The sequence below is a fragment of the Pogoniulus pusillus genome, chromosome 19 (assembly GCF_015220805.1).
Source record: "Pogoniulus pusillus isolate bPogPus1 chromosome 19, bPogPus1.pri, whole genome shotgun sequence".
Taxonomy (NCBI): Eukaryota; Metazoa; Chordata; class Aves; order Piciformes; family Lybiidae; genus Pogoniulus; species Pogoniulus pusillus.
In genome coordinates this window covers 21525507-21669685 of record NC_087282.1, presented here as the reverse complement: position 1 = coordinate 21669685, position 144179 = coordinate 21525507, and the positions used below count along the sequence as shown (strand labels likewise).

Here is a 144179-nt window from a genome sequence, read left to right as displayed (position 1 = left end):
CTAGAAATTCACAAAACTTGGATGTCATTCCTATCACTGTCAAACAATAATTATGAGCTATTGGAAAAGCACCACACACTGAAAGCAAGAATGATAAAATACCTCACTGAACAATAGATCCAGATATATTCAATAATTGTTCTGATTGTCATCTCATTTGTTACATCTCTAATTTGCTACACTGTACCAAAACAGAAGCCCAGGAAGAAAATATCCTTGTGTTTGGTTCCTGTGTAAAGGAAGGACAGACCCCACTGTGAGAAAAATTCTAGAATATATTGCTGAGCTAACTCATGTCATTGCTAAGAAATGAGAGATATTTAAATTGACTAAAACAGGGCAAAAAATACAGTCTTTGGTTCAGTGGTTGGGAGGTATATGGAGGTTCAATGTGCTTACAGTGGTACAGTGTCCTGGAAGGCTAACAGGCCTATTAGATGTCCTGGCTTGCCCCACCCTTCTGCTGATGGGGGAAGCAAGGACAGGAGGAAAACAAAGGCTTGGGCCAGTATGTCCCATCCCAAAGTGAGAAACAGCTACCCACAGGTGTTTAGATACTTGTTGGTGTCTTGCACAAAAAGGGGTGAGCTGGATAACTATAGTGCCTCCACTTTAATGAGATTGGTTTGGGGAGGCTGGTGGTGGGGAGGTCAGTGGTGATGAACAGTCATTCAAGCTCTCTCAAAAGTACCAATTTTAAAAGATCAATTATTTTGTCACAAGTTCCATTTGATTAGCTAATTCTAAAGGCTGAAAGTCTATAGGTTAAAATCAGCTTTAAGCTGAGACATGCAATGATACGCACAATGTTCATATCTATTCTGTGTATTCTCTTATTAGGCTTCTGCTCAGACATAGAAGGTACAAAAACACTTTGCAAGAAGTCAGAAGGGTTGTTCTAGAGCAGAAGGTTGAACTGACTCCTAGATGGAAGTGATTCTTGTGATCTTCCTGATAGATTGAACACAGCTTTCATTGAATGAATTTTATTTTGTAGGCTAGATTCCAAAAGGTGATGGGTGCATGTATGTGAGCTGTGTGTACCCACACAAAGTTCTTGACCTCTCTCAAATACCTTAATTTGCCTCGAATCTAGATAATTGCATCCTAGTTTTCCAAATACATGCACCCTGAAAATGAATTTGTAGCCTTTCTGGAACTCTTGAAACTTTTTACCTTGCTTCTTTGTTGATTCTCAAGATAGGAGGATTGTAACTTGCTGTTGAGTCACATATTTCTGCTTTGCTCACCTTAGCCTTCTTTTCTCCTTCCCTTTCTCCAGCTGTTTTCTCTCATATGAAACACATTGTCTGACTTGCTTCGTGTCCCTGTATCCAGACAACTCACAAGGCAGCGTGTGTGATGGGAAGGATCATCCTTGAGCAGATCTATAGACCAGGTGAGTTTAAGTTTTACATGTTTTAAATTATCCTGCTAGATGCTGTGGTGCAATGACCTTGTTCTGCAAACTCAAGAGCTGGAACTCTCCTATTGCATATGACAATTCCAAACCCTTGCTGGCTATATTTTTCTACTCTACTAGCATAACCCTCCACAGTCAGAGCAGCACTTAATCTCTTCTGATGTGAAGGTCTTCTTTCAGGCTTCCAATTTTGCAAAAGTAGTTTTGTGAGTCGGTTCTCATCCTGCAGTTATGTGAGTTGAACGAACAGAGCAAAAGGAGAAAAAAGACCCTTAGTGAAGTCAATGGCCTAGCTGTGAACATAGGGCTCTGAGAAATCCTTGTGGTGTAATGCAAGTCATTTCCTGAGGATCATCTGATATTTGACATTTTCAAGCAAAGTTAAATGCTTTATTTCCCACATGATCTCTTGTGAGTCAGTCGTTAGCATCTCATGGTGGTAGGTTACATAGACTATTTCTTTCATACTTTGATGAGAAGAGAAATTGAGACATTACTTGTATGTGAGGCAGAAACCTTGATACTGCCTTGAATAGTTGCAGTATGCTGCAAGATGAAATTTTCTGCTGTGAAATAAGGGGGAAACCCTCTGTATAGCATCGTTATCAGCTGTCTGTGATTCAATTGAGATCACTTGTGTAGTGTAATGGGAAGTTTTGTATGGTACAATTATGTGTAAATAAACTCAATATGCTGTGACATGAATGATCTCTCAGTGTCAGAGATGTAACTGGGGAAATGATTATGCTGCTTTTCAGTTGTGACCAAAGACTGGCAAAAATTGTGAAAATGAAGGCAAAGGCCTGAAAACAGAAAATAGTTTAAGTGTAAGAGAAGAAAATACTAAGACACAGCAAAACCAATTTTGTTTCACAGGAAACATTTTAAGAATAATTGCTGTGCTTCAGCCTGGTTAACTAAACCTCAACGTTCTAGAGAATAAGAAGTGAAACAAGAATAACAGAAGCAGATTTATTTGACAGATTGAGGGAGGTGATTCTCCCCCTCTACTCTGCTCTGGTGAGACCCCACCTGGAGTACTGCATCCAGTTCTGGAGGCCCTATTACAAGAAGGATGTGGATGTGCTGGAGAGTATCCAGAGAAGGGCCACTGGGTTGATCAGAGGGCTGGAGCAGCTCTCCTATAAGGACAGACTGAAGGAGTTTGGGCTGTTCAGTCTGGAGAAGAGGAGACTCCCAAGTGACCTTCTTGTGGCCTTGCAGTATCTGAAAGGGGCCTGCAAAAAAGCTGGGGTAGGACTTTTCAGGATATCAGGGAGTGACAGGATAAGGAGGAATGGAGCAAAGCTGGAGGTGGGGAGGTTCAGGCTGGATGTGAGGAGGAAGTTGTTCAGCATGAGAGTGGTGAGAACCTGGAATGGGTTGCCCAGGGAGGTGGTTGAGGCCCCATCCCTGAAGGTGTTTCAGGCCAGGCTGGATGGGGCTGTGTGCAGCCTGATCTAGGATAGGGTGTCCATGCCCATGGTAGGGAGGTTAGAACTAGATGATCCTTGTGGTCCCTCCCAACCCTGACTGATTCTATGATTCTATGATGTATCATCATTTGAGACATAAATGATTGTCACGTAAGTGAAGCTCTAACTGAAGTGATAGGAGTGCTTAGAGTTCAAGTGCCATGGTTAATACACAGCATTTGTAGTCAAATTTTGAGTAATTAGAAAAACATCCTTGCCTCATTGGTTTCATTGAAGTTGTGCTTTTGTTTAAAATATTTTCTTTGTCAGGAAGGGTGAAGCAAGCAGAAAGTGTTCTACTTACCATGTAAAAAGTATATGTTTTAAGAAAGCACAAAATCTAAGTAAAATTGTGTTATTGTATATTTCTCTACAGGGTACAACAAACACTGAGTTTGAAAGAATTAGAACTATGGGGTTTGGGTTGAGTCCATCACTTCACCATTTAAAAGCCCCCTTCCAACATTTGCACCTGCCAAATTCTAGTCCTCATGAAGTTCAAAGGGTCTGTATTAATGCAAAGTTGTTCAGAGTGTTTTGAAGGTACTGAAAAAAGGATGGGGAAAAAATTGGAATTAAAAGATGTGATGTAAAGCAAACAAAACTCACACAGAGCAAGGCTTCAGATATTGCTATCTAATTAGCCTGTCTTTTAATTCCCTCCTTTATTTTTGACACCGCAGGTGTCAGTAGCTTAATACACAGCTAAGCATCCAACACTCTATGTTCTGCTTTGTTTTATACATGGCAATTGGACAGGTAGTCCCAAAGGGTTCCTTTTTATTATGGATTATTCCCAGTGAACACCATGACTGCAAGTACTCTATGACAGCAAGGTTATAGTGAAATGGCTTTTTTTTCCTCCCTTTGAAGTAGAGCTGTAACACTGAGAATAACTTTTAGGAGGCCTTGTGGGACTCTTGTTCTTTATGAAACTCAATGATTACATTCAGGGTCTGGAATAAATGTTCCTGTGAACTTTTTAAAAGTAAAAGAAGAGAAGAAAAGAAATGAGAGCATTTGCAGCTCTGAGGGTCAGGCACTTTATTACACATAGTTTACTGGATTCCCCGCCCTAGCTGTCACCCTAAACTAAGGTTAGACATGCCTAGAGACTGCTCTGTAGAGCAGGATTAAGTTATACTCTGTACCAGCAAGGAACTATTTAGTTATGTACCATGTTTCAACTATTTTCTGTGTTCTCCTGTGAGTGGTGAAGGCAGAGCACCAAGAATCTAAGCAGAATCTTTGGCAAAGTTTTTAGAAGAGAAAGTTCAGATTTTTCCAGCAAAGGCTAGGCAATTAGCTTCTTATCATTTCAAAATATAACTTTCTTTAGGACACTTCCAGTCTAGTTTTCCTCTTATGCTGGCCTTTTTGCTCACAAGGAACAAGGATCTTCAGCCTACTGTGCTGCTTCTGGATGAAGCATAAGGAATTTTCAGGAAGTCCTCTGGTCCAAATATACGAAATGCATGATGATATCCAAGTCCACATATGCACCCCTGGCAGCAGTCATGACTTGTAGTTGTACAAAGTCCTTCATATTTATCCAACGTTTTCCCCAAGTCCGTAATAATTACAGAACAAGGGGACCAGTCTCAAGTTGTGCTGGGGGAGGTATAGGCTGGATGTTAGGAGGAAGTTCTTCACAGAGAGAGTGACTGCCATTGGAATGGGCTGCCCAGGGAGGTGGTGGAGTCACCATCCCTGGAGGTGCTCAAGAAAAGCCTGGCTGAGGCACTTTAGTGCCATGGTCTAGTTGACTGGATAGGGCTGGGTGATGGGTGGGACTGGATGATCTTGAAGGTCTCCAAACTGGTTGATTCTATGATCCTATGATCCAGTTTCTCTTAGAACATTTTCTCAGTGACATGCACTGAAATTGTTTCCCTCATCATACACACCTGACCTCCTAAGGAAGGCTCTTCATAGTAGTAGAGGATTTTCTCTGATGATGGGTGAAATAAACGAATCTCGCTCTGAGTCTTTACTGTCTTCCCATCTCTGTGACTTGGCAAAGAGAGAATCCAAGTAATATAAATCAGAAAAGAAAGCCATTGGCTATGAGAGAGCAGAAAGGACAGGTATACAGGGAAAATACAAGGGCTCCATTGTCACGCAGCTTACCAGCCACCCTCCCTCATCATCCACTTGAATGCAGCTTTATCCTCTTTGCTCTTCTCCAGGCTTTGTAAGCATATGAAAGCCCTAAAGAAATGAAGGACAATATGGGGATGAAATTAAGTTCAACATCTCAAAAACAAGTTTCAGTTTGTCACAAAGACTATTTGAAATACAAAGCAGCAAAAAACAACTCGAGACCTTGAAAACCCCTCTTCAGAAAGATAAATGTAGAAATGTTTAGTTATAAGGCCAGAAGAGTTTGACTTTTAATTGTATAAAAGACAGGGGAAAAAAACAACAAGGAAATTGGTGTGGAAGAAAAAGCCACTTATACTGAAAGTATTTTCAACTTCTTGTCATGCTCACATCTTTTTCTGACACTGCTGAAAAATACGGTATTTGCTGAGCTGAAGAACATCACTGAGTTCAACACTGAAAGAATGTGCTGACAAGTCAGACAACCTGATCTCCTTCTATGATCAGGTGACCCACTTGGTGGATGTGGGGAGGCCTGTGGATGTGGTCTATCTGGACTTCAGCAAGGCCTTTGACACTGTCCCCCACAGCAAACTGCTGGCTAAGCTGTCAGCCCATGGCTTGGATGGCAACACTCTGTGCTGGGTTAGGAACTGGCTGGAGGGCCGGACCCAGAGAGTGGTGGTGAATGGTGCCACATCCAGCTGGCAGCTGTCACTAGTGGTGTCCCTCAGGGATCTGTGCTGGGCCCCATCCTCTTTAACATCTTCATAGATGATCTGGATGAGGGCATGGAGTCAGTCATCAGCAAGTTTGCAGATGACACTAAGCTGGGGGCAGATGTGGCTGGGTTGGAGGGCAGAAGGGCTCTGCAGCAGGACCCTGACCACCTGGACAGATGGGCAGAGTCCAAGGGGATGGCGTTCGATGGCTCCAAGTTCAGGGTGCTGCACTTTGGCCACAACAACCCCATGCAGAGATACAGGCTGGGGTCGGAGTGGCTGAGAGCAGCCAGACAGACTCTCTCTGGCAAGAACTTCCTCATAACATCCAGCCTATACTTCCCCTGGCACAACTTGAGACTGTGTCCCTTTTTTCTGTCGCTGGTTGCCTGGCAGAAGAGACCAACCCCACCTGGCTACAACCTCCACTTAGGTACTGAGAGTGAGTCACAGTATCAGAGTATCACCAAGGTTGGAAGAGACCTCACAGATCATCAAGTCCAACCCTTTACCACAGTGCCCAAGGCTAGACCATGGCACCAAGTGCCACATCCAACCTTGCCTTGAACTGCCCCAGGGACGACGACTCCACCACCTCCCCAGGCAGCCCATTCCAGTGCCCAATGACTCTCTCAGGGAAGAACTTTCTCCTCACCTCGAGCCGAAATTTCCCCTGGCACAGCCTGAGGCTGTGTCCTCTTGTTCTGGAGCTGGCCACCTGAGAGAAGAGAGCAACCTCCTCCTGGCCACAACCACCCTTCAGGTAGTTGTAGACAGCAATAAGGTCACCCCTGAGCCTCCTCTTCTCCAGGCTAACCAATCCCAGCTCCCTCAGCCTCTCCTCGTAGGGCTTGTGCTCGAGGTCTCTCACCAGCCTCGTCGCCCTTCTCTGGACACGCTCAAGCATTTCGATGTCCCTCCTAAACTGGGGGGCCCAGAACTGAACGCAGTACTCGAGGTGTGGTCTGACCAGTGCAGAGTACAGGGGCAGAATGACCTCCTGCTCCTGCTGGCCACACCATTCCTGATGCAGGCCAGGATGCCACTGGCCCTCTTGGCCACCTGGGCACACTGCTGGCTCATGTTCAGGCGGGTATCAATCAGTACCCCCAGATCCCTCTCTGTCTGGCTGCTCTCCAGCCACTCCGACCCCAGCCTGTATCTCTGCATGGGGCTGTTGTGGCCAAAGTGCAGCACCCTGCACTTTGAGCTATTGAACCCCATCCCATTGGCCTCTGCCCATCTGTCCAGGCGGTCAAGGTCCCGCTGCAGAGCCCTTCTGCCCTCCAGCTCAGTCACTTCTGCCCCCAGCTTAGTGTCATCTGCAAACTTGCTGATGACTGACTCCATGCCCTCATCCAGATCATCTATGAAGATGTTAAAGAGGATGGGGCCCAGCACTGATCCCTGAGGGACACCACTAGTGACTGGCCGCCAGCTGGATGTGGCACCATTCACCACCACTCTCTGGGTCCGGCCCTCCAGCCAGTTCCTAACCCAGCACAGAGTGTTGCCATCCAAGCCATGGGCTGACAGCTTAGCCAGCAGTTTGCTTGGGCTCTCCAATTCAGAACCAAATGGTTCGGTAGAGTCATGATACCTTTCATCACTGCTTTTGTCCAAGCAGAAATTCTGATGTAAAAATTTTGTCTGGAAAACAGACAACTCTCTCTCATCTCATTTTTACAAGCTGGTTAACAGTAAGAAATGCATTTTGTGTTCACACTGGTGACTGTTGTTACACTTAACCACTTTCCAGGAATTATTCCCTCTGTTCACTCAGAGATGTACAGCAGCAAGGCAGTTTTCCAGCCTATGGTCTCAGTTATGTTCCATTGAGGCTGGTGTACTAATAGTGAAAGTTTAGCACATGCTTAGAAGTCTGAGGATCAATGTGTTTCAAGCCATCAATTCTGAGAGAGTGTTCTCTTAAAACAAACATAATTTCTTTGTCAGCTTGTTCCCTGGATTTATGGCTAAGAATATGGATTTCACCAGTTAGCTGGAGCATGTACTGCTGAGCAGCTGGTATTTGTGCCATGCATTAGCTATGTAAGAGCAGCTCTCTGTCTGGAAGTTGCTGTATCAGGAGCTTTTGGAAGGTAAAATGTGCTTTACAGTGTGCTCATTGATGCATACATAGGAGATAGAAGTTTGGCTATGAAGCTTTGCACAGGAGACACACAGAAATCTAATCCTGTAGATTTCATTACTGCTGTGATAAGGCAAAAGCATTCTCCACATCAGCTTCTAAATGCTACCGCCAGCCTTTAGGTGATGCATCATTGGTCACCCTCTATATCTTCATATTTGAGAGTTGATGAGGCCCATATCATTGAGTCTTCAAGAGAGAGAGGCACTAGTGCAGAAAGTGTCTGAATTCTGCTGCTTGCTTCATGCCACCACTCTTGATAGTCTCCTCTATTACTGGAGGAGGAGAAAAGAAACAGAGTGGTGAAAGAAGATCATAAACTTTATTTGTATTCTTATAAAGTTTGGGGTGTTCAAAAATACTTATTTTCACACTTTTTTTTTAACAGAAGTGGGAATCTCCAGTAATGTATTTGCTTTCTTAATAGGACTGGCACTATCTGTCTTATGCATGTAATGACCAAGTTGGTGTATGAGACAGAGATTATGGTTATTTTATTTTACAGGTAAGTTTCTATGTATCTCTACAGAGCTTCTGGAGGATCTCCCAATGTCTTTGTTTATTGCTCATGGTTTTATTCTCTATTATACCTACTTCTATATGCATTTTATACAAGTTCCTTTTTAAAGTGTAAATGCTCTTGATGTTTATGTTCTAGAAGTCTCCATGCAGAGTTCTACACTGCCAAGCACCATTGCTGTATTAGTCTCTGCGTATGTGACTTGAGGAATGCAACCCAGCATGGCATTCAAGGTGTGAGTATGAGCTTGTTATTATTCTCAATGGTAATAACAACATTCTCCTATTCTGCAATGTGTACATTTTCCCTGAAAACCCTCTGTTGGTATTTATTTTGCTTCCTTCAGCCTCTTTTGAGTGACAAATGTTTACAAAACAACCATCCCAGTCTGCCTTAGTACATAGTGAAATTGCACCTTTTGCTCTTATTAGCTGTGAAATGTACAGCTGGAGATTATACTGAAATCATGTCAGGAGAAGTTTTTGCTCTTAAATTGGAACATTTTAGGCCTTTGACTGTAATTGGAGATTTGGAAATCATTTCCCTATGAAGCGCTGTAATTATTAGCACACTTTGGGGGTTTATTGAAGCACTTTTAACAACAGTAATAATTTTATCAGAAATGTATAATATGTGCTTCATTAGAAATTCCATTGAGAGATTATGGTGGTTTGTGTTCAGAACGTGTTTGAATACTCTCTTTATCATAACAAGGAGTCTCTTTCATATACTGTCACTAGTTTAAAATGTTCTCTTTTCCACTTGGCTTTTAGATATTCTGTGATATAAAATTGTTCCTTGTTTTCATTAAGTGCAAACCTAATATTCTCTTAGTAAACTATTATTACAATTGAAAGAATACTTTTAATCAATTGGTGCATTTGATTTACCAAAGGTTGTGTGCTTAGAATTACTTTACAGTTTAATTAGAGCTGCAGCAATCCGTTAGCTAGCAGTGAACTCTGCTGAACACAAGTCTCTAGGCATGTTTGGAAAAGCTCATGAATTCTCTGCCATTTGCCTAATGAGCTGTCGGAAAGGTTCCATCAATAGTGTCAAAAAATTTGTTTAAGGACCCTCCAGACGTGTTCAAGAGGCTTGAATGAGCAAAGACTAATACAAAATGAGTGCCATTGGGCAAAATATTTCTGGAAAGGTCTTTTGCTGCTGTTATAAGAAGAATTAAAGGTCATGCTTGAAGATTTGCTTTTGAGAGGCAGTTTTTGAAAGATGGATTGTAAAACGTAGCTATTAATAGCTTCCATGTTATCCCTGGGAAGGACAATACGAAGGTGTACCTGATTATGTCCACAATATAAGGGGGAGGGTAGAATCTTTTCTATTCTCCACTAACCACAGCTTGGGGATTTAAGTAGTACATGAAACCCCAGATTTCTCTGTGGAGTTCTTTGAACCCCACAACCATTACATGGAATGGATTTGTGATAGACAGTCTTTTGTTGGATCAGCAAGCCAATGGAAATCTAGTCATAGAATCATAGAATCAACCAGGTTGGAAGAGACTTCCAAGATCATCCAGCCCAACCTATCCCCCAGCCCTATCCAGTCAACTAGACCATGGCACTAAGTGCCTCATCCAGGCTTTTCTTGAACACCTCCAGGGATGGTGACTCCACCACCTCCCTGGGCAGCCCATTCCAATGCCAGTCACTCTCTCTGGAAACAACTTCCTCCTAACATATTATGCTCAGCAATTCCACAGTGTCACATACAAGATTGTGAAAGAGGAATACTCTTTCTGACGGTTTCTGCTCTAAGGGAACTGAAAGACATAAGGTGGTGATCTCTTCACATGTCACTGGCCTGCTATTCATCTGGGAATCCATAGAGAGACAGTAAATTCTCTGTTATTCACAGTATAAAGGTTATGGCATAGCATCCTTTTGGAGCCTGTAAGGTATGCGAATGTCACTGTACAGGACATATCCCCAGGAAGATGCAATAGAGTAATCTGCTGTTAGTTATAAGTTATTTACAGAGCTATTACTAAAACTTCTTGATTAGCTAATACCTTGAGTTAAAAAAAATAGGCATCTGTTCTCTAACCATATGTCAGTAGTCTCTCTGCTGTCATTGACAAATCTAAGTTTGTAAGAAGAAACACATGTATAAATATTTAGAAGTGGGAGAGCATGCACAGGAATTGTTGCTTCTGATAAGACAGTGAATAAAATATCAGGCTCCTTACAAGCCAAGATATAGTGCTCAAACTGATGCTAGGAACCCCCAAATCACAATAAAAATGCAGGATTCTGAGATAACTCTTTTTTTGTTTTCCCCTTTATTATTAGCAGTTAAGTTGTGGCCTGCAACTGCAATGAAAACTCAACTAGATGGTTCTTTTTATTTGAGAAATAGAATAATGAAGTAGATGGTTTATTAAACAGTTTCATTTTTACTAGCTTGCAACATGAAATTTCAGAGACAAGGGAAAATAAATTAGGTTTTCTTCTTAACATACAACACTCTTAAAATTCATTTTGAAATAATCTACCGATGTTAGAGGCAGTTCTGAAACCAATTCATTATGCTTAAGACTGAAAGCAGAGCTTAGATATTGCAGAATATTTTATACTATGTACACTGCTGGCAGCATAATTGCCTTAAATAATGCACATATATTTTCCTTCTGGCTAATCTGCTATTTGCAACAAAACAACATAAAAAGGGGAGAGGGATTGAGTAACTCAAATTTTCAAGAGAAATCACAAATGAAGCAAAATTTCTTATTGGGAACTATGGTGCTAAGTTTCCCTTTCCTTACAGAAATAATTCAGAGGCTGTAGGAATAAGGTCCATCGTCAAATGTTTGGCAAATTGTAGGTGATCTGCATGAAGATGTTAGTAGGTAATTGAGAAATATTAAATGTGCTCTGGATAAGAAGTATGTATGCCTGGTTAGTAGGCAGTGAGGCTTTATCTAGAAGAGAAACCCAGACATTAGATGTTGAATATTTGCAGTGTTGCTGTACACCTAGATTCAAATTAGGTATCCAACCCCTGGCATTCTATGATTCTGTGCTGTGATTATATCTCTAATGTATGAAAGTCAAGATGTTAAAAAAGCCAAGCTCTTTTGTGTGTGCTGCACTCTAAATGTCTCATGGAAGATGTTTTAGAGATGATTTAGGTGAAAAGTTTTTCATACTTAAAAGGAGGCTGCAGTAAGGTGGTTGTCAGCTTTTTCTCCCAAGTAGCAAGCCATAGGATGAGACAGAATGGACACAAGTGCCACCAGGGCAGGTATAGATTGCATATTAGGAGAAGATTTCTCCAGTGGAAGCACTCTAACAAGCTGCTCAGTAGAGTGGTTGTGTCATCATTCTTAGATGTCTTTAAAAGATTGCATATGTGGCATTTAGGGACAGTCTAGTGGTGGACTTGGTGGACTCATTGAACATGAGTCAGCAGTGTGCCCAGGTGGCCAGGAGAGCCAATGGCATCCTGGCCTGCATCAGGAATGGTGTGGCCAGCAGGAGCAGGGAGGTCATTCTGCCCCTGTACTCTGCACTGGTTAGACCACACCTTGAGTGCTGTGTTCAGTTCTGGGGCCCCCAGTTTAGGAGGGACATTGAGATGCTTAAGCGTGTCCAGAGAAGGGCAACGAGGCTGGGGAGAGGCCTTGAGCACAGCCCTACGAGGAGAGGATGAGGGAGCTGGGATTGGTTAGCCTGGAGAAGAGGAGGCTCAGGGGAGACCTTATTGCTGTCTACAACTACCTGAAGGGTGGTTGTGGCCAGGAGGAGGTTGCTCTCTTCTCTCAGGTGGCCAGCACCAGAACGAGAGGACACAGCCTCAGGCTGCGCCAGGGGAGATTTAGGCTGGAGGTGAGGAGAAAGTTCTTCCCTGAGAGAGTCATTGGGCACTGGAATGGGCTGCCCGGGGAGGTGGTGGAGTCGCCGTCCCTGGGGCTGTTCAAGGCAGGACTGGACCTGGCACTTGGTGCCATGGTCTGGCCTTGAGCTCTGTGGTAAAGGGTTAGACTTGATGATCTGTGAGGTCTCTTCCAATCCTGATAATACTGTGATACTGTGATACAATTAGACTCAGTGATCTAAGTATCTTTTCCAACTTAAATGTTTCTATGATTTATGAACACAAATGCTCAGGTATCTATGTACTATTTCTCCCAGCAGCATACACCTGTGAACAGAAATGCCAAAGTAGTAACAGATGCCTGTGAAGGAGATTCTTTAGACCTTTGTGCCATTCTCTTTATTGTCTCATTGGCACAGTGATGCAAAAATTCTAGGAACTATATGGATATGTAAAAATTGTCTATTTAGTTTTCAAACATAGCCAGCTTAACTCTTAACAAGATTTGATTCACTGTAAAAAGGGATTTATTTTCTTACCTCTTTGGAAATGCAAAGCACAGATTTTGTGTTAGATTTAGCATGCTTATGTGTTCATAGCATTTTTTCAATTAGGCAGAATTAATTAGTATTTCATTAAATATGTCATCTACATGTAAAATTGCCTTCCCAAAAATCTGCATTGAAAAATATCCTTTGTTTTAATTAAAAATGGGGGAATTTCAGTGGGCATTATTTACACTGCAGAATTTGATGAAGGTCCATTGTCATCTAGTGATTATGGCTATCTATCTGTGTCATAATTACACCCATACAACATGAACCTATCTCATTGCTGGCATACTAATTGATTGACTATCCATTCTATAGCCTAACAGTACTATGGATGCAGAGATATCCAAGCTGGTCAAGGTACTGTTTGCATGTATTATATATGCACATAACACTTGTCACCCAGTTGTTGTCATTTAGGACAGACTGAAAGAGTTGGGGCTGTTCAGTCTGGAGAAGAGGAGGCTCCCAGGTGACCTTCTTCTGGCCTTCCAGTATCTGAAGGGAGGCTACAAAAAAGCTGGGGTTGGACTTTTCAGGATATCAGGGAGTGACAGGACTGGGGGGAATGGAGCAAAGCTGGAAGTGGGGAGAAAGACTGGATGTGAGGAGGAAGTTGTTCAGCATGAGAGTGGTGAGAGCCTGGAATGGGTTGCCCAGGGAGGTGGTTTGAGGCCCCATCCCTGAAGGTGTTTAAGGCCAGGCTGGATGAGGCTCTGTCCAGGATGATCTAGGGTAGGGAGGTTGGAACTAGACGAGCCTTGTGGTCCCTTACTGATTCTATGATTCTATTTAAAAGAATAAAATTCACCACAGAGAAATGCATTGGACATTGATGGACTTGTGTTTTAGAACAAAACTCTTCAAGTCACTCTCTGTGTCTGCTGTATGAAGACAAGGGTGAGGAGATTGCTCAAAGGCAGGTTTCCAAAGTGTCAAGAATATTATCTGAATATGAAGGATAAACTGTATCTACTGGCTTTTGCAAGATGGGCAGGCTGGTCCATGACCTGTCTGACCTATTTGAAGAGTCAGTTAGCACCCTGCCCCAGGATTATGTCATTAAAATGACTGTTAAAGTAATTGCCACCATATATTTAGTGAGTTTAACAAAACAATTAAGGATGTAGATCCTCCTGTCATTCTATGTGTGTGATAGCTTTTCTCCTCCTAACAAGTCATGGTTTGCCACTGGCTAGCATATTTGAAATTGGACTTTATTTATCTGGAATAGGTTGCAGTATGTGTAGCTTATTGGAAAGAAACTTAAATGCAAACACATTTTTACAGTTTAAAAAGTATAAGAATGCTAACATTCTTTGCACTGAAAAGACCTCTAGGCTGTCATCACAGTCTGTATTCATAGAAATATAGAATCAAGCAGGTTGGAAGTGACCTCCAGTATCATCCAGTCCAACCTAGCACCCAGCCATGTCCAGTCATCTAGACCATGGCACTAAGTGCCTCATCCAGGCTTTTCTCGAGCACCTTCAGGGATGGTGCCTCCACCACCTCCCTGGGCAGCCCATTCCAATGCCAATCACTCTCTATGCCAACAACTTCCTCCTAACATCCATCCTAGACCTCCCCTGGCACAACTAGAGACTGTATCCTCTTGTTCTGTTGCTGGTTGCCTGGCAGAAGAGACCAACCCCACCTGGCTACAACCTCCCTTCAGGTAGTTGTAGCCAGCAATGAGGTCACCCCTGAGCTTCCTCTTCTCCAGGCTGCACACCCCCAGCTCCCTCAGCCTCTCCTCATAGGGTTTGTGTTCCAGGCCCCTCACCAGCTTTGTCGCCTTTCTCTGGACACCTTCCAGCACCTCAGCATCTCTCTTGAACTGAGGAGCCCAGAACTGGACACAGTACTCAAGGTGTGGCCTGACCAGTGCTGAGTACAGAGGAAGAATAACCTCCCTCATCGTACTGGCCACACCATTCTGATCCAGGCCAAGATGCCATTGGCTCTCTTGGCTACCCAGGCACACTGCTGGCTCAGCCTACTATCTACCAGTGCCCCCAGGTCCCTTTCTTCCTGGCTGCTCTTCAGCCTCTCTGTCCCCAGCCTGTAGCACTGCTTGGGGTTGTTGTGGCCAAAGTGCAGAACCCTGCACTTGGCCTTGTTCAATCTCATCCCATTGGCCTCTGCCCACCCATCCAGCCTGTGAAGGTCCCTCTCCAGGGCTCTGCTACCTTCCAGCAGATCAACTCCTGCTCCTAGCTTGGTGTCATCTGCAAACACCAGAAAATGCCTCTTGAATTTTGTACTAGGAAGTCAGGTATATGAGCTGCCCGCAGATTATTCTGATCAATGCTTTATCTTTAGGAGTGTTTTCTGCTTTACTTTGTTGCATTTTCTGGGAAGATGTAAAGATTTATTGTTAGTTTGATATATCACTGTCATTTAGATCAATGTGATGTATTACTTTAATTTCAGTAAGTGTTTGTATCTGGATCTGTTGCAGAGCACCAGAATATGTAACTGTATTATTATTGAAAAGAGCATCTGCACCATTGGATAATTTTAATGCCTCACCCTACCCATTAGGAAAACCAATGTAAGAGTTCTCTTTGATTCTCTGTCTCCAATACCCACGTATATATTTATATACACTGGTAAAATGGGAATATTGAAGTCCAATAATGAGCTGATGATTTACAGTGTATTCCTTTACTACTAAATGTGAAACACTGTATGCAGGACAATTGAGTGGCAGTCTCACAGCCTCACAGTCTCTTTGTATCCTTCCAATAGCCTACTGTGCTCTGTTTAGGCTTCATAATGTTTCTGAAATGTTTGCTGATTTTGCTAATGAATGTTCTTCAGCACTTGTGTAGTGGCAGTGATTAATCTTTGCCCACTTTTATATTTTACACTGGAAAACAGCATCACTCACTGACTTCAACAGCCTGACCATCCCCTCAGATAAAAACAAAACTAACAAGTTGAAGTGCCTTGCATAGAGTTTCACTGCCTGTAGCAAGTACAGAAATCTTACTCACCTATAAGAGGATTCTAAAGGAGATTTAAAGACAAAGGAGAAAGAAAGAGGGAACATAATGTTAATAACAGAAAAGGGACACACTGGAATATTTCAACTACAATATAGTCTTAAAGGAAATAAATGTACTTCTCCTTCCTCTATTTCTTTCTATCCTGTTTGAGATATTGTCCTTGCAAAGTAATTTCAATCATAATGTGAGGATAGAATAGTGCTGTTTGTTTGCTTGTCAATATAGAGACTAAATACGATCACAGACAATGCAGAATGGTTATATAAAACATAAAGCTGTGACTGTACTGTATGAGAGTATCTGTACAGGGTCACGCCTAAGATCAGCTTTCTCTGAGTGGTACCCTTCTCAGGGTCTCTGAGAGGATTAGGGAACATCAACCACTCCTCAGAAAATCTAGACACTGTCAATTGTTCTATAGAACCTATGGATATATGACTGCAAAGAGAAAACCTGTAGTGAAGCATAGATGAATAAACTTCACTAGGTGAGCTACTCAAAGTAAATAACTATCACAATGTGGTAGCTTCTTAAAGCTGAGCTACAAGTCATTGTGAATAAAGATATTGCAATCTCAGTGGCTTCTGATCACAAAAGTGACAGCTGAGGAGAGCTAAATGCAATGGATGTGTCTACATGTCAAGGGGAGGTCAACCTGGAACCATCACCAAAACAGCAGACCACCCTAAAAATCACAATTTACACACGGGTAAAGCATATCACCTGGAGCACAGAGACATGTCATATCCCGACAGCTAGCAAAGTAGCTGTTTGGATACATGGCAAGCAAGAAATGAAGCATTTTGTGCTGTCACTTGCACCAGAGATTTGATTTATTGGGCAGTGAACGAGCCACCAAAAAAATTTGAGACTGTGAGGACATACAGACCACCTCTTTTGGTTGAATAAAGGGAAAAACTCTAGTTTCAGATACAAATCTGCTGCTTTTATTTAGTCCAGGAGGAATAATAGTAGGAAACACATGTATTATGAAGCAGATTTTTTTTCTGCTTCTTTCTATGAAAGATGTCTAGGGTTTATCTTATTTCAGTGCAAATTATCAACAGATGATGCAGTTCTTTTTAACAAACAACAAAAGCATTTTTGTTTTTCCTCTTGGCAGTCTTTCAAACATAGAATGTTTATTTTTAATGTAATCTTGTTTATTTGTTTACTTGCTGTGCTCCTATTTACACAGCAGAATAGTGGTCATGCTGCCCATCTCCTTTTCTGAACATCTCCAAAAACACTGCTTCATCTAACCCACCAAGTCTATCAGAAAGGGGAAAAAATAGTTAAGCAACTAGAAGTGTCTTTCAGAGTTAAGTAAGGTCTTTACACTACAAGTAATCCAGACTGTAACAGGCAAACTTAATATGCTCAGCTAAGTGTAGATTTCTAGAAATAGACTACTGTAATATTCCAATAGTATCTGACTCAGGGGAGTGTGTATGACAGTTGGTAAACACTGACAAGGCAGTTATGTTCACAAAACACACATGGGTTGTCAGTCCTTGCCTTGCCGCAATTGTAAAGGAGGGTAATTTTTTCCCCCACTCTCTTTTGTATGTATGAGGTAAGAGGAATTTTAGCTGGCAGATGGCAGTTTAGTGCTTAGATGTGTCAGACTCTTGTGTTATCCATTGCACAGAACAAGTGTTGTGTGCTTAAAAAAGAGAAATTACAACTCTTAGGAACCAACTCTCCATGCCTTAAATTCTGGTGAGTGCCTATTGCCTTTAAGAGGATAAGGTTTTAAGAAGGTGGTGCTTGCTTTTCATTGACTAAAGTGTTCATCTGAGAGAATGTTCTGATAACCTTCATGAACTGATGAGCACAACTGGTAGCTATTCCTAAGGAGCTTAATGGCTTAAATGAGTAGGAACTGATAAAATGATGTTTTCCAGCTTTCTCTTAAATTCGTGACATTCATCTGCAACTATTGTTTACCCATTTTAGTAAATTACAGAGCTTCAGCTATGCTTCATTACATTTTTGCTGCAGTTATAATTTTCAGAGCACAAGAAACTAAGTTGGTGTGTGTCTTATCTTGCTAAATAAATGCTACTGAAAGCTTTCTTCAGAAAAAGAGTCAACGTTCTTGATGGTTGATCATTCTGAAAAGGTACAGAGTCTGAATATACCTCTCTGTTATAATATCTTTAATATATTGTAGTATATTTTGTAGACATCATTTACATCAAAATATCCTTCTGTGAGTTTGTCTAATCACCTTTTGAACCGAAGGTGTAGATATCTGCACCACTTTTGAGGCAATTAATTCCAACATTCAACTACTGTGTGATTGAGTTCCACCATTTCTTTATTTTGAACCTGCCATCTGGGATTTTCATTTAGCTACTTCACACTGTTGCTGGTGAAGACATCTATTGTGTACCTCTGCAATCATTTGTTTTTTATGCCAGAAACTCTTAGTCCAAGCTCTCTTTCTATGGCTTTGACTGAAGCCATACTGAAATCTGTGCAGAAGCTTTATAAGGATTTTCTTTGGTGTTCTCTTTCTTTCCCAAAGGATTCATTTGATTTTAAAGCACTCCTTTGGACAAGCTTTTCTGAGAGCAGTATCAAGCATTTAAGCTCATAGTCTCCAGACCTCCAGCTCTCACTCAGGTCATTAAGCTCATAACCAATAAATGTGAAGCCATTTGTTGTTGCCACTTTGGCCACAACAACCCCAAGCAGTGCTACAGGCTGGAGACAGAATGGCTGGAGAGCAGCCAGGAAGAAATGGACCTGAGGGTGCTGGTAGATAGTAGCTGAAGATGAGCCAGCAGTGTGCCCAGGTGGGCAGGAGAGCCAATGGCATCCTGGCCTGTATCAGGAACAGTGTGGCCAGTAGGACAAGGGAGGTTATTCTGTCCCTGTACTCAGCACTGGTCAGGCCACACCTTGAGTACTGTGTCCAGTTCTGGGCTCCTCAATTCAAGAGACGTTGAGATACTGGAACATGTCCAGAGAAGGGCAATGAAGCTGGTGAGAGGTCTGGAACACAGCCCTGTGAGAAGAGGCTGAGGGAGCTGGGGTTGTTTAGCCTGGAGAAGAGGCAGTTCAGGGCAGACCTCATTGCTGTGTACATCAACCTGAAGGGAGGCTGTAGCCAGGTGGGGTTGGTCTCTTCTGCCAGGCAACCAGCAACAGAGCAAGAGAACACAATCTCAAGTTGTGCCAGGGGAGGTCTCTCACAGAGAGAGTGATTGGCATTGGAATGGGCTGCCCAGGGAGGTGGTGGAGTCACCATCCCTGGAGGTGTTCAAGAAAAGCCTGGATGAGGCACTTAGTGCCATGGTCTAGTTGACTGGCTAGGGCTGGGTGCTAGGTTGGACTGGATGATCTTGGACGTCTCTTCCAATCTGGTTGATTCTATGATTTATAAAGACAGTACTAGTTGCTGCCAATTCTTAACTACTGCTGGGCATGGAGAATAGCTGCAGAGTGGTTAAAGTGGGAATGCTGCAGCTTGAATGCTGCAAAACACTTAGCTATTTACCTGCGATAAGACTTTGCTGATTAAGCCTTCTAGTCTGTTGTGTACGTTACTGTAAAGCTAATGAATGACCACAACATTTCTAGATTTCTGCTTGATGCCACAAGCAGATCTGACTAAATATCTCCCAAATAACTGCTGCTTACTAGCTAAATAGAATCTTTGAACTGCCGTCACTGAGGAATTTTATTTCGTTCTTCACTGACAAGTCTAGCAAATTTTATTTGGCACTTTTGACAGTATGTAATGTGTAGGCAACTTGTGCTGCATTTATGAGAGATGCACCGCATCATTTGAAATATTACCTGTCACTAAAGCCTCCATCAGTCACATCAGACTGGCATAAATCAAAGACAAGAAATCCCCATTTTTAGAATAGGAATGGTTTTGGCAACTGTGCCATTACATAAACATATTGTGTTGGGGAGGGGGGAAGTAACAAAATACACCAAGGATTTGAAATGATGTGCATAAAACTCTAAATAAAACTGACAATAAATGTCAATATAACCAAGTTTATAGTCCATGTCCTTGCAGAAACCCTAATACAAGCTGATGTGACTTACAGTGAAAAAAATGTTACTGTTAATAAACATGGATATTGGAATCCAAGCAAAAACACCACCACAACTTAGAGCCAATTTGCCAGCTGATGTTAATATTTCTTATGTAACAGTAGGTGCTGCACAAATGTGAGTCTTCTCTTCTTTGTAGTGTGCTGATTCTCATGAGCAACGTAAACAGCCTTCTGTTTTCCAGACTTACCAGATGACACACTGTGGGACACTGTAGGTTTTAGCTGCACTGCACTTTACGTATCAGTAGCAGCTGCAGCTAAGAAAGGATACCTCTAGTTTATGTGATTCAGAATGAAATGTTGTGTTCTCAAACAACTGCATGCATTGAATCTTGCATTCTGTGTTACTTGAGGGAAAAGCCTGACAGCACCTATGAGATATGACTGTCCATATAACTACTGAATTTGCCTACCTAGATGTTTTTTAAAGTACTACATGGGAGATCTTCCCTTTCATGGATTTTCTTTTTCCAAAGCAGAGGAAAAAAAAAACTTTTGTTGTTGTTATTTTTGGTTGGTTTGGGGTTTGGTTTGGTTTTGGTCTTGTTTGGAGCCAGCCAATAGTTTACATGCTTACAAATCTTTCTCTATCGTGACCATTTTGGGTATTGTGAAAGTAAATTCTATGTGACTTACTGGTATTTTTGCAAAGGAGGTATCTCACTGTAATGTGGTGACATTATTATTGTTAAACTGTTTTCAGCTGTGGCAAAAATAATTTATTTGCCATAAAGACTGAATTTCACTATTGATTTTTTTTTTGTTTAAATTTATATTGTTTTAATCCAGAATGTAAAACACTGTGGACCACTTGAGTATTGGTTCGAGTGGTTGTGTTTAAAACTGCCTCAGGGAACGATGCTCTACTGTAAATGAGAACAGCCAAAACAGCAATCAGCCTATATGAAGAGTACTATACAGATGAATAAACTTTGAGTATAAGGCTAGACTTCAAATATGATTAGTATGTTTACTGTAAATGTAAATAATATGGCAGGCATTTGCATGTTTATTGAGCTATTCATTAAAAAGTTGAAAGTAAAATGTGGAAGCACTGGCAGCTCACTTTTTATTATTGCAGTGCACTTATGCATATGGAAGTCAAAATCAACATGTAATGGAAAAGGACATTTAAAGCCATACAAAAACATTGGTAGAAGTAGTTTTATGAAAAGGAGATATGGGCTGAAATTGTGCCTTGTTGACAACTTTTGTAGAATTAACAAGATTTAAAGACCAATGTTATTTTATACACTAAAGTATTTGTATTACCAGTAATAAAGACCATTTTTTTGCCAGCAAATTCACAATTTTTTAAAAGCAGTATTTCATGAATCATAGGATCATAGAAAGTCAGGGGCTGGAAGGGACACCAAAAGATCATTTGGCCCAGCCCCCCTGCCAGAGCAGGAGCACCCAGAGCAGATCACACTGGAACACATCCAGATGGTTCTTGAATATCTCCAGAGAGGGAGACTCCACAACCTCCCTGGGCAGCCTGTGACAGTGCTCTGTCACCCTCACAGGGAAAAAATCTTCCTTAGGTTCACATGGAACCTTCTATGCCTCAACTTCCACCCACTGCCCCTTGTCCTGTCCCTGGACATCACTAAGAAGAGGCTGGCTCCATCCTGCTGGCACTCACCCTGCACATATTTATAAACATGGATGAGGTCACCTCTTAGTCTCCTCCTCTCCAAGCTAAGAAGCCCCAGCTCCCTCAGGCTCTCCTCATAAGGATGATGTTCAATTTCCTTAATCATTTTTGTGTCTCTCTGCTGGACTCTCTCAAGCATCTCCCTGTGCTTCTTGAGCTGGGGGGCCCAGCTGCCAACCATATTTCATTCAGGAAATATTGTCTTAAAAGTAGTTGTGAGTTTCCAGTGCATCAAAACAGAATGGAAAGCCTAATTACAAGAAAACAAACAAACAAAAACTCAAACAAAACCAACAAAGAAACAATAACGAAAAGACCATAACACAAAACAGTGTTTGCCATATCATGTAACTGAACCATTAATTTCAACATTACAATAAAATATGCATGCTACCATGCACTGAATAAGAATTACATTTTTTTACTGCAATATAGTTTCTTCTATGTAGAAAACAAAATATTAGCTTATAAGTAAGAACCTTAATATGTTGGTTTAGGACATGGAGCCAGAGTGCAGGTAAATCTTTGGAAAGACCTATGTTTATGTGAAAATGGAGTCTGGGTTTGGAGTAGGCAGCTCGCTAGCCAAAAAGATTGAGGCTTTTTATGGAAAAAAAATCAAACCAGCAAAGCAAAAAAAACCCCAACCTATCAAAAACAACTAAGCAAAACAAATAAATTAGCAGGGTTTTTTTGTTGGTTGGTTCTGTTTGGGGTTTTGTTTGTTCATTTGCTTTGTGGTTTGTTTGTTATTGTTTAAAAGTCTTGTCTTTGTTAATGTGAACAGGCAGGTCCACAGTAACAGTTTTTGACCTTGGTTTTATGGTAGTTTTGTGAGGGATTATGCAAAATTAATAATCTGTATTAATTTTGATATCCAGGCAATGGTTGTTAATAACTATGAAAACTGTTTATTAACATTAAATTTCACCAGAAAACTTATTTACAGGGTTTGAAACGCATGGTTTGGATGCTTCTACACACAGGGAACAGGCAAAACTAGGGCACTTTAAGAAATGACTAGCAAATATCCAGGCAATGATTGTTAATAACTATGCAAACTGTTTATTAACATTAAAACTCACCAGAAACGCACTCACAGATTCAAAAATGCACAGGTCAGAAATTTAAGACATGTAGGGCACAGGCAAAACCAGATCTCTTATTTCTTTAAGTTGCAAACATAACCATTATACTGGAAGAGGCTTTTAAGTATTTGCTCACAAAATTATTACCCAACTCGTGGGAGCTACCCACGGTCCAGACAGTGCCCAAACACTTTCAGGGAACTCTGTCTTGTTGGCTGCTGAGACTTGATTCTTCCCAGGCTTCTGGAGAAAGGAGGCAGACAATCTCTGACCTTGTCTCCTGGCTCCTCTGGACAATCTGTGTGTCTCCAGGACTTCTAGTCTTAGCAGGAAGTCTGTCAGGGTCAGGCAGGATGTCTCTCGATGTGCAGTCTCAACACAGTGTCATGCTGGGGGCTTTGCAAGGCAACCTCGTGCAGGCATTTGGAGCCTGTTCCTGGTAAGCTCTCCAGGCAAATTCGAGGTGCAAAATGAGGCAGCAGCAGCCTCGTGCTACCTGCTTATCCCTTTTATCAGTATCCAGCCCATGACTAGTAGGGCAATGGCATTGGCCATAGATTAGCCAATTGGAATGGCACTTTGCCAGGCCTCACCATATTAAGTGAAGCCATGAAGCCAGGGCTTTTGCCCTCCCTTCCCATGATTGCTCCCCCTCCCCCCCCCCCAGCACAGGAGGAGCAAGCCAACAAGGAGAAGCTCATGTTTGCTCCATCAAGCTTACCACCACAAGTTATATGTTGATTTTTTTTTTTTTGGCCACATTTATTTCCAACATAGTTCCTCTGAAGCTGGTGCAGTCACAAGGTCAACAGTTGAAAAACATCAAGCTTCATAGTTGTATCACTGGAAAAAAAAATCTGCACATTCCTAGGTGGATTGTCTGTCCAAAAAGAAAAAATGCATTTAGAGGCAAAAGAAACATGTAGCACCTTGGTTCTGTTACAAAATCAATTTAGCAGTCAGAAAATGAGCCAAAAGATAGAGCGAAGTAACAAGGCTTCAGAAAACTTGGCTTTCCTGTCATAGTAAAAGGACTTGAGGATATACCCTTTCAGAGAGATAAATTTAGTTTGGCTGCAGATAGATCAGTGGCTTCCTAAAGTTATTTAGTTCTCTTCTGGTAGCTTATATGAGAGCTTTCTCTATTTTTGCTTGCAGAGAACAGTAAGACTTGCCACAATGAAGGGACGGGGCAACGACTTGATGCAAGCCAAAAATCCACTTTATTAGAAAAATAGGCAGGTATATATTGTATCAGAAGGGCTAGCATGTTAATCACTGATTGGATAGAATTACAGTAAAAGTTAGTAACTACTACATGATTGGCTGATACTCTGCTCAGGCCGAAGACGCTGTTTCTACTTTCTTCTCTGCTCCTTGATATAAGTTGCTATGCAACTATCAGAGCAGTCCTGACCGCAGGATCTTACTTATCTTACTCTTCTGAGGTCTGTCTGACCCACACATTACATGCCCAAGGTCTATACTGTGTTTTGTTTCGTCTTGGGCAGCTGTTCCCTGCTAACAAGCCATTCCCCTATTCCTACAAGACTGACTGTTTAGAACCAAAGAGATGAATACTGTAAGATGTTCTTTCTTGCCCTACATAAAGAGGCAACAACAAGTAAACAACATCAAGAGAATTGTTGCACAGTTTAAAGTAGCTGCATCACTAAAACACCACTTTGGGGTTTGGTTTGATGCTGTAAGACTAAATCTGAAAATTGTATCAGTGCTACTAGGATCAATTACTGGTTCCACGCTTCTCTCGTGGAGTTACTAGAAGGACAAGATGTGAAAATGGAAGATAATGTGAAGGAATAAATACACATGACATGGCAAAAATAACAGCAGCTGTAATTGGGGCAGAAGCAGTGAGTGATCATAGAATCATAGAATCACAGAATCAACCAGGTTGGAAGAGACCTCCAAGATCATCCAGTCCAACCTAGCACCCAGCCCTAACCCATCAACCAGACCATGGCACTAAGTGCCTCAGCCAGGCTTTTCTTGAAGACCCACAGGGACGGTGCCTCCCTGGGCAGCCCATTCCAATGCCAATCACTCTCTCTGTGAAGAACTTCTTCCTAACATCCAGCCTATACCTACCCTGGCACAACTTGAGACTGTGTCCCCTTGTTCTATTGCTGGTTACCTGGGAGAAGAGGCCACCCCCAACCCGGCTACAATGTCCCTTCAGGTAGTTGTAGACAGTAATAAGATCACCCCTGAGCCTCCTCTTCTCCAGGCTAAACAGGCCCAGCTCCCTCAACCTCTCCTCATAGGGTTTGTGTTCCAGGCCACTCACCAGCTTTGTTGCCCTTCTCTGGACATGTTCCAGCACCTCAACATCTTTCTTGAATTGAGGGGCCCAGAACTGGACACAGTACTCAAGGTGTGGCCTGACCAGTGCTGAGTACAGGGGAATAATAACCTCCCTTGTCCTACTGGTCACACTGTTCCTGATGCAGGCCAGGATGCCATTGGCTCTCTTGGCCACCTGGGCACACTGCTGGCTCATCTTCAGCCTACTATCTATCAGTACCCCCAGGTCCCTTTCCTCCTGGCTGCTCTCCAGCCACTCAGGAATCTTTTAAAAGAATGATTGATTGCTGTAGGAATTTTCTTTAAGTGATTCAACTAGGCAACTTGTTTATCCAGCATTATGACAAACTGAGCTACAGAAATATTCACAATTCTTTGTGTGTGCTGTGAGAAGTTTTTGGATAGTAATCTGAAACTGTTAAGTAACCTATGTGTTATGCTTTAATAGCAGCACAGAAAGCAACTCTTTTGAGATGGTTCATGTGTTGGTGAAAATCATGGCCAGAGTCACGCTACAAACACCAATGTGGTTAAAGTCTTGCTCCTGTTTATTGCAGTGATTCAGTGACTTTTATGCCAAACTTAGAAGAGGCAATCTCAGGTAGCTTAGTTAGGATTGGTACACATGTAAGACACAGATAGGCTAAGGCTGTGTGTGAGGTACAGATAGGGTAAGGCTTAACAAAACCATTTATGGGTCAGCCTCCTGCAGCCAGCAGATCCTGCCCCCTTGCAGCTGGACGTGGGGGTTTCTTTCATGGCCTTAGTTCCTGCCTTCGGGATGGGCTCAAGGACACTTTGCAGCATGAGTTGCTCATGTTTATCAAGTCATGTCCTCTGTCAGCAAGAAATGCTTCCACATTCTTGCTATCCTTAAGTGGGCTGATGGTGATGGAGTGAATTACTGCTTATTCTTTGTGCTGTGAGTTGGCATGCCTGCAGATAGCCCAAGCCTAGCTACTAGTACAAGTCAGTCACAGGAAAGAGGATTGCTACTACTCACAAAGTCTGCAGAAGTAAACCCTTGAATTCAGAAAACTGAAAAAAAAGTGGAGTTTGGATGTACCTGTTCTTTTATTTCATGCATCCTCATGGTCTTTGTCACAGCTGTGCACACACAGATGTTTGAGAAAATCCCACAAAGATTCTTTCTTAGGTCTCTGTAGTTCATGCTGTTGACAAAAGAGATAACTGAAGTGGTGAAGTCGTTCAGCTGGCCTGCAAATTCAGGATCTTGCACTAAGCCAAATTGTTACAAGGATAGGAAATGCCCCTGAAAGAGCTACAAACCCTCACAGTGGTTTTTGCTAGTGTGCATAAGGAAATATTTACCCAAGTTCTCTTTTTATAACACCCCCCCCCCCTTTCTTTTTCCTTGTGCAATGTGATAGAAGAAAAATAATTTCTTAGATAAAAAAAGCAAAGTACAAAAGAGCCACTTAGATAAATACCCCATGAAATTCCCTGAAACTCTGTCTAGATACACATATCAGAGAGACAAAGAGCATGCAGAAGTAGTATGTCAAGTACATCTGTGCCCTGTTTGAACCATACATGCATCTTCTGAGGCTAAAGTTCCATGGGAACTTATACAGAAGGATAGGATTTGGCTGAAAGCCTCAGTCTAGATGGTGCCACAAGTTCCATTCAGTTTAATGAGAATTCTAATTTATTGAGCCTACCTGCACAATAAAGTAAAAGCATCATTTAATAAATTGAGCTTGAGTTTCTCTCTCATAGGAATTAAATCTGGCATGACAATGTATTTTGTCCAGTGTTTTCTTTATCTTCAGAGGAGGCAAACCCCAAAGATTCAGCTGTTTAAAGTGGTCAGCATAAAAAAACCAAACCCCTTACTACTGGGTTTGTAGATTTTTGGGGTTTGTTTTTTTGTTGTTTTCAGTTTGGTATGGTTTGACTTTTTAAAGATCGTAAATTAATTGAACTGATTTCTTCATATGCAAGCAGGTAGGTAATTAACTGACTCCATAACACAAGCCTTGCTAAAATATTCTATGCATATGTCAAGTGGCAATTAAAAAACCCTAACCAACCAAACCAAACCAAAAAACCAAACACCCAAATCAAGTAGTTTTAATCAGTTCCAGTATATTAACATAAAATATTGTAAGATGCTTGTGATTTTTCCCCCTATTGCTCTTCGTGTTGTTTCATTATTTGTCATTGGTTGACAAATGTTGGGAATTTAGAGGGATTTGGCTTCCTAGCAGAGTTAAGGTTAGGTTACAATCTTGGATGATTTTCTGCCCTGCATAACTAATGAAACTACCTTAATAGTTTTTTATATCTTCAAGCAGCATACAGAGTAAGAACTTACTTGTAGTGACAGTATAAAAGCTAAAGTAACTGTTTTTGCTCTCAGACATGATCAGAGTAACTGATACTGTACTAATAATTTGCAGATTTTGCCAAGGTAAAGCATAAATCCAGTGTGTTTCTACCCAACAAATTCAAATGCAGAGCAGTCCTCCATATCTGAACTGTGTCTGGCTACCTCTGATGCCATCATTGAAAAAAAAGAACCATATCTCTATCTGGTAGCACTGGCCTTCATTCCAGTGTGGAAAATGAAGCCTCTAGAAAAGAGATGATGAATTTGGCTGTTGTATGACTGGACAACAACAACAAAAAAAAAGGTGAGTACTCCATAGGATTCATTGATTTTGTGGCAAGTGAAAGCAGTCAAGTAGTTCAGAGCAAATTAAAGAATTCAGAACAATCTTTGATCATGGGATAGGCTGAAAGTGTTCACAGAGAATACACAGCAGATCTACATAATTCCACACTGTCAGCCAGAGCTGATAGTGGTGTGATAGACATGATATCAGTCAACTGGGGTACTCCAACTTGAATCCAGAACTCTTGCCATTAGGCAGGAAGCAAAGACTGCTGCCCGGACAACACCAGTTTAGGAACTCAGGTAGCTCTTGCACACTTGCAAGGTGTATTGTTAGAGTACTTGACATTGGTAAACAACTCTATCAAATGTTTGTGCTAAGCTAAAGCCAAATAATGCTGAATGTGTTTAAATGCCACATTTTGTTGTTTGGTTGCAGAGACAGCACAATGAATAAAAGCTTGAAACCATTTTGAATTGTTTCATAGAAAAAGCATGATGATACTGGTTAGGGGATTAGCAGCAAAGGCCTCTCTGGGCTGAGAAATACTTGAGATCAGATAACTGAAGTAGCTTTGGGGTTGCCCATTTAGTTGATCCTTATGGGATAGAGTTTCAGCCAGGTCACTGGTACATTTTTTTTTTAGTTAGTTCTTATATGGAAGACTGGAGTAAATCCTTGGTGCAGAGTTTCCAGAAATGAGATGCATTTTTCACATGAACTCTGAAACAGTGCTTGTGCAAATGAGATTTTGCAATGTGACCAGAACAGACAAGGAGTGTAAATTGATTTGTTGTGCTAGTTTGAAGCTAGCTATAATGTTTTGGTGAGAAGAACTAGATTACAGGCTGTGAAAGGCAAACAAGGGTGATACCTACTTCACTCATAGGCTTGCTGAGATGTATAAGAACAAGAGTAAAAACATAGATAAGGCATTCGGGCACTGCCTGGGCTCTGGGCTGCATTTCTTTCTACCCTCACCCTCCGTCTCTCTGATTAATCCACCTGCTTCCTAACTCTCCTGGCCGACCCTCCATTCTTCCTTGGGGCACAAGGCAATGTCTGGGGTAAGGTTGAGAGGTGGTAGAAGGTGGTTGAGAGCCTCTCCTGGGGACTCAGGTTTCTGGGAGGGGTGTTGTGTTTTTGTATTACCTTTTACCTTGTCTGTTTCTGTATATAACTGTATATACTGTAGATATCTGCTTGTATATTGAGCTAAGCTGTGAATAATAAGCTTCATTCAACTTCCAGAGCCAGCTGAGCCTAGTCTGGGTGATTTCCAAAGTGTGGCGACATTTGTCGTACAATTTCGTAGCAGAAAATGAGAGGTGGCACTGGTCTGCACTACAGGTGAGTATAGGTCATTTTCACTATTTCTTTTGCAAGAGTTACATCACAGATGCTTAGTCTGCAATGAAAATCATTATGCTGTTGCACTACACTATGAATTTTTCTCACATGGTAAGTCTCTGTACTGGAGTTGGGAAGTTCAGTGAGAGGAAACTTAAAATTTCTGTAGGGCACTCTTATTGGATTCTTTTTTTTTTTTTTTTTAATGAAATATTAAGCAGCTGATTCTTCCCTTCTTTCACTGTGCTTAAATTTAGGCTCTTGAATAACCTTATTTATCTATGTAGGTAACATGTAGATTAAATGTTGTCTGATGTCTACTTGAAAAGGTTGTGAATGTGGCAAATTTGTGAGGAGTATGGATAAATAGGTCAAGTAAGCACAAATGCAAGAAAGCAGATGACAGAGCATGTCTGTGGGGGGACACAGAATTAGTTCTTCCCATAATTACTGGGGAAGTCCTCAACATCTGCTCCATATTAAGATCCCAAAAGCCTTAAGGCAGTAATAAAGTTACTTATTATGGCAGATTGACTCTGAATTGCTTATTGTACTCCAGACGTTTGAGCATCACATTTGCCTGCCTATTGGCTGCCATTAAATATAAGGTTCACGTTTAATTGCTTGAAATACTTAAGTGTCCTTTAATTGTACATTTATAAAGTAGGAAAAAAACTGAAAGAAAAAATTATTTAGATTGCAACTAGATGAAGCCTTCAGAGATTTGGCTTTTGTCTGATGTCAGAACCTCTTTCCTCTGGTGGTATTGGTAGGCTTCCAGTCCCCAGCAAAATCAGCAGGTGAATATAACAAACTCCATTATATGTGACTTTGCTTTAAGCTGCACATTAAGCAGTGCTTTCATCTGCCATGCATCTCCTTTGGCAAAGATGTAAGGGTGCAGTAGAGGAGGATTTCCCTAAGGATGGATTACGAGTTGGCACATCTCATTGTGTAGTGTTTTGCATAAGATCTATATTCAGCCTTTGAATTCCCACAATTGCTAATATCTACCATTTACTCCATACCATCTTCCATGTGTGGAAATAACAGATAAGAGAATTACAGCCACCTGAAAGTATACACAAGTATTCCTTAGACCTGAAGGTGTTTTTCAATTAGGGAATGGATACATTTATTAAAGACAGTTGCAAACTGAACTACAAGAGCAGCATTTGTGTCATTATGTGATATCAATACTCCAGAAACTCACCAGGAATGTCTTATTCAATTTACACACCTCATTATAATTAAATTTGGCTTTCTGAAATGTGTTTAATGCCCTAAAAGAATTATCTGAAATTCTTACTTTATTCAACATCAAAAGGTATAAGAAAGACTTACATATAGGTCAGTGTGATAAAGTCACATTAAACAATATTGTGCAAAAGGTTTTCAAATTATTTAATATTGTTCTTCTTTAATTTATCAAAAAATATTTTCTGAATCAGTTTCCTTATTTGGTTTTGTCTGTTTGCCTCTGTCCTTGCCACTGAGTCTGGTTTTAGTTACTCCAAACAGGTTTCCTTCTGTGGGTTTGAAGTATGTTCTCAAGGTGAGCTTTTCTGTAGAGTTTTCTGGAGAGCGTGTGCCAGGAATGGTACTCATGCTGGCTGCACAGAAAGCAAATGTTAAATGCACCAGACATATATTAAAGAATATATAAGTATTAAAAAAATCTGTGGTACATGTTTTAAAGAGTAATTTGGTGGATTATTTGTGACTGTACAGAACACATCTCAGGCGTCCCCAGGAGTGCATTAAAAGAGATCTTACAGGTTTCTGTTATCTTGAAACAGCTGGGAAGTTGGACACTGCTGACTTAGTTTACATTAATTAACATATGTTGTTTTATTGTCTATTAAATGTAAAGCCCTCAGATGGAGGTGATTGCCATCTAGTTAGCCTGATGGTTTCAATCCTGGGAAGTTAGAATATTGATAGGGATTTTCTTATAAAGGCATTAGAATCATCACTGTTGAGGTGAACTTTATCATAGAATCTTAGAATCATAGAATCAACCAAGTTGGAAGAGACCTCCAAGCTCACCCAGTCCAACCTATCACACAGCCCTATCCAATCAAATAGACCACAGAATCATAGAATCAGCCGGGTTGGAAGAGATCTCCAAGATCATCCAGTCCAACCTAGCACCCAGCCCTATCCAATCAACTAGACCATGGCACTAAGTGCCTCATCCAGTTTGTTTTTGTCCAGAGAAGGGCAACAAAGCTGGTGAGGGGCCTGGAGCACAAATCCTATGAGGAGAGGCTGAGGGAGCTGGGCCTGTTCAGCCTGGAGAAGAGGAGGCTCAGGGGTGATCTTATTACTGTCTACAACTACCTGAAAGGGCATTGTAGCCAGGTGGGGGGTGGCCTCTTCTCCCAGGCAACCAGCAATAGAACAAGGGGACACAGTCTCAAGTTGTGCCAGGGTAGGTATAGGCTGGATACTAGGAAGAAGTTCTTCACAGAGAGAGTGATTTCCCATTGGAATGGGCTGCCCAGGGAGGTGGTGGAGGCACCGTCCCTGGGGGTCTTCAAGCAAAGCCTGGATGAGGCACTTAGTGCCATGGTCTAGTTGATTGGATAGGGCTGGGTGATAGGTTGGACTGGATGATCTTGGAGGTCTCTTCCAACCTGGTTGATTCTATGATTCAGGACCTCCCTGGGCAGCCCATTCCATTGGCAAATCACTCCCTGTGAAAAACTTCTCAAGAACTTACAGAAATTGATAGAGTTTGGTAACAACAAAGCAGATCTTATCCTTCCTCTTTGAATTATTTCACAACAAACACCTTTAAAAAATATTTATGTATTTATTTATTTATTTCACTTTTCATGATTTCATACTCATTATGAGTTTGATCCGAAATGTAATGTGACAGTACTCATTAATACAATTAAATAGTTTCATTTTTAGAAAGCATCCTTGAACAGAATATTTCCTACTTCTAATAAATTTCGATGCTGCTGCTTCCTGATCTCTGCTTTTTATTTACTTGCAAGTTAAAAGGTAATCATCTCAATTTCAATATCTTAATAGGATGCCCTGGGAGATAAAAGTGGAAGTTTGTTTGTTTGTTCCTTTGATACTGGAAGCTAACTATGATATTTGATTTATCTATACAGCTTTTGAATAATCTTTGGTATTATGAAAATTGCTCTCTGTATAGGTTCATAAAAGACAGTCATATTACCTCTTGTCAGACTAGAGATAATTTGTACTATTATGATACATTTCTGCCCTACTGTAATTTAATCTTAGGAGAGTTGATTTCTTGCCTGAACTAAGAAAAGAAGAGAGAGAAAAGGGGAAAAAAAAATATAATCTTACTTCTTTTTCACTAACAGGCTCACAGAATGTCATGGGTTGGAAGGGACCCAAAGAGATCATCAAGTCCAACCCCTGCAAGAGCAGGACCATACAGTCTAGCTTAGGTCACAGAGGAATGCATCCATATAGGCCTTGAAAGGCTCCAGAGAAGGAGACTCTTCAGCCTCTCTGGGGAGCAGAGTCTGAAGAGTCTTCTCTTCTCCAGACTAAAAAGCCCCAGGTCCCTCAGCCTCTCCTCATCAAGCAGTGCTCCAGTCCCCTAATCATCCTTGTAGCCCTCTGCTGGACCCTCTCCAGCAGATCCCTGTCCCTCTTCTACTGGGGAGGTCAAAACTGAACACAGTACTCAAGATGAGGTCTCACCAGGGCAGAGTAGAGGTGGAGGAGAACCTCCCTTGATCTGCTGGATACACTCTTCTTAATATACCCCAGGATCCAGCTGATTTTCTTGGCCACAGGGGCACACTGCTGTGCCATGGATAACTTGTTATCCACCAGCACTCCCAGGTGCTTCCCCACGGGGCTGTTCTCCAGCAGATCGCCTCCCAAGAGATAACAATGGAGTAGGCAGGGCTAACAAGGCTGTGTAGGGAAAGAATGAAACAAGTACACAGAGAACCTTAAACAGGTGATATGATGTCCTTTTGTAGCAGGAGGTAGTCCTATGGACTTTATCTTGTAAGAAAAAATGGATGATTTAAGCTCTGTGCAATGATTTAGACTGTACCTTCACTTCATGTACAAACTGCTACCAAAGTTCCATATAGCACAGCATCCATCATGCTGAAACCATATGTATCATTTATCTAGTTGAGTCAAAGGAGGAAACTCAAACTTTTGGTAGAATTATGGTGAAATATGGCTGAAAAGGATAGCAGAAAAAGGTCAAAGGACTGCTGGAAGGAGAGTTTCTAGAAGGTGTTTCTAAGCAAAATGCTCACGTTTCACCACAATATCAAGATGAAAATAACTGTTCATGAGAGAACAGGAGTCGTGGCAGTCAGGGTAAAAGTGTTTCCTGTGATGTCTTCTCTAGCAATAAAGATAAGAACTGCAAGAAATTGTGCCATCACATCTGTTAATGGCTATGAGCAAATAGATAATCATTCTGTCAGTTCTTAGCAGCACTTTTGTTGATCTCCCACATTACCAGGCGTTTGTTCTCTTGTAAAAGAGATAGCTGAATTGTGCCTTGATTGGGTCACAATTACAGTAATTTTTTTTCTTTCCTCCTTCACAAAATACCTCTTCAGTTTCAGTCAAGGCTACAGAGCTCCCTGCAGAGCACAGAACTCTGAGAGAAAGGGAAAATGGTGGGCATAAAGAATGTGTACATTGTAGAATATTTGTTGTAAATTAAAGCAAGGCTTTGGTTTCCTAGAAATAAAACCTTTTCTTTTTGGAAGGAACCTATAAGAAACATCTTGTTCCTTGGTCAGCCCAATTCAGGGCTGACCAAGATAAAAGACATTATTAAGGGAACTGTCCAAATGTCTCCTGAAAACAACCAGGCTTGAAACAATGATCACCTCTCTAGGAAATCTGCTGCAGTGTTTGACCAGCCTCTCAGTAAAGAAAGGAGATTATACTTTTATAATGTCTGAATTATTTGAAGAAGAAGGAAAAAGAAAAGAGGCAAAAAGCTGCCATGCTATGACACTAATACGTGCCCAGAGAACAGAGCAGTAGGTAGAGATTCAAAGTCATGTGTTGAGACTTTACCATTACTTTGTAGAGTTCTCTCCTTTGTCAGTTTCTGTTTCTTTGGCAAAGAGATTGGTTCTTTCATTGTGCAGTAATGAGGAATAATCACATTAATGCCTCTAGCCATTATTAGAAACTGAATGACATCTAGTGAGGTTTTTCTAAGCCTTGAAATCCTGCTGGAAGGATCCTTCAAATAGTTAATGGAAGTCATGTGAGCCTGTATCCTGATGAAATACTAGACAACTTAAACAACAACATAGGTCTAAATTGCAAGACAATTATAACATTACTGTACAGGAGTCTCAGTCTAAACTCTGCTGAAGAGTGAGTTCCGTGTGTGCTGAGCAATCTCTCTAGTTTCTGTGTGTATCTCACAAGTCACTCTAAGATCCAGTACGGGCATGATGATACTTTTTAAGTTCTAAACCAGCTTAGTTAACCTGCCACACTAATGCTTATCTTATGGTTTTCATTAGCAATTCTGCTTTGCTTGTCTCTTAATTTCATTTCAAGTTTGCATTCTATTTCTGTACTGAATTACTAAAGAGAAAGTTGCTCATCTAGAAGGAAGAAGAAATCAACTGCTTTGAAATATGGAATGAAAATGATTTCATTCTTTTTGCTTACAGTCCTCTGCTCGTTACCATACCATGCAGAGATTCCACTGAAAAGTATTCGCTAGGCTATATTTCACACAGCGCAGCAGGGTGCAATCTGCTTGCTATGCCAAATGCATCTTACCGCAGACAGGAGTTTTAAAGGCTATACCCATGAGGGACTATTAAATGCATGCAGCTGAAGAGTCAAGTACTGGAAAGAGCCTTATTCTAGAGATGCAACATAAGCTGTTGCTGACATTAAGACAAGAAAGGTATAGGCTGGCTTTGTATAGAATAAGCAATGTAATGAAAAGGTGTAAGTCGTGGTGTCCATTGCCAGTATGGCTCAACAGATAAACTGTTTCTTCAACTACAGATATTCACTGACTTTGAAAATGTTTCTAGAAGACTGGGAATAAAAAAAATATTAAAGAGTTTGGAGAAAATTCTGCTGGTCCTTTTGAAGGATTTTCAAAGAGATCTTTCAGCTTAATATTGGAGGGAGAAAACTGTGAAATACATCTGAGGGTAGTGATTAGCTGCATAGAGAATCGCAGACATTTGATCTGTGCTGTACCTGATTGGATTTTAGGACTTGGCACACCACTGAACTTTGTAAATGCATGTTCCTTGCTGTTCTGCTTTTTCCTGGTAGGCATTATGAGAATCTTCACAGCCAGGTGAAAAAATGCATTATAAGTGGTAAATTTATGTTGGCGTTCTTGTGCGTGGCTTCACTACTCTTTGAAAGGAGATAAAGTTGCACTTTCGTATAAAATGGAATAAAGGAACTAATACCTAACAGGAATATCAGAGGGGGAAAAGGTTGTGAAATGGTGCTGAGGGTCTTTTGGAAGCTTGGAGTTTCTGTAAGAAAATCTAATACATGACTGCCTACAAGCAAGAAAATCACCCTTCATTGAGAGGCTAAGTAGGCAGGGAGTTAATGTTGAGTTAAGACAATATAAAACTGAAACTGCATATGCAATGACAAAGAGGGAGAAGGTTCTTAGGCTTTTCCAGAATAGCAGGTGTATCGTTTTTCTTTTTATAATGCAGTGTTCTTCTCTCACATTAGAGGTAGTTATATTCTAAATTTGAAAAGAATCTAGTTACATTTTGATTAGAAAATCATCGTAGTAACTTAAGGGCAATTATTTCTAACTCATCATACATTTGTCTAAATTATGAGAAGACTAAATTATATTATCCCTGTTTACTTTGTTCAAATGAAATGTTGCCCTGTCAAACTTACCACATTTGTTATAGAACTGCAGCGTCAGCCTTGGTTGCTATCACTTATTCACAAAGAGTTTTAAGTACATGAAGAAACATATTTGCTTTGTCTTCTGGAATTAAGGCAAAGAGGTTGCCTTTACCTATCTTACCAGCAATGTTTCTTACACCAGAGAATGACTTATGTGCAGAGTTGTTTGATCCAAACAGACATTGCCATTCTCTGACTCATTCATTAACTGACTTCTGGGTTTCCTAGACTGAAAAGAGCTCTTCATTCCAAAGCAATAACTGCTAACCAGTCACTCTGGTATGCCTATACTAATCATCTGAATCAACATTTGATAAAACATAAGAGATGTTGAGGTACTGAAATGTGTCCAGAGAAGGTTGATGAAGCTGGTGAGAGGCCTGGAGCACAGCCCTGTGAGGAGAGGCTGAGGGGCTGGGGTTGTTTAACCTAGAGAAGAGGATGACTGGATAGGACTGGGTGATAGGTTGGACTGGATGATCTTGGAGGTCTCTTCCAACCTGGTTGATTATATGATTCTATGACTTCATGGCTGTCTACAACTACCTGAAGAGAGACTGTAGCCAGGTGGGATTTTGTCTCTTCTGCCAGGCAATCAGCAACAGAGCAAGGGGACACAGTCTCAAGTTGTGCTGGGGGAAGTATAGGCTGGATTTTAGGAGCAAATTCTTGCCAGAGAGTGATTGGCATTGGAATGGGCTGCCCAGGGAGGTGGTGGAGTCACCATCTCTGGAGGTGTTGAAGCAAAGCCTGGATGAGGCACTTAGTGCCATGGTCTATTTGACTGGCTAGGGCTGGGTGATAGATTGGACTGGATGATCTTGGATGTCTCTTCCAACCTGGTTGATTCTGTGATTCTATGATAATCAGAAAAAAAAAATCACTATAAAATTTCCAGATCATTGAGATAGTTTTTTGGTAACTTCTGGAACATAAAGGAAGAGTTTTGCCATAGAGCAAAATTCTAAAGTTATATTCATGACAAAACAAAACAATACCTTGCTTGAAAGAAACCAAATACTGCTAATTTTATATGACTTGGTTCTATGGGCTGTTAGGTATAGAAGGAGTCTTCTGCTGATATAAGTCCAACTTATCAGGAAAAATTTTCTATCCATTTGAGTGGAGAACCATTGGAACAGACTATGGGGGACTTTGTGGAAATTAAACACTGTCTGAGAACAGTTTAGTTCTACTCAATTTCTCTTCAGTGAAAGGACTAAGGGTAGCTGAATCTCAGGAGGTTTCTCTCAGCCTTGCATTTCTGTGATTTTGTGATCAAAGTAATTTTGAGTAAGTGTGCAGAGTAGATTATGAATTTCTTTGTCTAGCACACATTCACAGTTATTTTATGAAGGATTAAAGAGTTTCAGAAAGAGTAGGAAGTCAAACCCCTCATGCTCCAAGGCATAAACCAACCTCTGAGGCTAAAAATTAGCTTTTCTTATTCATATTTCTTTTCCATAGTAATGTTTTCCCTTTTTAATTCCTTATAAAGCTGATGGCATTACTTCTGTTGCAAATAAGATACTGGACTAGCAAATACTCTTTCCACATTAGTATCTTCTTATTTCTTTTACAAGTGTTTTCTTCACTTAAATACAATTTAATAAGAAAAGTCTTGTGTTTGTCCTTACTATGACTTGTTATAATCATGTTTCTGTATAATAAAAAATTGGATTGGTAATCAAATCAGTATTCTCTTTTCCACTGAATACATCTTCTTTTTCTCCCTGGTTTCCATTCTCATATCTACTGGCAGTCGCAATACAAGAGCATTTCAGCAGAGAGATGAGCCAGATAGCATTGTGTGTCTGTACTACTCTGGGTTTTAAGGTATATTTAAATCTGATGTCCTACAAAATAAAAGTCTCATGTACAAAACCAAGAACTCTGAACCATTAAATGACAAAACCGAATGGAGGCTTTGCCATTTCATTGTATCCTTCTCTACAAATGTCTTCTATTCATCTGATGTAAGTTCCTGTTTCTGACAATTTGCATATGTAAACTTCTCTATTTTTCATACTTGACATTTTCTGTTTTAATTTGAGTTCTTGGCTGACATTTCATTCCAGATAATAGAGATTTTCCTAGTGTTATGATATGAGTAACACAGATGTTGTTATAAGTTTCTCTAAGACCTGCAGTTACCTCTCCATTTCTATTCTGTCGGCTTGCTGTTTTGTACTCTATTTCACCTTACAAACAGAGAATGTTATTTCTGTGTGCTAAGCATTCTGACTAGACATTGAAGATGCAGAAGGGCAACAAACCTCCTTATTCTGTTTCTGTAGTAATAAAAGACTTCTTATCCTCTCATTCACAGGTCTTTGGCTGCCAAGGTAAGGAATTTCCTCCTCTGTGAAATGCGGAAGAGCCAAATACATAAAACTACAAGCTGAGGAGAACCTGTCAATTCCTGGAAGAACATTTTTGCATATCAGAGTCTCCATTAGACAGAGAACTACCCACTTCACGTGTGTGTCTTATCTAAGTGGTGCTGTAATTGGACAAGACCATTAGAATCACTCAATCTCCATTGTCGATGGTGCGAGTCCTCTACAATGCTGGTAAGATTAATAGTAGTTGCAATTATGAACGTTCTCTGTTGCATTGGAAAAGAAGCTGTGTGTGATGTACTTGTCCTTGCTGAGGGTTTTTTTTTTTTCCTTTGTAAGCAAAATACCATTGAAACATTGGCAACCCTATCACATCTTACTTTCCAAGCCAGACTCCCTGTGTAGAGGAAAATAGTCATTCGACGTGCTGTTCTTGTATATGAAGCATTGGTCATTAACATGCTAGAAACACTAGGGATTTAAATGGCTTCTGATTTTCCTTAGAGTCCAGATGCAGTCAGCTCACAAGAGCTTGAGTTAGTTCACAAGATTGCCCTAACCTTATCAGGAAATGCGTTTGACAGGTTCTCCAGTAATGTAGTAGTCACAGGCAGTTGAGTATTTTTAGTTATCATTATCCCAACAAAGTATTCTCTGCTTCAAAACTTGCTAAAGCAAAGGGAAAACACTCACAGCAATTTCAGTGGGAGATGAATCACATCGTTGCTGTTCGCCATGTGCAGGCCTGATGGTTTCTGACTGCTACTGAAATCTCTCTTGTAAATGAACCCTCTTATGAGTGTGATGGCACTTCAGCTCATGAGTCATATGTGTTAGCCATTATCACTCTCTTCTGTGTGGTGAAAGCTGGTAATTATGTAGCTGAGAGCATAGGTAAAGATTTTTAAAGCAACATTTAAGTCTTATTCCTTAGCCCCTTAGAGAAAATAAGTAGCACAATGAAATGAGAATATATGGCTTAAACTGAGAGAGAGGCCAATTCATTTCCTTCAGAAATTCAGTTGCTCTTCCTGTCATATCTGCAGTAACTTTGAGCATTCACCTTTGACAATTTGATTTAAAAGGGAAGGGAATTTGTAGTCACAGAATATTATGGCTTGGAAGAGCCCTGCAGAGATTATGCCAGAGCAGAATCACCTACAGCAAGCCTCACAGGAACACATTCAAGCAGGTTCCTAAAAATTAAGTGTGTTACAAATGCTCTTCAGTCATTTCCACCTATGTGAGATTAAGGCATGTGTATAAAGTTCTCATATTGTCAGGCAAAAGCACTGGTCCAATCTTTAGAAAAAACAAAGCATAAAAACAACAGAAAAGACACTCCAGAAACAAGGTAATTGCTTTTCAGAGACAATTGTTTCTTTCTCCTGACTAAATGAGGGCTGAAGGAGAACTGTGCTTTGTTTTAGACCTTGTAGTAGGTGCCAGAAATTAACTGGAATCAAACTGGATGTAGCTCTTTTGGAAAGAAATGATGGAGCAGCTCATCGTGACCTTGTGCCTCAGGCATCCCAGGACATCCTCAGAGGAAGTTTGCCTGAAAGCCTTAACTGAGATCCAAACTACTTTAAAAACATCAACCATACTTCTCACTCAGTGTTCATTAGGAAGAGTTGTTTGTGGCTGCTGTTTTGCATGCATTCCACTGGGAACAATTGTTAACTTCTCTCTCACTGATTATTTTTTCTTTCAAGGAGTGAATTGGGAACATCTAGATCACCTTTCTGTCAGATCACTCCATTCCTTAAAAGCTCTCCACTACTAAAACAAAAAAGAAAGGGGGAAAGGGGGGGAAGGAAGAAAGGTGCATTTTTAATTATAGTTCATTAGTAAGAACAGCAAAACTCGCATCCTATTTTATTATGTGAAATGCATTGCTTTTGCCTTTTTGAGCTTTCACGTTTCAGTCATCCATGTTTGTAATTTGCTCCTGCTGTGATTTTATTTTTTGATTATTTTTTAACTTCTTTTTAATTATTATTATTGTTTAATATCAGAATTACTCAAAAGCAACTGACACTGGCATGAGTAGTCTCTCTGTGTTTCAGTTTTCTGCTTATCCTGGAATCTGCACTTTAAGAAGTTTACTGAAGAGCAGTATTTCTAAGCTGGAATTCCCATTAAGTTTACTGTTATTTCTTAAAGTCCTGTGAATTTCAGAGGTCTAGGTTCATTGCTAGGGACTGTAAGTGTGGTTCATAAGATCACCTAACCATTAAAGCAGACGTTGTGAAGTTAATGTTTGCAATATTTAAGTTAAAATCAATAAGAATGATGTGTTTACTCTAGTGGAATGGAAATGTTCACATAAGTCTCTGAGGCATTGATGTATATCTGTGGAAATGTCAGAGGTTCAGCACATCTCTCATTGCACAGGTTAGGCTTTCACAGAACCTGGATGGATGACCTAAATAAAGATGTCTGGAGGTAGATTTGCTTTTAGTGAAGGCTTTGGGAAGCCCTGTGCTGTTGTATGTTACAAGGTGGGGAAATTTCTGCTTCTTTCAAAGAGCTTTGACTGCAGTGTTAACATTGCTTTCTACTGGGAGAGAGAAGAAATTAAAACATCCCCTCCTTTGTATTTTCTCACAGCACACAATAGTGTGTGAAAGCTTTTATTTAAAGGCTTTTATATAAAAACCTGCCAGTTCTGTGCTGCAGGATTAACATATTTACCACAATGGCTTCATTTCTCTCTTTGATAAACAACAGGGTGTCTCCTAAATTTGTAGAGCTGTTTTATTTGGAATACAGAAAGATATCTAGAAAGGGAAACTGTAAACAAACAGAATACCACTCACAATCCCCCACCCCTCAGAAAAACCCCACCAAAACCCAACCAACCAGAAACAAAAAACCCACACCAAAACCATAGAATCATAGAATCAACCAGGTTGGAAGAGACCTCCAAGCTCATCCAGTCCAACCTATCACTTGGCCCAGTCCAGTCAACTAGACCATGGCACTAAGTGCCTCAGCCAGGCTTTTCTTGAACAAAAAATAATTAGAAACCATTAATAATTTGTGAGTGTCAGAGAAGATTTTTATTTTGACTTTATTCTCCATTTCTTGTACAGTGTATCTTCTTGCTGGTGCTCTTTCTGAACTTGAATCCTTCGTGTCTGTCAGTGTATCTGTCCTGTTTTCCCTTTCTGGTGTCCAATATTCATTAAGGGAGGGTCTAATGAGCTCTGCCTCATTATTATGCTTGACCCTGTTAGGGATTTTCTGGGGTTGCAAGTGGGGAACTTCCTGTAGTATAACATTTCCAAGAACTTTAAACTCTCTCAAGTGTACCTAAATTGGTGGGCAGATTTGAAAGCCATTATGGAGATTGGGATAGACATGAGAAATGGTAAGCAGAGGTGGTCAAATGTAGTGAGTATGTTTGTATAGAACTTTCCTTCTTTGAGGATGAGTGCCTAAAAACTAAGATTTGAAGTTACAGGCAAAATTCAGAAGCAACAGGACTTAACTCAAATGTATGTGTTAGAGTCAGATGAAGAATTTCATTAAACGTAGGGACACAGAGCATTAATTTTTTTCATTAATATCCTTCTAAATTTAGCTAACAAGTCAATCAGAGAAGGCTTTATCATAGAATCATAGAATCAACCAGGTTGGAAGAGACCTCCAAGCTCATCCAGTCCAGCCTAGCACCAAGCTCTGTCCAATCAACTAGACCATGGCACTAAGTGCCTCATCCAGGGTTTTGTTGAACACCTCCAGAGACAGTGACTCCACCACCTCCCTGGGCAGCCACTTCCAATAGCAATCACTCTCTGTCAAGAACTTCCTCCTCCATCCAGCTTATACCTCCCCTTGTTGCAGGACAGCTCACTAAAAGCTTTCACATCTGTTTATTTCTCTGAACAGCACTTGAGAGGTTCATCAACTTTTAGTTTGAGAAGGAAGAAAATTCTTGAAGGGAATCCTATTTAATTTTTCAGTTCACACCCATTAAACAGCTAACTTCAGCCACTGCATTTTGCACTGGAAAAGCTGTTCTGATGGAAGCACATAGCACTTCCTTACTGATTGCCAACTGCCAGTTTTCCTTAGCCTTTAAACATACCTTTTCCCTCCTCTCCCTACCTTCTGAAACTAAATAAGTCATGACTCTGGGCCTGTTTAGCCTGGAGAAGAGGAGGCTCAGGGGTGATCTTATTACTGTCTACAACTACCTGAAGGGGCATTGTAGCCAGGTGGGGGGTGGCCTCTTCTCCCAGGTAACCAGCAATAGAACAAGGGGACACAGTCTCAAGTTGTGCCAGGGTAGGTATAGGCTGGATATTAGGAAGAAGTTCTTCACAGAGAGAGTGATTTCCCATTGGAATGGGCTGCCCAGGGAGGTGGTGGAGGCACCGTCCCTGGGGGTCTTCAAGCAAAGCCTGGATGAGGCACTTGGTGCCATGGTCTAGTTGACTGGCTAGGGCTGGGTGCTAGGTTGGACTGGATGATCTTGGAGGTCTCTTCCAACCTGGTTGATTCTATGATTCTATGATTCTATGACTCATTTTCTCACTTAGGGCTGGAAAGAATAGGAAGGATGGGATAGGAAGAGTAGGTTCATTGCTTAATGATCCCCAGTTTTTTATTCCATAAAACTCACGTCGTAGAGAAACACAGCAAAGTTCATAGCTCCCCTGTAGTTGTCAGGGGTTTGTTCCTGTTACATCTGTAGCTGGATGTGGTGAAGAGTCCTAAAGGGCACAAAATGTCTTGTCCAGACATATTTACCTGCCTGTCTGCATTGCAGGCAGAGGCGGGAAGACAGGACAAAGGAACCCAGGCGACCCAGTCCGGTTTAATCCGGTCGCCTGAGAGGGGTTTCCTAAGGCCCACGCCCCTGCCGCGTGCCAGGCCTGTGCGCCCCCCATGTTTGGAGGAGAACAGCCTGTGGGTTCTGCCAGCTTTGGGTCTGTTTGGGTGATTGCCAGAGGTGATTGGGTGGTTGTGTGGCCAAGGAGACCATTAGCCTCGGCCATTGCCCTATAAAAGGGGGTGAACAGGTGAATAAGAGGCTTGCCTGCTCTCCCCTTCCTCGCTCACCTGCTGCTCGCTGGCCCGCTGCCTCAGCTGCCACAGCCGCCTCAGCCACCTCAGCCTCAGCCACCTCAGCCTCAGCCACCTCAGCCACAGCCACCTCAGCCGCCTCAGCCAGCAGCCGATTCCACATCACAGCCCAGGTGGAGTTCACCACAGGACTTCTGTTGAATACTTTCCTGTGTGTGTTTTGGGCCACAGCCGTTAGGACCAGTGAGTATTCTGAATTCCTTATTCGAGCTGCTAAAGGAGTCTAATTAACCTCACAAGCGGTGAAGGAAGCCTCCAGACTCTCTCTCAAAGACGTTTCTAAACCCTTTCAAAATTCCATTGCACAGAGACATTCTGTAGCACAGTTCTGCTAACTGCATCCAAGAACTCGTGTGGAGAGTTGGAAATGAGTTTGGGGGAATTATTTTGTGTATATTAATAAATTAGTTAATAACTTTTGAATCGGCCTCATTGCGTTTCACCCCAAACTCAGATTTCAACTACCCCCTTCATAACACTGAACCTTACAAATACCACACCAGAATGCTCAATTTCCATGGTACTTCATAGCAAACCTAAGCAGTAGGAGAAAAAGGAGATTTTAAAAAGAGGAGTTGGGTTTTCTAGTTGATGAAAATCAGATTTTACTGCCTCTTTTAAATAGACCATCTTTATTTGTGGTAAATTGTATAAAATAACAATGTTTAATACTCCTAAGCAAGACCTTGTCATAAATAACAGGCATAAACTTGCGTTCATGCAAGTTAAGGCTTTAATAGAGTTGCAGGAATCAAGCAATGTACAGGCCTGGGTGCGTGGGGAGGCTCTGCTCTGCCCTATCGCACACCTTTTGTTTTCAGTGTTCTCTTTTTATATCCTATTCTATTACATATTCATTACTAATTCTAAGAAAAGGTTGGATTTTGCTTATCAGTTCTAAGAATGGGAGGTGTCTCTTCCACGCATGTCTCTTTTTACTTGGTGGTCCCTCTGGTGGTCTTCAGGGATGAAGTAAGGGGTCTTCCTCAAGTGTCCGCTCCGTGAACTCCAAACTAGTCCTCTGTTTGCTCATGCCAAAGGCTGTCTCTTCCACCTGCCTCACTCCTCCACCAAGCTTTCTAGCTTCTAATTATTTATTGCTGTTATCTTAAGCCAAGTGTATGCTTCTGTGATGGTTGTGCAAGGAGGAGTGCAGCTCCATTCAAACCCCCCCTTTCCTCCCTGTCCTGGGCCTCCTGCCACGAATCGATCGGATCAAATATATATTTCTCACAACCTGCACTCCTGTTGCTATTTTTTAGACCAACTTTGGAACCACTTTTCCCACCAAACCCTGTTTCAGAGGGCTAAGTGAGAGAGAGAGGAGGCAAACCCTATATGAATATTTGCCATGATGGATGAAATGTCAAGCAGTTAACTTAAGGTCAGAGTCAGCTCTCAAACATCACTTCAACATACTGTTGTAATTTTTGCTATATCTGGTTTATTGTCGCTTTCCCGCTCTGTGATTATGTGAAAATGTCAGCTTTTTCTTTAAAGGTCCTAGTCTGTATGCTTCTTGGAAGAAAATTGAAGGAGTTCATATTATAGAGAGTCAGAGAAATAAATTTATGTAGCCTGCTTGACACTGTTTGTTAAAAATATAACATCTCATCATAAGGTATCACACAGTATCACAGTATCACCAAGGTTGGAGGTGGTTTGATTCATTATTTTTTTAACACAGTTGTAAGTAAAGCTGAGGTTCACAACACCACACAGAAACTTTGTAAGCTACTTTGCCCACTGAAGTGACAACAAAATTTGTTCTTTATAATTCTTCCTCTTTTCTTTTCATGACCAATGGGCAGAGGAAACAGTATGTTAAAGTGATGTTTGAGAGCTGACTCTGACCTTAAGGTTAGTTGCTTGACATTTCATCCATCATGGCAAATATTCATATAGGGTTTGCCTCCTCTCTCTCTCTCTCAGCCCTCTGAAACAGGGTTTGGTGGGAAAAGTGTTTCCAAAGTTGGTCCAAAAATTAGCAATAGGAGTGCAGGTCTTGCTTAGATATGCTTAGGAGTATTAAACATTGTTATTTTATACAATTTACCACAAAAATGGTCTATTTAAAAGAGACAGATGAGAGCATTTCATCCTAATTTGTGAATATGTAAATGGCTGCAGAAGTAGGTCCAGCTGTATTTGTTTCCCAGGAACAGTAATTTACCCATTAATCTGGAAATGATCCATTTCTAGAAAGGAAGATTCATCTTTATATATGAATGCATGTCTATCTCTATATATAAATGCATGTCTCTCCACAAGAAAGTGGAAATCAATTTTGCAGCAACATGCTAGACCATGTTTAATTACTTTATATCAGGTTAGATGGGATTGCCATGTAGAACAATACACCAGTGTCTCTGAAATACGTGTAGTTATCTATATTGTGCTTTGCAGAGAGAAACTAAATCAATGTATGTGGAACACGTAACCAAATTCTTCTTAGTGACACCTGTGTAAATTTGAACAGCTCTGTAGATAACAGTTAAGTTGCTCTGGATTTAAATTGTTTTAACTGGAAGCAAACTTTGTCCAAGAATCTTTTTGACTCCTATCTTTCACTGATAAAAATGGGCAATATTGTCTGCCTGTTTATTTAAGGAACTGTTTTACTGGATCTGAGAGGAGCAGAGAATGAATCATCAGGTAATTTTCTTACAGCATTCAGATGCTCTTTATTGGTCCATTTCATATATATACTTTGTATATACTTTTCAGCATAGATTAAAATTGGAAATGTTTTTTTTTCTCTTCTATTCTTTGAAGATTGGATAATGTTGAGCTTGTTGCTAGGATAATATGTGAGGGGTTTGCCTTGACGTTAGAGGACTGTGTTCATGTGTGATCTGCTCTAGGTGATCCTGCTCTGACTGGGGGGCTGGATCATATCTTTCAATGTCCCTTCTAGCCCCTGATGTTCTATGATTCTAAGATTCCATGTGAACCTGAGCAATCGTTTTTTATCCTGTGAGGGTGACAGAGCACTGCAAGAGGCTGCCTAGAGAGGCTGTGGAGTCTCCCTCTCTGGACATATTCCAGAACCAGCTGGATGTGACCTCCCTGGAAGAACTTCTACTTGCATATGTTTAGTTAGTGATGTTATATTTTCTCAAAAGCATTTAGCTGCCAAAGGGTGGGGATATAAGAGATGTTAAGCAGGTATCAACTGAACAGATGAGCCAGAAATAACATACTGCTTTTCCTTTATTTTCTACTTGAAAAAGTCTAATAGTACAATAATGGAGTTGTGCATCTCTTGCTATCTATAACACCTATCCTGGCCTGCATCAGGAACAGTGTGGCCAGTAGGACAAGGGAGGTTATTCTTCCCCTGTACTCAGCACTGCTCAGGCCACACCTTGAGTACTGTGTCCAGTTCTGGGCCCCTCAATTCAAGAGAGATGTTGAGGTGCTGGAAGGTGTCCAGAGAAGGGCGACAAAGCTGGTGAAAGGCCTGGAACACAAACCCTATGAGGAGAGGCTGAGGGAGCTGGGGTTGTTTAGCCTAGAGAAGAGGAGGCTCAGGGGTGACCTCATTGCTGTCTACAACTACCTGAAGGGAGGTTGTAGCCAGGTGGGGGGTGGCCTCTTCTCCCAGGCAACCAGCAATAGAACGAGGAGACGCAGTCTCAAGTTGTGCCAGGGGAAGTACAGGCTGGATGTTAGGAGGAAGTTCTTGCCAGAGAGAGTGATTGGCATTGGAATGGGCTGCCCAGGGAGGTGGTGGAGGCACCGTCCCTGGAGGTGTTCAAGCAAAGCCTGGATGAGGCACTTAGTGCCATGGTCTAGTTGACTGGCTAGGGCTGGGTGCTAGGTTGGACTGGATGATCTTGGAGGTCTCTTCCAACCTGGTTGATTCTATGATTCTATTACAATGAGAGCCAATTGCACTTGGGCTTTCCCAGGTATTAATGTAAATGAGATTGGTAGCATGAACAAACATGAATTTAGGAAAAAAAAAAAGTGAACTGTCCTGCAGTACAAACTTTGTTTCATGGTTTGACAAAAGATTTGTTGACACACCTATAATTGAAAAGATCATCTTCTTGTGTTGGCGATGCATTGAACTTTGAGATAGCACTTGCTAATGGTGCAGACTATACAAAAAACCTGTTTTGAAATATGAGATCTCTAAACCAAACCCAAACAGGTCATGCTATTGCTATTCATAAAAAGTTGCCTTCACTTCTCTAGAAATGCATCTTGTTCTAAGAAAGCATACAGGAGCCTAATGTAATAATATGATCAACTCTGGGAACCACTATAGACACCTTTTAAATCTTTATTTTACAGCTGATATGAATAAAAGATGTTGGCAGAAAAGACATTTGCAAGGCATATGCAATAAAATGGAAAGATGAAGTTGCAGCTGAGCAGGGTGATATGACAATTGCCACACGAATAAATGATGGAGAAATAGATGGCAGAGAGAAATGAACAGCCTTTCATCAGGGCTGATATTCATTTGCCTAATGGTTATTATTGCTGTCTGGAAGCTGGTGAATACATTTTATACCACTTGAGAACCTGCCCCAGAGGGGGGAAATTAAGCCAGAGCTGTTACTGCTGAAAATGCAACCATTTTTTGAGGAAGTTATTTTATTTATAATTATTATTTTATTCATTCATAGGGGTTTTGGTTGGCTGGTTGAATTTTTATATATATAAAAGTCTTTTAATTGCTTTTATGACATAGAATCATAGAATCAACCAGGTTGGAAGAGACCTCCAAGATGAGGTCTCTTCCAACCTGGTTGATTCTGTTCTATTCTATTCTAAACTAGCACGATCACCCAGCTACCACGACCACTAAACCATGTCATGAAGCACCACGTCATGATAGGTTGGACTGGATGATCTTGGAGGTCTCTTCCAACCCGGTTGATTCTATTCTATTCTAAACTAGCACTGTAACCCAGCTACCACAACCACTAAACCATGTCATGAAGCCCACGTCATGATAGGTTGGATTGCATGATCTTGGAGGTCTCTTCCAAGCTGGTTGATTCTATGATCTACAGTCTCTTGAACCTATCACCCAGCCCTATGCAGTCAACTAGACCATGCCACCAAGTGCCTCATCCAGTCTTCTCTTGAAATAAGAATATATCCACAAGCTATGTGTTTTGTCAAAACTATTAGATATATTTTGATTTCCCTGCATGAGCATTTATTTATCTCAAACCATTATAACAAAGATAGTCAACAAGTGCAGTATCTAATGAAAATTTGGGACATCAGTTCTTCCACAATGGTTTGGAGGTTTGTGTTTGAGGTAATAAATTGTAGTATTGGTCATAATTAGCTATCTTGCTTTCTTTTAAATGAGTCTGCACCTGTGGAGTTCTTTATACAAAGACAGCTTTTGACTTGTGCACAAATTGAACATAAGAGGGAGACTGCATGCTAGAAAGACACTTATGCAAGGGAAAGGCATTGGTGGTGAGCATTGTGATGTTTTCTGGTGAAAGAAAAGAAATGTGCAGGCTACATGCCATCTTATGAAGAACTAGAATAATCACCTAACATCAAAAAAAGGTAAAAGCGGCTGGAATCGACATTTTTCTGCACAGTAGCTTTAAGCCATGGGGATTATCACATGAAAATGTGAAAGAGCAAAATTCATCCATGAACTGATTCAATACAGATAGCTTTTTAACTACCCTAAATAGTCACTGTTATACATCTAAATGCATCTCTTTGTTCTCTAGAAATAATTGTTTTTGAAGTCAAAGATTCTCATTTAACTTGGTTTTGTCCTTCGGGAAGGAGTCATAGGATTCCTGATGATACACCTCAAGTTATTCTTAAAACTTCATCTTCAAGATTTAGTAAACTCCCACATCTGGCTGGCAGAGAGGAACAGACTGATGCCAATCTCAGTGACACAGCAGTAGGGAGCACAGGAATGGACTGTGTCGCTGTGAACCACTCTCTGGTTCCTGAGCTGGTCCTGCCAGCAATAGAATAATGAGTCTGTACAGAAAACAGACAAACTTCACTGCTGCTGGGCATGAATCTATTGTTTGCCTAACATCATCTGTATCAGTTTGTGCTGGTGCATGTAGAAGGGCATGCTATCTATGGCTGCTGCTTTCCATCACCTACAAATGATTGTTTGTGTCATGAGAGCCCCTAGGAGTTTCTTCATATACAGAGATCACTTTGCTAAGCTCTTTGTAAACAGACTTGATCCCCGTTCATCTGAATTTACATTACAGGTTTGTACTTCACAACATTGCACTAGTCACAATGTGCCCTGTAATTCTGAATGTCTCATTACATTGATTCCCTCCCTTCAAAACTTAAATCCACTTTTATATTTATGTATTTTTGCATTTTATGTCTGGTAGTTAATGAGAATCAACATCAACATCCTTCAATGTTAGCAATTCCTTCTAGGGCAGAAGCAGCTATACTGCGAAGTATAATTTCTTACATCTGTCTTCCTCATTTTTGTGAGTGTTGGTGAAAGCATTTACACAATGCTTAACAACAGATATGAATAGGGAAAAAAAAACCAACCAAACCCACTCATAGTTTTAGATACATTTCCCCCTCCTATTTTCCTGACAAAGTGACTTTACCAGTGTCCTGATATGAAGCATATTGACATTTGTGGCGCTTTCAGTTTACCTTAAACTGCCTTTTTTTCCCATTTTTTTTTCTGGGTCCCCAAACAAGAAAAGAGTTCACATGTGCAGAGGAGGGCCACAAAGCTGGTGAGGGGCCTGGAACACAGCCCTGTGAGGAGAGGCTGAGGGAGCTGGGGGTGTGCAGCCTGGAGAAGAGGAAGCTCAGGGGAGACCTCCTTGCTGTCTACAACTACCTGAAGGGAGGCTGTAGCCAGGTGGGGTTGGTCTCTTCTCCCAGGCAAGCAGCAACAGAATAAGGGGACACAGTCTCAAATTGTTCCATCTCTTAACAAAAATTACATACAACAGAATATGCATAACAAACCTTGCAACAATGAGTGAAACTAGAAAAATAATGGTGTTTACTTTTTATTGGATTATCTTGAATACTCTGTTAATAAAATCCAGGTACCCTTTGGATGAATAAAGGAAAGAGTGAGAAAAAGCATATCTCTGTTTTTCAGCTATACTTTGGGGAAATCTAATTCACATTTGCTTGGATATACTGTAAGAAAAGACCTTGAAAATGAGACAGTCTTTGTTCTAGCAGTCTTATTTAATCCATACATGACCAGAATGAGATAAGTGTTGTATCTCATTGATTTATAGGCTTTCTCCTCTATCCTTATCATTTCTAAAGAGGAAAAGCCCATCCTTTGTGCAGACAATATATAGTTAGATAATAAGTGCAAACTAGAAAAGTCACACTAAAGTAGGACCTCTCACATGCCAGCATGAGGAAAATACTCAGTTTAATTTAATAAGCTCCATCTTATTTTCCACGTGGTGGGTGATGTTCACTGAAAAACAGCACAATCATGATCCTTATACAAGGTGAGGATATGATAATTGTTGACATTGTCTTGTTATCATGTATTTATATTAGATGTTATTTACATTTTTAGACTTCCTTGGTTTATATACAGCCTCTGGCAGGGCATTTGTGAATGACAAATACAGAAAGGTAGTCATGGAGATCTCATTTTAATGAAATCTCTTGGCCACCGCTAGGATTGCAATAGATGGACTCTGGAGGAGAGGATAAGGAATGCCTATATTTCTGTTATATTTCATTCTCACCAGAACTGGTTTTATACTGAAGAGATGAGAAAGATTCTCAGATGCCTTAGGATTAAATGCATGCCAGACTTGACCACCCCTGCTGAGAAGAGCAGAGAACCATGCTTACCAGGAAGCCAGACTGTATAATGTGAAGCACCCTTTACCAACAGTTTGATGGTGAATCAGAAACAGAGGTTAGTACAGTACTCAACATTTCTTTTTTCTTCTATCCTTGCTCAAAAGATGGACTTTATAAAACCTTCAATATACAAATAGTCACAAAACCAGTATCAAATCCAAACCCTTTGGTGGCAATTACATATTGCTGTCTATAACTACCTGAAGGGAGGTTGCAGCCAGATGGATAGCCTAAGACTTGTTAAGGAAGTCAATGTCTTGATGTAGCTCTGGAAGTGGATAGAATTACCTGCAGGAAATTAGAGAAACGTGAAGAGTGAGCCTTCTCTTACTACTTTTCAAGCAGTAGCAAAGTAAGAATTAAGATATGAATCTCCTTATTTTCAGACCCTTGAACTATCCTCTAAATTTTTCTACCTCAAACCTGAAGTATGCTCACCTTTATATCCTTTAAGTACTGGCCTATTTTTCTGTGATGATTTTGAGGTAAGTAAAAGTGCATGGGTGCTCTGCCCTCTAGTGTGGCCAGTAGGACAAGGGAGGCTGTTCTTGCCCTGTACTCGGCACTGGTCATGCCACACCTTGAGTCCTGTGTCCAGTTTTGAGTTCCTCAATTTAAGAGAGATGTTGAGGTGTTGGAACGTGTCCAGAGAAGGGTGATGAAGCTGGTGAGGGAAGCTGTGAAGAGAGGCTGAGGGAGCCACTTTCCTGCAGTTGCTTCTCCCCACAACAGAAGGAGGGAGAGCAGAAAACCATGTCTGGGCAAGCCAGGATATGTATAAGCCTATTTTGGCCTGTTCAGGCTGACCACAACAGTGATCCCTCAGCTTTATACGGAATATGATGGGAGAGGAACAGAACGGAATGGAATGGAATGGAATGGAATGGAATGGGGTGGAATGTCTTGTTGGTCAGTTTATGGTCACCTTAAAGGTGTAGCCTTTTACTCTGTAGCCCCGGTGTGGTGCACTAGACTTAGCAGAGACCTTGGTTTGCATACCAATCCTTAGTACTAATTATAAGCACTGAGTGTTGTCACTACTAGAAGCAGACACTCTCTGCAAAAACATGCTGTTAACTTCAGAAAGTGCAGTTACAAGAGACTGAACTGAAAAGAAAAATCATTGAACAGCGTTAGTTCTCTGGCAGAGAACTGACAGCTCTTAAGAATTCACAGAATCAGAGAATGTTCAGGGCTTGAAGGGACCTCAAAAGATCAATTAACTAACTTTGCAAAAGGACAAGACCATTATCACCTACTTTCTTTTAGTAATTAATGTAAGGATTACCAGTAGTAAATGAGGAAGGAGGGAAGCATCATATGTCTGTAGGCTAGTACTTTTCTATCCATGTGATCCGAGGCAGCAGGAGAGCTGTGTTTCTTTTTTCTTATGCCTGGTATTGTTACTTGGCCAAATGAAAGTGAAATCAGCAATCCAGGGTAGAAATTCTGACTCAATCTGATTAACAATGTCAGTTCTGAAACAGAATATGTCTTTGTAGTTCTGAGCCTGCATATAGTATTATGCTAATTTAATTCTCTTTGGTGTACCTGTAGGTTATGAGCTCATATTTCAAATATTTGAAATAATGAAGGGAACTTATTTTTTTAACAGTGGTTACATTTATGCAGTGAAATGTTGCTGCTGAGTTTCAGTTTACCTTTGCATTTGCTCTGGCATTGCCTCTTTTTTTCTAGCCTGTCCTGCTGCCATCAGTATAAGACTTTCTTCTTCAGAGCAGGACACATTCAGAGATTGGTCTTTATGACATTCAGTGTGTGTGCATTGCATCCACTTAGGTTAGTAGTAGTCATATGAACTCCAATATTTCTTCATTTGTGTAAGACACAGAGAGTTCTCAGTTGGCATTCTAGGAAATTTGTAATAATGAAACCTTGTTTTAATGCAACAGTTTTTATTACTGGATAGCCTAAGGCTTGTTAAAGAAGTCAATGTCTTGATGTAGCTCTGGAAGTGGATAGAATTACCTGCAGGAAATTAGAGAAACATGAAGAGTGAGCCTTCTCTTACTACTTTTCAAGCAGTAGCGAAGTAAGAATTAAGATATGAATCTCCTTATTTTCAGACCCTTGAACTATCCTCTAAATTTTTCTACCTCAAACCTGAAGTATGCTCACCTTTATATCCTTTGTTTTTAAGTACTGGCCTATTTTTCTGTGATGATTTTGAGGTAAGTAAAAGTGCATGGGTGCTCTGCCCTCTAGTGTGGCCAGTAGGACAAGGGAGGCTATTCTTGCCCTGTACTCGGCACTGGTCATGCCACACCTTGAGTCCTGTGTCCAGTTTTGAGTTCCTCAATTTAAGAGAGATGTTGAGGTGTTGGAATGTGACCAGAGAAGGATGATGAAGTTGGTGAGGGGCCTGGAGCACAGCCCTGTGATGAGAGGCTGAGGAAGCTGGGGTTGCTTAGCCTGGAGAAGAGGAGGCTCAGGGGTGAACTCTTGGCTGTCTACAACTACCTGAAGGGAGGTTGTAGAGGTTGGTCTCTTCTGTCAGGCAACCAGCAACAGAACAAGGGGACCCAGTCTCAAGTTGTGCTCAGGGAGATCTAGGCTGGATGTTAGGAGGAAGTTCTTCACAGAGAGTGTGATTGGCATTGGAATGGGCTGCCCAGGGAGGTGGTGGAGTCATCGTCCCTGGAGGCGTTCAAGAAAAGCCTGGATGAGGCACTTAGTGCCATGGTCTGGTTGACTGGCTAGGGCTGGGTGCTAGGTTGGACTGGATGATCTTTGAAATCTCTTCCAACCTGGGTGATTCTATGATCAAATAACACTTCCTCTAAGTCAATTTTCTACCTAGCACTGTTGGTGAAGAGAAACAAATCTCAGATTGTTTAGTGAGAAGGATAAACTGTTGTGGGTTTTCAGGCTGCATTTGTTTTAGTGGTCTAAGGTTATAGATTATAAATGTGGACACCAGTGAATCCATTTTCTTGATTTTGATCTTCAGTCTGTTTTCTTCTCCCACCAAAGACACAGAAATTAAATTCTTCCATAGTATATGATCAAGTAAATGAGGCATCCGAAAGATGGTTTGTAAAGATTATAAAAGAATGCAAACAGGGATTCTGGGATAAATATGAGATTTTCCTTTTCATAGGAGACCGTGATTCCAGAAGCTACTGTATGCTATATTACAGCTAAGTGCATTATGATCTGTACAAGTGAGTGTCCTACAAAGATATTTCATGCTTCTTAAGCAGGAAATGTCTAGCTCAGTTATAGTCATGATACCTAAGCAAGGAAGGAAGCATAATTATTTGAAACAAGTTCATTTGTGACATGAACAGCAAATACTTTTAAATTAAAATTGTTTCAAAGGACATCAGCTGTCCTTTAAAAGAGTTAACTTGACTTTCTCTCTACACTGCATTTTGATTTAGAAATGGAAGTGGCAGTTCTGCAGTGATTTGTCATGCAGAATTTTTGACCAAACTTTAGCAAGAAGGAAAAAAAAAAACTTGAGGAGCTTGCATTCCCTACATCATAGGCAATTCAAAGAACTCATGCATTTTACATATTGTTAACTTGATATTCATAAAAAGGAAATGTTTAAAAACATCTGCACATTCTTTAAAGCAAGTAATGTTTCGTAAACATTTAGATTAGGAATGGTTGTTTCCAGAGGTAGAAGTGTGAACCTTTAGGGAGAGGAAGGAAAAAGCAGACAAGAAGATAAAAGTTTTGGTTGCAAACTATTTTTAGTGCAGTAATTTTGGGTAATTAAGGAAAGTAATTTAATCTGAAACTCACATCTCATCAATCAGAAAGACTGAGACTCTCATTATTCATGAAGATTTTTCTAGCAGCAGAGCCATTGTTTAACTCCCTACAGAGATACAGGACTTTATAGGCACAGTGTGTTGCATCCTAAACTTTGCTAGAAGGTATCAAAGAAAACCTTATTCCTATCTCGTTGAAAAAAACAAAGTCACTCAGCACATTCTGGGGTTACTGTTCCTACTAATAGTGACAGGAGTGCTACAAAAATGCGAGAAGTAAAATCTGGGGAAAGATTAGCTGAATTTGATGCTCTTATATCTTGTAATACATCTGAATCTTATCTGGAGGATATTAGCATCATCTTCTAGTGGAGAAGAACATTGACATTCTTCTTATTCCTTCCCTTTTTTTTCCAGTCGCCTACAGCCTGAAAAACTACAAAGCTTACCTGCTTGACATCAGTCTGGATGCTTTGATATTGTGCTGAACTAGGTGGCAGATTCCAAATCTTAGGTGGCATATGGTTGTGTCGTGCTTCTATTAAGACATGCGCTAATCATGTTAAGTGTGGTAGTTGCATGGAGTATCTTTGTTTAGCTTTTGAGAGAGCATGCCACTTTGTTTCCCAACACTGAGGAAGAGCAGGGCATAGCAGGCAGAACTATTTCCTAGGATTTGAACTCCCAGTCTCAGAATCAGCTTAAAGAGCAGTTTAAAAGGTGCGTAGAGACAGATTATAACTTGCTGAAATTAGCTAGCACTTCTGACAGCGCTGCCATGGCAACAAAGAAGTGTTGCGGACACCAGATCCCTGAACTTAGGCTGGCTTTGTGGCCTGCTTTGACTCTCATGCTGCCATAGCAACACTCCTGTCTGCAGCAAAGATAGCTTATTTAAAGCCAGCGCCAGTATTGCTACGTACATTGGCATTAAGTTTTCAATTTCATAATGGACACACTCTTAAAGATAGCAATGACCAACAGCTGTGGGGGTGAGTCTGGAGCCAGACCTTTCTGGCTTACTACAGCATTCGTTGCATGTAATAGAGTTGATTGTCAGGATAAAGAAAGGGAACTCATCTGGTGTAGGTGTGCATGAAGATAGTTTTGGGCAGGCTAAACACATCTTCTATTTTTGTTGATGAATGCTAATTTTCAGTGGGTGAAAAACACTACTTGGATTGGTTGTTCTCCTTCAATAGCTTGTATTGAGACTACTGACTCACTTGGCAGTATAATCTTGTGATAAGGTAAATACACCACAAATCCTCAAGCTACAGTTCTGCACTTGTAAACTCAGATGTTCATATATAGCTTGCAGAACATCTAGGTTAAAAGAGTTTAAGGAAAGCAAGGCACTTGAGGTCTGCAAGTAAGAATGACAGAGAGCAGCCCTGGTTTATAATGTCTTGGAGCTCATAAAGCAATGTTTCCTAGTGGGCAATGTGCTGCTTAAAATCTTATAACCACTGCAAGAAGAAATGATGCAACTGTCACAGATATTAGCTGCAGGTCATAGAAATTGAAACCTGCAATTTTCTTAGCCTCTGCTGTGTTATTGAATTAATTCATAGTAGGTGGAGATGTAACAACAGCGAAGCAGCCACCTCATTCCTCTTCTGAAGCCTGTAATCTAGCTGGAAGTGATTCTCATGATCTCTCAGCAGTTCCAGCTTGTTGAAGCTCTGAGTGTGTTATGGTTTCCTTTTCCAGAACTGCTCCTACATCACAGTAACTTTCTTTCACTTATTGCCTGCTAGTGCATTCCTGGGGTCATTCCAAAGTGTTTAACACTGAATTCAAACAGCCTGAGTACTTTATGCTAAATTAATAATCCACATCATCTGAATTCCAAATGCTTGAAGGTTGGCCTTCATCATGAGGATTCTGGGATGGAAAAGTCTTTGTAATTACCATCGAGTCTGAGATAGGGAGAAAGAGTGTTGTCTATTTTTCATCTTCAGACTTGGTGGTATCCACTGAATTTGAAATCTGAGAGACCTACAGCCTATGACAAATTGTACAGGTGAAGAGAAAAAAAACCTTTCCTGTAAGGATACAAACCAGTGCAGGACACATGGGGTTGTGTCCTGTGTCCTGTAATTTTGTGGTGTAATGTGTTACAAATTGGTTGCATGGCATTGAATCTATCTGACCTAGCTGATAAGTGGCCTTCAGTGCTTTGAAACTTGGCTCATAAATGCCACAGAAGCTTGCATTTTTACATAAGTGAGGTCACTATATTCTTGCAGAATAGTGAACAAAAGGAAATGATAAAAGGCATGACTTCTGAAAGAGCTTACATGGTGATTTTTAGAGAGGTAGAACACAATCAGTATGTGCAATTAATCTTCTCACTGAAGAGCTTTCTTTCTCGTTACATCTGCAGGCTGTCACAGAAAATATCTTCAGCATGAAACAATGTTTAAATCAATATTTTCTGCAAGTGGTATTAAAATATAACACTTGTAATTTTGTAAGACATTTCAATTACTGAAGAAAAGATTAATATGTAAAAGTTAGCAAAAACATATCCTACCTGGCAGTTGCCCATTACTGAGGTATGAATGGCCAGCTAGGAAGGTTAGTAGCATTGAAAAGAAAAAGTGAACTAAAATGCTCTTGAATTTAATAGGGGGGGGGGGGAAGTAATTTGAGAATGTGTGTTAAAAACTATTCTGAAGTTAAGAGTAATACCAGATCCTGGAGATCTGAGGGGCAAATTGACAATTAAAAACTAAAGACAACTAATTAGGTTTTTGTTATGGCAAACTTCTTTTATATGACAACCCCTTCTGCCAGGAATAGATGTTTGAACATGATCAAAACCAAAGGAGAGCTGATTAAGAAGAGCAACTAGGGCTATTAAAGGATTTTTCTGTCAGCTTCCCTTTCTGCTGTATGTAAACAATTTGTCAACGTGATGGTTATACTGCACATCTTATTACTGCTTATAGCTCCAGCAGTGCCCTTGTGTTGCTTTTAACACTGCTCTGCTGTGCTGTGAAGTCTTTCATTTGTGCAGAACAGAAGATGTGGAGTCTTTTCATTTGTGTTCTTTCATAAATGCTTTAAAAAGTGTTAAGTCTCTAAATCATGTATTTGACTTTAAGTGATGGCACTTTGCTAAGAATACACTGCTGTGTGAAATCTAAGGCTGTATGTTGTAGGTTATCTTTGTGTGTAGAAATCCAGTTAAAAAGAAGAGGGATGTTGAGGTGCTGGAATGTGTCCAGAGAAGGGCAACAAAGCTGGTGAAAGGCCTGGAACACAAACCCTATGAGGAGAGGCTGAGGGAGCTGGGGGTGTGCAGCCTGCAGAAGAGGAGGCTCAGGGGTGAACTCTTGGCTGTCTACAACTAGCTGAAGGGAGGCTGTAGCCAGGTGGGGGTTGGTCTCTTCTCCCAGGCAACCAGCAGTAGAACAAGAGGACACATTCTCAAGTTGAGCTGGGGGAGGTATAGGCTGGATGTTAGGAGGAAGTTCTTGCCAGAGAGAGTGATTGGCATTGGAATGGGCTGCCCAGGGAGGTGGTGGAGTCACCGTCCCTGGAGGTGTTCAAGAAAAGCCTGGATGAGGCACTTAGTGCCATGGTCTAGTTGACTGGATAGGGCTGGGTGCTAGGTTGGACTGGATGATCTTGGAGGTCTCTTCCAACCTGATTGATTCTATGATTCTATAATCCTCTGTTTATTTATTGCCAGGTAAAAATGTCAAGAATTCCTTCATAGATGAAAAAATGAAGTGTTATAATATATATCTTTATCCATTTTGTATTTTTATTGCATTTATTTATTTTTACCATGTCGCTGCTCTCTCACTGTCATGTCATTTTTCAAGAGGAAAAGACTTGAAAATGGTTCCCAGTAGCAACACAATTCCTTTCTGACCAAATCTAAAATCAAGCTTTGCTCTATGACAGAGGCAGAAAAAAAAGTGGATCAGTTCATATTTTAAAATGTTAATTTCCTCAAATATAGCAATATATTTATGAAAGTTAATAGTGGGTCTCATTTCATCTTGGTTATAGGATAGTGAGATACTGGATGATGTTCCAAGGACATCTTAAATTCAGGGCAAAGTGTTCACTCTCAGTGTGCTTTCCTTATAAGAAGTTGTTTCCAGCTGAAGAGTCATCTGTTAGCTAACAATTCAGCAGTAATATGTTCACACCTGATTTTCAACAGAGTTATGGATCTCTTATACCTGGGGATAGTACAAGTTAGTCCAGCTGGTTAATTTAAATGGTAGGATTCATTATGATTACTTAAATTAGATATTGTGACCATACCAGTGACCTGTTGTACTTACAAGGTGCCTATGTGAAAGTCAGTAGTGGAGATATTTAAACTGTATGCTGAAGTTGCCCTAGGGAGTGCCCGAGGAACTGTTTGAAAAAGCTAGTTTGAAACAAGAGAGATTGAATTTCATATATTGCTCTATCTTGTTAATTAAATCTGTTACTTGGTGAAACTCTCCAATGGTTTGTGCTTTTGAATCAGTGCTACAACAGAAACTTTGACAAAAAAGGACACAGGAACTTGCATTTTTAGAGCTAATGAGATTGTTGAACTCTGCCAGGATAGAGAAGAGGAGGAAGTGAGTTGGAGATGGTTGTTGGGAGAGGTTTTTATTTTTCCTAGAGACTTCACTTCCATTGCTGAACATTGATACTTTTGTGAAGCAGTAAAATTATGCAAACTTACAAGCTGTGGAATTTTTTTGTTTGTTTTGCAGATGATGATGTTTTGTTTCCAATCTGTTGTTAAGATAAAATCACAGAATCAGTCAAGGTTGGAAGGGACCACAAGGATGGTCTAGTTCCACCCCCCCTGCCACTGCCAGGGGCACCTTACCCTAGATCAGGCTGGGCCAGAGCCTCATCCAGCCTGGCCTTAAACACCTTCAGGGATGGGGCCTCAAACCACCTCCCTGGGCAACCCATTCCAGGCTCTCACCACTCTCATGCTCAACAATTTCCTCCTTATATCCACTCTGAACCTCCCCACCTCCAGCTTTTCTCCATTCCCCCTAGTCCTGAGAGCCTAAAAAGTCCCTCCCCAGCTTTTTTGTAGGCCTCATTCAGATACTGAAAGGCCACAAGAAGGTCACCTGGGAGCCTCCTCTTCTCCACACTGCACAGCCCCAACTCATTCAGTCTGTCCTCATAGGAGAGCTGCTTCAGTCCTCTGAGCATCTCTGTGGCCCTTCTCTGCACACTCTCCAGCACTTCCACATCCTTCTTGCAATGGGGGCTCCAGAAATACATACTTGAGGTTCAAATTTTAGAACTTCTCCTTTAAGAGAAGGTCAAATATGTATTTTTATGTTTGTGATCCATCTGTGTTCAGTGCCTTCCCAGTATTTAATCACCTAAAGCACAAGACAGATGTACAAAAGCCATTTTACTTTGCCACGGCTTTGCTGCAAACAAATGCAGAATATTTGTTACCAACACAAATAAGGTTATGTTGTTGCTAATGAGCTTGCTACTCAGTCTTGTGAGTAACATCAAAGATTAATAGTAGACTTGGCATATATCTGTGGTAATTATCAAAACATTCTTTCTCCTTTTCCTATATTCTTATCATGTTGTTTTTCAGTGTGTTTCTGCTCAAGTCAATTCAATATCTCGGCAGTCAGAATGCATGAAACAACAACAATTTACTTTAGATCTACCTAAAAATAAGCTGGAAAACTCAATTTTCAAGTCAGATTTTTCAAGCAGAAACACACGAGAAGAAGAATAAATGATTTTTATAATGCTGTTATTTACAGAGCTATGATAAGATGCACATCAAAAAGGGAAAACTTTCAAGTGCAGTAATACATTTGTCTTTTGGGTTAGTGGGGTTTTTTTGTTTGTTTTAGGTTTTTATTCTTTTTATTTGGTTTGGGTTTTATTCTTTTAAGCACATGTAAGCAGGGTAGGCTCTATCTGTAGCCACAGTAGTGGTAAAGAGATGGATTGAGATGCACATTAAGAAAATGGAAAATATAAGGGGTAAATACATGGAAGCTGCATAGAGCTTTCTGCTTTCTCTTGTAAAAGAGTCTATGTTCTTTATGCCCATCTTTGAACACATTCTTTAAATAATGCTCTCTTTCTGTTCACTGTTGCCTGAAAAAAAAATTGCTCTTACACTGGCTGTAAAATTCTGAGAAGATTTGAAGTAATAAGCTGATTGTAGAGATAGAAATAACACAATCCTCTTCCTTCAGGCACTTTAACTTCTAGTGCATCACACTTGCAAACTGTTTTCCCTTGAGAGAATATTCTGCTTTTTAAACTCAGTGATAAGTGTAGCCTGGATGGAAAAGAGCAGCAGCCTGCAAAGAAGGTTTTGCCAGGCAAGTGAATGGTACAGGTTACTTTCCAACTAGGTCCTTCATGGATTTCCCTGGGCAATATTTGTTAGAGTCAACTAATAATCTTACTTTCAATAAATTTCCATCAACCTAACCCTGTCATCAGCCAGATAAAGCAAAGTAGCAACTACCTGGTAGCATCAGTTATGAAGAACAAGTTGTAAAGCCAGATAAAGCAAAGCAGCAGCTACCTGGTAGCATCAGTTATGAAGAACAAGTTGTAAAGCCAGATAAAGCAAAGCAGCAGCCACCTGGTAGCATCAGTTATGAAGAACAAGTTGTAAAGCCAGATAAAGCAAAGCAGCAGCTACTTGGTAGTATCAGTTACGAATAACAAGTTGTAAGGCCAGATAAAGCAAAGCAGCAGCTACCTGGTAGCATCAGTTATGAAGAACAAGTTGTAAAGCCAGATAAAGCAAAGCAGCAGCTACCTGGTAGCATCAGTTATGAATAACAAGTTGTAAAGCCAGATAAAGCAAAGCAGCAGCTACCTGCTAGTATCAGTTACGAATAACAAGTTGTAAGGCCAGATAAAGCAAAGCAGCAGCTACCTGGTAGCATCAGTTATGAAGAACAAGTTGTAAAGCCAGATAAAGCAAAGCAGCAGCTACCTGGTAGTATCAGTTACGAATAACAAGTTGTAAAGCCAGATAAAGCAAAGCAGCAGCTACCTGCTAGCATCAGTTATGAAGAACAAGTTGTAAAGCCAGATAAAGCAAAGCAGCAGCTACCTGCTAGCATCAGTTATGAAGAACAAGTTGTAAAATTAGTCCCTAAAGTTGAACTGAATCTGGGAACCTGCTCAATCTTTGCTAACCTGAGCAGCAGTCTGTAAACCTCTCCATGTGCTCTTTAACTCAGGTCTTAAATTATACTATGGAGAAACCAGAAGAGCATGAAAAGCACAGAAAAAACAAGTTGAGATTTATGCTTCATTGGTGCTTAAGAAAAACTCCAGGGAGTTTGCTGTGCTGAGAGCTCAGTGTTGGGATTCTGCCTATTTATTCATTAATTTCACATCAAATGTTCATAGCGGTACACTGTGAATCGTAACTACAGCATAAATTATGGACTTTGGAGCCTAATTATGCCAAATAAGAAAATATCAAACAAATTCCAGCCACTGTTTGTGTCATTTTTGTGACTGGATCCCCCTTTTTCTTTGAAGGCCACCTCAAAGCATAGCCAATATTACCCTGTGCCAGTCATTTCTGTGGTGGTTGTATTGCTGATGTCGATTAGCCTTTAAGAAGTCACTTCTCCTCCCTTTTACCAGAAAGAGTGGCTGCACAACCTTGCAAATTGAAAAGGGATTGTTTCTGAAAAAGTGTGTAGAGTTCAGATTTAAATATTTGGAGCAAATCTACACAAGGACATAAGAGGAAGAAAGGAAAAGAGGGGTGGACGGAGAGGGCAACAAATACAGAATCACTTTGACGCAATTGAGATAGTAAAAGCTGCATGAGTTAACTTCATGGTAATGCTTGGATCTCTGTGATTAAAAGATTTCAGTAACAAAGGGGCAATGTAAATAGTTTAATGAGCAGGTAAAAGAAGATAGCATATTTTTAAAAGCATATGGCAGAGACACTCACCCAGGGCTTACCAAAGCCTGACAGCAGCTTGCCAAAGACTTGATAAGGATTTGGGCTTCATGGCTGTTGAAACTTGATTACTTTGTTTTAGGCCCTTACCTTGCCTTGTCAAGTGCTTACTTCCAGCTAAATAGAATTAACTAGAGTTCAGAACTGATTAAGGTATTAGTCTCTCACTGGAGAGCTGAGTCAGTTCTCAAAACAGTGGATCTGAAATCGGATCCTTGGATTGGGCTGCTGCCCAAAGAAACTTCCCAGCATTGCATGAGCCCTCAATCCCTGTTTAGTGAGTGAAAAGGTCTTCTGAACATATGTACGTATCTTCTGCATATATATCTCTTTGAATTTAATCTTCACCCCCTTTTCTGGCTACCTTCAGGTGGGAGGTTTTCCCTTTTGTCAGTGAACATGTGCAAATTCCAAGTCATCTTTCTAGAAATGAATAAATACACAGAACTCAGAAATTCAGTTCTGGGCCCCCCCATTCAAGGACAGGAAGCTGCTTGTAAGATTCCAGTGCAGAGCTGCAGAAATTATTAAGCAAGTTGAACATCTTCCTTATGAGGAGAGTCTGAGGGAGCTGGGGCTTCTTAGCTTGGAGACCAGGAGACTAAGGGGTGTTTATAAACATGTAAGGGGTCAGTGCCAGGAGGATGGAGGCAGCCTGTTCTTCACAGTGTCACAGTATCACCAAGGTTGGAAGAGACCTCACAGATCATCAAGTCCAACCCTTTACCACAGAGCTCAAGGCCAGACCATGGCACCAAGTGCCACATCCAATCTTGCCTTAAACAGCTCCAGGGACGGCGACTCCACCACCTCCCCGGGCAGCCCATTCCAGTGTCCAATGACTCTCTCAGTGAAGAACTTTCTCCTCACCTCCAGCCTAAATCTCCCCTGGTGCAGCCTGAGGCTGTGTCCTCTTGTTCTGGTGCTGGCCACCTGAGAAAAGAGAGCAACCTCCTCCTGGCCACAACCACCCCTCAGGTAGTTGTAGACAGCAATAAGGTCTCCCCTGAGCCTCCTCTTCTCCAGGCTAACCAATCCCAGCTCCCTCAGCCTCTCCTCGTAGGGCTTGTGCTCAAGGCCTCTCACCAGCCTCGTTGCCCTATGCTTTGTGATGCCCAGTACAATGGGCAGTGGGTGGAAGTTGAGGCATAGGAGGTTCCATGTGAACCTGAGGAGGATTTTTTTTCCCTGTGAGGGTGACAGAGCACTGGCACAGGCTGCCCAGGGAGGTTGTGGGGTCTCCCTTTCTGGAGATATTCAAGAACTGTCTGGATGTGTTCCTGTGTGATCTGCTCTAGGTGATCCTGCTCTGGCAGGGGGGCTGGACCAAATGATCTTTTGGTGTCCCTTCCAGCCCCTGACTTTCTGTGATTCTATGATTCTGTGATTTATTGTGCAGCATTATGTTCCCTTACAGCATGCAACTTGTAACTTGCTCTGCTTCATAGGAGTGCTGGGTAACTGTAAGAAATCAACAATTCAGATAACCACTGCTGTCTTTTGTGCTTGCCTCTGTGACACAGAAGCACAGATGACTTGCTCTGTGTGACCTACCTCTATAAATATTCTTGAAAGATTAAAAGAATTGATTCTATAATTAAAAGAAGCAAAAGAGCTGCCCAGGACGGTGGTGGAGTCACTGTCCCAGGCAAGCAGCAACAGAACAAAGGGACACAGTCTCAAGTTGTGCCAGGGGAAGTATAGGCTGGATGTTAGGAGGAAGTTCTTCCCAGAGAGAGTGATTGGCATTGGAATGGGCTGCCCAGGGAGGTGGTGGAGTCACTGTTCCTGGAGGTGTTCAAGGAAAGCCTGGATGAGGCACTTAGTGCCATGGTCTATTTGACTGGCTAGGGCTGGGTGCTAGGTTGGACTGGATGATCTTGGAGTTCTCTTCCAACCTGATTGATTCTATGAATGAAAGGAGAGTTCACTCACTGCATACATTGCTCTTCTCACCATTAGCAAGACATATTCTACCGGATGATGAGATGGCTGACTTCCTAAAAGCACTTTAGCTTTTAGGCTGCTTGAGATAAATCTGAAATTATAAGTATGGGCTTATTAACTTTTTTTCTGTTTTTCCCAGGAGTCCAGCTAAGCTGTTTAAACAGGTGATACAAAGAGAGATGTTTTAAATCAGTCTGAAATATTTTATGTCATCAGTTTGAGATCCACAGAAGTAGTTTGACATTTCTGGTGTTTCAGACTGTGAGCTAATATTCATAATCAACTTGATTAGATATCTAACAATATCTGTCACTGGTAGTATGATTCTAATTTGAATTAAAAGTCAAATACTTTTAAAAAATCACTTCTATGGAGAGGAAAAAAGAAGTTGAATCAGGCTCACAAATCCTCAGTGGTTACAGTAAAGAATATTCATTTTCTGGCAATTCAGCATCTGCACAACTGTTTTCAGGACAGTGAAAATTACTTTCTTACAGACATTAACACATTCACTTTTTGTGTGTACTGGATCTGGGAAAGACAAAAGCCTCAAACTCATTCATGGAATTGTATTTGATAGCAGTAGAAGGATTTAAAACTTACTGAAACTGTGGCTGCCGAGTTTGCAGTCAATGAAAAGCACAGGACTGTAATGTAAGATAAACTGGCCAAAATGATAAACTGGACAATTTTAAAGGTCTTTTACAGGCTAAATGATTCTGTGACTTGTCTGGCCCATAGGAAGGCTCTGGAGGTATCTCTAGAAGATTCTGGGTGGGATGGATAGTGGATGAGGAACACAGACTCCTGTCTGAAGGAGAAAGAGTAACTTGATATTGATGGGTTTGGTTTCTTCCTGGATGTATTGGCAGAGGACATAAGTTCCTAAAGCAGGCATTCATTGAAAAGACTTCAGTGATGGTTGTGTTAAGGAAATAGAGGCAGTTATTTCACCACATCAAGGATCTCTGTGTTGTTCTGCTTGGGCCATAAAAATTGCCATCTAAAGAGATCAGTAAACAGAGTCATGCACTGATGTGGATTTATTTCCATTGATTTAATAATATACTGTGTCCAAAAATGTTTTGTATTTCATCAGAGATTGCATATGAAAGCTTCAAGGGAGGTCAAAAGCTAAAAATGGCAGCAAAGTTGCCATACTAAGTCTTATTAGTCCCTCCCATATTTCTCTAAGAAAAATGATTTTGACAACCTAGGAGAGTATATTGAAAACAAATGTGCTTTAGAGATTGTGGCCAGCCACAAAGGTTAATATCCAAGTTAAATAGTTGCAGAAAGTAGAGTAGCTTAATGGATTGGAAATTGGTTGAAGGACAGAGAAAAAGAAAAAAAAAAAAGAGAAGCAATCTTTATTGTAACCTTGTGGAGGACTTGGCATTATGTGTTCAGTGAAGGCCTTGCTTCAGTAAAGTATTGTTGTGGTTTTAAACCCAGCCACAGCTGAGCCCCAGGCAGCTGCTCACACAACTGCTCCTCCAACATCTCCGCCAGCAGGATGGGAAGGAGAAATCTGGAACAAAATGCCAAACCCTACTGGTGTGTGATAAGGAGATGTTAATAAAACAATACAAAGAATGAAGAGCAGGAATAACAATGATATAAATGAAGTAATTTATAAAGAGAGTGATATAAATCCCAACACTGATGACACTTGCTGGCCGTGGCAAAAACCACTGCCAGAAACCAGATGAAATCAGCTCTCCTCTTATCTAGGGAGCAGGTAGTCGTGTAGTACCCATGGGCTTATCTAGGGAGCAGGTAGTCATGTAGTACCCATGGGCTGGTTCAGCTGCTAATTCTGCCTGCGACCCCTCCCAATGTCTTATGAACAAAATTAACCTCATTCTAGCCAAACTCAGGACAAGAATGCAATTGAAAAGTTCAACTTAGATTATGCAAGAATTATGATTCTTAAGATTATGGAATGCATTTATGTGTTTGGGTGTATGTTTTTATTCAGAGGGTATTGCAAAGTGCCAGATAAGTATATTCAGAAGGGAGCTTTCGGAGAAGTCGCTTCGTGACGAGGAGCCTGGTACTGTCATGATTCATGCAGTTCTTGGGGGAGGTATATAGACACATACAGTTTCATAATGTTTAAGCTTGGAATTGATAAGGAAAAATCCTATTACTGGGTAGAGTTAGAGTAAGCCTATTAATTATATAAGCACTAATCCAATTAGTTGAGAAGTCCTCAAGACATTCCACCGACATTTTCATCAGCCTCCACCGCATTGCCATTAGAGACCACCAGTGCTTCATTTTAGCTTCCCAAGAGTGAGACAATTAGTACAGTTATGGTAGTGTTCTAAGTGTTATGTTTTGTGAAACTTAAAATGTAGGATTTCTGTTCAGTTTGCTGTCTGTTACCATTAGGTTACTATCTATCCTGACCTGTTTCATCTTGCTAGCCTATGTGCTAGTCACTAAAGGGCAACAGATACTGTGACAAGCCACAGTTCTTTTTATTCACCAGCTTCTCTTCAAACTTAACTTGCCCCAGACTGAACAAGAATTACACAGAGTAATAATTAATAGAGCTACATGGCCTGCAGCTCTCACAGCCATTTTCTCTAATACCAACTGCTTCCAGAGAGAGGCTTTGACACTCCCTGCAGCCAGAGACCTGGACAGCTTACATGTTCTTGGGGAAGCTGAGTCTGCTCCTATGCATCCCTTGTAGTCAGAGCAGAGGAGGATGTGCCCTTTCACTGAGTGGACATCATGGCTAAACTTCCTCACTCCTGCTGAACTTGCTTGCTTACTTTTGGTCTCTGAGAGAGATTTCGCACTGCCTGCTTGCCTTACCTGTGACAGCTACTGCACTGTGCCCTTTGTGCCATGCTGTGCTCTGTTTGCCTGCTTATTCCCAGCACTCTGGGTCACCAGTGCTCCCTGAGGATATTTCAAGCACCCAAGCCAGGTGAGAGCAAAGCCCCTTAGGTGCCACCTCAGCTCTTGTGTCCTTTACTGCTGATTCCTGTCAGGGACTGTGAGCTGAATGAGCTGCCCAGGGAGGTGGTTGAGTCACCTGCCCTGGATGTGTTTAAGGGTCGTTTGGATGTGGTGCTTAGAGATAGGCGAATCTTGTAGAGTAGAGTTATAGTTTGGACTTGGAAATCCTGAGGGTCTTTTCCAACTTGGATGTTTCTGTGATTCTGTGAAATCCTGCCTGCCTGGTGCCAGAAGTCTCCTGTTCAGTCTAGTTTTGATCTAGCTAGTTGAGTCTGGGTTTGATCTAGCACACAGCCCTTAGCAATGCTGCCTGGGAGAGGTCACCTTGACCACTCCAAATAGGGTGACATTCAAGAGATGCAACGACTGCTATGGCTGGCAAAAAGATCACACAGTATCCCCACACTGCCAACAGCAATACAAAGCACTGATTTTAGTGTCCTCTTTAGTGTACCATGGATAGTTTCCAGGTTATGATTTTCATCCTAGCTGGGTTTCCAGTATGTTCTACCTCAAATTCCTGCCTGTATGAAGCAATTCCTCATGTACTGATATTTTTATTTAGAATTACCTTCATATATTGCTAAGAAGTCTCCAAAACACGGTGTAAAATTTTCTTGTTTCCTCTGTCTGTGCTGGAATGTTGTCTGTATATTTGCTGACACTATGTTTGTTGGCTTAAATCAACTTTAGGCTTAGCATTTAATAGGGCAAAGCAGTTGGTATATTCAACATCCTAAGGTTTGTTCAAGGTCAGTTCAAACCCCACATCCCATGTTTTCCACTTCTGTCTTGTAGATTTTCCCACTCTTTCTTGGAAATAGGACTGTTTGTGAATAAGATTGTGAATGATTGTAAGCAAATCCTAATGTCAGCCCACGAAACATGATTATAAATGAAAATGTCAGCACCCTGCTACTTCTTGTCTATACTTATTAGTGTCCTGGATGCTCAGAGTGTTCAGAATGGTATCTGTCTTGTTATTTAAAGTACTGAAAGAACAGCACTGCTCTGATTCTGGCTAACACATTATTTTGCCTTTATTATTGTGTTGATTGCTGCCAGTTGTCAGTTCTTTGTCAATTGTGAATACTGGAAATGAATGTCAGTGATCCAGTTAGTGTGAAGGCAAGGAGCAGCTGGTAATAAGAAAATTATTAGAATTATTGGCTGTCCCAAACACCCATAAGACTTGTTTAATAGAATTATAGCTGTTTATGAGGAAACTCTCAGTAATACTTCACCTTTTTGTCAGCTGAGTATTATCTATCTACAGGAAGGCAGAAATATCTATCATGTTGATAACAAACCTTAAGAAAAGATTATGTTCAGAAATAAGTAAGGTGGTGTGTTTTATAATGGAGGTAATTCTAGGTGCTGTGGGTTGCCCTTATATCTCAGTGAATTGTTAAATCTCATATTTCAGTATTACATGCTGAGCACCAAAGCTGCAGCTGAAGCATGCTGCAAAATGATGAAAATCGCCCCTCACCGCATTTATTTGTGTTGTTCTAGTTGCTTGGTTCTCTTTCTGTACTTTGTTTGAGTGATCTTTATGTCAGAACAACCAAATCAACGAGTTTACTGAAGAAATCTTAGCCCAAGTTATGAGATAACAAGATGCATTAGTTAGAATAAATGTAATTATTTTACTACCACCGTATTTAAAACATGTAATCTTTCACATTAGATATGTTCAATAGTACCTCATGAGTACTCAGATTATTCATGTCTGCATGAATGTTCATTTTCAGATCTTTTTTGGCTTTAAACAACTTAAGCACTCAATGAACATTTTACAGTCTGTCATACATGTTTGTCATTACAAATAATCCCATCAAGTAGAACAACAACAGTAATAACAACAACAGTAATAACAACAATAATAACAACAACAATTATTATTATTATTTTCCTTGTCTGATTATACTAATTTTAAAAACATCCTTTCCCCTTCATTAATTACCATGTTATTCCTTGTGCAGTTCCCCAACAGCAAGTATATGATTTCCACATGATTTTCAAAGGAAGATAGCCCTCCTTTAAACTTTTTTTTAATGGTCCTGCAAAGCATTTATAAAACAATAGCAAATGATTAAGAAGAATGATTAATTATGGCTGGGACTACTATTTCAGTTATTGAAATTGATATGAGAGGCTGGGGGAGCTGGGTGGGGTTGTTTAGTCTGGAGAAGAGAAGGCTCAGGGGTGACCTCATTGCTGTCTGACTGCCTGAAAGCAGGTTGCAGCTAGGTAAGGGTTGGTCTCTTCTCCCAGGCAAGCAGCAGCAGAACAAGGGGACACAGCCTCAAGTTGTGCCACGGGAGGTCTAGGCTGGATGTTAGGAGGGAGTTCTTGCCAAGAGAGAGTGATTGACATTGGAATGGGCTGCCCAAGGAGGTGGTTGAGTCCCCGTCCCTGGAGATCAACCAGGTTGGAAGAGACCTCCAAGATCATCCAGTCCAACCTAGCACTCAGCCCTAACCAATCAACCAGACCATGGCACTAAGTGCCTCATCCAGGCTTTTCTTGAACACCTCCAGGGAAGAACTTCCTCCTAACATCCAGCCTGTACTTCCGCCGGCACAACCTGAGACTGTGTCCCCTTGTTCTATTGCTGCTTGCCTGGTAGAAGAGACCAAATCCCACCTGGCTACAGCCTCCCTTCAAGTAGTTGTAGACAGCCATGACGTCCCCCCTGAGCCTCCTCTTCTCCAGGCTTCACTCTCTCAGCTCCCTCAGCCTCTCCTCAGAGGGCTGTGCTCCAGACCTCTCACCAGCTTTATTGCCATTCTCTGGACATGTTCCAGCATCTCTCTTGAAGATGAAATCTCCAGATTTAAATCTGAAAAGACAGTGGAGATGTAACACAGCAAGACTGGTTCATCTAATAACAATCCATATCTGAATTGTATTCTAGGACCTAGAAAATGGACAACATTTTATGGACTTTGAATCAGGCATCTGGAAAAATTATACTATGTAATGAGATACTTCAGGCAATTTTCTGGTTCTTGGGCTTACACTATACAACTATTTGCTTAATAATCATACATACATACAATGTAATCACATTACTTATCTTCCTCCAGCTGAAGAAATTCAGCTGCATTTCTGTGGCTTCTAATTATACCACTGGAATTAGAATTTAGATATGAGAGCTGGTGGCTGGAGAGAATACTTGTTTAGCAGCAGTAGAACAAACAGTAGGGAAAATTAAATTACTTACATTTTTCAGTACTGCACTACTATGGCTAAGCACAGTTTCCCAAGCTTCTTATTTTAATTAAAAAAGATAAATCAGCATCATTATATACCATGATTTATCTTTTCAAGTAAAACTAATAAAACAGTTGCTGCTCCTGTTTCTATGATTGTATGATGAAGGCTGAAAATGATAAGGAGTTTAAGAGAATGAAAGAAGTTAGAGAGCATCAGAGAGAATGATGGCAGACAGGAAAAAGAAAAAAACAAGTCTAGTGTTTGAATTACAAAGGAGAGTTCTAGGAAATAGAAAGGGAACGAAAATGAAAGGTGGTCCCCATATGTAATGAAATTCAATGAATTCAGGAGAGTTTAGAAAATAGAACTGTTGAATCAGCAGAAGCAGTTTGTGACTGTTCATTTTATTGATTCAGCCTGAACCTTCTTCTTCCTGATGATATTTTGGTTTGGGGTAATCCTTCCACACATTCTGAAAGGAAAGGCATTCTGAGGTTCTAGAACTCCTTCCTTTTTGTGATGATGGCAATGCCTTGACTAACCACGCACACAGCAGCTGCCACCTGCACTGCTCAGCTCCTGTTGAACCAGTGCTGTGCTCTAGGTTAGATATGGTGTAAGAAAGGAAAATAGCTTGAGATGTTTAAGTGCCACACATTTTAATTATCGTGAAGAGTCCAAGAACTGTTTTGCCCATACTGGTGAAACATGTTGAGATGGAATTTTCTGGTCTGAATAGCTTTGGTTACTGGGAGCAGGTTTGAGTTATCAGTATGCTTCAGAAATGATTAAGGTTACAACACTGCATATTTAGAGCACCTCTAGTTTAGTTTCTCTTTGTGATATATACTTATGATTCACAAACATATGTGAACTTTTTGCTTGACTCTGAAACTGAAGCTTGTGGGTAAAATAGATATTTTATATAGTTGTTGTTATAAAATACATAATGAAGATATCCTATTAATATAAAATTAATTTCATATGTCCTTTTAAAATTAGTCAGTAATGTACTAAACAGGACTTTCTTGATTCTAATCTATTTCTGATAGCTCATTGATCCATAATGAATCTTTTTCTTTTAATATAATAAATGTAATGAGGCCTCATCTGGAGTATTGTGTCCACTTCTGAGCTCCCCAGATCAAGTTTGCTGTCTACAACTAGCTGAAGGGAGGCTGTAGCCAGGTGGGGGTTGGTCTCTTCTCCCAGGCAACCAGCAATAGAACAAGGGGACACAGTCTCAAGTAGTGCTGGGGAAGGTCTAGGCTGGAAGTTCTTCCCAGAGAGAGTGATTGGCATTGGAAGGGGCTTCCCAGGGATGTGGAGTCACCATCCCTGAAGGGGTTCAAGAAAAGCCTGGCTGAGGCACTTTAGTGCCATGGTCTAGTTGACTGGATAGGGCTGGGTGCTAGGTTGGACTGGATGATCTTGGAGGTATCTTCCAATCTGGTTGATTCTATACAAGAAGCACAGGGACCAGCTTGAGAGAGTCCAGCACAGAGCCACAAAAATGATTAAGCAAGTTGAACATCTTCCTTATGAGGAGAGACTGAGGGAGCTGGGCCTTTTTTACTGGGAGTGGAGGAGAGTAAGGGGTGACTTCATTCATGTTTATAAATCTGTGAGGGATGAGTGCCAGGAGGCTGGAGCCAGCCTCTTCACGGTGATGCCCAGTGACAGGACAAGGGGCAGTAGGTTCTATGTGAACCTGAGGTGGAAATTTTTCCCTATGAGGGTGACAGAGCACTGGAACAGGCTGCTCAGGGAGGTTGTGGAGTCTTCCTCTCTGAAGATATTGAAGAGCCATCTGGATGCGTTCCAGAGTGATCTGCTGTAGGTGCTCCTGCTCTGGCAGGGGTCTGAACCAGACGATCTTACAAGGTCCCTTCCAGCTCCTGACATTCTATGAGTCTATGGTAATCTTATATTTAGAAATCTACTTTCTGCAGTTGGAGGGCAGAATTGTTAGTTTTCACTGTGCAGTAATCCAGGATTTTTCTTAAAATCAAAATTGTTATCTAGATGTCCATTATTTTCTGACTTGTCAATTCAGTGTTGTGGTATTTCAGACCAGGCCACATGCAGAAAGTGAGGCTAATGTGCATGGCCTCAATGAGATATTGGGGAGATAAGGAAAAATGAGTCTGACAGCCACAGTGTACTTCTTTCACTACCCACACTCTGTAGACAGAAGGGCAGACAAGGTTGTGACTGAGCCAGTTAACTGTATTTGCTTGGAGATATGTCCCACCTTAGCTGTAAATTAGTCTTCTCTCTGAGGTCAGCTAGCTTCCAGAAACCCTGCTCACATGGGGACTGAGAACTTTCTGTAGTTCATGGCCATATCAAGCACTATATACACTTTAAATTTGCCAGTTCCCATTTCCTTCTGTTCTTCCCTTCTTCTGACCAAAGCAAAAATCCATCCTTGTATCGCATTCTGGCAAAAACTACTGAGGATTTTACTCCACAGTTTCCACTTCATAATTGGCCAGATTTTGGCTGAACATCATAGCTCAGTTCTCTGTGTTCATTGAGTAGTCTGATAACTACTTTTCAAAGACTTGTTTTCCTTACCCCCCCCCCCAGAAAAAAAAAAAAGAGCTGTTCTCATTTTCCCATGACACTCAGGCTGGATTCACTACTGCTTGTAGCCAGGTGGGGCTTGGTTTCTTCTCCCAGGCAACCAGCAACAGAACAAGGGGACATAGTCTCAAGTTGTGCTGGGGGAAGTATAGGCTGGCTGTTAGGAGGAAGTTCTTCACAGAGAGAGTGATTGGCATTGGAATGGGCTGCCCAGGGAGGTGGTGGAGTCACCATCCCTGTAGGTGTTCAAGAAAAGCCTGGATGTGGCACTTAGTGCCATGGTCTATTTGACTGGCTAGGACTGGGTGCTAGGTTGGACTGGATGCTCTTGGAGGTCTCTTCCAACCTGGTTGATTCTATGATTCTATGCTTGTAGCAGCTGAAGCTATGACTCAGTACTTGCACTTCTAAATGCTCTTGAGAAACACACTTCATTTATAGTACGCCACAGAAAGTCTATAAAGCATAATTATAAATATGTAGTATTCTTACATCCTTCAGCTACATTAGTGACACAAAATCTGTGGCAGATTTTATCATTTAAAATCATATTTTAGATAAAGAGTTATCTGATTACCACCAAAAGTCTTTGCAGCAGTTTTTAATTTAGCCTTATGCATTTTTAACATGACAGCTGGAGCGCAGAGTGCATATAGCATACTAATAGAGAAGGGGGCCAATAGTCACTTCTGTCTGTCTGTTCTTGCAAAGAAAAGAAACAGGAGATAAACAAAAATATTTAAACTGCATACTGCTGGATAAAAGCAAGAGGCACTGCATGGCAAACTGAAGCAGCGTTCAGAGATTACTTCGTTACTCAACATGCAGTTTGTTTTTCAGGGGCTAGCTAGCTTTGCTGTTTGCTTTCAATTAAACTGCTGTAGTGTACATTGAGAAATCTATCACTGATCTATCAAACAGAAAGTTGTGATGGAAATGCAGCTTCTCTCTAAACTCCATTTTCAGTTGCTCCTTACTTTGCAAACAAGAAGTCCTCTGGAGCTGAAGTTTCCTCTCTTTTATCGTGACATTTTGGTGCTTGTTTGTTTCTGCAAAGCTGGGTCTTACGGAGTCATTTTGAAGCTAGTGCTTAAAAACAAACTGCACTAAGTGGTTAAAAACATGAAAACAAATGTTTCATTTTGTTGTTCACTCATACTGAAAAAGAAAATAAGAGAAGCAATGTAGAGAGCTTGCTATTTTTAGAGCAAATAAGCTCACAAGCTTAAAAATAACATGTATTCTGTTCCCCCACTCTTCTGATGTTCTTAGTGGAATTTTTCTCATGGGTTTCTGTTTTTTAAACTAAATTTTAAAATGTACAAGATTTATAGGTGATCTGCTACATGGTATATTTTTTTTACAGTTATTCTGAGTGGATTCAAAATGAGCCCTGAAAATTCAGCTCCATTAAAGTTTAGTGAACTTCAAAGGAATGTTAAAGGCAACACTTGTAAGCTGTCTAGAACCATGAGAAAAATAACATCCTTGTTGAGCTCCTCTTTTTAGAGGAACAAGGAAGCCTAATGTAAACCACTTTAAACTCCAAAAGATTAAGAAATCTTGGTCAACAAACAATTTTGGGTTGGAGGTGCACGGTTAAGTTTCATAAATATTAAGTTTCAAATACTGTCTATACTTAACATTAATTTTCCTCTTAATTTTTGCTCTGTCAAATCAGGAAAAGAGTGATTTTCAAACCTGCTTTTTAATGCAGAGTTTTGTATGGTTATAGCCCTGAGACTCACAAATACTTTCTTATTATTTCCTCAAAAACTAACTGGCTTTATACCTTGTTGCAATTATTTATTCATCACTTGTTTGGCCTGTATTAGTTTATTATTGAGCTACTGGGTCTGTTTGACTCCATCTGTGGACCTTTGTTCCCTTCCTGGCTTTGCACTAGCAAACTGTGCAGCTGTTGACAAGTTTCTTCTTCAATAGTAGAACTAATGATCCTGAACTCTATTTGTAAAGTGTCTTTGGAATACACAGATGAAAAATGTTACACAGCATTAGATATGATTTATTTTGTCTTGTAATAGAGTTCTTTTTGCATCACTGCAGAAAACTAGGGGAAAGTCAGACTAAATACATCTGTAATGCAATGTCCTCATTTGTTAAACAAGCCAGGCTGCTGGAACATAGATACATTAAATACATATCATGGAACTGTTAAGGAGGGTTAAAGAAGAACAAGAGTTTTCACTTTAGTTTGAATAGCTCCTAATAGTCTGTGTTACCTGGACTCAAGTTTCCATTGAAGAACATAAGAGGGAATTTTCTCTTTATGGGCTCAAGTTGCCTACCTTAAAGTTAACGACCTCCAAATCACATGGTGATGGTTTAGCACATGAGAAATTCAGTCAGAGGTGGAAATTTTTAACCATCTATTGACATTCTGAAGCAGTTTTCTTTCTGACTTTTCATGACAGAATGAGTTCAGCCAGCAAACAAAGAATGTCAGAATTTGCTGCAGAAACTGACTGCAATTATGAGACTAGAAAAGGAAACAAATGCCTTAGGCCATATTTTTAGGTTGTGGAATAGTGGGCAGATTATAGATACAGTATTTAATAGTGAGGTGACATGCAGGTACCCTTTTAAAAGGTCATGTCTATCTGAGTTGGGAGTAGTTTGGTTTGTAATGATGACAGAATCTCCTATGCAAAGTGATGTCCATGTGTGATGTAAGGCGTTGCCTGTGTAATACTCCTGGCACACAGACATCAAAAGAAATCATATTTCTGGAAACTGCATTGCTGTTTGGCATCTTTAAGGAGGTTTTTAAATACAGTTAATGTGTAAATTTATGGTAATTTCCAAATTGATTACTTTTTTGACTCTATAGCACAATTTTTAACTTGATTCTCAAACGGTGCCAGATGTTTGCTACTGTGAACCCATTCAATCTGAATCACCTTGTTTATAGCTTACCCCATACCGTTTTAAATAGATAACTTTTGTATCTTCTGGTGCACTTTTGTTGGAAATAATTTAATGAAAAAATGCAATGAGGATTTTCTGAAATGAGGTTCACAAATACGCAGAATCTCTATTTGCTTTCCCTTCTCCATACTCTTTGGACCTTTTCTGTAGCCTTAGAGAAACTCAGTGAATTTGAATTAGGCCTTTCACTGTCCTGTCTCAAGGAGGGTGGTTGTTGTGGTAGGCCTGATAGGCCAAAAATGGGCTTATTCATGCTCTGGCTTCCCCAGGCATGTTCTTTCTGCTCTCCCTGCCTTCTGCTGTGGGGAGAAGTAACCATGGAAAAGAGGACAAGGAACCTGGAGCCACAGAGTCTTAGGACTCTGGCTTGTCCAGACATGTTCCCCTGCTTCTTCTCCTTTTGTGCTGGGGGAAGCAGCCACAGGAAAGGAAAATGAAAGCCCTGGCTTCACCTAGTATGGTCAGGCTTGGAAAAGTGCCATTCTGATTGACTAATCTATGTCCAAAGGTCCATTAGTCTCAGGCGGTATTGACAAAAAGGGATGAGCAGGTACTATAGTGTGCTGCTGCTGCCCCACTGCATCCTGAAACTGCCCATAAATTCCACTGCCTTGAGTTTACCAGGAATAGTCTCTAAATGCCTGCAGACGATCAGCCTGCTTAGCCAGTGTGACGTTGTGCCAAGACTGCACATCGCATCACATCCTGCCTGCTCCTCTGCAAGGCTTTTGCTGCTTTGGGAATCTAGAGGAAGCAGGTCAGAGACTATGCTATAGGCTCCCAGCTTCCTGAGAAAAGAGCCTGGGAAACTCCAAAGCCCCTAACAGCTTTGGGATTGCAAACAGCAACCCCTCCATGTGCTTTGGGTACTGTCTAATAATATTTTGTGAGTTAGTACTTAAAGCCTCTTGTAATTCACTAATTGCCTTCTGCCATAAGCAGAAAGAAACATCCTGTGTCCATCTAGTGGCTAAGCAGTATAATTAACTGCAAGAATCTTCTCTTTCAGTATGATGTTTGCATTTGCCGCTTTAAGAAATAAGTATTCTAGTTTTGCCTGTTCCCTGTGTGTATAAATTTCCAAACCATGTGTTTCAAACCTTGTGAGTAAGTTTCCTGGCAAGATTTAATGTTAATAAACAGTTTTCATAGTTATTAACAATCTTTGCCTGGATATAAAAATTAATACAGATTATTAATTTTACACAATCCATCACAGTGGTGCAGCCACATTTTTTGTCAGTTGCTGTTCTTGGGAAATCAGAAACCCAAGTGAATATTCCTTTCTAGCTTTAGAGCCCCTTTTATTTGGTTTGTGTTCTGAGAACAGAACTGTGAGGAATATATCAGATGAATGTTGCATCCTTCACAGTTTTTTGAGTGCTTTTTATCTTGATGGTGGTATAGAAATCTAATGGAAAATGATGTAGCTCTGACAGCAGTTCTGTAGAAAGTTTTCTATCAGACACTGAAAAATGTCGTCTTTGGTTTTAGTGATGCTTGCACAGTAGATTTGGGTCCAACTGCCATGTGAGTAAAAGCTAAACTTTCCCTGCCATGGCCTGGAATTGCAGGACAATTGAGGTTACGCATGACTGGGAGCTGCCCTGAAGGGCAGTGAGATCATGTGTGCAGCTGCAGTGTCACAGAAGTTCAGTTAGGCAGAATTTTCCACCAAAATAACTTGGGCATGCAGAAGGAATGTTGGAAAAACAAGGTCGATGTACACAAAATGATCCCTCGTCTCCTTAACCTGCATCAAATATGCAGTGCTTTACACAGTATTCCTCCAGGGTGTGAAAGGCAGACCATGGCAGAGTATCTACAGTTTCCAGACATAACTGTCAGCTTCAGCAGTCTTTCCATTGTAGCAGTTTCAAACCTATTCACACAGGCTTTTGCAGGCTTCTGAATTTTTAAACAACAACAGTTTAATGTAATCAGCTAAACCAAATCCACAGTGATATGAATACCATCTGAAATGCAGAAAGAGAATATGTTCAGAATAATTGAAATAGTTTAGAGCCACAGCATCAGTCAGGGTTGGAAGGGACCACAAGGATCATCTAGTTCCACCCCCCCTACCATGGGCATGGACACTCTACCCTAGATCAGGCTGCCTACAGCCCCATTCAGCCTGGCCTTAAACACCTCCAGGGATGGGGCCTCAACCACCTCCCTGGGCAACCCATTCCAGCCTCTCACCACTCTCGTGGTGAAGAACTTCCTCCTCATGTCCAGTCTGAATGTACTCATCTCCAGCTTCACTCCATTTTCCAATTGCCTTTGAATAATGTCACATTTAAAGAATTAATCTCTGAAAAAGTTAAGACTCTGGGATTTTTTCCTCCTTGCTTACTTTTTCGTTAATAATTTCTGTTTCAGAATAGTAAATCTCTGCCATTAAGGCACTTCTGGAGGATTATTTTACTCAACAGATGATTTCAGGTACTTGACCTTCAGTCTCATGGACAACATACCAGAAGAGAAAGCTTAATCTTCTAAATGTGATGTCTAATGCTTTGAATATCACCTGCCTCCCTGCTTTACACATCATAAGAAGCTTTCCAGATGAATATATTTAACTTTTACTTTACAGAATGGCAATACAGTCACTACCACCTACTGCAGTTATTTTTTGTTTCAGTGCCATAGCAAGGATAAACATTTTACATCAGTCAGAGTGAAGGTGGAACAAGTTGCAGAACAAAAGGCTCAAGGTCAGAGGGCAAATCTTGTCTGCTGCTTTATGGTACCAAAGGAACCAGCAGTACCTAAAGGCAGTTCCCTTCCCAGCTCTACATGGTTAAGTCCCACAAAGCTTGTGCAGATCAGTCTGCCTCCTGGGCAAGAGCTTTGAGTACAGGTTCAGCTGTACTGGGAAATCATGGAGTAATATTTGTGTTGGAAGGCAAATGGCAGTGGACTCTTTCTAACTAGAAGGTTTGCATAGTAGATTCTCTTCACAAGGTCATTTTGTCTGCCTCTGTGTGACTCAAGTGTTGCATCAAACCAGCTCAGGGGAGATTAGATGTCAGAGTTAAAGCTGAATTTCAGAGGCTGGAACACTAAGGTAGTGTATAATATTTGCTGAGGGACACTAGTGCTTTGATTATATGTCACAGGAGGCTTATGCATACTGGCAGCCTTGAGGGTTGTGCCACAGCATCTTTCCCAAACAGGACTGTATTCAAAGGTTCTGTGACGGGAAGGATGGCTCCCCAGCTGCCCATGGACATTAGCTGATAGTTTTAAAGGTTTCCTCCCTATCCAGAGTGCAGCAGTGCAAAACAATGTATCAAATCCTCTATGAATCTCTCTCTCTTTGGAGGGAAGAGACTACAGAAATGTGAAACCAAGCGAACAGTAAGAACAGCTGAACATTCCCTGCTATTCCTTAATATCAAAGTGTGCAGGTCTTTTTTCCCCTGTGTGCTTCTCCTAAGAGAAGAGTATCTGGTGCAGAACAGGAATACTTAAAGGGAAAGCCATGTTGCTGCAGTGAACATCTAACTTGCACAACTTGCTAATGCCTAGAACAAGCGTCAGAGAAATCTGAAGGGCATTCATGCGTGTATTTCTATCATCAGAGTGGTGGCATTGTAATGAACAGACTTGCTGTGTCCCACTAGCATCTGTAAGACAACCAGCTTTACTGAAATATAACATGAGCCAAATAGTAAAAGTAGTGTATTTTTACATTTGAAAGGAGAGAAGGTTTTCTCTTGTGCTGAACGGCTGCAGTGCAAGGCTTGGAAGCAAAATGAAAGCATGTTTAGCAGTCAGTTTGTCTTTGGGATGCAGAAGGAAGAGCAGAAGGGTGTTTTACAGGTTGCTTCACTTACTGCTCACTGACCTGGGCAGTCTACACCTGTTCCCACTCTTGGTGACCAGCTAAGGGATCTTGGTGATGACAGCTGAAACCCACAGTGAAAGGCCCAGATTCACAAAGGTGTTTAGAAGCACAGCTACCTTGGAAAGGCAATTTAGTTAAAAGAAATTAAGAGTCAAAATGGAGCTGAACTGCATTTATTCCACTGTGGTTCCGGGTTCTTTTGTTGCTGGCAGTCTCTTCTCACCTTAGCCCACTAGTTAAAACATTCTTGCTCATGTCAAAAGGCAGCGCACTGATTAAGAGTGGAAAGCAAAGTCTGTGGAAGATTGGAAAAGCAAACTTTAATCTAGGTTTCTAACTTTATAAAAGATTGTGTGCACATACAAAACTCCACAAGTGATGGAATTCAGATTCCTGCCCTTTGGGGCAGGGGAATCCTACAAGATGATGAGTTTGCTGTTAGTTGCTCTAAATATTCCCAGATTTTCTCTAAGGGTGTTTGCTTTCTTTATGTGTGATTAAAAAATACTTTATGCCATACATGACCCTACCAAAAAAACTAAAATAATAGCAGCAGAGAGGTGGAATATCACAACAGCTCCAAGTGCAGGGTGCTGCACTTTGGCCACAACAACCCCATGCAGAGATACAGGCTGGAGTCGGAGTGGCTGAGAGCAGCCAGACAGAGAGGGATCTGGGGGTGCTGATTGATACCCGCCCGAACATGAGCCAGCAGTGTGCCCAGGTGGCCAAGAGAGCCAGTGGCATCCTGGCCTGCATCAGGAATGGTGTGGCCAGCAGGAGCAGGGAGGTCATTCTGCCCCTGTACTCTGCACTGGTTAGACCACACCTTGAGTGCTGTGTTCAGTTCTGGGCCCCCCAGTTTAGGAGGGACATTGAGATGCTTGAGCGTGTCCAGAGAAGGGCAACGAGGCTGGGGAGAGGCCTTGAGCACAGCCCTACGAGGAGAGGCTGAGGGAGCTGGGATTGGTTAGCCTGGAGAAGAGGAGGCTCAGGGGAGACCTTATTGCTGTCTACAACTACCTGAGGGGTGGTTGTGGCCAGGAGGAGGTTGCTCTCTTCTCTCAGGTGGCCAGCACCAGAATGAGAGGACACAGCCTCAGGCTACACCAGGGGAGATTTAGGCTTGAGGTGAGGAGAAACTTCTTCACTGAGAGAGTCATTGGACACTGGAATGGGCTGCCCGGGGAGGTGGTGGAGTCGCCGTCCCTGGGGCTGTTCAAGGCAGGATTGGACGTGGCACTTGGTGCCATGGTCTAGCCTTGAGCTCTGTGGTAAAGGGTTGGACTTGACGATCTGTGAGGTCTCTTCCAACCTTGGTGATACTGTGATACTGTGAACACTCTTACACCTATTACTGTCACTTTGGGAATGCATTTACAAGGACAAATATTAAACATTTATAAGGTTTACTCTGACTCGGTGTGTTGGCATTAATCATGTTGTTATGTGAGAAGGCTGGAGCAGAGAACACACATATCCACATACATTCCACTAACATTTTGGTTTATTTTACCCAGTTACTTACTAAATACAATACATTTACATATGAAAAGTTGAGATGCAAAAATCTGGTGACTGGAAAAGCAAAGAGCAACATTTTCTCTGCCAAAGTTGCAGCAGGACCTTCTTCACATAAGCAGCAGCTTTGTTTAGCTGTGCTGTCCTTAACCCTGAAGGACAATGCTAGAACACTTCTGTTCTTATGACAGTTGTGAGTCACATTTATATCTTCCTGTTATCACTTTTGTGCTTTTACCATATGAGTCATTTTACATATGCTGGATATTGTTTCCTTTTCCTTTTTATTATGCCCTGGAAGAATTTCTAGCCAGCTCTCATGTTAACATTTCTTTAGTAATTGATCATCTGTATTAAGACAATGAAGGCCTTTAGCATCATTCTGTGCCTTGTATTTTCAAGGTCTTCAGAACAGTCTTGTGCTGATACTCTCAGGATGGCTACTTTGAGGAATGGGAAATGCCATCAGTCTTATGAAAATGCTACTGGCTGTCTGAAAAAATTCAGTGTGCTGTTTGAGATGGTATGCTGGACTGATTCTCAGCTGGTGTAAGTCAGTGTTGCTGCACTGTCAGGGCTCTACTAACCTGAATCAACTGAATATGTGGTCCTTTTAGATACTGCTCTCTCCCATCAGATGTGACATTTGGCTGTTTTTCTCTAAGTGGTATAATTTTGTGCACTTGTACTGACTGAATTTAGGACACTTGTTAGGATGAATAACCTCCACTCACTCATGATCCAATGTCAATATAGAGTTGTTAGTGATTATCTTCTATTTATTCTGGGTTCTCTACTGCAGTGCAGTTGTGAGATTCACAGCACTGCTTTTTGCCATACTTCCACAGCAAGCTTTTATTTTCTGACAATTCTTTCATCTTGTTTTGGTGGGTGTGCAGGGTTGGATCAGTGATATGACATCTTTGGAGATATGGTGTGAAGAGTACTTCCTTGTTTGGACAAGTTGTTGATGTGAGCTTGTTTTACTCAAGAGAAGACAGAGTACCTAGCCAAAACTGCTGTTCTCATTCAGACTAGAAAGGTAGGGGTGCATTGCTGACAACCTCTTAACGTTCTGACTTTGAAGATGGTGAGTTAGGTTTTCTTTTGACTGGGGACATTCAGTTATAATAGAGATCCAGTTCTGCTGTGGTTAGTTGAAAAAAACATATATGAAAATGTTGCCTTTTCAAAGCACTCTAAAGTCTGTATGTTAATTTTCAAATCGCTTTGTAACTTACTCTGCCAGATGGAGGAATATAGTTAAGGTTTGACTTTATTGTAGCAAGGGGCTCCTTAAACATGTTCCCTTCAAGTCAGTATTTTTTATAGCATTCTTTCACATTTATTTGTACATCTCTAGGGATCAAATCATGTCATCAACCTATCTTCCACCCAATTGATTTCTTGTGCTTGATTTTAGTGTCAACTTTCCTAGGATACTGGGAAGCTACTGGAGTAGTTGTAGTCTGGCTGAAGCTAGGCAAGACTTTGGATATTGAGCTAGAAGTTGTTAACCTCAATTAGTTTAATCAGCACAAATGTTTGTGCTTGAGAACTGACTTTGGTGCAGCTGTCCCTATTGCCACTTGGTAACTGTGAAATTAGGGCTGCCTCTGGTACCTCAGGGCTCCTAAATGTGGCAGGCCAGTATAACCAGTAAAGTAATCCCTTCCCATGTGCATTTGAACAGTAAACTACATCCATCATTCATATGGAAAGCAAGGCAAGTTTTAAATCATGCCTTTCATCTCAGTTGCTGTGTGGTTTTGAAAGCAATCTACCTTAAAAGTGTGTTGTTCCATATGCAGGGTTTCTAACCTTCTTTCTTTAGTGCACTTGTCAGAGATCCAGTAGAGTTTACTGTATTTTTACACAGTTTTTTTTCCTCAAGTCTGCTGGACAAACATCAGCAGGTCACTTGCATGCTGGCAGCTTGGCTTTTCCTCTGTTAATGAGGCTACCAAAGCTGGCTGCTGCAAGATTTCATGGAGAAAAATGAAATTTTGTGTAACAACTGAATGTTTCCTACACATCTCCACAAATCCATCTGTATTGTCTTTCCTTGTACACTCTAATTTTTTTCTTACTGGATGCATGACACTGAATCTGAGAAGATTGCAAGAAACTATGAGTAGGTCCTCACAGGCAGCTTTCTGTGCTGATCTGAAATTCTGGCATGACATAAAGCTCTGGTTCTTGTATACTCCAGAAATCAATGGGCTTAAGAAGCCCTCTCCCAAAGAGAGTGTTGGATACCAAAGGTGCCCTGACAGCTTGGTAAATGAATGGCTTGTCAAAGCAACATCTTAATATTGCTTTCTGTGAAGAAGAATCTACAGCTTGTATAGTATCTGTCTCTGCCAAAACTCATAAGCATGTTGGCACTAAAGCAACTCAAAAGCTCAGGGCTAAGGATGTACTCAAATGTTGTGTTAACTTACTTCTGAAGTCCTCTTACTAGTTTTGGGCTCAAGTAAAGGTTACAACAGAGGGTTAGAAATTGTCCTTCAATCTTTGGTTTTTCTGTATGTTCTTGCATTTCATTACAGTAAATATTCCAAGTAACTGCCTTATGATGAAATAATATTTGCCTTATGATTGTCTGGGAACACATAAATGTGTTATGCATAATCATGCTTGGGAGAACATTATTTGAGTTTAAGGGAGTTATTTTTTTCACAGCAGATGTATAATTCAGCAAACATTAATGTTAAATGTAGATATCACTTTACCTCTGCTGCGCCATGCAGGTAATTACTTCTTGGTAAGCTTAAATTCCTTTTGCAATTACAATGATGAAGTTATTCTTACTGTGCCTAAAGTACTAAGTCTTCTTTGAAGTACCAGTGAATCCTGTATTTGATTCTGCACCCTTAGTGCAGGACTTAGTGAGCTACTCGTAAGTAGTTCAGTCTTGAACTACTTATGAAAATACCATGTGGTTCCCTCTACTGTGACTATTTGATTTAAAAACTGGTTTACAGTGGATGAATGAAAACATCCAGAACTAAAGAATTCTGTTTCAGGGTTGCAATCTATGAGCTTCTTTGCCTATGCTTTAACCAGAAAGTCTACAATTCTAAACACAAGCAAGTTTTGGGAAGTTACTCACACTGGAGCGAAGAAGAGATGCATTTTGCATAACCAGATTGGTGTGTGTGGTAGTCCTAAGACATCAGTTAAATTCAAACATTTGATCTTTAAGATATGAGACATTTAGCTGGACTATAGCTGTGTATGCTTCTGTGTTATGGTACTGTGTGTTGGAGGGTAAGAAGAGATTTTCATGCATCACCAAGCTTAGTAGGACACTGTTAATTGTCTTCCACTCTGCTACAACAGAGTAAAGAGCATTTGTACCTCTATTGTTAAAACCTGGATTTTACACACAGTGTCACCTCATGGTGCACTGATTTCAACAAGATCTTGTTAAGCCTTTTATTTGCTGAGACAACTTGTTAGCTGTATTGAATTCTGCTTTTCACTTGTACCTAGCTCTTCTCAAAAGTTATTTTTTTAACTGACAAGCTTTGCCAGAATAGTCTATTGACAAAATCCAGGGAATCTGCCTGAGTTAGTTTTATTATTTTCCAATATCCTCAGGAGTGCATTTGGAAGGGAGAGCATCTTTTCAAATACCAATTGATAATGTGAAAGCCACAAAATATACACCTGAAGATCCAAACCCAGTTTATTCTCTGATAAAAGGTCCTTTGAGGAAAATCAATTACCGTGCTAGGAGAGAGACTTTAATCATACCTTTTGAAAGGTCAAATGAAAATGAAGGGTTATACTTAAATTTATCCCTTCTCAGAGAATAGTTTGTGTCTAGAACTGTCTTTGCCCCATTCCTATATATATTTGTGTGTGTGGACATGCACACACTCCTCCTCACAAATGCATTTTGTCATGGCAACCTGATTTTCATTTATTCAGATTTAATTAGTGACATATTGAACAATGTATTCCTGCGAGGGTATAAGAGGATAGAATATCTAACAAGGGCTCCTGTTTATGCCTTAAAAATACATTAAATTATTTTTTTGAGGAAGAGAAACAAACAAACAAAAAAACCACCACAGTGAGGAAAGGATCCTTTGAGGCAGTTCTTTTTCACAGGAATTACACATAACACAACATAAGTTCATTAATTAATCTTAAAAGGTCTAGCTTTGTCTAAAATCGCTCCTGAGAATCTTTATTTGCTCTAACAGTGCATTGTATTTTGCTGTGGAATTAAATTGTGATATCTCTGTCCTTTGCTATGGAATAGATTATAAGGTTGCTCTTAATTGTTGCTTTAGGGGTTGATTTGCAACTTTTCCTCTCAAATTTAAAGTTTATCTGTTCCTGCAGGAAAAATGAAACAGTGATGAAAAACATGAAAACTTCACATTTCTCGCTAAAAATACCTCAGTGTGAGAGCTTTAGTCTTAGTTTTTAAGATCTCTGGCTTGAATTTTCTGCAGTGCAGGGATGGCTAGGTGAAATTAAATGGTCTGTTAAGTAGGAAGTCAAATACTAACCATAGTAGTCCCCTGTGGGCTTAAATTGATGAGTTCCTTAAAATCCATAGCACTGTGTAGTCTTTGATGAATGTTTACCACACTCACTGCCCCTGGAAGTTAAGCCATTGACAAATTTGTGCAGAATGGAGTGGAAAGTTGTGCAACTGATCATATCCAGGCTTTTGTGGATCTTCAATCAAAGCACACCCTTTCTGCTTCTTTTTTTTTTTTACCTCCCCTACGCTGTCCATTTCTTAATTTTGGGTGGCTTCTGAGAGTTTCTAGGTTTTGTGCCTAAATTTAGCAGTGTGACCTGCCACTTGTTTGCTCTCTTGTTTTCACTAGTGCATATCTCATACATACAGGTCACTGTCATCTTTATGCAAACTTTGCCCTCAGTGCAAGTAGGATTGACACTGAATTAAAGGCTAAAGTATCATAGAATCAACCAGATTGGAAGTGACCTCCAAGCTCATCCAGTCCAACCTATCACCCATCCCTATCCAGTCAACTAGACCATGGCACTAAGTGCCTCATCCAGTCTTTTCTTTAACATCTCCAGGGATGGTGACTCCACCACCTCCCTGAGCAGCCCATTCCAATGGCAAATCACTCTTTCTGTGAAGAACTTCCTCCTAACATCCAGCCTATACTATCCCCAGCACAACTTGAGACAAGAATATGTATTTCTATGTGTTTTTCTTGACAGAATTACTGTGTGTGCTTGGGAAGACCACAGACATCACTTTGAAGACACTGTGTGGTCCATAGGTGAGGCATGATGCTTTGGACTGTTCATTTTATAGGCTTATCTCTTATGGTGTGCATCCTTGTAATTACTCATCTACACTGATTCTCAGATAGGAATGCAGAGTGATTTAGATCCTGTTTTCTGGTGGCTTTCTTCCCCTCATTTATCATTCTGCACCAGGATGAACTATTCTAGGAAACACCCCATAGAGGTGCCTGTTAAATTGTATGATCCTGAGAAGAGGATATGATGTTGTGATACATTTTGGGTGGCAAAAGAGATTCTGTTCAGTGAAACCTTTGAGCAGAATGCTATACTGCAGTTCAAAAGTTTAAGACTTGTTTTACTTTGCAGTAATTTTTTGCAATAATTCCATGAGTCCTCTTCTCAAACTTTGCAAGAGAAAAGGCCTTGAGCTTTTAGAAAAATCAGCAGAACCTTTTTTCTTCTCTCCTGACTCTGAAAATGGGTAGAGTCATAAGCTGCTATGGTAGGAAACAGAGAGTCTGAGGGGAATGTAAGGCTGATTTCTTTTATTGCTAGATGATTTTATTTAACATAAATATTCCCTGACTAATCAGGAGAAGATTAAGGCTGCCTAGATCACTGAAAAGTTTTGTCACCATTATCATTTGTAAAATCTAACTGAATGTAATTTTACTAAAGAAATCTTTTTTCCTTCTTGTGAAAAAAAGAATAAGGAACTCTTCAACTAATCCAGCTAACACTTCATATTTCGCTCCTAGATTGCTTTAGTAATCAGTTATCAATCCATGTTTCATTCTTGTGTAACCTAACCTCTGGGCAAAGAGAAATAATCCATTTCAATTTTAAAATCCTCCTGGAAGGCAGTGAACCTGATCCAAAGACTAGTGAAATAATGAAAATGACTTCCTTTAGCCTTGATGTGGGGTTCAGATTAGCCATTTTGTGGAGAAATAAGGTATTTAATGAATGATTAGCTCTTTTTTTTTTTTTTTAATCATAGAATAAATCTGAAATTATTTAATAGCAATTCCTAAAGAGTGTCAAAGGTCAAGGGTTTTAGAGTTTTTGCTGGGCCAGATTTTCCCTGGACGAATTTCAAAGCTCTGGGATTTTTTTAATACCTTTTGCAAATATTCACAAGCAGGTTTTGCAATGTCACCTTTTTAATTGTCTCCCACTGAGCTGCTTACTACCTTGGCTCTCTTGTAGTAGCAATCAGAAATGCTAAGTGAAAGGTAAAGGTGGATGTTTAAAAGCTGACCTGTGTCCAAGCTGAAGTAGCATAGCACTTTGGGGAAATAGTACACGTAGACACTGTAGATGTGCCACTGTAGATTAACCACACAAAAGGAAACAGCTACAGATGTTAAAAGGTTAATTACTATTAGTGAAACAAAGCAGCAAATGTGTTGTCAATTTAACCTGCCTGACTGTGTCTTATGAGCAACTGAAATACTGACAATGATTATGAACAATAATCAGTGATGGTAAATAATATGCTAATTATTTAATGACTACATTTAACTCAACAGTATTAATTAGATACTTTAAAAAAAAGGGTTTATCAGACATTATCACAGACTGAGAGCCTCAGTTTTATGAATAAAAATGTTAGTCAACTAAATTGTAAATTCCACTTCAGTAGTCTGGCCAAGTAAGTATGGCAACAGGTATCCTGTTTCATGAAAGAGAGACCAAGAAGCTAAGCCAGATCCACAAAGAGACCCTGGCAGACTCAAGGTATTTCACTTCAAAGATCCTGTGCACTGTGACATAGCTGACTCTGCAGATGCCAAAAGCACCTTCCCATTAAGTTTCTAATGAGTCTCTGGTCACATTGAGAACTACTTCACATTTCTTGGTGATAATTGCCCAGAAATTCATCCAGTGCCTGACTTAAATCCTCATGGAGGTTTGCTGATGGTGATTCTCAGAGTACATCTAGTAAAGAATCAGAATAAACTTGAGCTCCAACTGCTCATTCTTTAATTTGTACCCTAAGGAAGAGCTCCTAGCCTCATTCCATATAGTGGTGTAGTGGCTAGAGGATTTGTCTGGGAAATGGGAGATTTGATTTTTTTTTCATTGTCTGCCAGGAGGACTTAAAACCTTGGCTTCTCAGAATAGAACTATATTTAGTAAGGATTGAGTGATGTTTTGAAAGAAAACTGTTTCTCTTGCCCATAGGGAAGGATAGCCAGAGCTTCCAAGGATAAAGTGGGGTTTCTTGTAGCACTGACTGAAGGCTTTCTTCCCCTGTCTCTTGCCTTCTGTTGAATTACTTCTGTCAAGAGCCTTTTTTATTGCTAGCTTCCAACTTAGGGATTTTGCATGGTGTCCAAGGAATTTAACTCTCCACATAAAAGATACCTCAGAACTTACTGCACCTTACTCTAAATACTTACAGTAGAAATAAGGCTGCGACTAGCTCAGGTGACTTGAATCCATTACTAGATCTACTCTACAGCAATGGGTAAAGTGGGAATTTTCTTATCAAAGATGTCAGATTGCTGCATACATAATACAAATCCTAATGTTTACAAGGAGTTAAAATAGTCCATGCACACTAACACCCTGTTGTTTCTAGCCCAAACTCCCTCCAGTTGAGTTCACTATATATATTTCAGAATTTGCAGAGTAAATCTCTGCTCTTGCTCTGTATCTATCCCTTCCATAAGCCGTAAGAGTTAGCTGACCTTTTCCTTGTCATAGGTGACAGGCATCCAGCCATCCATCTCAGATGCATAGTTTGGTTTATGTGACACGGGTAAATGCATGCGGTGAGAATCTTAATCTCAGAGGATGGATCTTTACTAACTGTTGTCTCAAAAAAAGCTTAGCAAGAAATAGAGATTTATCACTGGCCTGCATTGGTGACTTCGTTAGGAAAGATGCATGAACCTCTTAGAAGCTTGTAATCTATGTGCACTAAGACCATGGCGTTAGCAATTATTTTGCTGTGTGGCAGAACTTCACAATATTATGATCCTGAGCTCTATTTGACTGAAAGACTCAGGGTACCTTAGGGGTTTCTGAAAAAGAGAGCAAACCAAGAGACTTGTCTAGAGAAGTCAATAATAAAAATGCTTCTTTGCCAAAATCATCATTACACTAATACATACTTGGATCACAGGCTGGGAGGTGATCTGCTGGAAAGCAGTCCTGTGGAGAGGGACCTGGGGGTCCTGGTGGATAAGTTAAGCACAGCACAGCAATGTGCCCTTGTGGCCAAGAAAGCCAGTGGCATCCTGCGGTGTATTAGGAGGAGTGTGTCCAGCAGATCAAAGGAGGTTCTCCTCTGCCTCTGCTCTGCCCTGCTGAGACCTCATCTTGAATACTGTGTTCAGTTTTGGGCTCCCCAGTTTAAGAGGGACAGGGATCTGCAGGAGAGGGTCCAGCAGAGGGCTACAAGGGAGATTAGGGGACAGGAGGGCATGGCTTATGAGGAGAGGCTGAGGGACCTGGGGCTGCTTAGTCTGGAGAAGAGAAGACTTAGAGGGAATTTGATAAATGTTTGTAAGTATCTGAAGGCTGCCAGGATGGGGGGGGGACAAGCTCTGCTCACTGCTCCCTGGGATAGGACAAGGAGCAATGTGTGTAAATTGCAGCAAGGGGTTCTGCCTCAACACAAGGGGGGACTTCTTTACTGTAAGGGTCACAGAGCACTGGAACAGGCTCCCCAGAGACGTTGTGGAGTCTCCTTCTCTGGAACCTTTCAAGGCCTGTCTGGATGTGTTCCTCTATGATCTGTGTTAGATAGTATTGTCCTGCTCCAGCAGGGGAGTTGGACTCGATGATCTCCTTGGGTCCCTTCCAACCCCTAACATCCTGTGATCCTGTGATCTTCCCATGCAGGTCCTTAACTTCAGGCCACTGCATGCCTGTTGGGTTAATGAAACATGGATAGGGTTTGCTGCCATCTGCCAGCAGTATACTGTGCAGGCACACTTTCCTTGTGGCTAGACATCCTCCATTAAAGAGCCTTTTGACATGTCCATCTTGTATTTTATATTTATAACTATTTCATCACTTTGTTGAAAATGCCCTTGAGAACAGAATTCTCAAAGTTCTGCTTCCTATCAGGCAGTGAAGTATCACAGTATCACCAAGGGTGGAAGAGACCTCACAGATCATCAAGTCTAACCCTTTACCACACAGCTCAAGGCTAGACCATGGCACCAAGTGCCACGTCCAGTCCTGCCTTGAACAGCTCCAGGGATGGCGACTCCACCACCTCCCCGGGCAGCCCATTCCAGTGTCCAATGACTCTCTCAGTGAAGAACTTTCTCCTCACCTCAAGCCTAAATTTCCCCTGGTGCAGCTTGAGGCTGTGTCCTCTTGTTCTGGTGCTGGCCACCTGAGAGAAGAGAGCAACCTCCTCCTGGCTACAACCTCTCCTCAAGTAGTTGTAGACAGCAATAAGGTCTCCCCTGAGCCTCCTCTTCTCCAGGCTAAACAATCCCAGCTCCCTCAGTCTCTCCTCATAGGGCTTGTGCTCAGATTTTACCACATATATTTTCCCTTCATCAAGTTTTCATTCTGTTAGGCTCCACTTACATATTTCTGACTAATTGAACAGGGTATCTTAATAGTCAAACTTCTGCAGAGCTCAAGGTGTAATTTAAGCCTGGAAAAAGGCTGCTTTGTCTCAATTAGTGATTCATTAAAGCACAGGAATTTTGAACTCTTGCTTAATATCCCCTTTCAATCTTTGCATCAGATACCACAAAGTTAATCAAAGAGGATGTTTTGTCATATTTGTAATAAGTCTATCTAGAGAGATTCAGAGTGGTGAAACTCTGTGCTAAGTCAGTATGATCCATTCTAGACTCCTGCAACAGAAGAGATGATGACAGACAATAATTATACTAATTCATACAAACGTTTTGTTTCTGTGGAGTGAGGCTTTACAGCCATTGGAACTTCAGCAGGAGCTGAGAAAAGGAGATCCTCTGTGTTGTTTCCTCTGTGATTTCAAGTCTTGAATCTTGCACATCTATTTGCTTTGCCAAGATTCTGACATGGAGTTACCTTGGGGGTTTTATGCTGAGCCTGAAAGCAGGGAGAAACTGCTGAAAATGCATGAAACAAAATGAGAAGCAACTGAAAACTGTTGCTGTGTCACATTGCAGTAATGTGATCCCACACATGGCGGGAGGAAAGAGCTGTTGAACTTACTGTTGTGCTTCTGCCTGCACAAATGAAACTGGCCTGTCCACTCAGCAGGGTAGTCAACACTGTAAAACCTAATGAAACATTGGCCTCAAGTCAAGAAATCCAGAAAGAGATCACCTTTGTGGAGGAACTTCCAGAAAAGTTCATAGGATTATAGGATGTTAGGGGTTGGAATGGACCCAAAGAGATCATCGAGTCCAACTCCCCTGCTGGAGCAGGACAATACTATCTAACACAGATCACAGAGGAACACATCCAGACAGGCCTTGAAAGGTTCCAGAGAAGGAGACTCCACAACATCTCTGGGGAGCCTGTTCCAGTGCTCTGTGACCCTTACAGTAAAGAAGTCCCCCTTTGTGTTGAGGCGGAACCCCTTGTGCTGCAGTTTACACCCATTGCTCCTTGTCCTATCCCAGGGAGCAAGTGAAAAGAGCCTGTGCCCCCCAATCCTGGCAGCCTTCAGATACTTACAAACATTTATCAAATTCCCTCTAAGTCTTCTCTTCTCCAGACTAAGCAGCCCCAGGTCCCTCAGCCTCTCCTCATAAGCCATGCCCTCCTGTCCCCTAATCTCCCTTGTAGCCCTCTGCTGGACCCTCTCCTGCAGATCCCTGTCCCCTTGATCTGCTGGACACACTCCTCCTAATACACCGCAGGATGCCACTGGCTTTCTTGGCCACAAGGGCACATTGCTATGCTGTGCTTAACTTGTTATCCACCAGGACCCCCAGGTCCCTCTCCACAGGACTGCTTTCCAGCAGATCACCTCCCAGCCTGTACTGGTGGAGTCTGTTATTCTTCCCCAGATGCAGGACTCTGCATTTGTCCTTGTTGAACTTCATCTGGCTTCTCTGTGCCCACCTCTCAGTCTGTCCAGGTCTCTCTGGATGGCCACACAGCCTTCATCTGTATCAGCCAAGCCTCCCAGCTTGGTGTCATCAGCAAACTTGCTGAGCACACACTCTGTGCCCTCATCAATGTCATTGATGAAGATGTTGAACAGGACTGGCCAAAGCACTGATCCCTGGGGGACACCACCAGTCACAGCTCTCCAGCTGGACCTGGCACCACTGATCACCACCCTCTGAACTCTATCTTGCAACCAGTTCCTAACCCACCTCACTGTTTGCTCTTCCATCCCACACTTCCTCAGCTTGCTCACTGAAAGTTGGATGTTATTTACCCCAGACTTTCCAAAGCTAAGAGATTCTTTCTAACTCCAGTGGTAGTTGAGCTGTGTGCCCATTGTGCACTCACACATCACCGAAAGGACAAGTGGGATACCTACGAGCTAGTGTAAGAAGCCATACATGTGCAAGCTGACTCCTATGTTTGTCACACTGTGAAAATGGCAGAATGAAAGAACTAAACAGGAAAGGTGTTTCATTTGAGGAGCAGATACAGCACTGCTGTGTTTTGCTGCTTAGCATGTGAAACAGCTGTTTAATTCCTTTATGTCTTGGGTGTCCTTGTTGCTCAAGCTTTGACATTCACCAAATTATTTTAGACAAGTCTATGCTAGTAAAATATTCCTTTTTAGTACTGTATCCTGTAATTCAGTGCATCCATTTGTTTTAGCAGATGGAATAATAGAATAATTTCTACTGTGATGTCCTCCAGTTGTCCTCTGCTGAAATTTGAAGTGTCATGCTGAGGGGCAGAATATGTAAGGTAATATGCAGGAAGCTGCACCTCAGGGTACTGTAGGCAAAACTGGTTTGGGTGGAGAATACATGTGTCCCAGATTTACAACCTCAAAACATAACTGTATTTCACAATGAGTAAACCAGCTGTTTCTGTTTGTGATTTGATGCTGCACAAATAAGTACAAAAAGTGATTTTTTAGATTATTGATCTCCTCTCAAGTTTGCTGATGACACCAAGCTGGGTAGAGTGGCTGAGACACCAGAGAGTTGTGCTGCCATTCAGAGGCACTTAGGCTGGAGGGTTGGGCAGGGAGAAATTGCATGGAGTTCACAGGGGCAAGGGTAGGGTCATGCACCTGGGAAGGAACAACCCCGTGTGTCAGTATAGGTTGGGGGCTGAACTGCTGGAGAGCACTGAAGGGGAGAAGCATTTGAGAGTCCTGGTGGATGGAAGGATGGCCATGAGCCAGCAGTATGCTCTTGTGGCCAGGAAGGCCAATGCCATTCTGGGGCAGATTAGAAGGGTCATGGTTAGTAGGTCAAGGGAGGTTCTTCCCCTCTACTCTGCCCTGGTGAGGCCTCATCTGGAGCATTGCGTCCAGTTCTAGACCCCCCAGCTCAAGGACAGGGGTATCCTTGAGAGAGTCCAGCACAAAGCCACACTAATGATTAAGGAAGTTGAACATCTTCCTCATGAGGAGAGCCTGAGAGAGCTGGGGCTTCTTACCTTGGAGAGGAGGAGACTAAGAGGTGACCTCATTCATGTCTATAAATATGTGCAGGGTGAGTACCAGGAGGATGGAGTCAGCCTCTTCTTGGTGATGCCCAGAGACAGGACAAGGGGCAATGGTGAAAGCTGAGGCATAGGAGGTTCCATGTGAACCTAAGGAAGAATTTTTTCCCTGTGAGGGTGACAGAGCACTGGAACAGGCTGCCCAGGGAGACTGTGGAGTCTCCCTCCCTGGAGATATTCAAGAACCATCTGGATGCATTCCAAAGTGACCTGCTCTAGGTGATGCTGCTCTGGCAGGGAGGGCTGGACCAGATGATCTTTAGAGGTCCCTTCCAGCCCCTGACATTCTATGATTCTTGGTAAAATGAAGATATCACTTCAATCTTCTGTATGTTGTGTGTGTTTATACACACACACACACATCCTCTCCCCACAAATGCACACACACACACAGAGCACAATTGCTCAGGCCTTGAGGAAAATACAGATTTACCACTTGGATACATACTCTGGGGTGATTTTGGAAGCTAAAATGAAAAGGAAGAGGACAGCATCACTGCTGCTGTTATTACAGAGTGAAGGCTGCATGACAAGGCGTTGACTGTCTAGCTTTTGAGATAAGGGGCCTTTGCTTTTCTAGAGATGAGATTAGACATCCCACATAACAGCCATTTCACATTGCTGAAATGTGCTTCATCATCGCCAATTACATCGACCAAATGAACCTGGTTTGCAGGATGCCTGGAAGCAAGGAAATGTGGATTATTTGATAAAGTTAGATTTGTCTTTTCTAAGTAATTTCAGGGAGTGTTTGTATTTATTTATATTTTAACAACATTTTTGAAGGATCCATGTTGAAAGAGCCTTTGTTTTCTCAATAAGCAGACTCTGAGGAGGTACCTTCATGTCTTTTCTTTTAGAAAATGAAATAGCTTTTAAAACTTCCAAGTGACACTCTGAGAGATTCACCTTCATGTCTTTTCTTTTAGAAAATGAAATAGCTTCTAAAACTTATAAGTGACACTGTAACTGAGAGATCCCATGTAGCTTCAGAAGGTACCAAAAAAGACAGAACCAGGACACTCCCTATGGTGAAAGAGAGGGAAACTATTCCTCTATCTGATGTGCAGAAGGTACCTCAAGTAACCATCTGCAGAGGCTGGTCTCTGTTTACCAAAATCTCAGGCAAAAGTGCAGTTTATGCCCTACTTTGAATATTCTGAGCTTTCTCAGTTACAGAGTTGGGTGCAAAACTCTGAGGAAAGAGTGTTAAAACTTTCCTTTATTTGTTCCTGGTGTCGGAACTATCTGCTGTGGTCTTTCACTAGGCTTAATGCAGCTAAACAGAATCATTTTTACCACCACGTTCTCCATGTGATTTTGTGTATGAAGAGTCCAAGCTTTTTTGGTCTGATACTCAAAAGAAACGTGCAGAATTCTTTTCTTTCTGTTTATTCTTTAACTTAGAGCTTTTATGATCAAAAGCAGAAAAGACAGACAAGTGCACAGAAGACGCATTACACACAGGATCAGAAGGATATAAAACTTGGAATAAATCTTTAGCCAAGGATTATTTCAAACAAATAGTGCATAGCAGGTATGGCTGAGTAAAAAGAGGTTGCTTGTGAAGGGGAATTCATGTGACCCCATTTTGGGTCCAAACCTTCACAAAAGCATGCTGGAAGAAATGCTGCCAGCCAGCCAAGGTAATTGATACTCACACGTTGTACAAGAGGACAAATGCCAGATATTTGGAGGGAAAATGTTTCCTAGGCACAAATAGAAGCAGAAAATATAAACTGCAAAAGTTGCATTGAATGAAGTATTCACTTTGGAGTAATTGTCCAATGCTATTGTGACTGCTGGTTGTCTTTGTTACTTCAGGCTATTTCTGCAATGCCTGCAGACACATAGAGAGATTCTCTATAGCACTGGTAAAATTGCTATCATGCCAAGCTCTCGCTGACAAAGTCTAAATGTCAACAAGAGAAGCACATTGAGTTTATGTTCAGTTTTGAAGTTTGATAAAGACAACCAAATCGACAAAGCAACCAAGAGAGATGCAGAAATGTAGTCAAGAGCTTTTGTCTTGGCCAAAGGCAACCAACCAACCAAAAACCTAAATGCAAAATTCAGAATGGAGAAAGATTTGTGAACACTTATGAAATGGTGAGGTCACGTTTATACTTCTTTGTTTTCACAATATACTCTTTGAATGGCTCCATGAATTTGAATCTACCCTTACAAAATAGCTAAAGCATCAGATTTATGCTTGCCAATTGCTGAACCCAGAAGCCCTAGAAGATTTGCTGCTTTAATTTGACTGGAATGTTTATGTTGGTTGCCATCAATACAATTAATGTTTGTGCAGTGCGAGCTTCAGCATCAACAAGAATGAAGAACATTGTTTATTGAGGCTATCTGAAAGCAATTATTGTGGGGCAGGTGGGAAATAACAGCTGTTACCTCTCATAGAGAACTTCTGTTTGTGTGCATCCATATAGTGGGGCAAGGTATTTCCCTGAATTTGTTTTTTTGAGCACAAGCAGTGGCACAAAGGTACAGTAACACAAAGGGAACAGTTGCAAGAAGGGGAGAATGAACGGGCTAGGAACCACAGTTCTACCTCTGCCAGACCCTTGACAATCACAGATGAGTGAAATTATCTCTTTCTTGACTGCTCTTTCCTTTCAATACAGGACACTTGGTAGGTTTGCATGAAAACAGGAAAAGGTGCATGTCAGCTCCATGCTGTGGAAAGAGGCACCCAGAATTAGAAGCTTATGGTATGCACTGTATATCTGGATGTGATCCTTGTGTCTATCCCATTACAAGCAAAACAGATTGAATTTAAACAAACCTAAGCAGTATAGAATGAGGATTAGAACTTTTATTCTGCTAATCTGAGTTTAGTCAACTGGTGTATTGTGCTTTCTCAGCCTCTGGTACCTAAGGTGGTTTATTTTAGCTTCTGGCTATTCAGTAGCCTTCAATGCCATGCAGTGATTTTCTCTTAGTTATCTGTTATGAATTGTACAACCATGTTGGCAACAGTGACTTTTGGTCATGGCATTTAGTGCCATGGTCTAGATGACTGGATAAGGCTGGGTGCTAGGTTGGACTAGATGATCTTGGAGGTCTCTTCCAACCTGCTTGAATCTATGATTCTATGATTTAGCAAGCTGCCTTTGGACAGAAGCTGAAATGAGGCTGTTTGTACAATCAGGGTCTAGATCCTGCAAAAGGCTCAGCAATTGCAGTGGGGACTGAAGTATTTCAGAGGATGAAGACCTCTGTGAATACTTCACAGATAGATACCATCTATCACCCTGCTATTCACTACCAAGTCAAATTAAATTCTAACAACACATTTTAACTGATTTTAAGAAGACACAGATGTAGTTCTATATGAATTACTTTTACTGACTATACCACAGTAGGCCTATTGATTCTTTACTGCCATTCAACCAATTAATATGCAAGAATTACCACTAATTAGAGAGATACAAGAGACTGTCCTTGATATTCTTCACATCTTTAAGCAATGTCATAAGAGTATCTTGCAGGGTTGAACTACTCTATGCCAGTTGCAGTAATGTGGAAGTCAAAGGTAGCTACTTTGAGCTGTGTGTAATACCTGGCCTTTGGAAAACATGCTTTTTAGTGGAGAGAACATTGATGAATTTGCAGGCACTGGTGTAGTATTTTCTGTTTAAAATGTAATGGACAGTAGACAGTGTAACTGTGGAAAGAACACTGAACTGGCTGCTGGGATAAACTTGGACACATTCCAAGATCTGTGTCAAATGTATATGGGGAGTTTAGGCAAGAGATCATGTCCTTAATATATTTTTGCTGGCACACACCAACTTTAAAGAGCCTAGAAAAGCAATGAACTGCATAAGAGGTGGGTATGTTGTGTATCTGGAATATGGGAAAGACATGAGCTTTATGTGACTTGAGTTACAGATTATTTTGCTTTCAACTCCAGGGTCTGAGTTTTTTATTCTGGTGCCTAACATGTACAAAGATTTTTAAATTTTTTTTAAAACTTTTTATCAACATTATTGGTCTTGGGGGTTGGGTTTTGGTTTGGTTTTAATTATGTATAGGTCATAGCTTAAAGGCTTTTTACATTTTATTTCTTTTTCTGCCTATAAGGGGCAGTGATCTAATTTAAATAGAGGTGAGTCTTAGAGAGAAAGGCTCAGAGCCTTGAATTTCTCAGATGCATGGTGCCCCTTAGAAGGAGTACATATTGTCTTAACGGAGACTAGGATGCCAGAATATGCTATGAAGAATTTTTCCTCCTCACAAATAAAGTCCTGCAGACAAAGTTATTAAGCCAATATACAACCAGGAAACATGATTTAGCTGTATTTCTTTCAAGCTTCATCTCTTTATCAGAAAAAAAACCATGGTGCTTGCCTTTGGTACATTTAGTCCCTTAATGCTTAAGCATGTTCAGTGTTCCACAGTGACACCAGTTTGTATCTACTGACACATTCCACCTGAACAATAAGAATCAGTCATTTGAAATGTCACTGGTGGGTGGATTAGTAGGCATTAAAGAAGAATCATAGAATGTCAGGGGCTGGAAGGGACCTCTAAAGATCATCTGGTCCAGCCCTCCCTGCCAGAGCAGCATCACCTAGAGCAGATCACTTTGGAATGCATCCAGATGGTTCTTGAATATCTCCAGGGAGGGAGACTCCACAGTCTCCCTGGGCAGCCTGTTCCAGTGCTCTGTCACCCTCACAGGGAAAAAATTCTTCCTTAGGTTCACATGGAACCTCCTATGCCTCAGCTTTCACCATTGCCCCTTGTCCTGTCTCTTGGTGTCACCGGGAAGAGGCTGGCTCCATCCTTCTGGCACTCATTCCTGACATATTTATAAACGTGGTTGAGGTCACCTCTTAGTCTCCTCCTTTCCAAGGTAAGAAGCCCCAGCTCTCTCAGGCTCTCTTCATGAGGAAGATGTTCGACTTCCTTAAGAGCTTATGTCCTTAAGAGCTCATGTTCTTGCATATGTAAGAGTTTAAGAAGGAAGTGTTATATACACTCATCTTGTTCTTGTCCTCTTAGCTTGCAGATTCACTTAGCCACTGCTGGAAGCAAGGTGTTGAGCTAAACTAAACTGTGTTGTGACCCAGTGCTGCTACTCTCCATTACATTGTTATGTTCCAGGTGTGACTACAAAGATGGTTATAGACAGCCATGTATTTGTGCTGCTTGTTAACATTGATTTGGTAGCCCACCAACTGCACAGTACAGTTCTGTATCTGAATTAATGAGCCGTGCTAAATTCAGTGGGCAGAGAGCCACACCGATGTGGCTGCAGTTTCCAGACTGAAGCTGGGTCATGATCCACCAAATTGAGCACTGGCAGAGCTGATGTGTGATTGCCTGCATCCATTCTTTTGCATTGTTTGTCTCTTGGCAAAGTGAGGAAGGCAGTACTGGATCACCAGTGCTTGGTTTACATTCAGAAGGTTCTTTTTCTCAACATGATACATTGGAAATGCTTTATTTCCTCTGTCTCCCCTCTTCCAAAAGGAAAGATGTACTGTGTAAGCACATCAGGTAGCCTGCCTTTTGTCCATCAGATGTCTCACATGCCAGATCTATATAAAAGTGTTCAACCACTACATCACTATGACGAGAGAGTTGTTTATGATGATCTTAGGATATAAATGGGGTGCAAATAAAGATACAAATTAACATGTCATGTGGTTGAAAAATGGCTGGCCATCTTTTGGCATGCAAATCACTCATCGGTTTCAGTGGGGTTTTTTTATCTGTTTCAGGCCTCACAGCAATTCATGGACCCAGAAATGTGCCTGTGTTTCTGTAAAAATACTAGCTGGTCCAAAATGCACCAGCTTCAGGCAGGACCAGGATCAGGGATAGCTTTGAAAATAACCTCTCTTCTATCTCACTATCCATATGCCAACAGGTAGTCCCTATAAGATGTGCTTCTGTCAGTATTCTGTCTTCTACTGAAATAGTCCATTATAAAGATGAGAAATCATAGAATCAAGCAGGTTGGAAGAGACTTCCTAGATCATCCAGTCCAACCTAGCACCCAGCACTACCCAATCAACTAGACCGTGGGTCCCTGGAGGTGTTCAAGAAAAGCCTGGATGAGGCACTTAGTGCCATGGTCTAGTTGACTGGACAGGGCTGGGTGATAGGTTGGGCTGGATGATTTTGGAGGTCTCTTCCAACCTTCTTGATTCTATGATGTAACCTCCTGCAAATGTCAAAAATCCACTGCATTCTAGACTTCCAAATTTGACTTGTCAGTAATTTTTTTCATCTCCTCGTACCACAGATTTCTAAGTGCCTCATCCAGTCTTTTCTTGAACATGTCCAGGGACAGCGACTCCACCACCTCCCTGGGCAACCCATTCCAATGCCAATCTCTCTCTCTGGCAACAACTTCCTCCTAACATCCAGCCTATACTTCCCCTGGCACAGCTTGAGACTGTCCCCTTGTTCTGTTGCTACTTGCCTGGGAGAAGAGACCAATCCCATCTGGTTACAGTCTCTCTTCAGGTAGTTGTAGACAGCAATGAGGTCTGCCCTGAGTCTCCATTTCTCCAGGCTGTTCACCCCCAGCTCCCTCAGCCTCTCTTCATAGGGTTTGTGTTCCAGGCCTCTCACCAGCTTCATCACCCTTCTCTGGACACCTTCCAGCACCTCAACATCTCTCTTGAATTGAGGAGCCCAGAACTGGACACAGCACTCGAGGTGTGGCCTGACCAGTATTGAATAAAGGGAAAGCATCACCCTTTTTCTTTTTTTGATGTAATTTACAAGTTACAAAATTTGTAATTATAAATTACAGTAGAAATTACTAGAACTTGCACTGCCTCATAGAACTTCTTAAAGTCGTATTTAATTTTTAAGGAGAAAGCAATGCTAATATATTAGGGGCATTAAAAATGTTTGTGCAGTACAAGCTTCTCTTCACAAAACTTAATATCAGCTGTTTTCACCTAAAATAGAGTTCTCTGGGGTACTGGCCTTGCAGAGCAGTTTGCATAAGCCACACAAGTATATTTTGAATACTGGGAATGGAATTTGCTAGTTAATGCTGTGGAATGAGCTAAGTATAATCACTTTCTGTTCAGCACTTCTGTTCACTGTAATCAGCCATAGTAATATTAGTATTTTATAGAAGTTTTCAAGAAACAAATGAAACACCTGAATTTGCACCCAGCCATGGCAGAGGTGTACCTGATTTATGTGGGTTCAGTCTGCATGCTTTCCTTATTCTGCACCCATTTTTGAGGTAATCTGACAGCACAAGTGAGGCCTGCTAATGACAAATGATGCTCATACAACACCTCATCATATTACTGCATGTGGGTGAGAAGATAGGTGCAATGAAATGGAACTGACATTCTTCATATCACTCACACCAAGCAATTGGTGTGACCTAAACTTGCTACCCTGAAGCGCTGCCCTGTAAACCTGGGCCATCTAGGAGCCATCACTGGCAAAAGTTCAGCTTTGTTTAACTGCACTGATTTCTGTAGTGTTTTCAAGAAACACAGATACTGGGAGGTCTGAGCCACATGTTCTTGTTTCAGAGATTCAGATCACTGAATGCTCTAGTCATGTTTTACTTTTTCTTCCTTCTTTAATTCATGTTATAACAGTTGCATGCTTTCCTTAAGTCAGCCTTATCATACAGAAAATATATGCAGGTTAAACAGTTCATGAATGAAAATTGTTATTAAGTGAAAGGCTAGAAGAAGATACTTTATCTCTAAGAAATTACTATAGGGATTTTTTTCTCAAGGAAAAGTCCCCTTTTCACAAGAAGGATTAATTATTGTGATTATGCTGCCAGGGGAATCTGACTGTTACAGGGTTTTCATATGGAACATGAAATTGTCAAATATAAAAGCAAAATGCCTATAATTTCAGCGTTAAATAGTATAACTGATGACTTCCAAGGTGCTGTACAATGACTGGCACTAAAGTATGGCCTTTATTCAATCAAGGACACAGTGACACTGACAAATCTACCAGTATGGGCTAGCATGCAGCTCTTGCAATAGACACATTAAGAAAAAATTAATTAACTGTCCAAAAGAAAAGACCATGTGGTGGAATTACCCTAAAGGACCTAAATATAGTGTTCTACCAGATGGACTGCAAGAAAAACACCATCTGATTAGAACAATGTGTGCTTTTCTATATGACTCTTGCTGCGCATCGACTTCTCCATGCTGCAGTGTTTTTATATATGCCCCATTAGCACACTTAGGAAAATCCTTCCTTATGTATTCCTGCTTCCTCTCTTTCTTCAAAGCTCACCACTTTGAAAAGCTTAGGGAGAATTTCATTAAATTTAACAGAGCAGTTACAACAGAGGGGAAAAAGAAAATGCAACCACTGAAGTATATTGGTTTGCTTTGTTTTGTTCTTTTTCTTGTGATTAGTGTCACTGTCAAATACAATTGAAATTCTCAGATATAAATATTGGCATCCTTCAGGCTTTACTCTGTCTTCCAAAGCCCACTGGACAAACAGTAGAGATTGATTATAGCCTTCTTCAAATCAGTCTGAAAGTTCTTGCACCTAGATTGCACTATTGTAATAAAGCTGCTTTTCAGACTACCCTGGAAGCTTCCTTCCTTCTGAATTACAAATTCCTACCAAATTACTTCCAAATTCTTTCTGAATTCCTTCCTTCCTTCCTTCCTTGAATTCATTCATTCCTTCAGAATTTCTTCTTTCCTTCCCCTTTCCTCTTCTCTGAATTTGGGTTCTGATAAACAGCTCTAGTGCTTAACTGAAGTGCTCTGTGCTCAATAGTGGCCCTGTGTCTATCAATTACTTTCTATTAAATAAGAATTAATTTCTGGCATAATTCTGCTTATATTTCCAATCTGTTATGTTGCTTCATAAAAACTACAAAAACTTAAAAGGAAAATCTCCCTGGAAAAATAGTTCCCTAAATTTTGGCCAAAATTTTGCTTGTAACTATCTGCATAACTAGAGATGTGTATAACACATGTGCCTGGAACAAGACAAGGTCCCAAACTCCATTTAACTAAGAACTGTTCATCTATCCAACAGTGATTTACTTCTTCCAGCTCATGAGGTTATTGATCCAAATTAGAAGTGTTCTGGTTGATTTTAATTTCCTCTTGACTTATACAAAACTCCAGTTAGTTGGCTAGAGGTGAATATTTCCTTACCTAGTTGTGGCAATTGACATCAATTTATCAGTATGAGGACTTCTAACCTTTAACTGTAAAGGGAAATGTAATATTTTTTTTGTTAGCACCAATTGAAATCTAATCCTGCAAATCATGATGGGAAAATCTCTTACTAAAGAATTTGCAATCATCAGTATAATCCGTAGTTTCTTAGATCAACATTACTTGGATCATGGTTTAATTCATTTCTATTCTCTGTCTTACCTCTCAAAGTATCCAGCCACAGATGCCTTGCAGGTAGATGGACTCTTCCCAAAATGATTGGCTTTCTTTTAAGCATTGTCTATTACCCTTCAGGTTTAAACTGTGTGAGAGTGGTTGCAATCCATCTAATGATTGATATCAAGCTCCAAACAGTTGCAGTGGGTTAATAAAGAGAAACAAGAAGAAATATAAACTAAGGTTATAGCCATTACAGGTTCACTTTCAAGCATTGAAAAGGGTACTAAGGAAAAAATATTCACTAGACTGTGCTCTGAGTTCATGTAGGCAGCCTTCTCTTACTTTTTTTTTCAGTTATAAGTTACTCTGCAAGTGATATCCTTTGAATAACAAAAAGCAGTATTAAAAAGGAGAGAAGGAGAGGAAGTGTCAGTCACAATTTCCTTGTGAAGTTCTTCTTGGATCAGGTGCATCAGAGTGACAGTGGATCAGACAGTGGACAGAGTGGATCAGGTGGTTCAGATGCAATATAGGCTCCTCTGTAAATGAGAAGATAAATGAAGCACCTATAGGATTTTCAACTGAAACAGATGTCACAGTCATCCTGAATGGAATTTAATCTCTATGATAATTGATAATTGTCAGAGTGAGAGATTTAATAACATCCTGACGCTGTAGATTAGAAAGAGTTAATGGAATGGCCACTTTTCTCCTCCTGCTTCATTGCTTGCTTCACTGCTATTACAAAGCTAATTAGTGGCAGCTCTCCTAAGACTGCAGCCTAGTCACAAAGGGACAGCCTGGCAGTTGGACAGAGAAATACCTCAGGCAGGAGAAGATCAGAGACACACTGTCATGTTTTTCTATGAGAAATTATGAGAGACAGAGAAATTAAGAGCATCATTTGGCTGCTTGTCCCCCCTTAGACTTGCCCCTGCAGAAAAGCCTGCGTTTGGATTCTCTCTTTCTCTCCCAGAGGTGGAAGTAACAATCCCAACACGAACAAAGTAAATATCACATGGGAGTAAACCTGAAAACTCTGTGCGGATTTAGAGGCTTTCGTGATTTGTTTAAATCCAGGAGCAAGGGCATCAGAGAAAGCTGCAGGGATGTCATGTTTTGTAGGTTCTTAGACGCTGCTGTGGGAGATGTGGACACCAGGGGGTGCAGTGACCACTGGCTGAAGCACCGGGGACTCTAAAGTGCTGTTGCATCCTCTGCTTATGCAGGTTAAACACAGGAGAGTTTATTGGCGAGATGTGTTGTAAAGAAGCACTCTCTCTGTAATAATTGTGTTGCCAACAAGACACTTAGAAAACTTAATTTTTTATTATGCAGCTTCAAGCATACTCTTCTGAGTGGGACTGAAAGGCCAGGAGAGCTGGGAGACTCTCTGAAACGTCACAGGCGGTTCTTACACGTAAATAGTTTTCAGCATCGCCTCTATAATTCATGGCAGAGCTAAACCATGAAGTGAAAGTGCAAAAAAATGTGCATTACAATGAAATTAAATGATTTGTTACATGTCTTTAAATATGTGTTAATATTAAATACTATGAGATTATTTCCCAGCCCTGTTCTAATTTTGCTGAAGTGAGAAGTCCTTTCATATTTTTTTAGGAGGCAGCTTTCCATACAAAACCAATTCTGATGCTAACACTAGCACTTAGCTGATCTGGGAAGGCAGTTGCATTGTGTTTGGGAAGCCAATCCCTTATTACTTGTCGATAGACAGCCAAACAGAAAGGGATCTGGGGGTGCTGATTGATACCTGCCTGAACATGAGCCAGCAGTGTGCCCAGGTGGCCAAGAGAGCCAGTGGCATCCTGGCCTGCATCAGGAATGGTGTGGCCAGCAGGAGCAGGGAGGTCATTCTGCCCCTGTACTCTGCACTGGTTAGACCACACCTTGAGTACTGTGTTCAACTCTGGGCCCCCCAGTTTAGGAGGGACATTGAGATGCTTGAGCGTGTCCAGAGAAGGGCAATGAGGCTGGGCAGAGGCCTTGAGCACAGCCCTACGAGGAGAGGCTGAGGGAGCTGGGATTGGTTAGCCTGGAGAAGAGGAGGCTCAGGGGTGACCTTATTGCTTTCTACAACTACCTGAGGGGTGATTGTGGCCAGGAGGAGGTTGCTCTCTTCTCTCAGGTGGCCAGCACCAGAACAAGAGGACACAGCCTCAAGCTATGCCAGGGGAGATTTAGGCTGGAGGTGAGGAGAAAGTTCTTCACTGAGAGAGTCATTGGACACTGGAATGGGCTGCCCGGGGAGGTGGTGGAGTCGTCGTCCCTGGAGCTGTTCAAGGCAAGATTGGACGTGGCACTTGGTGCCATGGTCTGGCCTTGAGCTCTGTGGTAAAGGGTTGGACTTGATGATCTATGAGGTCTCTTCCAACCTTGGTGATACTGTGATATACAGTGCGTTGAAATGCTTGTAGTTAAATAGCTGAGTGTATATCACTGCAACTCTTATTATGGAAATTGCAGTGATTATTTAAATATAATAGATTTGGGACTTTTTAGTTGGCAACAGGGTTTCTGCAGAATAAATGAAAGGAAAATATTGATAGGTAAAATTGGTTCTGCAGAATTAGAATAGTGTAAAGCATTTTTAGTAAGATGTAAAAGGTAAGGGACATATATGTTTGTGGAAAAAACCCCAAAACAAACTGAAGAGCACTTCAACAGTAAGTGCTGACCGACAAATTAAGTAATAAGTGGGTTGAAAAGATTTGTGTTGCTTATCTTGATCTGAAGAAGCAAGTGCATAACTGTAATTGGCCACAGTTTAACCCATTTGCAGTTCACTGTTCAGTGAACATTTTCAAGATACAAGATTTCAGTTGCAAAAGTAAAAGGAGGTAAATCTGATACAGCTTGCCTTAGTGATATCTGAAGCATAAAATGTCTGTCTTCAATCTATAACCTCTTAAAAATAGAGTTAATGTAAGTGAATGTGGTGCCATTCATTAGCATGTCAATGGTGATCCTCTAACATGGTGCCATCAAATTACTGTGGTGATAATTGAGACATTAAAAAAAGACAGATGCTAGGTCTGTTTCTAGGTTCTTATTACCCTTCAGCAATTAAATTTCAATGAGCTAACATAACACAGCTACAGCAAAAATTAACAATTGGGAGTATTTTTTGCTGTGAAATTGCCTTTCTCTAACCAAATTAATATTTTTAAAGAGCTCAATTTTCAGTGCAGACTTTGCTTGCTTGATGTGATTTCGATGCTGTTAAATGGGCTAAAGGCTGGCCTAAAAGGGCTAATCAGGATTCCCATAAACAGGATGAACAGGACATGGGTGAGGGAAGCTGTTGGATGATGTAGATTCAGTGCATTCCCTCCCTGAAAAGCATGAGAAGAGGAAAATGTGCTAGGGCTAAAGCTTCAGTTAAGCAGAAGGTTCAGCTGAAAACAAGCAGGAACAGACTGAGAGGTAAAGATAGAGGTGTGGGGGAGAACACAGGTTTTCAGTTTGTGTCACCATAAAGTAAAAGTGATGGAAAGGTGATATGGACCCTGCTCCTGCCAGTCCCACTTTCTGGCAGTAACAGCCCCTTGAACAGTCAACAGCTGCCATGTCAGAGATGACTGAAGGGCTCCTTGCTTGGGAAAAGCTGCTCCATCATGTTCTGCGTATTCTGGAAGGGAGGCAAAACTGATGAACAAATATCCTACGGCAAAAGCAAAACAAGCAGATGTGAACCTCACTCACTCTCTGGAATAAGGATGTCTTGCCTGAGCAATTCTCATAAAGTTTTATTTTCACCATGTTTTAGAGGGTTATTTTTCTTTTGCACTTCTGGCCTTCCACAGCATGGCATAATAGCCAAAATGTTCCCTATTTAGTAACATCAAGGTCAGGGCCTGCTAAGTACCCACAGAAATAACTTGTTTTCTCAGCTAGATCCGTGTCTCTCCCTTGCCTAGTAATGAACTGGTTTAATGTCTTGACACAGAACCGTTGAATGCTGTATTGCAAATATGGTACAGTTAGAAGCACTGGTTGCTAGCTAAAACCACCTGCTATGGATGCTGCTGGCCCTGGGCATCTCTCCTGACTTCCAAATCCTTTCTCAAATGGTGTTAGGAATCTAAATGCTGAGTGTGATGTTCAGGGAACTGAAAACTAATATACAGTGCAACACATCATTGGGTTCCTGAAATGTCTTCTCATGTAAATCTCTTGCAACTGTCAATACTATGTGGCAGATACTTCAGTTTGGATGGCAAACTTGTCTGTGTCTGAGGGGCAAGGAAAATGATAAACAATCTCCTGTTTTATTCTCAGTCACATTTGATTGTGGAGCACCACCTGTATTCACTAGGGTCTAAGTCCAATATGGATAAACTTGTTTGGCTTCTTAACACCTTGCAGAATCTTGGGACTTGTAAATTCCAGGATTTTTCCATGGTAAAGTACTGGATGGTGCATCACTGGAGGAAAAGGCAGCAGGAACTCTTCCCCATCCTCTCTTCTCCCAGTTAAACTGCTAAATACTGGAATTTGTTTATTGAAGGCTACTAATGACCTTGTATGCGTAGGCCTAGTTACTATCCACACATTGGGAAAAGCCACAGCTTTCTCCTCACTGGGATGTTTGCTTTATCATACAAGGCATGCTGAAAAAAGATGATATTTCTTGGGTCACTCAGAAGAGACAGTGATCTACCTGCTGCCTGTGCAATGTACCTTCCAAACTGTCCACTATTAGAAACTGCTCATAAAGAGTTGTGTATTAGCTGTGGACTCTTTCTTGCAGTCAAATGAAACTTGAAGAGGTAAGAGCAAGGACTTCCACAAGTTAATAAATTTCCATTCATCAAGAATAAGTGGCAGTGTAAAAGATGTATTTGCAGACTATAGGTCATACTAATCCAAATAATTTGATTTCCTTTGGGGGTATGCCATTTTACACCAATCCAAATAGTTGTCCTTGTCTCTGTAACAGTGATAGCATATGGCTTTAAGAAACTTCATGCTGCTGTACTTTGAATCAGAGTTAGCATCCTAAAGAGCGTCATAGCATAGATTGAATTAGCTGTAATAGCTTCAATATGGCAACACCTGGCTCAACAGGTGCCTGAAGTCACAGCAAGCCATCTGTTAGTGGTCCACTTGGATGCTTTCTAAATGCATCTAGCAAGAAAACAAGGACACTGGGGAATAAAGTTGGAGAAAGGGAATCAGGGAACCTGCCGTCAGAATGGCAGGTCCAGAAGGAAAGGAAGAATGTGTATTGTAAGTAAGGCTTTTCATTCTGCCTTGCAGTCTGTTGAGAAGATTGGAAGCATTGTAGAATTTTTAAATAAAAGCCAGATATAAACTTGGAGACAGTCACCAGCTGTTCATTTCTCTCCTGCAGCATGTGGAGGAACAAAGGCACATTAAAGAACGGCAAAAGGGCTGAAACATCATAGAGTAGCATCTGTGTGGCATGTTTCCCACTACCACAGGGCCCTCTGTCTGTACAGATGAATTTCACAACAGTGATAAGAGATGACTGTGTAATGTTGTTGCCCAGTGTTAAAGATGTGTCTGGTATATAAGTCCCTGTGCACGTCTATACTAAGTCACACACTGCTTTGATCATATGTGAGTGTATCCAGTGGGATGGCTTGCTCGCTGCTGCAGGACTGCCGCAGGTCTGTGAGAAATGAGCCTTCACTCAGGCAGCATTGGCTGTAAATCATCTAATGCATAAAAGCTGCTGCTTGCAGTGTTAAAACTTAACTCTGTTGTCTTTGCAGCATTCTTGTGGATTAGCAGCACGGCCCCTGGCATGCAATGGTGTGCCAATTAAACTTACTGTGCTGGCAAGAGAAGGGCCCAGGCAGAACATAAGACTCTTGAATGGCCATTAGTATTGACATAAGTAGATCTGGCAGACACCATCCATTCTGCTGGTTTCTAGTGCTAGAGGTTTTTGTGTCTGTTCAGTTGGTTGGTTGGGTTTTAAGGCAGAGGACGGCAGAAGGATTGTCTGTGTGCCTCACCTGGGCTTATCCAGCCCTCCTGTTCAGGCTGTATTTTTGAGATGATGTCTTCCTCACACGTGCATCTCACATCAGAAATATTCTGGTGCATAAGCACAGCTTGTGTGGGATTGTTTCCCTCGGCATGGACTGTGTAGCAGAAGTACAAACTAAGATGCTGTTGAAAAGAGTCAGGAGTAGATATGCTGCCAGGCCCCTGAGGGTAGAGTGGAAAGACTTTTTATAGAGATCCTGTGATTTCTCACAAAGCTGTTGTCTCCAGAGGTGGCACTGAAAGCTGCTTGATCTAAGAGCAGGCCTGGAGAAGGTTTGCCCAGTAAGGACGTGAGCACAGGCACTGCTTTTATCTTTTTCTCTCTGAACTGTCAAGTCAGAGCTTTTGCTATATTGGAAGTTTGTTTAGTTTATGTTCTAATGAAATATTCGAGCAGAAATTCAGAGCTTTCTTCAACTGAGCTGCACCACCTGGCGTCAGCAAACAATTCGGCTCCTATATGTCATTTAGTCAGTCATCTTCCCTTTTCTAGCAACTTCAGCTCTAGACAGTAGTAATTTGGTTTTGGAAAGATCAGGGGAAAGGTGATATCTGTCTCCCTGCCTGTAAGAGAGCTAGATTTGAAATGATGAGGCTACTACCCACTTTGTCCTTGCAGTGTTCCTGCTGGTTTCAGTTCCTCAAGCAATGTAGAGTGTTGACTGGGAAGTGATTTGATCTTTGTTACTTTTGTCTTTGCAGTGATTTATGACAATCAAGTTTTGAGAACTTGTTTCTCTGTCATGTAATGCTATAGGGAGCAGACATTATAAATTCAGAAAACAGTTTATTAAATCATGTTCTCAAATTCCCTTAATATTGTAGGCACAGGAAAGCCATCTGGAACATGCTGATTTCATATTTCACATTCTCTTCATATAAAAAGTATGCAATAATGCCAATTAATATTATTGTCAATAGGAAAGGCTGAATTGTAGGATTTTCCATTAATGTCTGTGATCTGTATGTAAAAAGTCTCCCCTACTAGTGTTTGGAAAGAACTTTAGTCCTGTTTATCCATGTATGAACATGCAGACATAAGCCTGATTTTTGCATATGTAGCACAACAAAAGAAGGATATAAATATTCTCAATACGTGAATCCCAGCTGCAATTTGGACGAAAACCAACAGAAGTACAGCCTAGTGTATTAAGTAATGGAAAGTACACACTTACATATGAACTTTCCAATGCTTTAAGGAGCAGGTAACCACACCACCACCAGGTAACCTCACCACCATCTCTGCATGGTCTGCTGAGGCATTTCTGCCAAATGTGCAGCCAGCCTGAATGGGTGGAACCAACAGCATTTGCACTGACAAATTATCATAGAATCAACCAGGTTGGAAGAGACCTCCAAGATCATCCAGTCCAACCTATCACCCTGCCCTATCCAATCAACTAGACCATGGCACTAAGTGCCTCATCCAGGCTTTTCTTGAACACCCCCAGGGACGGTGCCTCCACCACCTCCCTGGGCAGCCCATTCCAATGGGAAATCACTCTCTCTGGGAAGAACTTCTTCCTAACATCCAGCCTATACCTACCCTGGCACAACTTGAGACTGTGTCCCCTTGTTCTATTGCTGGTTGCCTGGGAGAAGAGGCCACCCCCCACTTGGCTACAATGCCCCTTCAGGTAGTTGTAGACAGTAATAAGATCACCCCTGAGCCTCCTCTTCTCCAGGCTAAACATTCTCTCAATGTGTTTGGTAATGATGGTGATCAATTGAGACATTAAGAGACAAATGGAATAAGAAGAGGTAATGGTTGCTGTAGTAATGATTAATGATTTTTCTTTCATTGTGAAGAGTTAACAAAAGGAAGTATTCAGTAGGGGGTAATTTTAAATGTAAGCAAAACATGTGCTTTCAGTTTTGATCAAGAATTTGATCAGGAAATATTTTCATGCAGGCTGGGGTTGATCTGTGTATCTCCATAAAGCCATGGAAGCCAGTTTTGGTTTGAATGTGCTTAGGGCTTCACATAAAGGGCTGAAAGTCCTTCTCCTATTCCTTGCATAGCAAAGCACAGAATTCGATATGAGGTTAAAGCTCTCCATCTACCAGAGGTCAAGGTAGTCTGTTCTACTCAGCTACCTTAACCTCTAAACTCAAAGCAGTCACCTTGCCTTGAAAAATTACCCATGTTTTGTGGATCGTGAGCAAATGGCACACAAGCCTCTCCAGTCTGACAAGTGTGAAGGAGAACAGTTTTAAGGGGTAGGTCTCCTGGGCTGGTACTGCCCAAACGTGTCTCTACTCAAGTTTCATTTCTATGGGAAGCTCTCACATCTCAAAGATGACATGATACCCAAGTCATCTTTGTGGAAACATGGCTACTTTAGCTGCTATTTGTCAAAGGTCTATTACAAGAGAAAATGTAAGATGTCAGGCATGAGTATGGCCATCCTGCCAGCTTCTGTGTGTATAAAAATCAAAAGGAAGCAGAACTCTTACATGTGCCTTAATCCTTATCATCACAGGAAGAAAAGACCCTCTATGTTTAATGCTATGGTTTGTTTCATTGAAGAAAAGAATAGGATTTTCCTTCTTGGTATTTATATCTTGAAAACAAACATTTCAACTTGTGTTTTGTGTTGTCCTGCACTTTATATTGTCATTTATGCTCTCCTGAACATATGTGAGCTGTTTTCATTCCAGTCTAAGAGCAGTTCCTGTTTCCTAATGAAGTACTAACGTGGGAGGCAGTGAAAGATGCCTCTGATAGTTGCTTAATTAGCTTTTTTTTTTTTAAACCACCACTTCTCTGATACTTCAGGCAGATTTAACTCAGAATATAGTTTTATAGACATTTTCATTATAACATTGCTGATAACTTGAGAAGAGCATCCTAATTTACTATGTACTTCACAGGCTGGGTGACTGGCACTGCACAGTGACTGTGATAACTTCATTTCATTCCCCAGGAGTGCCAAGGTTGTTGATTCGGAAGCCAAGCTTATTTGCAATGAATGCCTAATTGGGGATGAAGTGGGATATCCAAGCTGGCCCCCTTTGCCTTCTGTAATTCAGGTAAGAATGAACGCAGATCCAAACCACATTGCTTTCTGGGGGAAGCCAAGGTAAGATCTAGCAGCTGAGTGACATGGTTTGGCAGTGACTACAGATTTATTTATTTCATAGTGGAGACGAGAAGTCAGACGCAGCCAGAGGCAGAAAGGAGCATGAGTAGCAGGTTAATCTGTTGTGCTGAGAAACACTGCTGCTGGCTTTATAAGGGTCAAGAGAGCAGCACCGAGGATGTTCTGCCCCTTAGATAGCTTGAATGACAAGAGTCGTGAGTTTTAGAGTGCAACTGCTTGAGTGACAACTGGAGATAGGGGATCTGAACTTTGGCTGAAAGGGAGAATCTGCTTTCCTGATAAGCAAAAAAAAATAACGACAGTATGGCTTTAGATAGAGTGAGAGGGTTGAAAACAGTGAAATGCAAAGAGTTCTGTGGTTTGGAATGAAATTAAATGTGCTTTAGAATGAAATGAAATACAAAGAGTTATGTGATTTAGAATGAAAACAAACCTGCATTCATATAAAAGTGAGAGCAATTTAGAGGAAAAGAACATCTGAATTTTGGGGGTTCAGTGATGTTTGATGAGTGTTCTGATTAGGGTAGCTTGCAGGTGATTGTTTGTTCAAAGGAATGGAAGAATGCTAGTGGGAAAAGCTGAACTGAAAAAACCCCAAAACTGTACTCTGTCAGAAATTCATGATACTTGAGCTCTTCCTGGAAAGGTACTGTGTAATTTTCCCTCATTTTCTGGCTTGAGCTTAAATGTGTATGTCAGATCTCAAATGGGAAAGGAGCAGACTGGAAGGAAAACTGAGTGGAATATAAAAAAACCAAAGAGACATTTCAAAGCCCACTCTTTTTGGTAGATATTTTACCTCTTTGTACCTCTGTTGATAAGACTGAAGGAGTTCATCATGACCCTGCTGGGGTATATGCACTTTCTGTTTTGGTTTTTTTTTTTCTCCTGGAGAATGTTTTCTCAGTAGAAAAAGTAGGAAGAAAAGGATAAGTAAATTACATTTTCTTGCTGCATCTCTCCTTCTAGTCTGTTCAAAACCGTTGTGTTCTGGGGAGAGGGGAAAGAAAAGTGCTGGGTTGTATTCCAGCTGAGGAAGATCACTGTATAAATATGTAATATAGTTAATAGCTGTTCATTCAGTTTCTGCTAGACAGAGCAAACACCAGGGAGTCAAACCCACCATTTTTGGCTCTCCATGGGCAGCTGGTTTTGTGTCCATCTTGGCACAGACTATACAGAGTTGGTGGATTCTTAACCAGTGTTAGTAGTTTACAATATCCTGAGGCAAATATTATCTGAAGATTGGTAGAATATTGTGCTGCCTTTCAGTGACAGGCAAGAGATCTCCACGTGAGAAGTATGATCTACTTGGAAAGTAACTTGGGTGTTTATGTTTCATGGGTTTTTTTGGGTTCTGATCCCTGTAGCATTGATAAAGTGTAAGGAAAAGTTCCTCTGAAGGGTGCTTAGTCTAAAATAACAAAGTAGGTGCAGGTTTTTAATAACTAGAGGATTTATGTATATCCATGTGCATGTACTCACCTTGAAGGTTTAGTATTAAACATTTTATGGTTTCTAGTCTTGTCTCTAGTGTATTCCAGTTTATACTAGAGGCATAATAGTTATAGAGAACAGAACAAAGAATATATGCCAGCCAGGAAGAGAACTTCAGTAGGCCTTTGTAGTTGGTCTGTACCAACATAAAGGGTACATCTTATATTACCTGCAGGGAAAAAAGCAGCCAAGGATATTAGCAGTATTCGCTATATGGGACCCCAATATTTCACTATATGAAATCACTCATAGCTAGAGTGATAATTAAAAAATATACTTTATTACATGATTTCAGCAGGGCTGTTTATGCACTGGGCACCTTTCAGCTAATACAAGTACCTTTACTAAGTTTTAAGTTGGCAGTTTTCAACCCAGCTTCAACATTTCTAGTGAGGTATTCCACTACAGTAGCACAGTATCACCCATGCTGAAACAGTGATTTGGTACCGTATACTCTTTAGGCATATATCCAAATAACTGCAAGTTACTGACTGTAAATTAAAACTTCATTTGATAAACATGTTTCGTGGCTCTCTTTATGCACAATCTAATGTCATGGAAACAGGATTTTTCACTTCTACTAATTAAAAGTAAATGAGGATACCGGATCTAACCATGCTGCAGCTCTATGCTACTGGATATATAAAATGCTAACTATAATTTCCCTTACAGCTTCTAAGTATGGCAATTGTAGAACATGGCTATTTATTAACCTTGTTGGTGAAAGGAGCTTGTTTTTAACTATTTTAAACCACAAAAAAATTAACAATGCCAACTCTGAGTGGGTGATGGCAGTGTCCTCATCTGGACATTTTCTGTGTTTGTAAAGCTATTACTGGAACAAGGTAATATCATCAGGAATCTTAAACTACTGGAGAATCCAGTACAGTCTCAACAGGAAATCAGGCTAGAGGCAATGCTATCTTTTACCAGACTCTATTGGAGCCAGTGGGAAACTTTATATTTGTTTCCATGGGTTTTGGATTAGACCCAAGTATCTTTTGAAACCAACACATACTGTGTTTGCTGGAAAATCAGACTAATATCCAGACCAAACCAACATTCTTATGTTGTTTTGCATTCATAAACACCTTAAAAGCCTACTTCTTATTGACAGAGATGTAGTCATGGCATCATAGAACTGTTTTTCTTGGAAGAGACTTTTAAGACCACCGCGCTCAACTGTTAACCCAACGTTGTTAGATCACCACTAACCCATGTCCCTAAGTGCCACATCTATATGTCTTTTAAATACCAATAGAGATGATGACTCCAGCACTTCCCTTGGCTACCTGTTACAAAGTTTTACAACCCATTCTGTGAAGAACTTTTTCCAATCTAAACTTTCCCTGGCACAACTTTAGGCCATTTCCTCTTGGCCTGTTGCTTGTTAAGTGGAAGAACCTACTGCTACAGCATCCTTTCAGATAGTTGTACAGAGCAAAAGTCTCCCTTCAGCCTCCTTTACTGTAAGCTAAACCTCAGTTCCTTCAGCCATTCTTCATGAGGCTTGTGCTCTAGAGCCTTCAGTGGCTTCATTGCTTGTCTTTAGACATAGTGCAGCACCTCAATGTCTTTCTTATATTGAGGGGCTGAAAACTGAACACAGAATTTGAGGTGCAGCTTCACCAGTGCCAAGTAGAGGGGAACAATCTCTTTTTCAGTCTTGCTGGCCTCACTGCTTCTCATGCAAACTAGGATGCTGTTGGTCCTTCCTGGCCGACTGGGTACACTGTCCTCTCATGTTCAGCCAGTACTGCACACTGGCCAGTACCCCTAGGTCCCCTTCCTCCAGGTAGATTTCAGGCACTCTTTCCCAAGTCTGTAAAATTGCACGAGGCTGTTTCAGAACACATGCAGGACCTGGCACTTGGTCTTGTTGAACCTCATACAACTGTCCTTGGCCCATCAATCCAGTCTGCCCAGGTCCCTCTGCAGAACCTCTCTACCTTCAAGTGGATTGGCACACCCACCTAACTAGGTTTCATGTGCAAACTTCCTGAGGGTGCCCCTGATTCCCATGTCCAGATCATCAATAAAGCTATTAAAGAGGACAGGCTCCAACTGGATTTAGCTCAGTTCACACATATTTTTGCCATAACACAAGAACATTTGGCTTCAAGGCTTGAATGTTCACATCACCTAATCTGATGCTATTATAGTTTGACACTAATAGGCTGCTGTTACAAAGAACATGTGAAGCACAACTTAAAAAAAACCCAACACTCTACTAAGAACTGCAACATATAAATGAGTGAATAGCCTGGGAGAAATTGAGGGCTTGAAGAAACCCACTGTTCCACCTGCCTTTTTCTCATGGTTTGCCATCAACCTTTTAAAAGGTAAGAAATGAGCAAAGTGAATAAAGTACCCTTCTCATTACCCACATTTTGTAAAAAAGTCTAAGATCAAGAAAACACTAAGAAACTTTAAGGGCAAAGCTCATATTTCTCCTATTTACCATACAGGTTTATCAGGCTTTGATGTTAGAGGATCAAGTGTAAGTTCCTGTGCTAGTGGCTGTTTTATTCTTTTTCTTGACAATAAAAAAAAAAAAAAAAAAGGAGGAAAATCTGGAGATCTGAGAAGCTGCTGAGGGAGGAAAAACAGTTTATTATTTTAAAATACATTGGAAAAGTACTGAATGAATCCTCAGTCCTGAAAATTATATTGCTGCTACACTTCAGTTCTTCCAGATACATTCCAAAAGTCATGAGAATTTCAAATTATGTGATTTTATTTCAAGTTTATACCACTATTGAGATCCAATGCCTCTGTTTTATCATAGAATCATAGAATCAAGCAGGTTGGAAGAGACCTCCAAGATCATCCAGCCCAACCTAGCACCCAGCCCTAGCCAGTCAACTAGACCATGGCACTAAGTGCCTCAGACAGGCTTTTCTTGAACACTTCCAGGGATGACGACTCCACCACCTCCCTGGGCAGCCCATTCCAATGCCAATCACTCTCTCTGGAACAACTTCCTCCTAACATCCAGCCTAGATCTCCCCCGGCACAACTTGAGACTGTGTCCCCTTGTTCTGTTGCTGGTTGCTTGGCAGAAAAGACCAATCCCACCTGGCTACATCCTCCCTTCAGCTAGTTGTAGACAGCAATGAAGTGACCCCTGAGCCTCCTCCAGGCTGCACATCCCCAGCTCCCTCAGCCTCTCCTCACAGGGCTGTGTTCCAGGCCTCTCACCAGCTTCATTGCCCTTCTATGGATGTGTTCCAGAATCATAGAATCAACCAGGTTGGAAGAGACCCCCAAGATCATCCAGTCCAACCTATCACCCTGCCCTATCCACTCATCTAAATTTTCCAGTCATAGAAACATAGAATCAACCAGGTTGGAAGAGACCTCCAAGATCATCCAGTCCAACCTATCACCCTGCCCTATCCAATCAACTAGACCATGGCACTAAGTGCCTCATCCAGGCTTTGCTTGAAGACCCCCAGGGACGGTGCCTCCACCACCTCCCTGGGCAGCCCATTCCAATGGGAAATCACTCTCTCTGGGAAGAACTTCTTCCTAATATCCAGCCTATACCTACCCTGGCACAACTTGAGACTGTGTCCCCTTGTTCTATTGCTGGTTACCTGGGAGAAGAGGCCACCCCCCACCTGGCTACAATGCCCTTTCAGGTAGTTGTAGACAGTAATAAGATCACTCCTGAGCCTCCTCTTCTCCAGGCTAAACAGGCCCAGCTCAACCTCTCTCTTGAATTGAGGACCCCAGAACATATTTTATGTGTGTCTGATTTCCCTGAAGGTACATTTCAGTGACTATGTAGGAATGGCATATTCATTTTCCAGTTTTTACCTCTACAAAACATTCTTTTCTTCTCTATTTGCCTGAAAGCATCATGTTTTTAATATGGGGTAGGGCATATAAGGAGTCTGTAAATACCTTTCTGCTAGGAAGTCAATAATATTGATGTTTTCTATTTCCACTTTTATTTTCTGTTGCTTTGCAAATATCTACTGGCAAACATTAAATATAAATACCTTAATATGCAGAACAGCTTCATCTTAAATATTACATATATTCTTCATTACTAAAAAATAAAGAACATAGAGGTATTTATTACATAAACCTGCCCAGCAGTACTTTCTGATTCTTAAATATATTATGCATAATACAGGGTTTTTTTCTATGAAAACAGTAATTACATCTTATTCTCAAAGAGAAAAGTAACAAATGTTGATATATTTATGATTCAGTTTTCTTTGCCTTGCTCTTAATCGGACAGAAAGGGAACTGCTGCACTTTCCTTTCTGGTTTTGTTTGTTTGTTTGTTGTTTTTGGGTTTGGTTTGTTTTTTTTATCCTCCAGACTTTCAAATTTTCCAGGTCTGCTTGATTGGACAGGGCTGGGTGATAGGTCAGACTGGATGATCTTGAGGTCTCTTCCAACCAGACCACACCTTGAGTACTGTGTCCAGTTCTGGGCCACTCAATTCAAGAAGGATGTTGAGTTGCTGGAACATGTCCAGAGAAGGGCAACAAAGCTGGTGAGGGGCCTGGAGCACAAATCCTATGAGGAGAGGTTGAGGGAGCTGGGGGTGTGCAGCCTGGAGAAGAGGAGGCTCAGGGGTGATCTTATTACTGTCTACAACTGCCTGAAGGGGCATTGTAGCCAGGTAGGGGGTGGCCTCTTCTCCCAGGTAACCAGCAATAGAACAAGGGGACATGGTCTCAAGTTGTGCCAAGGTAGGTATAGGCTGGATGTTAGGAAGAAGTTCTTCCCAGAGAGAGTGATTTCCCATTGGAATGGGCTGCCCAGGGAGGTGGTGGAGGCACCGTCCCTGGGGGTGTTCAAGAAAAGCCTGGATGAGGCACTTAGTGCCATGGTCTAGTTGATTGGATAGGGCTGGGTGCTAGGTTGGACTGGATGATCTTGGAGGTCTCTTCCAACCTGGTTGATTCTATGATTCTATGATTCTAAGATATTCTATGATATAAACTTTATGTCTCTCTAGATAAATACCTTACTGCTTCTATGCAAGGGATACCACTTCTGCTTGTAATGAGCAGTAGTACTACAGTTTCTCAAATCTAGTCACTCCTCTGATTTAACTTGCTTTTCTTTTGTGGTAGTGTCTTTCTGTGATTCTGAGAACTGTATTTTACACTTCAGTACCACCTTTACTTTTCTCAGAGATTATAGTATGCATTTTTCACAGCTCCAAATTCCTTTTTTCCTCTCCACCTTATCTTGATTAGGTAAGAAATCTCTGTTCGCTTAATTCCCTCCCTCTCCCATCTTTGTTACTTTACTGTGTCTCTCTTATAAATGTCTTTTATTTTCCCATCAGGTCTTCAAACTTATGAATAAGTCTTCAGAAGGTGATCTTTTCAGCCTTCTTCAACCACGAGTAACATTAACAGGCAGAGTCCAAATTTTATGAATGGTCTTACCCAGTGCTTTTACTCACTTAGGGGACTTGAATTTATGACAGAATTGGTAGCTCTCCCAATCCCCATCTCAAAATTTCAGACTGCAAATTAGCATTTCTTTTCTTGCTTTTTAGTAACCCTGCTTGTTTGAATGCAAATCTTCTGCATTTGTACATGTCCCCAAATCTTTGTGTCAAATAACTTATTGCCACTAGAATAAATTATTGTCTGAGTTAGACATCAGCAAAGAATGCCCTTTTGTGACAGCATTTTACTGCAAGAGATTTCTAGGCCTGAATGTGTGTGTCTTGTACAATGGTGAGTTAAAGCTGACACAGTTAATTTTATGTTGAAGCTAACCTAATCTACAATGAGGTTAGTGAAAGGAAAAGTGATTAAAAGGCAAGCTGAAAATAATGGTTCTGAACCATGGCAGAAGATTTGAACTTTTATGGTTTTCATATCTTCTCTGCTAAAACCAGCTAGACTCTTGCACACCAAGGATGGTGTCTTGCTTAGCATTAGCCTCCTTAACATTATCTGTTTAGTCAAAGCTGGCCATCCAAGATGCCTTTTGTGGATGAGGATGGAAGTATAGAAGGGCCACTGGTTTGCAAGAGCTGTCAGTACTCTGGGTGGTTTATGATCAGTTAATCTCTGCTTGTGAAGTGGTGGTGAGCAATGTCCTGTAGAGCTGGTGACTAAGCTCAGATATGGCAACATTTGCCATGACTATCTATTGGAAGTCACCATCCTCAGAGTAGAGGTGTCTCTTTCTCTGTAAGCTGCCATAGTTTCCAGTCCATCATGTTATGCATACAATTTTCAGTCCTAATTTAATGAAATGTTATGGTGATATGCCATAGACAAACATGGTATTGTTTCCAGGGTAAAAACCTTCTGCCATGGATTAGGGTAGACACCTGGAGTAGTATACCTCAGACTTTGCCTGGCCTTAGTACATGGGTATGAGCAAAAGTCCATGTACTTTGTGTAATAATAGATTAAAATTCTGCTCTGTAGGAAAGTATGTGAGAGAACTGAGACACTTTGAGAATTCCTCTATATTAGAAGGTGTTACTGAAAAGAAAGATAAGTCAGCTGAGATCAGTGTTGGGCGTTTTCTGTTCTTCATTAACCCAAGAACAACAAAAAAATAGCATTCTTCGCTCAGATGGAGATTAATTCTTATTGTCACTGTGTTTCATCACTGTTGCTTGCATAGTGGATGTGTGCTGAATGAACCTTAGCTCCACCACAGCAATGTGAGAAATGGCAAAGGTGGATTTTGTTTCTTTAAATGTTAAATAAACAGTACTTAAACCAGGAGGGGGAAGGAATGTTTGTGTGTGAGAGGGTGCATCTGAGCACCTTGCTATTTAAACCAGTGCTGGGAGGTCAGTGCTTTGCACTGATTTGTTCCTGATATTTTTTGCTGTCAGGTATGTCACTGTTGTGGTGCAATGGTGTATTTGGAAGGCAGCTGTGATTGCTATGCAGAAGAGATATTGTCTTGTACAGCAGGCTCTGCTTCATAATCTGACCTTTTGGATGTGCCATTGGAATGGGCTGCCCAGGGAGGTGCTGGAGTCGCCATCCCTGGAGGTGTTCAAGAAAAGCCTGTCTGAGGCACTTAGTGCCATGGTCTAGTTGACTGGCTAGGGCTGGGTGCTAGGTTGGACTGGATGATCTTGAAGGTCTCTTCCAACCTGTTTGATTCTATGATTCTATGTTACTCAAAGCCTGCAACAGTCATTGAAAATACTCCCATATCCTTCTATGAGCTGCAGCCTAGATTAGGTAGGTCTCAGATAGCAGGAACTAGTCTTGCCAGGGACTAGTCTTGCTTTCTGTAACTCTCAGTCCAATATCCATGTTTGTATGTACAAAAAAGAAAGAGAAAGACAATCGGAGTCACAGAAGGGCTGTGCCTGTCTTCTTTTGTGCAGAAACTTGCTTTTTTAAGGACTTGCACTACAGGAGTTGGGGAAAGGGTCTGGGATTTGAGAGGGCATTGATTTGTTTGACAAGCATTTCTGCTGTGTCCATCTTTGTAACTCAGCCTGATGTCTCAATCTGAACACGTTTTATTGTTGGCGTTTGGGAGCATGCTGTCACCCAGAGTGCCTGCTAGGAATTTCCTAATTGACATGCTAATCAAGGTTCTCCTCAAGGTGTTGTTTAGACTCATTAGTAACACAAAGAAGTAGCCAACAAACTAATGTATCCAGAGATCTGCTTGTACCAAAACCATCAAGGACACCAAAATAACTCATTAAAGTGGGCCACAGTGAAACACAAGGCCACATTAATTGTCCAGTTTTAATGAGTTAGTATTGGATTGTGCTTTGAGGGGAGAGAGCGGTGAGGCACTACCCTGGGAGAGTGCCTTAGATGGGGGAGAAGTCTTGGAAACTTCATCTTGTGACAAAGGAAAGGATTCTGCAGGATGTTTTGATTGCCTTTGGAGAGAACACCTCCCCGAGTCTTCCAGTTCTGCATTTCTCTGCTGGCTCTCAAAGCTGAGGGGAAAGAGACCTCATGGCACTCTACACCTACCTGAGGGGAGATTGGAGCAAGGAGAAGAACAGCCTCTCTTGAAACCAGGGAATGGCTTCAGTCTGAGCCCGGGGAGGTTCAGGATGGATGCTAGGAAATATTTCTTCCCAGACAGGGTTATCATTGGAATAATCTGCCTAGGGCAGTGGTGGAGTCACTGGAGGTGTTTAAGCAGTGTGTGGATCTGGCATGTGGGGACATGGTTTAGCATTAACCCTAAACTGAGTCAAAGATTGGACTGGATGGTCTTTGAGGTCACTTCCAACTAGATGTTTTCTGTGATCCTGTGAATTTATGTTGTTAATCATCTTGATAAGAAATCCTTCAGTTGGCCACTGTGGATTCAAGGCATGTAGCTTTCTAGTTTGGTACCTGGAAAACAATCAAGAATTAATCATAGAATCAGTCAGGGTTGGAAGGGACCACAAGAAACATCTAGTTCAAATCTCCCTGCCAGGCCCAGGGATATCCTACCCTAGATCAGACTGGCCAGAGCCAGCCCTAATCCTGAATTTAGTCTGCATTTGAGTTTTGAAAACACTCTGAAGGCCACAGAGAGTCTTTTAAGGGAGGCAGTGATCTGCCACTTAAAATTTAAAATCTGCTATCTAATATACATGTATCTTTATTGATGATCTGGATGAGGGGATTGAGTCCAGCATCAGTAAGTTTGCAGATGACACCAAGCTAGGAGGAGCAGGTGTTGATCTGTTGGAAGGTAGGAGAGCCCTGCAGAGGGACCTGGCCAGGCTGAATAGGTGGACAGAGGCCAATCCGGGGAGGTGGTGGAGGCACCATCCCTGGAGGTCTTCAGGAAAAGACTGGATGGGGCACCTAGTGCCATGGTCTACTTGATTGGATAGGGCTGGGTGATAGGTTGGACTGGATGATCTTGGAGGTCTCTTCCAACCTGGTTGATTCTATGATTCTATGATTCTGTGATTTAACAAGGCCAAGTGCAGGGTTCTGCACTTTGGCCACAACAACCCCAAGCAGCGCTACAGGCTGGGGACTGAGTGGCTGGAGAGCAGCCAGGAGGAAAGGGACCTGGGGGTGCTGATAGATAGTAGCTGAAGGTGAGCCAGCAGTGTGCCCAGGTGGCCAAGAGAGCCAATGGCATCCTGGCCTGCATCAGGAACAGTGTGGCCAGTAGGACAAGGGAGGTTATTCTTCCCCTGTACTCAGCACTGGTCAGGCCACACCTTGAGTACTGTGTCCAGTTCTGGGCCCCTCAATTCAAGAGAGATGTTGAGGTGCTGGAAGGTGTCCAGAGAAGGGCAACAAAGCTGGTGGGAAGTTCTTCACAGGGAGAGTGATTTCCCATTGGAATGGGCTGCCCAGGGAGGTGGTGGAGTCACCGTCCCTGGAGGTGTTCAAGAAAAGCCTGGATGAGGCACTTAGTGCCATGGTCTGGTTGACTGGCTAGGGCTGGGTGCTAGGTTGGACTGGATGATCTTGGAGGTCTCTTCCAACCTGGTTGATTCTATGATTATATGATTCTATGATATTGCAATCAACACTGTAAAATATTGAAGTCTTCCCTGTAGTAACAGATGAAATTCCAATGGTTGGTTACAATTGTGGTTCTGTGATTCAAAAATTAATTTGGAATGAGAACTTTAAAGAAAAAAAATAAAAAGGAAAAGTCTTTTAAAATCAAACTCTTTGACCTGAACTATTTGAGTTAGAAAATCTGACTTGCCAGTCAGACATCGTGAATGCACAGTTCCCTGAGATTTTGAAGCAGATTAAAAGCAGAAAATGATGCGTGGACATGAATAGATGTGTGTGTGTTTTCATTGCCATGGTTCATTTCAGTCTTAATGGAGTATCATAAGCTCTTAGATAAGAATACATGTGTTATAACTGGTTTGCATGATTTTCTTTGCTGAGCAGAATCTCTTTCTTCTATCAATATAGAGGCTGCAGCAATCAGTGTGCACGAAGAGACTGTGCACAGCCTTGCGAACACAATTGTCTTGTTCTTGGCCTATACTTGACTGTTCTTTAGTGTAGCAGCAGTGGGTTGTGTTTTGCTGGTTTGCCTAAGAATTGTTAAGAGGAAGTTACAGACTCAGTGCCTGTGTAACTGTGTGGCTATTGAAGGTCCTTGGCAAATTATAACTCTTTGTTTGGGAAGAAATAATACTGACATGAGGTCCTTACTATCCTGTGTTTGAATAGCAGTGAAGAGCCAAGATCATGGACACTTTGCCTTATGAAATCATTTTTATGGGAAATAAACAATAATGGCTATAAATGGCATGCATATAGATGGAGGGAGGAGGAAGTAGCCAACTCTGGAAGAAATTATATTTGTATCCTGTATCCTGTCTTTGCTTCTTTAAATAGACAGATAATGATAGATAATCAGCATGTGTTTACCTTGCTATGTGAAATCATATAAATAGCATGAGATTACACTTAAAACTAAAAGGTGTCAAACTGAGGCCATACCTTTCATAAAATCTGTATCCATAATCTAAACTGAGAAGTAGAATATGGGTGGCTTTATCATCTCTTTTGCTTGCATTGCTGTGTGGAAGTTGTTCATTGGTTCCCGTTAGCAAGGCTGCAGTGACAGCACATCGTACACTAAGCCAGAAACATACTTGGTGGGCTTGAATGTAACAGGATTCAGCCTGCCTTTTGTTTTTTAAGCAGCTGTGCAGGACTGGGTGTTGTCAGAATTCTTTCAAGGACAAAGGTCTGGAGTGCCTTTCCTGTGAAGACAGGATGACACAGTTGGGGCAACCTGAAGAAGAGAAGGTTTCAAAGAGACCTTATTATGGCCTTCCAGTGTCTGAATAGGGCTAGGGGAGAGCTGGAGAGAGACTGTTTGTTACAAAGCCATGTAGTGATGGTACAAGGGGAAGTAGCTTCAAATTGGAAGAAGTTTGATTTAGATTAGATGTTAGGAAGAAATTCTTCCCCATGAGGAGTGGTGAGGCACTGGACCAGGTTGCCCAGAGACACTGTGGAGGCTCCAATCCTGGCAGTGCTCAAGGCCAGGTTGGATGAGGTCTTGGTTAGGAGTGCCTAGTAGGAGGTGTCTCTGTCTATGGCAAGGGGGTTGGAACTAGACAATCTTTAAGGCCCCTACAACCCAAACCAGTCTATAGTTCTGTGTAATCTTGATTCTTCACCCTGAAGCTTACAGACTGCATGACACCAGATGAGGCCACACAACCCATGTGAGTGTTATGCTAGAAAGTAAAAACTATAACTTCAGGTTAGACTACTAGGGAGGCAGCAGACTTCACTGAAGATGTTATATATGCTAACCATAAGCCTTCTATGTCTGTTCAGAAGAAAGCTCAAGCTGTACCCATCTTTCCTCAGTATTCTGGAACACTATGGTATAGCAAGTGATGTCTTGCTCTATGGCCAGGAAGGCAAGTTACTTCCAGATCACTGAGCCTCTGAACTCATTCTTGCAGATTATAGTTTCCTTCTTTGACTAGGAGCTGTCATCACACCACAGAAAATTCAGTCATTTGCTAAAAGTAGAACCAAAAGCAACATTAGTGACATTTCCCATAAAATCTGGCTAAGCTTTAGGTGCACAATGATTTGGGTTTTGTTAAAAACCATCACTTCCACTATCCTCACAACAATGTCATCTTCTGCAACGGAACACTTCTGCTTCTAGATTTCTTATTCTAATGACAGGTAAAAATAAGGCTCAACAATTCATTCATAAACTCAGTCACAGAAATTATTCCTTTCTTGGCTTTTTCTATTGTAGGAAAAAAAAACATCAACAAAACAAGCAAACAAATAAACCCAAACAAATAAAAAAGCTGAAGCAGAATGCAGTTTAGTATTGAACCTGAAATCACAGTATCACAGTATCATCAGGGTTGGAAGAGACCTCACAGATCATCAAGTCCAACCCTTTAGCACAGAGCTCAAGGCTAGACCATGGCACCAAGTGCCACATCCAACCTTGCCTTGAACTGCCCCAGGGACGGCGACTCCACCACCTCCCATTCCAGTGTCCAATGACTCTCTCAGGGAAGAACTTTCTCCTCACCTCCAGCCTAAATTTCCCCTGGCGCAGCCTGAGGCTGTGTCCTATCGTTCTGGTGCTGGCCACCTGAGAGAAGAGAGCAACCTGCTCCTGGACATAACCACCCCTTCAGGTAGTTGTAGACAGCAATAAGGTCTCCTCTGAGCCTCCTCTTCTCCAGGCTAACCAATCCCAGCTCCCTCAGCCTCTCCTCGTAGGGCTGTGCTCAAGGCCTCTCCCCAGCCTTGTCGCCCTTCTCTGGACACGCTCAAGCATCTCAATGTCCCTCCTAAACTGGGGGGCCCAGAGTTGAACACAGGACTCAAGGTGTGGTCTATCCAGTGCAGAGTACAGGGGCAGAATGACCTCCCTGCTCCTGCTGACCACACCATTCTTGATGCAGGCCAGGATGCCACTGGCTCTCTTGGCCACCTGGGCACACTGCTGGCTCATGTTCAGGCAGGTATCAATCAGCACCCCCAGATCCCTCTCTGTCTGGCTGCTCTCAGCCACTCCGACCCCAGCCTGTATCTCTGCATGGGGTTGCTGTGGCCAAAGTGCAGCACCCTGCACTTGGAGCTAAATGCAGCAAATGGAGAGGCCTCTAGAATCAGGTGGGAAAACTTTCTTCCACAACATTTTTTTTTCTGATAGCATGTTAAAAGATTTATTTTTAGTTCCCCTTAACTGCCAGGCAGCTTTAGAATATATGTATCTTAAAGTTGTAGAATTTGTGTTATAGGATAACTTCCCTACAGACTGTGAAGTTGAAAAGTTTTGGCTTTGTCATGTTTGAAGGAAAGAAAGCGATTTATGCTACAAGCTTCTGGACTGATTGCATCTTGGCCTTGCTTTCTGGTGTAGCTTTTTGCTATTCCATTTATACTTGCTCATGCCTTTTTTTTTTCCCAGCAGCTTTTTTGTCATCAAGCACTTTCCCTCCAACTTTTTCTCGAGGATAAAAAGAACTAGTGATGGCTACCCTTGACATCTCCTACTCGAGGCACTCATTGCATTATGTGACAAAGAGTACTTCTGAAGGAGTATTTTCAGGTTCACTTTTAAGCTGGAGTTTTTTTTCCATTCCCCCATCTCATCCTGTTCTTTATTTCAAGTGCTGCTTGGGTTGTTAAGCTGCTTCTTAAATGACTGGGCTAGTCATCTTTCCAGTCAGGTGCTGCAGATAGCACAATGCAGTCTTTGAAGGCCATTTTCTACAGGATATTGAAAAACATACATTTTATTCAATTATTATAACAATCAGCTGTCAACATTGGCAAGTCTCTAATCAAAATTTCATAGAAGACCAACAGGTTTAGTACTTCTGATTCAGCTGTCCACATCACGTCCAGGATTATGTCTGAAAACAAATCATCTCCAGTTCTATAGTTGCAACAGGGAAAGGAGTTTGATTTTGAAGTGGGTAACAGAATCTGGCAATCTCTTTTGTTTAATGGCATGAATAAACAGTTTGGAATTGTTTTCACCTTTAATAAATACACACCTAGGAAAAATAATATGCAGCAAGCTATTATAGAATCAACCAGGTTAGAAGAGACGTCCAAGAGCATCCAGTCCAAACTAGCACCCAGCCCTAGCCAGTCAACCAGACCATGGCACTAAGTGCCTCATCCAGTCATCTCTTGAACACCTCCAGGGACGGTGACTCCACCACCTCCCTGGGCAGCCCATTCCAATGCCAATCACTCTCTCTGCCAACAACTTCCTCCTAACATCCAGCCCATATCTCCCCCAACACAACTTGAGACTGTGTCCCCTTGTTCTATTGGTGGTTGCCTGGGAGAAGAGCCCAACCCCCACCTGGCTACAGCCTCTCTTCAGGTAGTTGTAGACAGCAATGAGGTCACCCTTGAGCCTCCTCTTCTCCAGGCTATGTTGTTATTTAACCTATCAGTTGGCATGTTCTGTGTTCATTATTGGATGCTTTCCTCTGTGTTACACTGTAAATGTCACTGCATATGCCCAAAGATGCCTATAGGCTGGATTTTAGGAGGAAGTTCTTCCCAGAGAGAGTGCCCTACGAGGAGAGGCTTAGGGAGCTGGGGTTGTTTAGCCTGGAGAAGAGGAGGCTCAGGGGTGACCTTATTGCTGTCTACAACTACCTGAAGGGTGGTTGTGGCCAGGAGGAGGTTGCTCTCTTCTCTCAGGTGGCCAGCTCCAGAACAAGAGGACACAGCCTCAGGCTGCGCCAGGGGAAATTTAGGCTCGAGGTGAGGAGAAAGTTCTTCACTGAGAGAGTCATTGGACACTGGAATGGGCTGCCCGGGGAGGTGGTGGAGTCGTTGTCCCTGGGGCAGTTCAAGGCAAGGTTGGATGTGGCACTTGGTGCCATGGTCTAGCCTTGGGCACTGTGGTAAAGGGTTGGACTTGATGATCTGTGAGGTCTCTTCCAACCTTGGTGATACTGTGATACTGTGATTGGCATTGGAATGGGCTGCTCAGGGAGGTGGTGGAGTCACCATCCCTGGAGGTGTTCAGGAAAAGACTGAATGCCATGGTCTAGTTGACTGGATAGGACTGGGTGCTAGGTTGGACTGGATGATCTTGGAGGTCTCTTCCAACCTGGTTGATTCTATGATTCTATGATTCAAATATAAAAAACCCCAAGCCCCTTGAAACAAGTATTTGTACCCTTTAACACTTGCCTACAATCTCAAGGTTGAATTTAAGTAAACTGTCACCTATGCAGCTTAATCTCTCAGTAACTGACTTTTTTTTTTTTTTGGATAAATCTATTTGAGGATGACTGTTGAGAGATTTGTGTTGCACAGTGCCTTCCCCTGACAGGGCTATCAACTGATAGAGCTCTTTTTGTTGTTGTTTTCCGTTCATCTTGAAAGTGCTCTGATGAAGCTGCTGCATTGTTAATGAAAACATTCTGTGTAGTGCCCAAGATGCTCTCCTCTGAAAAAGGAAATTAATTTTTAAAAGCTTAATTAAGATAGTGCTGAAGATTCAGTTTACCTACAAACAAATGGTGTCAGAGTTGGGGGAGGGAAGGCTGTTGTGCCAGAGATTCCAAGGCAGGTATCTTTAAGCTGATCTTGTGCTGTTTTGTTGGTAAGCAGTTGTGTAGCTTTGTACTTATTGCTCATCACTAGTGAGGTGGCAGATAATTTAATTTGTGATATCACTGACAGAGAGGCTTCTTCATTATCTTCAAGATAATTTGTGCTATTAACTGCATCTGTTAACTTCCCACTCGTACTATGAGCCATTGTAGGATGTATCCTATCACAGAGCAGCAGATTCCATGAAGACTGGCTAATTAGAGCACTGCAGTGCAGCCTGTGATTAATGTATTTCACTGTCAGAGCATTCTCAAGACCTGGCATGAACTCAGTAAATGCTGAGTGAGCTTCATTTGTGGGACTTTTGATTAGTATCCACAGTTCTACAGAAGACTTCTGCTGGGATTTGATCCAGTATGGACATATCGTAATCATAGAATCAACCAGGTTGGAAGAGACCTCCAAGATCATCCAGTCCAACCTAGCACCCAGCCCTAGCCAGTCAACCAGACCATGGCACTAAGTGCCTCATCCAGGCTTTGCTTGAACACCGCCAGGGATGGTGTTCCATCCTGGGCAGTCCATTCCAATGCCAATCACTCTCTCTGTGAAGAACTTCCTCCTAACATTCAGCTTAGACCTCTCCTGGCACAACTTGAGACTGTGTCCCCTTGTTCTGTTGCTGGTTGCCTGGCAGAAGAGGCCAACCCCCACTTGGCTACAGCCTCCCTTCAGGTAGTTGTAGACGGCAATGAGGTCCCCCCTGAGCCTCCTCTTCTCCAGTCTGCACACCCCCAGCTCCCTCAGCCTCTCCTCACAGGGCTGTGCTCCAGGCCTCTCACCAGCTTCATCACTCTTCTCTGAACACATTATGGTATTAGTGGTTTGGTTTTGAAGTGAATGCTGCCTAGGTCATATCAGTAGACATTTCATTTTAGACTCATAAAAAGCAATTCAGCCTCGCTCCAGGCTTCATCCACAGATGAGTGTCTTAGTCCAAGAAACCAGTTGGGCTCCACGACAGTTCCAGTGCTTCTTCACCTGTTGATTCCAAAATTAAGGTTGTCTGACAGCTGCCTGATAAATCTTCTGTATTCTGAAGGACCTAAGAACCCAAACTTCTTTTACTCATTAAAATAACATGGGAAGTTATATAACGATTTCTTTTTGAGATCATGTTAAAATTCAAACAATCTTTGAAGTATTTTGGCATACTCTGTTCTCACAGGACTCTGAGTGTCTGTGAGTAATGTTAAAAGGTTGGACAGGAGAAATTTTGGCTTTTCAGTACTGCTTACCTAAATTCAAAAATAAAAGTAGGACACACAACATTGAAGGAGGTAGAGTTTGTGCAAATGGATATTCAGGATATGTAAACTTCCAAGCTGGAACAGGATTATGAATTATCACCTCTTTTTCTAGCCAAACTGAAAACTTCACTGAGATGGGTGAAGATTGTCAAGTGTGTTTTCATACAACAGAGACAAATGCAAGTGGATTGAGGAGGGAGGGCACAAGGGGAAGGAGGTATGATTGTCACCTTCTGCCTTTCATCTCTGCTGTCTCTACTGAATTTAAGCATAATTATGTTTAGGGCTCCATTCTCTGCTTGCCAGGTCTTGTGATCCCTGTGTCTAAGTCTTTTACCATGTGATCTGCATTACAACACACTCTTCAAGAGGAGTTAGTCATAAAGCAGCTCCCAGAAATAGAAATGGCAGTGGGTGGGGATAGTTGAGCCTGCCATAGTGGGCAAGGAAGAACTTAGGTTAAAAATATGAAAGATGTAAGCCATTTTATGTGACACTCTTGAGGTCTATCAAAAGACTTTTCTCTGTGGATGCAGCTGCAGAACTGGGAAGCTGAGTGGAAAAGTCTTCTTAAGACTCCTGAGCATATTATTATGAATCTTACCTGTGCTTGTGTCAGACAGTGAGGCTTCTTGGGGGAATTTGTCAGAGTGACATTCAGTGACAACACCTGGAAATATACCGCATTATTAATGGGAGGCAGTTCTCACAGCCTGCCTTCCTTCCTTGCCTGCTTTCAGCCTAACCAAACAGGAATCCTCTCTGACAGTGGTCACAAATAGGAGCCTAAATCTTCTTATACTGAAAAATGTTCCATGTCAATGTGTCTTAGGCAGATAAACAGTATCAAACAGAATTCTCTTTAACATGAGGGAATACTGCAGTCTCTTGTTACAGGAAATAAATGCAGGCTCTTAGGCTTCTACTCAGAGAGGCCCCATGTTCACTAAGCACAACTCTGCTCCATTGGACATCTTCCCCTCTGTGGGGCAAGCCAAGGTTCCAGATCCTATTAAGTTTTAAGTCACTAGTGAAACGAGATTTCCCCCAAAAGAAAACACTCTCCTTTGCTTGGTTTTTAAAATTCAGGCTACATTTAAAGCTGCAATTCATTTTTCTCTCTCAATCACGCTTCTGGGGTCAAAACAGTCTCTTAGTTGTAAATGGCTGGCTCTAACCAATTACAGCAGATGAGTTTCCTGATTAAAATAGTTCAAAATTTGGCCCTTTAGGAGCACACAGGGTAACATGAAAAATCCAACACTAGTGCTCAAGGGGAAAAAAAATAGATATGGCTCACAGTTCCTGACTGTCTGAGACTACATATTGATAGTGAGGAAGGCAATTTGCACATACTAGTAATAAATCAAGCAGGAAGCTTTATTTACTTGTGCACATGATGTATGCACACACATGCACCATTTCCTGCAGGTGTACTATAGCTACTTGGCTTTCACAGTATCACAGTATCATCAGGGTTGGAAGAGACTTCACAGATCATCAAGTCCAACCCTTTAGCACAGAGCTCAAGGCTAGACCATGGCACCAAGTGCCACGTCCAACCTTGCCTTGAACAGCTCCAGGGACGGCGACTCCACCACCTCCCCGGGCAGCCCATTCCAGTGTCCAATAGCTGTGGTGGTTTGGGAGTTACCTGCCTCCCCACACTTATGAAATCACCCAGACTAGACTCAGCCAACTGGAAGCTAAGGAATGAAGCTTTATAATTTACAGCTTAGCACAACTTACAAGCAGATATTTACAATATATTACAAATATATGCAGCTATATACAGAAATATACAAGTTAAGGTAATACAGAAACACAACAGCCCTCCCAGAAACCAGAGTCCCAAGGAGGGGCTCTCAACCACCCTTCCACCTTCTTCTCACTCCTCTGCCTTATCCCAGACTTTGCTTTGCATTCAAGGTGAGTTTGGAGGGTCGGCCAGGGGGGTTAGGAAGTAGATGGATTAGTCAGACAGCAGGTTAGAGAGAAAAGTGCAGCCTAAAAGCCAGAGAGAAATTCTGTCATGTATGTTTGTGTTCTTGTCCTTATACATCTCAGCAAGCCCATGAGTGAAGTAGCCATCACCATTGTTTCCTTTTCACAGCCTATAATCTAATTCTTCTCACCAAAATATCCCAGCTGCTCAAGCTAGCACAGGAGTTAGACCCCCCACCCCCCCCCCCCACCCCCTTATGAAATCACTCAGACTAGACTCAGCCAGCTGGAAGTTAAAGGATGAAGCTTTATATTCACAGCTAAGCACAATACACAAGCAGATATCTACAATATATTACAAATATCTACAGCTATATACAGAAATATACAAGTTAAAGGTAATAAACACAACACCTTTCCCAGAAATCAGAGTCCCCAGAAGGGGCTTCCAACCACCTTTCCACCTTCCTTCCACCCCTCTACCTTATCCCAGAGTATGCCTTATGTGCAAGGTGGGTTTGGAGGATCGGCAAGAGAGGTTAGAAGCAGAAGGATTAGTCACACAGATCCAAGCAGAAACACACACTCCAACACATACTGTCTTAACCTCTGTTTGTGTTCTTGCTTTTATGCATCCCACCAATCCTATGAGCGAAGTAGACATCACTTTGTTTTCTTTTCACAGCCTATAATCTAATTTTTTCTCATTAAAATATTCCAATTAGCCTCAATCTAGTACACCAACATAGCCTATAATTCAAAGATGCTTAATCATACCTCTCTTTTGGGCCTGCTGAGCCCTCTCCCTCTACTTTTCCTTCCCCTGGACTCCTACTGGGTGCTCTACAGATGTGCACCCTGTTTCTGGAGAGCTGCACAAGAGTGTGATGGGTCTCTTCCAAAAGAGTGGACACTTTCAGAAACCACTCTTGCTCTTTCTTTGCTGTAGCTTTGTCCTGGAGATAATTTAATGACAGTCACCTTCCTTTTTGTATTCATGCATGGGAGTTAAGGATAACAAAGTCAGATTTTTGCTTGCCAAAGCTTTGTGGGTGATGGGTCTTGATGGCTCCATACATACCTTTTATAGGGGATTATTTTATGGTAAACAGTAATCATTTCTTTTATAGTCATGAAACAGTTTTACTTTCTTGAACTCGTGCTAATGAAATGATATTGGTATTTTGCTTTGTTTGCAAGTTTTGGAGGCTCTGGAAGAATTTCTCATGCAATTTAGACCGACAAAAGGCTCTGTAGACTCCTTCACTTCAGGTTAATTAATTGGGGATTATGGGCAGGCTTCAAACACAGTATGCCTAGCTGTGATTTATTTCTGGCTTTTGGCAAGCAGCAATCAAGCTGAGGGTCAGAAAATGACCACTGCCCACAAATATAAGTGCTTTGTCCTATTTAGTGTCCCAGTGGAGAAGGAAACCTGAGGTTCTTACATGCATAGCCTCCAGGACACACATATACCCCTTTGTAAGAAGGGTAGTATGAGGCCAAGAGTGGCCAGCCTAGACAGTTTGTCTATTGGTAACTGTTAAATATCAAGCAAAATTAAGGAAGCAGGGCTTTAGCTGCCTCACTCAAAAACATAGTTGTGTTTTCATTTCTAACTGTGCCCATTTGTGCCTTTCTCTACAATCCACTGTTCTCTGGTTTATCCATTACTTGGTTATTTGTAGACGTTGCAATTTATCTTCCAAAATCAGTAATCCTCAGTCATTAACAAATGCTCACTTAAGAATATTCATCTAAAGAAGGCATGTAGCAACTTTCCTGTTCTCTCTTCAAATGGCTTATATCTGAAAGCAATGTAAACCACATATTTGAGTGTATCATTCCTCATTTACATTTTGAGCATGGCCTATTAAATCTTTGCAAGAGCTTGTGATAGGAAAGCTTTTTAACTGGAGTATTTGGGAAATGCAAACAAAAAGAAATATGAACAAAGCAAATGGATAATCACATAACATATTTAATGTGTTCTGCAGGCTGTCTTTAGAGACTGATTTTTTTTTCTGTTTCATCAATCTCATGTATATAATAAGCAACTGAAGTAATGACTGATAACAGAATTTTCTTGCCTAGCCACTCTTGCAGGTCTTGTGAGTGGGTTTTTCCACATTTACCAGTTCCAGCTAAGGATTCTTTTAAAATGGAGAAATCCCAGGTCACTGTGAAAGGAGAAGATTGCTCTTTATATCTTTTTTTTCTGGGGCTTCTGATACAAGCAATGCCAAAGGAGAAATTAGATTACCCTAATGCAATCCCAGCTTTCTGACAGGCTGGTTTAGGCACATATATTGCAGTAGTGTGGAGACAATTTGTTTTTTAGTGTGCCCTAAAAAAACATTTGAAATTACATCCTCCAAACACCACAGTGCTATTTGGAAATCTAGGTAGATTCTAGGAAGAATACTGAAAGGAAATGTTACACAGTATGTGTGTTCTCATGAGCAGAAAATAGAACTTTCTAAACACTTTATGCAGAGATTAATAAACCAGTGGCAGAGTGTAAAATCAGCAGAATGTAGATCAAGTTTGCCTTCTTTAGTCAAGAAAAAAAATCAAGTGGGAAAGTGAACAAAAACTTATGGATAAGAGCATTTAATTCATAGGTCAGATAATAAACAGTACATAGAGAAAATGAATGTGGAGTTTCCATTAGTTCCTAAAGGGAAACTATGGGAATCTGGTGTATGACCAGTCATGAAGAACTAGGAATCTATTTCCAAGAGATACATGATAAGGTGCAGTGGGAATTATGCTAGCAGCTACGTGAGTTACTGACTGGATATGAGAAACTTTGTCACAGCAAGGACAGTGAATAGATTGCTGAAATACGTTGTGCAAATCTCCCTTCCTTGAGATTTTCGTGACCCGACTGGATAAAGATCTGTATCACAGTATCACAGTATCATCAGGGTTGGAAGAGACCTCACAGATCATCAAGTCCAACCCTTTAGCACAGAGCTCAAGGCCAGACCATGGCACCAAGTGCCACGTCCAATCCTGCCTTGAACAGCTCCAGGGATGGCGACTCCACCATCTCCCCGGGCAGCCCATTCCAGTGTCCAATGACTCTCTCAGTGAAGAACTTTCTCCTCACCTCCAGCCTAAATCTCCCCTGGCGCAGCCTGAGGCTGTGTCCTCTCGTTCTGGTGCTGGCCACCTGAGAGAAGAGAGCAACCTCCTCCTGGCCACAACCACCCCTTCAGGTAGTTGTAGACAGCAATAAGGTCTCCCCTGAGCCTCCTCTTCTCCAGGCTAACCAATCCCAGCTCCCTCAGCCTCTCCTCATAGGGCTGTGCTCAAGGCCTCTCCCCAGCCTCGTCGCCCTTCTCTGGACACATTCAAGCATCTCAATGTCCCTCCTAAACTGGGGGGCCAAGAACTGAACACAGTACTCAAGGTGTGGTCTAACCAGTGCAGAGTACAGGGGCAGAATGACCTCCCTGCTCCTGCTGACCACACCATTCTTGATGCAGGCCAGGATGCCACTGGCTCTCTTGGCCACCTGGGCACACTGCTGGCTCATGTTCAGGCGGGTATCAATCAGCACCCCCAGATCCCTCTCTGTCTGGCTGCTCTCCAGCCACTCCGACCCCAGCCTGTTACTTATTGTTTGATGAATGTCAGCTGCAAGGTCTGGAAATGAGTTTAATTTCCTCAGCCTTTATCCCCTTCTTCAGTTTAAAATCAAATATGAAATACCTGTTGATGCTTGCTGAAAGTAAGAGAAATACCTATTTGCTTTCTGAGCTTGACTTTCTGTGTATAGTCCTGCAAGTGCCTCCTTCGATCAAACAGAAACACCACTGCAGGGGAATCCAAGATACAGCTGATAACAGTAGCACTGGTGTACTTTTAGTTCCTGCTGTCAAGTGAAAACAAATTACCTTGATTTTTTTTTTTTCCAGTGGCAGTTCCACTTACCCAGAGGTGGGTGAGAGGAGAAATGACATGTTATTTTCACTGGCGTGTTGTTTGTCATTTTAAAATCCACAGTCAGATAATAGCTGAGACCCTGTGAGCCGAGAGCTTGCACCGCTTCTGTAGTGTTTTTCCACTTCTTTCTTCTTGTGGCTTTTTAACAGATGATAAATTTAAGGCAAAAATGAAAACCACATATAAACTTTTAATGCCTTTACCTGAAAAGGACAATGTATTTGCAGAGCCTAAGTAAACCCAGGCTTCACAGCAAGCTCTGAAATCAAGCTCTGTAATCAGGACCTATCAAGCTTGGCATAGATTGGAAAAAAGTAAACCAAGCCTATAAAAATATTGATGATTATGATGTTGATGATGATGATAATTATTACTCAAATACTGTAGTAAGCTTTAGCTGGGTACCTTGAGATACCTTGTCAGAACTACCTGACTGACGCCATTGGAAAAAAACACATCTTTAGGCTGAGATCTGTTGTTAAGAGTTTCATCGACAGCTTATGAAGCACAAGCAAAACAACATTTGCGTCCTTTTATGGCCATGCTAGTCCTGTGCTGGGCTTAGTCCAATTTCTGCCAGGAAAGTGTAAAGTGATAGGCCTTGAGCACAGCCCTACGAGGAGAGGCTGAGGGAGCTGGGATTGTTTAGCCTGGAGAAGAGGAGGCTCAGGGGTGACCTTATTGCTGTCTACAACTACCTGAGGGGAGGCTGTGGCCAGGAGGAGGTTGCTCTCTTCTCTCAGGTGGCCAGCACCAGAACGAGAGGACACAGCCTCAGGCTGCGCCAGGGGAGATTTAGGCTGGAGGTGAGGAGAAAGTTCTTCCCTGAGAGAGTCATTGGACACTGGAATGGGCTGCCCGGGGAGGTGGTGGAGTCGCCGTCCCTGGGGCACTTCAAGGCAAGGTTGGACGTGGTACTTGGTGCCATGGTCTGGCCTTGAGCTCTGTGGTAAAGGGTTGGACTTGGTGATCTGTGAGGTCTCTTCCAACCCTGATGATACTGTGAGACTGTGAAAGTAGATTCATAAAGGATTTTTTTACTTTTTAAGAGTCAACATTTAGGACCCTACTGATGTTGAAGGCAGAGTTCAGAGACTATTGGTCTCTGTGCAAGGAGAGTTAAGAGCTATGCACAAAAGTAGGTAAGGCACCATGGAAAGCTTGCTTAGCCAGTGGGATGTGCTGAAAAGCTGAGCAAAGAGTAAGATAATTCAAGGGACTTTAGAAATACCTTGTGAATTCTTTTTCCTAGAGCCAAGCTGTTCCTGTCAAAACAAAAATGTTGGCAGTCAGGAAATTCTAGTAAGACTTTAGGAGATCCTCTGTTTTGTCTGGAAGCTTTAGTCTGGACAATTTTAAACTAGACAGCTCTGCTCTATATTCATAACATTCAGAGGAAAGATGGTATGAGTGCTTGGTTGGCATTCCCATGCACCAGTGCTGAGTCCAAATCATAAATGGTTTAAAAAAGCAAGTATTAGCTGCAAGATTTTCTGGTTCAATGTGGTCTGTGCCAGTTAACATAATGCAGATCCTATTGCAAGGTTTCGTAAAGGAAGCTCTACTGCAAAGTGGAGAGAAACAGAATGGCTCAGGAGCTGTACTACTCTTGTACAATGTTAGACCAAAGTTACACTTCCCCTGCTTCTTGCATGGCAATTAAGAAGAGTTATTTTGCTCTGTTACACTCAGACATTGCCTGGAAAACTCAACTAGCTCCAGGAGTGCAGCATTATTTATATAGAAGTAGACTGCCAGTGTTGAGGGATTTTGAAGACCCTAATGGCAGAAATTAAAATGACAGCTGATGACTTATAAGTGAAAACAATGTGGCATTATCCCTCAAGATATAAGCTACATTTTTGCACTGGTTTATTATTTATGATGAATCTGTCATACACATTTGAGAAATTACACATCAGGTTCTAATAGTCATACAGAATATTTTGTAACCTGTGGCTGCTAAAGTGATGACCTTGGGTTCTCTACTGACTCAGCTTTACTTGCACACCCCATCCCATCCTCTGACTCACCAATTCTTGTTTGGGAATAAGGAGGTATTTGTCTCTTAAAATTACTTCGTTTGGAAGACAGTGTACTCTCTGATTCATCCATACAAAGCAAGGCACTCCCCTCCCCCCTTTGCCTCATTTAGGCATTCCTTGTCAAACACCAAATCCAAGCCTAAATGACTGCTGGCCTGGGAGCTCTGTTTCTTCTATGCGCTCTGCCAAACTCTGGCATACAGCCCAGAAGGAGCTTAAAGCAAACTTATCTCTTTTCTACTAAGGTCTAATAGGTATGGGAACTCCCCTGAGGTAGCACAGAAGTAATTTTCTCATCAGCTGTCAATGGTCCCAATCCACATGGCACAGATAATTTAAGCATCTCAAAAGGGTAGCTTTAATTTAACTGCAGCTCAGACTGGGTCCATGACCTTGAACAAAAACATTTGTTTTCTTCCTGGTTGGTGGAACTCTGCTCTAGACTATTGACCTCCTGTTTATCTTGTATTGTCTAATGGAAGTGGTCACCTGCATAGGAGACACATATGAGGTATTCTGTGAATTCTTGCAGTGGTGTTACTGTTTTACTTACACGTGCCAAGTGGCCCAGCAGAACATTCTACAGGAGTTTGTATCATCATCTAACAGAAAAAAAAAAAGTGTTTTCTATTTTAGTCTTGACTTCACCTGCCAAATGACAAATCGAGTCATTAAAGACTGCTGAGTGAAGAGCTTTTACAAAAAGTGAGGTGTGTCACATGCCTGTAGGTGACATTCTGAGACAGTGTGTAGAATTACGTGATAAATGTCTACTATACTTTGCTTCTGGCCAAGGTTGGTTTCAGTTCTGGGCTCCTCAATTCAAGAGAGATGTTGAGATACTGGAATGTGTCCAGAGAAGGATGACAAAGCTGGTGAGAGGCCTGGAACACAAACCCTATGAGGAAAGGCTGAAGGATCTGAGGTTGTTTAGCCTGGAGAAGAGGAGGCTCAGGGGTGACCTCATTGCTGTCTACAACTACCTGAAGGGGCATTGTAGCCAGGTGGGGGTTGGCCTCTTCTCTCAGGCAACGAGCAACAGAACAAGGAGACACAGTCTCAAGTTGTGTTGGGGGAAGTATAGGCTGGATGTTAGGAGGAAGTTCTTGCCAGAGAGAGTGATTGGCATTGGAATGGGCTGCCCAGGGAGGTGGTGGAGTCACCATCCCTGGAGGTGTTCAAGCAAAGCCTGGAAGAGGCACTTAGTGCCATGGTCTGGTTGCTTGGGCAGGGCTGGATGATCTTGGAGGTGTCATCCAACATGGTTGATTCTGTGATCCTATGATTCTGTGTTTGGTTTTGTTACTGAACAAAGGAATGGAAAAAGAAAAAACGAAAGCACTCCATTTGGCTGGACTTGATTTGTTCTTCATGTGTTGGTTTTTGCTTTGGAGAGGTGCTTTCCTGGGAAGGGAATGGAATAATATGGTCTTTAAATGACTCTTTGTTTTAAGGCATTTTAAACTATTTTGCAAGTGAAGCATAGGCAGCAAAAGAATTCAGACAGGGGCTTTAAACATTGTTCAGAAATCAATGACAGCATGAATATGCCTTGATGGTTTGAGACTGGGAGAATAAAACTGAACTGCAGCAACGATTATAACAGAAGAGTATTGAGAGAGCACTGAACAAAATGCATCCATTGGGAGCTGGATGTGCACCACGTTCTTACTGAACCAGTTCTAGTGTAAGCCCAGGTAGGGCTAGTTGTGTGAAAGGGATATCTTACAGTTAGATCAAGTCCCCTTTCATTTTAAGCAAATGTTTGAATAAGTAGCACTTACCCCAAAAAAAAAAACTCTGAGCGAGCAGCACAAGGGCTTTATTCGATGTGTTACTTATTGTTTGCCCTAAATCTATTCCTTATTATATCCTTTTCCCTTTGTATTTGACTCATTATTGCTGAAGTTTCGGGCTCTGCAAGAAAAAGGCAAAAAATAACAGAGCTTTTAAAACCATTCTAAAATGTTATTTCTTACAAAAGAAATTGTACAGAACACACAGCGATGTGGAAGGGTGTAAAGGATTTTATAGGAATGTAGTTCTCCTTCCTTGAGTAATGCAGCAATCCCAAACCCATAAAAGCCTTCCTGCCTCACAGCACTGCCATATATCATCTCTGTGTGGGTTCATAAATGTTGACTTTCATACATTTATATTCTGGAAAATGTGCATTACTAAACCCAAGTGTTTTGTTAGTTCTGGTCTAATTGTTGTATTTCAGGATTCACAGGCAAATACTTTCAAGGAGAAGTATTTGACTGTCTCAGGAGGCTGAAGATGAAAAGAAGAAATCAAACTAGTTTTATGACAGAGCTTGTTTGGTATCTAGTAGATGCCAATAGAGTTACCTGTGAGAGGAGACCAAACACCCAAAGTCTATTCTGGTCAGGCAGCTGCAGGGCCTGGGTTTCATTTGTAGCACCATGGGCTTACCCCACAAAAGCCCATTTTTGCAGGAAAATGTATGTGTAATAGAATCAAAGAATCATAGAATCAGCTGGGTTGGAAGAGACCTCCAAGAGCATCCAGTCCAACCTGTCACCCAGCCCTGTCCAGTCATCTAGACCATGGCACTAAGTGCCTCAGCCAGGCTTTTCTTGAACACCTCCAGGGATGGTGACTCCACCACCTCCCTGGGCAGCCCATTCCAATGCCAATCACTCTCTCTGCCAACAACTTCCTCCTAACATCCAGCCTAGACCTCCCCCAGCCCAACTTGAAACTGTGTCCCCTTGTTCTATTGCTGGTTGCCTGGGAGAAGAGACCAACCCCACCTGGCTACAGCCTCCCTTCAGGTAGTTGTAGACAGCAACGAGGTCCCCCCTGGGCCTCCTCTTCTGCAGGCTGCACAACCCCAGCTCGCTCAGCCTCTCCTCATAGGGTTTGTGTTCCAGGCCTTTCCCCAGCTTCGTCATCCTTGCTTCAATTCAAGGATTTCATGCCCAGTAAATCTCAAACACTTCTAAAATTCAGGATGTTAAATTTTTTTTTGGTTGGCAAATTAAAAAAATATATTTTAAAAAATTATTAAAAGATTCAGGAAATCAAATTTGTTTCTGTTGCTTAGTTTCAACCAAGATGTTGTGCACTAAAATAATTAAAACAAATTTCTAATTTTAGTGTTTGGATCAGTGCCACCAATGCAGGATTTAACACTTTAAGGCTTTTTTTTCTTTCCTTTCTGGACTCAGTCCGGTTGCTGACTTCATAATCTCTGCAGAACTGAACATTTCACTTTTTGTACAAGTTCTTCCAGGGAAAAAACAAAACAAAACAAAACAAAACAAAACAAAACAAAACAAAAAAAACCCAAACAACAAACAGCCACCTAGGAACAGAATTTTACATTTCAGGACTTTTGTTTGTATTTTCTCAACATTTCAAACTGTCCTGCTTCTGATTTGGAATCATTCATAGAATCATAGAATCATAGAATCATAGAATCAACCAGGTTGGAAGAGACCTCCAAGATCACCCAGTCCAACCTAGCACCCAGCCCTATCCAATCAACTAGACCATGGCACTAAGTGCCTCATCCAGGCTTTTCTTGAAGACCCCCAGGGACGGTGCCTCCACCACCTCCCTGGGCAGCCCATTCCAATGCCAATCACTCTCTCTGTGAAGAACTTCTTCCTAATATCCAGCCTATACCTACCCCGGCATAACCTGAGACTGTGTCCCCTTGTTCTATTGCTGGTTGCCTGGGAGAAGATGCCACCCCCCACCTGGCTACAATGCCCCTTCAGGTAGTTGTAGACAGTAATAAGATCACCCCTGAGCCTCCTCTTCTCCAGGCTAAACACCCCCAGCTCCCTCAACCTCTCCTCATAGGATTTGTGCTCCAGGCCCCTCACCAGCTTTGTTGCCCTTCTCTGGACATGTTCCAGCACCTCAACATCTTTCTTGAATTGAGGGGCCCAGAACTGGACACAAGCATAAGCTTTCAGTTTCCTAGAAGTCTCTCATATGTTTCAGTAGTTTTCCTCCTGCTCATTTCAGAGTATTGTTTTTCTAAAGTATCTCATATGTCATATAGCTGATTTCTTATTGCTTCAATTTGAAATGTTAGGGGGTTTATTATAAGTAATCACGTTTTTTTTCTTTCCTAAAAGTAAGTTGGAAGTCATTTGTGAGATGGCTGAATGAACATGGGCAACAAGTTTGAAGGGATGTGTGTGCATTTGTGGCTAACAGCTTCCAGTAAGCATTTCATCTTTAATTTGCTCTCTCGAATTGTGATGATGAGTCCCTCTCTTGTGGGAGCTCACAGCCAAGCGTGGCAGTTGCCAGGATGTGCAGTGCTGCTTGTCAAGGTTGGGAAGCCATGAGAAAACCAATCTGAGTCAGTGGCATTGAGCTACTGTTAAATCTGGATAGACAGCACCTTGCACTTTTTTCTTCCCTCTCTGGCAAATAAATCTCAGTACTGTTATTGTACAAATATCAATAGAGGGGACTTATTTATTGTCAGAGGTAGGAAACTGATAAATTGTCTCAAATCTGACGTTCCAGATCAAAATTTGAGGCCCCTATTTGCCTTAGCACAGCTGAACTCAAACGTGAATTAGATAGGGGATAGGGACACAAACTGAACAGAGTAGGACATTTGAAAGGACATTTCTACTACTGACTGCTGTGGTTTCAATTGATTAAAGGCTAAGACAAGGAAGTCAGCCCACAGCTTTCCTTGGAGTGAATATATGACAGAATAATTAACTTAGAAGTTTGAGGGCAAATTATTTATAAAATATTTGCATGTTAAAGGCAATTGTTCTCCTTTAAACTAAGTTTGCATTAAGCTTTTAACAAAGTTTCAGGAATGATGTATTGAGTGAGCTAAGCTTCTGTAAGTTCCAGTATTCTGCTTCATGAATAAAACTGTCAGAGTAAAGCAACCAATAACTCTCTGTCTTGACATTATGTTCAGTATAACAAATAAATCTTTAGATTCTCAACAGACCTGCAACTTCATTAACAGTTACGCCTGGAGCAGAGAATGAAAGAAAATCAATTCATGCAGTCTGATATTTTAGGGTTTGCAGCAGAGAGGGGTTAGTGGATTGCTGACAAGTCTCCTGTGTTTTACCTCGGTCCTCCTCTTACAGAGGGGAACAAAACTTGTAAGAAGTAAATACTAGTTTTGTCCAACCTCAGCTGAGTGAAAAAACAT

General features: G+C 41.5%; 1 long non-coding RNA gene across 2 annotated transcripts; it reads left to right on the top strand.

Moving 5' to 3' along the window:
• Nucleotides 1-43336: 43336 nt before the first annotated feature.
• On the top strand, nucleotides 43337-113165 carry LOC135183710 (uncharacterized). 2 transcript variants are annotated; one of them, XR_010305676.1, is made up of 4 exons: nucleotides 43337-43469; nucleotides 51014-51186; nucleotides 87127-87188; nucleotides 113078-113165. It is a non-coding gene; the product is annotated as an uncharacterized LOC135183710 (long non-coding RNA). The 2 variants fall into 2 exon arrangements; XR_010305675.1 differs by lacking the exon at nucleotides 113078-113165 and having other exon boundaries at nucleotides 87127-88780.
• The last annotated feature ends 31014 nt before the right edge of the window (nucleotides 113166-144179 follow it).